Below are 130,385 nucleotides of genomic sequence, written 5' to 3'. Positions count from 1 at the left end.
TAGTTAATCGATAGAATTTATCAAGGGTCCCGTTTTCCGATGACGTCAGCATTTTTCTGGAAGCATTTTCATATTTAAACCAAGCAAAACCCCCAAAACGTCGCTTTTTCACCTTAAAAATGCCATTTCTCAGCACCAGATGGTCGAAACTTAATAGTCCAGGAGCCAAATCCTATATCTCAATAAATAAGCACTTTTGCTTAACCCAAACTATATATTTTTGGAATCCTCAACTATCCTAGTTTAAGAAATATAAAATTTTTAAAAACACAATATTTTTCTGTTAAATTCGCGAAAGTAAATGTTGTGAATTTCGCGATTTTTCGTCCTCGCAAAAGTTTATGCTCACGAAAGCTTGTACGCCTAAAGTATTGCTTCTCAGGACCCCCCAAAATGGTTCCTTCTAGCAGTGTTTTAAGTACAATTATTATTTGGAGTCTGGTACTTAATAAATAATTTTTAGAAGGCGTAGAAATAAAAGTGATATTTTGCGGGTTAAGGGGGATACGGGTTGCCTGACGAAAAAAGACAAATCATCTTCTATGAAAGTAGAACTTGATGTCCTCTATAAGGTCATGCTTTGAGGTGACTTCTCTTTTTTTTCCACCATTTTACTTTCCTTTTAACAGTAGCTTAAACCTCAGAAGTTCTACTTAAAAACCGGCAGTACTGACCGTTTCAGGAAGTAAAAGCTGACAAAATTACACTGAATCACAGTAACTATGTTGCCATAACTTCAGTTAAAAGCATTGAAATGGGCTCTTCCAGAAAAAATCCGTTCATGGGGGGTGGAGGATGAATTGTCCAGGGGTATTGAAAAAATACCAAAAAATTGCAATGTCCAGGGGGTAAATTGCAATGTCCAGGGGTAATTTTTTGTGTCCACGGGGTTGATTTGATGTTTGTCCAGGGGTATAACCCGTGTCCATGGGGTTAAAAATCAAAATGTCCAGGGGTAATTCATGAAAAAAATATTAATATGAACGGATTTTTTCTGGAAGAGCCCAATGTTGTGTGGTTGTCATCACAAGGACTAAGAAATGATGGAATGGTAATTTAACCCTATTATTATCAGGCTTTTTCGGATTTTGTATTCTCAAGGGGGGGTGTTTTCCACCAGCCTTGCATAACTTTTGATCTAGAAAAGATGTGGACATGAAATTTGGCAGTAATGTTCTCTATCATAAAAGGAGTTCATAGAAAAAAATTTGGGTTGATGACGTCATCATAAAGGTGATGACGTCATCACAAAGTTTCACAATTATCGCTGACCAATGAAAAAGTACTATTCAATAAAATAGCAATTAAAGTTGAATGAATGGAGATTTTTCAATTCTGTTTTGAATTTCTAAAAGCCAAAAAATATATCTTTAACATATTTGCCGGTTTTTTACATACTAATAAAATTGAGGTTTAAAATCAATGCAGAAAATGAGTAAGTTTTTTCAAAAAACAATGACGTCATTTTTGATGACGTCAGCAGTTTTTGAAATTTTTTTAAAGATTTTTTAAAATTTATTATTCATACCTAAAACCTGTCAAAATTTGAAGTCAGTTGGATGGCTAGATCAAAAGTTATGCTAAATTTAAGATTTTGGGATTTTACAGGGTTTTAGCTGGATTTTATGATATGCCTGCACAAAAAAGTCATAAAACCTGATCTGGTCGGTGTAAAATTGTAAAATTTGGTATACATGCTGCTAATAAGATTATATTAAAAGTCAAAAACTTTCAGAGTGTTAAAAAATTTTTTCAGCGAGCTATTAGCAAAAGAGTGCCAGCCTGGTGGAAAACACCCCCCCTGATAAAAATAGGGTTAAAGTTTGTTAGAGCTGGTTTCCATTCTAAAAATCCAGGTATTTGAGGCAACTTTTCAAGAAAAACATCCAAACTCAGGCGACTGCGAACTAGAAATTGCATATTTACCCCTTGATTTGCCACCTGTATCCCTGATGACGGACAATAAAAGCCAAATTGCTTTCCTCTATTGCCTACCAAAAATATCCATGTTTCCAGTAGTTAGAAATCAAACTTTGTACACCTTAATATTGTTCTAATGGTCAAATAGGTCCAAAAATCTATAAAAATCGATAAAATTTGTCTAAAATCGGCAACTTTACCACCTGGTTTCTCCAACTGCACTCTGTATGTGAAAGTTTCAAGTCAGCATTGTAATTTTCTAGTGTATATTACACAAAGATCAAGTTAAAACTATTTTTAAAGAAATTTTAGGCAAGATCAGCAGTGAAAATTGCTCAAATTATGTAAAAATTCAATAAAATGGGCATTTTTATCCCCTGAAGCATCGTAAATGATACTAAATACAGTTGACAAGAAATTTTTCTAATGTATCGCATCACATTTTATCAAAACGCAAAGTTTGTGCCTCATTAAAAGTTGTTTTGGTAGGTCCCAGTTCAATGATGATCACCAATCTCGAAACTTTTGGCAAAGTTTCAAAGCAATTGGTCAATTTATTCATGAGATATAGCATACATGGAAAGATATTTTCCTTAACAAATCCTTACAAAGGATAAAAAGTACCCCCTAAACTCGGGCCCAGTATGAAAAATTAACCAGGAATTAGAGTTGGGGACTGACCATTTCTTAAACTAGGATAGTTAAGAGGACTCCAAAAATATATAGTTTATCCTGTAGAATCTTGGGTTGAGCAAAATACCATTTTTCAGGTTTGGCTCTCGGACTATAACAAATAACCCCATTTTCTTTATCTACCTTTCAAGCTGAATCTGTTTGTAGTCTCAGATATTTGTTTTCCAGAGTTCGAAAAAACCGTTAGTAAAGGGGGTTGATAAGTTCTATCGATTAACTAAAAATCGACTCAAAAACTGCAGGAGATTCAAAGAGCAAATTTTTTTGTCAACTCTACACCCTATTACAGGCATAATATCAAAAATTTGCCCTGATCTAAGGGGTGCCCTACAAAGTAACACAATTCACTACCTCAGTCGCTGGTCTATAAGTCAGAACAATGGTGAAAATCAAATATTTGCATCTCTGTCTAGTATATTAGGTAACTTTAATTGACCTCATTCTTCAAATTCGAAAAAAGTACAGCTCAAATTAGATTTATTGTAGATATCTATTCACAATGGTGCTCAAGCAAAAAATATTTGTTTTTTATATTTACAAGAGAAACTAAAAATAAAATAATATTTCAATAAAAACTTTTATCTCGCATATTGATAAAACTATCCAAGATCTTTTTTCCATAATAAAAACAAAAACCTCCCTGAAAAAATTTGTATATCATTATCATTATCACCAAGCTGCCCAAGCAGGCCCAAGAAAAGTTGTGATGACAGGAAACATTTTTTTCCAAGGGAGGTGAGGCTACAGTTTCAGCAATACTACGATGCCATTGCCAACAAAATTAAATTAGAATTTTAACAAAACTAAACAGTATTTAAAAGTTTGATTAGTTTGAAAATCTTCAGAAACAATTACAAATATAAGGATATTATAAAATAAATTTCCCAAACTATGTCAATCAGCTATTGAATCAAAGCATAATTCTTCTTTGTCACTAAAATTTGATTGTTGAATGCAACCTAATTTGAATACTGTCAAACTAACTTTCATTACAAAACATCTTTCAACAGTCAACAGAATGTCACCTGTGAATGGGAGTAGTGGTGAATGGTACATTGCTGGTTTTTAGAACGGTGACAGTCTAACTTTCATACCGTGAAGTCAGGTAACTTGCATCAGTGGAGGCTAACATGCATAGCCCTCAGATGAGACCAATCAAAGCAGCAAAATTTCTAAATAAATGAACTACGCAGCTCAGGTCGCAGCTCTACTCCACCATTTTTATTTTTATTTAACTTTGTATTTTAAGGACCAGCCAGGTCATTCATTCGAGGGCTATGCATGTTAGCCTTCACTGATGCAAGTTACCTGCCTTCACAGTATTTTGTTGCAAACACCAAACAAGATTTTCTATTTCTTTGTCTGACATAAAACACAATCTATTAACATAGAAAGGAATCTGACAGCAAAATTGCAATTTAATCTATCAACCTTTTGACATCAGTAATTGTCTGTTAATAAATTTTGCCCTTTACTTCCTTCCATATGGAGCCTAGGACTTTTCATTTTCAAATTTTTAGTGGTATTTCCCATTTAAGGTTCAGCTACTCTCCTTTTTCTTTATTTTAGAGAACTTTCTTTGGAAGATAAGTATGTTATTGTGCTATTCTTTGTGTTTGGTTCCAATCTTTCAAAAGGCAAGGTCAAGTTCTGATAAACTTGGATTATGAGTTTTTGATATACTACTTAGCAGTTATATCTTGGGGTTCTGTCTGTTGGTTGCGCTTCTAAAAGTGAATACATACAGTGTCCCCAGCCGTGTCAACATCCACTAGAATTGTTTTCCTATTAATTTATCTTTTTTAGTAGAACCTCACCTCAGAGTGTCTTGCTTGATGACACAATATCATGTGCAATTCAGGTAAAAATGAAACCACATGAAACCAAACCTGGCCATGGGGAATACTATCATTCCATTCGAAAATCCAAACAGTTGACACAAAAAACTGCATCTTCAAAATGACCATATTTCATCTCACAACAACTGGGGCAAAAGATAAATTGACAATTTGTGCAGATATTGCTGCATGTATTGTGGCAAATGTTTTTATTACAGTAAGAGCAAGTGTTCAGATTGTCTATCATCACCTTGTTGGTGTCAGAATTGTTGTTTCTTGAAACCATATCGTTATGTTTACAAAAGTAACACCCAGACTTCTCCTTGAGAACTTTGAATACAGGGCCAATGTTAATCTTACCCCTGTGAGATTCTGTTTTCTTTTGTTCTTGCATTTGTTGTGATTTTAATTCTTCACGTCTTGCTTGTCTGGCTCCATCAAGAAGCATTTTAGTGGTTTTGTGATGAACTTCCTTGACATATTCCTCCTTACCAACATGACGCATATCGATATGAGCTTTTACTAAAGGTTCACTACCATTAAATGGACACAATCGCTTGGGCATGATACGCAGATTGAGTAAAAAATATCACGATTTATCACCAAAAGTTGACCAAAATTTCGCGCGCGAAACGTGAGCTAGAATGTGGAAGTTCGAAGTGTTGTTTTTATTTTGAAAAGTCCACACCAAGTAGTCAGTGGACCACAATTTTCTAGATCTTTTAATTGTAAGCAACATCAGAAGGAAAACTGACATGCGAAAAATTGAGTGTGATTGTTAACTGAAAGAGGAAATTACTTCAAAGTATAGCTTTCAGTTTTCAAGCAAATGCGATAAAAGAGTAAAGTGTTTTCTTCAAGCAGAAAAACAAAAGTCGATTATGGTTTTGAAAACAAATCCCTTTAAATTTTAAAGCCATACTTTCAAAGTATTTCACTGAAGAATTCGATGAAGATGGACGTTTTTTTCTGAAGAAACAAAGTTTTTATCGCACGATGGACGCTAAAGGTTTTTTCTTTTTTTTCTTTTTCTATTTTTACTGAACTATTTATAATTAATGGAGAAATTTTTGAATTTCTCCTTTCTCTAATCATATCATATTCTACCATAGACTCCTTTTTTTATTTGGTATATAATCATTGGCTAGTTCAAATGCAGGTTTCACAGTCCACTACAACAGAAGAGGTCACAGACACATGTCAACAGGTCACGGTATTTGACACAGGTCATCTTTAATTACTGTAAACTACAAAGGAAAATGTACTATGAAAAACACACCTTTAAACAGCCTCCTGGACATAACCTGAGATTAGATCGTGATTGTTTTCTGCTGACCACGCTGAATAGGACCCTGCCGACGCACCGGACTGTCAGGTGTATTTGTCCGGTGGCAAAAAGTATCCTTTCGCTACACCAGACGCAATAAGTCCGGTGTCAGTCCGGTGTTGCATACAGGTAATTTTGGACACCGGACATTTATGAAACAAAAAATTAAGAAACACCGGATGCACCGGACTGGTCATGTCCAGTGTTTAGATTGTCCGGTGAAAAAAAATATCCTTCTCCAACACCGGACATCCGACTGACGGAGAGTAATGTATGTGGATTAATTTGTTATTCAATAGGCCGTTGCATTCTCCAAAACAACTATTTAGTTATCGACTTTCCAGTGCACAACAAGATTCTTGTTGTAGAATTTTCCTTGGGAGGACTATTTTCAAGCACCTTTTAGAGGTTTACCATGCGCATTAGAAAATCATGAACAGTTGTTATCAGGTTACCTGGACAAGAAAATAGCTGTTTCATAAGTGCTTTATCATATCCCATTACATCTCCTGCATCACCTTGGGTATGATAACCGGACTTGATGAAAATAGCATCAAAAGGATTATATTTTATAGATATTTGTTTGTTTGACCTGTGTCCATGACCTTTGGCCTGCGTCTCGAACTAGCCAGTATAACATTTGACTGCATAAATATAACAGTAAAGCATACTAGATTATTGCTTCTAATCCAGCTGATTGAAGGTTCTGGAAGGTTGGGTAATTTTCCAAAATTTGAATACAAAAGCCAAATGGACCTCCTTTAATACAACCCACAAAATGGCCTTACTATAGTCCTTGGTTTAGGGCCGAGTTTGGCCCAAAATAGCAAAACATTCTTTTTGCCTAAAAACATTGATGTTCAGGCCAATTTTGGACCATCATAATAGGTGCATCATAAGAAGACAATCAAAGTCCACACTGTAACAGGCTGCTATTCAGCAATGAGGAACAATCAAAAGTGGTTCATGTCACTTAAAATAATAGGACTTGCCTTAACTCACCTGAGGTATCTATATTAGATCATAGTATTCTAAGAGTCGCAGTATGCTAAGTGGTGATGTGGTAGTATGTTAAGAGCATTACAATTTTCTCAGTGACAAATATCTTTACAGTGTTTGATTTAGATGTCTTTTTTATTTAGATGACATCCAGTCAATTATGTGCAGTAGATTCTTTTAAGAAATGATTTTACTTCAGTTTGTGTTATCATCAACATACATTAGCATATGTTTTTAGCAAAGAAATTAACCCAGGTGGGAATATCGTTCACACTCCAAGGTATTGAATGATTTACTCACTTCTCATGTGTCATACCCTCCAACAAGTTCCCTAAAATATAGTTCTAAAGATCTTTCTCTTTCTTCAAACAGCGACAAATATTCTTGAAGGAGAGGCCTCAGAATCTGATGATGAAGAAATTTCTCACAACACCTTTGTCAACAAACCTATTCCAAAAACCTTTAACGAGTTTTCTAAGGTAAATACTAAAGTACCATGAAAATGATATTTCTTTGAAATTTGTAACTCTTTGCCTTGCTCAAATAACTTTGTCAATTAGTTTCCTGCAATAACAAGATGGTCAATATTTCCACATTAACAACCATAGCCATCGAATGAGGGGCCAAGCAGTGGTGTTGTTGTTTCTGGTGAAGCATCAGAGAGTGATGACGAAGATGACTCAACTGTAAACATGATGTTGACAAGAAATTTCCCAACACTTGTCTCACAGCAGGGCCTGAAAGAATTCGAAATACAAGATGAGGAAGGCTCTGTTACTATTCAAGAACAGAAACAAACTTTTGAATCGTAAGTGAGACACGGCTTCAAAACTTCAATTGATATATTTCAAACGTTTAATGATCAAAACTTAACAATTCTAATATATTGTTTGGAATTTTCTTGTATACACCCCTGTCTCACAGCCTCACTAGAACTTTTTTTTTTGGGGGGGGGGGGCGTACGGGATATCGGTACATCGGTATTGGCCTTTTTTTAGATCGGTAAATCGGTATTACAGGAAAAAAATGATCGGTACTCGGTATTTCAAAATCATCTCGGTATCGGTAAAAGACCCATTTTTATGTCGGTATTTCGGTATTTTTGGTCAACCATCGGTATCAAAGATCATGAGCCATTGCGCCCCAAGACCAAATTTTGCAATTTTTTTCGCTCGCTTCGCTCGCAATAAAGTTCTTTCACAATCTACCAATACGCCAATACACTCTTCTCGAGATGCATAAATAAGCATTGCAGGCCTCGCTTTCAAATATTGTTGCCTAAGTAGTCATTTGACATGTAAATGTGCGTGCTTTTGTTTTAAAACTGATAACTTCCTTTTGGGAATGCATTTACATCTACGTAAATTGAATGTTGAATAATTATTCTTCTTGCAAACGAGGCCAGCAATGCTTTCTCGAGAAGAGTGTATTTGGCGAACACAAAATTTGAAAGAAAAAATTTAATTTTTTTTGCTCGCTTAGCTCGCACTGGCTTCTTCGATATCTTCTTGATAATTGGTCAAATTCATGGCTTTCTTAGAGTTTATGTTATTTGGTTGACTTTCAAAAATTTTCTATTTGGCCAAAGCCTCCTTTACTATTCGAATATATGAACGATATGTTCTGAGCGCTGATCTACTAAATAATCCCTCCCTCATACGTAAATTAGTACAAATTAAGGAACACTCAGGGGCACCGATTTGAAAAATCATTGCTGCAATTTTGATAAGGCTAGAGGCTCAGCCAGGGGTCTGCTTGACACGTGAATGACCATTTTTCTGCCTTGAATACAGTTGACGCTCTCTAAATTGACGTTCTACTCTTTGATAAGCTCCCATTTTCGATCCATTGGCGTTTTGACAGGGGGCCACGCCTCCCCAAGTTGAGCTTTTTTGAACGCCAAAATCTTGAAATTACCCTAAACTGTAATTGATCGCCCCCCCCCCCACCAAAAAAAAAAATAATTGACCAAAAAGGTCAAAGTTTTCCCAACAGAATGTGAAGGGGTTTGTAGTTTTTGTGACCTTTTTCTGGCTACCTTTGACCTTTTTAAGGCCTCCTTTAAGCTGTTTGATATTTCTTAGACCAAAATTTTCGCCTGCGGCGCCAAGATTACAAAGCAAACTCTCTGCGGCATGAAATTTTATGCTTTCTACACATTTGGTGACCTTATTCTCGCTAACTTTGAGCTTGCTTAGAGCAAAAATTTACTCTGAAAAAACTTTCTCTGAAAGTTTCCCCTAAAAAAGGTCAAAATTTTTCCAATCTCGCCCCCCCCCCGAAACGAAAACTCGTGGCTACGCCTCTGCTAGGCTTTACTCAATCCATCTCGATGAACAATGTCGCAAATTTTTCTTGATCGCTTCGCTCGCATTTTCGGGCGCCAGAATAAGCCTACAAGCCAAAATTTTACTTACAGTTTTACACGCTACAGTTTGGTAATTGTTATAGAGAATTTTGGATGATGAAAAACGCGACCTTTATCGTCCACACATACCAAGCACCCATTTTTGCCTAAGTACTCCCTCCGGGGGACGAGTACCTAAAAAATGGGGAAAAATTGATCGGTATCGGTATTTGAACGAAACAATTATCGGTATATCGGTAATTGAGAGAAAAAGTGATCGGTATATCGGTATTACGAAGTCCCGTACCCCCCCCCCCCCACTTTTTTCCTCAATGGACATAAAAATTCCTCTTGAAATCCGGATGGGGATAGAAATTCTATTGTTCCAAGGTTAAAAAATCCAGTGGAGATGGTTTTGGAGTATTGAGATGAAATCAAAGTCATTTTCCCAGTGGTGCTGAAATTCCAGGGTATGAAATTTTTGCCAAATTGTCCATTGGGGCTTGGGTCCCAGTGGGTCTGTGACACAGGGGTGTTTGTATATACGACTTCTAAAAATCTTGTCTGTAATTTAATCTCACAAATCTTCTCCGTCATTTCTTTAAATTTTTAGGCCATTTCACAGAGGAATTTGTAAGTATTGTCTTTTTGTTTCGTTTTTTTTTTCTCATGTCTTTTCCGTGCCGATACTCACAGCGATCCGCCAATGCAATACAGTGGATGTTGACCTTTAAAAACAACTTAATAAGCTTTAGAATATTTTTAAAATATTTTAAAATATCTTTCCAACTATACCAAACCTTTTATTATATATACCACAAATACTTGAAAGTTATGGTAAAAAAACACTGCACACCTTTTTGCTCGGGAGGGGGCACTTAGACAAATTTTATAAAAAGAACGATGTCGATAGCTGAATGCTATGGGTGACTTTAACTTCATTAAAAAGAAGTATGGTATGGTTATAACTCTGGGTCAAAAATAGATTTTAAGATTGCAATTCTATCAAAATGAAATCCAGTAAGTTTTATTCCACTCTGGCTGAAAAGAACTTCTGACAAAAAATGGAAAAATTTTTCTTATGTTTTTGCTGAAGGTGAACCTTATGTTTTTATAAAATATGTTTGTTGTTTCAGGGGAGAGGAATTTCGCCCTTCGACTTGGCATCGTGCGCCATAATGTGGAGGAATACCAGAGTATTTTTAGTAAACTCAAAAATGTCATTCCCCATGCAAACCGCGCTCAACAACATTCGCAGGTAAGTAAGTTAGAGATTAATCGCTGTTGTCTCAAAACAATCACATAGTCATTATTTTCATGTTCTTAGCTTAATATAATGGGGTAAAATTCTGAGAAGATTCATTTTTGCAATTTTCTCCGATTTTGGCTTTCTTCACAAAATCCGAATTCAAATGGAATTTTGAAAAACACTTTCACGTCTTGCAGCCTCATTTTGTTTAGGTAAATTCATTTTTGAGCCTCAAATATGCTTACTCTCAGGTACCTAATAACCGTCCCCCCGCTAATTAATTTTTCGAAAATTTTCCACCCAAGACATTGTTGCTCCAACCCCTCCCCCTCCCCGCTTATTAATTTTTGGGAAAATGTTTTTGAAAGTTCCCTCTTTCGTCCTAGTTCTGCTGTATTAGCCTCCTTTTCAAAAATTTTTCACCCAGGACATTTTTATTCCAACCCCCCTGCTATTAGGCACCCGAGAGTACGCAACGACGTAATTATTACATGTCAACATAAAGTTTCTTCTGGAAAAAAAAATTATACTGAAATGCAAATTTTTAACGAATTCAGGAGACGCTGAAAGCTTATCGAACGATGGGAGAGAATAGCAAACAAATAAACGATCAATTGGAAATGTTGTTACGTCAGACAGATATACCTCGGTTGAAAACTTCCTTCTCGTGATATACAGTGTATATGAGCCCCGTTTTCTTCTGTTTTTTGAGAGGATTTCTTGTAGAGAATTTTGTAAATTTTTCTTATTTTTTGTAATTTATAATCTTGAATTTAATTGAGAAATAGATGAAGATTAAAGATAAAAGATACTCTCATTGGAATCTATTTTTTCTGAATACTCTTTGAAATCAGCTGACATCGAATGCCTTTACAGTGTATCCCAAAATAAAAGGACAAATTATTTTATCAAAAGTCAAATCCTTATGATTAATGCAAAATTTTGTAGCTTGTTTACAATATAATTTGCAGCGGAGATAAAAAATGATGTAACTTCGAATTTGATAGCGGTTTTGTGCTCGTCAGAAAGACTATCCGAAGTGGAATATTATCAAAAAAGAAAAGTTTAAAAAGGAAAAACGAAGATTAAAATTTATTGTTCTAAGATCAAATAATCACTCGTGTGAAAATGATAATTATAGCACAATTATTGAAAAAGTTGATTTTCTTCTTCTTCATTTTCAATTTCATATTCCGATCTTTTTTGAGTTTTTCGTTATGATAATATTCCACTCCTGTTTGTCTTTTCAACGAGCACAAAACCGCTATCAAATTCGAATTCTATCCAAAGTTACAGCCTTTTTTGTCTCCACTGCAAATTATATTGAGACAGACTAGTATATCCATATCCAAAACATTCAATCATCTTGGGAATTATCTATTGATTGAACAGAAAATTTTAATACTATTTCAATTATTCTAATCCCAGTTAAAATGATTAAAATTCATTTGATTAAATGAGTTTTGAAGATTTCACTTTATATAAAAAATGTTCCGCTTTTTTTGGGACACACTGTAAAAAACTAATTTTCTTTAGAGATTTCCAAAAGAGAAAACACAGATTGAAAAGGAAGATGAAATCATCGAGATAAAGAAAAAAATGTCGCCTTCACCAAAAGCTTTAATGTATCGTGTGTCAATTTCCAAAAGATTGGCCATTAAAAAGGGTCAAGGAAGAATTAATTTCAGGTATTATCTTTAACTTAACTTTAATAGAAAAATATGGGAACTATTTACATTTTACCATGCACTCTTTTTTTATCAGCATACGGGAAAATCGGATTGAGGCTCAATCAATATGCTTAGCAAAATCTCATTTCTCAGATTTTCTTTGGGCTCATGAAAATTTCAAATTTTTAAGTCGGAAAATTGATTCGGCTCAAAGAATGAAAGTTTTCTTTGTAATAGCTTTAAAAGTAACTCTAAGAAGGTCAGCGTTTTAGAAAAGCTTTACGATTTTTTTTGCATTTCAGCTTAGAGGTATGCTTAGCATTATGCTTATTTTTAACCGAATTTGAGCCTAAGTATGCTTATAAACGTTATGCTTATAAAAAAGAGTAACATTTTTCAAACGGTTCATGAGAAACAAGTTTTATTAATAAGGGTGGACACTGAGTGTCACCCTCCGAAAATATGAGTAGAACTTTCAGCGTGCAGTTTTTGAAGGTTTGGTGCTCTTCCTTCGTGAAGAAGTAACGCTCTTTGAAGATGATTTGTTCAATGTTTTATTATTCGTGATCTTCGGTAGCTTAAGCTCTTCCTTATCGCGCTCTTTCAGCGCGGCAGCTCTCGTTGGCCGCGCGTATGATGGAATGGAGCGCGTTGAGCGTGGTGAAATGGAGCGAGGATCGGCATTAATCGGTAATATTTTCTTTCGTTTCTCAAGATTTGTCATACTCAATTGTTCAGTATGCAAAGTAGCACGGCGCTGCAAAAGTCTACTGTTTTCTTGGACCATCTTTTGACGTTCACTTTTCTTCATAGTTAGTTGGAGTTGATTGAAGAGAGTTCGTTTCAAGGCTATACTGACGTCTTGCTTGTTCCCTTTCTTTCCTCTGTTGACTTTCTTCACATCTAGAAAAATTAATTGAGTTTATTCTTTATGCAATGACAAGCTTTTATTTGGATTATTTTCCTTAAGACCCTTAAGGGAACTAATTTTGGCGAATGCCAAGGTAAATTGGGTCTTTGCCTTCAATTGGGGAAATCATTTTAACGATCTCTTTTTCATTGTTGCCTTAAAAGACTTTTACTGTCACAATTTGGAATTAAAAGAGATTCCTATTGTTTAAGGAGACCCTGAGCGAGACATCCTAGTCTGATTGGCAAACCTCAGAAACCTCTTCCCATACGGAAATTTTTTTTCGCTGGAGGGTTAGCAGAAGACTAGAGACGTAATAGGCTGCATGTATCCCCTCTGATATGATTAGTGGATACGTATCGTGTTTAAAATTCCTATCCGAGATTAAGTTAAATTTAATGAAACTTGAAGATCTCTTCTATAAAACTTACTAAACAAGCTAATCAAGTTTCTAAAACTCTAAAACACAAAGACGGGGGTAACTATCGGAAGTTAATTTTATCCACGATACGCATCCCCTATAAACATATCAAATGGGATGCGCGCAACCTAGAGACGTCAAGGATTGGCAAGAGAAGACAGGAAATGCACATTCCAAGAAGTTCCAGCCTTACCTTCTGACGCTTTTTTCCATTTGATGAGACCATTTTCCGGCGGTTGCCATCCAAGCTTAGGTGGTGGCGGGAGAGTTGTGTCTTTCTTCCGTAAAAATTCTTTATACAAGCGCTCTTTCGGAGGTCCTTCATTTTTTGATTTGTACATGTCATAATGTTTCTTTTTGATTTTCTCAAGTTCTTCGTCTGAATCAACAGAATCGGGCGTCATAGGGCGATTCTTTTGACGTTTCCAAGGTGTTGAGGGCGGAGAAATGGAAGGTGTTTTAGAATCTTTCTCGGGTTCTCCCTCAGAGAAGTTTTCATCTTTCACATCATCCATTAAGTTTAGAAGTTCTATTTCCTCCTCTTCATCTTCGTACATACCGTTGATTTCTACTGCGCCATATTTATCTAAAATAATGTTGAAATCCTTTTCCTCGAATTGGTTTGACGGTAAGTTGACGTCACTCAAAAGTTGCGGACGTCCCTCTTGCTCTATCTTTTCTCGGAGCTTCCGTAGCTCACGGTTTTGACGAACGTAAAAATTCCAAGCAGAATTTTCGAGGTCTTTTTCGAATTTTTCATTCGATTTATTAATGTTTTGTTCCTCATTGTGGAATTTGATTTTAGTGTTTTTAGGTTTTACTTTTTGACCGCGTTGAGAGATGTTTTTCTTTTCATCTTCGTCGCTCTCGATGTTGGGCGAAGGAGCACGTTCTTCAAGTTGTGAATAAATCGAGCTCCTTTCGCTATACATACTTTGTGCACTCTCGGGCCGTTGTGCTGATCGAGTTGATTTGGCAGAATTCAGACGACCCGCGGAATAATGTGCTAACATTGTATGATCTAATGGAACAACATCACGTGTTGAAACTTGACTGTCCGCCGTTCCTGGTCTTTTCAAATGAAATCTCCGTGGACGTTCTCTTTGTTTTGAAGAGGGCGCTTTGGAGGGTGGCGTCGGTGTTCGAATGGCGGTAGTAGGGCGCTGTTGACCACCTCTGAAAAGCCAATCATTCAGAAACTGATCACGATCTATATTGGGTATCAAATGAATCAAGTCTTTAATCGAGTTTTTATTTTCGATTTCATGACCTTCTAAAGGCTCGTCTATTGTCGCTAAGGATGAGATTCCCGTATCTCGACGATCGACGATGGGCTGGTGAGCGATGACGCATGATTTCCGTTGTCGATCCATACCGGATTCTTCTTTCACGTTTTCTTCGCTTGATTCGACCGCGCTATCTTCGTCGTCCGTTGGAGGGGCTCGTTTGAAGCCTTGTTTAACCGGAACAATCAAAATATCTGCTTCAGGGTTCACAAGTGCATCTTGAAAAACGTCCTCTAGATTTGGCATGCGTTTATCTTCAAGCATTACGTCATCGGTTTCGCTTTCGTTTTTCTCTTCATCTTCGCTAGCAGCGTACATCGCATTATAATCATTTTCAGGCGGTTTTTCTTGTTGTTGTTGTTCTCTTTCTCTTAACTGTTGTTCATACATTGCATTCCAACGTTCATTCTCGAGGCGCAATTGCGTTAAAATCTCACGATCTGTTTCCTTCCAAATGTTCAAAACATGAGAACGTCGACGTTGTCTGTCTAATACTTTGTCCATTTTATCAAGATGTGTTGGTTTTGTTATCACTCCCTCAATCTCACCTTCCGATAGGGCGTCGGAGGGAAGATCGATCAAATCTCTTTCCTTCAGATCTTCGTCGGAATCTTGCTTCACTACACCGAACGTTGGTCGGCCGTTATCTTCTGCTATTTTATTTACTGCTTCTTCTTTTACAGAATTTTCGTCTTCCTCTATTTGACTCAAATGTTTTGTTTCTCGTCTTTGTCGGCGTTTGGCTGAGCGAGAACGTGGTGTGTTTTCTACACTCTCTACTTTTCGACGTGCCTTTAAATTTTTATCAAGAGCTCTACGCGTTCGATGCAACTTCTGCTTGATCTTTGTTTCACCTTTATCAAAATCATAATCATCAAAACGATATTCTGAAAATAATCTCTGTAATTTACGATGAATCGTCACTCGCTTTTTACCGAGAGAATCAAGCGAGCTAGCTAAAGCATCCCGAACGACTAAAGAAGCCACACGGTCTTCATTCTCCACTTCCATGCTGACTTTAGAAATGGCACTGGTGACTAACTTCTCTGAGACAGTGTTTAATTGTTGTTCGATCATGTTTTTACGCGTCGTGTAAACACAGTCTTCCCATTTATCCAATAAAACTTCGAGGGCGTAACGAACGGCGTTCCGTTGTTGTTGTTCTTCGATCTCTCCGACGACATCATCGGCAAGTTGTAAAACTAACAACTGGCAATTATGATTGGCTTCCTTTCGCAATTTGATCTGCTCTATATCATCTATCGCGTTGAAGGTTTGGTTCAGTACTTTATCCAGTGCTAGTTTGACAGTGCGCTCTTTGACGGTGCGTGAACGCGCTTGTACTTTGTACGAAGGAATCGAAGCGCTAGGATACTCAACTTCAGGTAACTTTTTCAAATCAGCGTACCAATTATGACATCGTTCGTAGGTCGAGTCAAGAAATCCGCGACGTTTCAATTTTTTGACTTTTTCTTTTTGTTTCTTTTTGACAGGTTTGACGCTCTCTTCCACGATAGGGTTTTCCGGCGACTCGTCTTGACTGTTAAACTGAGGTATATGAAAATCATAAACACTCAAGTCAATAAAATGTTCTTTCTTTCGATGATTTCTGGAAGCGCTCTTCGTCGATACTTTTCCCTTTTTTGTTTTCTTTCTTTCAATTCGTTCAACTGTATTTTCGAGTGCAAGTTTGGTGGGACGTTTAGAGATTTTCCGACGACGTGGAGTCTCTTCATTTGGATTCTGATAATTCTTCGAAGCTTTGATAACAGAGAAGGACTTATGTTCTTCGAGCGTGTACGCGTGCACATCAAACTCTCCTCGCGCATGCTCGTCACCGCTCTCATCTTCTGATGATGCAGCTGATGTTTTGATGCGCGCTTTGAACTTGTCGAGCTGAAAAAAGAGTAAAGAGGGAGAAATCATATTTAGATCGCTAAGATCGTTTTACTCAGCACATTTGTTTCTTTTCAGAGATATAAAATACTTTACGGTTACGTTTATTCACCGTGTAAGGAGAGCACTGTACAGATTGTAAGCAATACGACATCGGGAAAACCAAACAAGAGGAAGCTCCTGGATATTAAAAGTAGCCATTTATCTCCTATCCAAAACGTGTGACATGAGTGGTTCCCACACAAACGCCTGTTTGAAAATAAAATCTATCGCCTTGTTTCGAAAGATATACCACATGAAAACAAATAAAGCGCAAGGACAATACGTCATCCCAGGAGTGGTGCAAATCTTAAGGCTTCCCTTTTCCTTGCTTAAAAAAGGTTGAAGATTCCTCACTAGTATTCAGATTTAAACTCAATGCTTAAAAATTCATTATTTAGGCAATCAAAGTATGGGCTAGTAAAAATGGGAAATATATATGAAAATTTTTGGTTGTCTAATACACGAGTCGATAGTTTGACGAGGAACTTATTCCAAACAAAAATATGGACAAGAATTTCAAAAGAGAACTTACAAATCCTCCGTCATACTCTTCAATATATTCGATGTTGGTATGAAGCTCCGTGTATCCGTAAGGATCTGGTGTTTTCGGAATTTCCTCCTCCTCCTCCTCAACTTCTTCTTCTTCTTCTACTTCATCTTCTTGCTCCTCTTCTTCAGCCTCACTTTCAAGTTGAGGAGCCTCGTTTTCAGACGGTTGAGTAATGGTTTCCCATTCAGTGGTATCATCTTCATTTTCTTTTTCCACTTTTCGATATTTTCGTTGGCGGATCTCCTCTGCATCTTCCTCTTCGCCTTCAAGAAAGAAAAGAAGACTATGGTTTAACATCTAAAGGATAAACCTTTCAGACAATGAGGTTTGAAATGATTTCACTAAAAAACGAAACAATTCGTAAAGTTTCTAATGTAATGCAATGGTTTTCTTTTTGAAGTTTCAAGAAAAATAAGTATTTTTTGATAATTTTAGCTGATCAAGACCGAAGTGTGAAATGAGTATCCAATCCAAAGTAGAAAATCACGAACCTTCATTTTCATCTTCATCTTCGCCACTTTCGCCTTCCGCCCCTTCACCACTGCCCTCTTCATCATCACCCACCCTTGTTTCTTCTTCCTCATCTTCTTCAGGTTCGACGTCAGGATCGGTAGCGATGGAGAAATCCGATTCTTCCTCCGTCTCCTCCTCTTCTTCTTCGTAATTCACTTCAAATAAAAATTAATCATACAGGGTGTCCCGTCAAAAAGTCCTGTTTCAGAACGCCACTTCAAGCAGAAAATATTTAGTGTGTGTATAATGTCAAAAATTAGTATTACGTGTTTTGAAATATAATGTGCTCAGTAATGTCTTTTTCTTTGTTTGGAAGACTTTTTTTAAAAGAGACGCTCATAAAATGTGTTATTACACAATTGATATTTTAATCATGTTTATAAGTTTATTGCTTCACTGTAACCATTGTTAATTACTGTTTTTCGTTAAAAAGAGAAACTAGACATACACTCACAAATATTTTCTACTTTTAGTCGTGTTCTGACACAGGACTTTTTAACGGGATACCCTGTATTTGTAGCAGTCATTTTTTTGATGTGATGCTTATGTTCATAAATAGAGTGCTTAACCGACCGAAAATCAGAAGCCGTGATATAATGATATGAAATAACTGAAAAATTTCGCTGCACCTTCTATCATTTTACATGTAGGTAAAGATGTAGCCTCAAGAAATTCATTGTTACACAGTGGATTTATCTATAGTCGATCAACTTTCCGAACTGGGAAAAGGGTTGGGTGAACTTATTCTGACAGAACTAGGATGTTGCTTACCTTCCTTGCCACTCCTCGCATCATCTTCATTATCTGAATTCAAAGGGATCGGTGTATCAGCCTCCACTAACGGTGTCGGCCCATCATCAGTCTCATCCCCTACAAGAATGAAGAGAAAGTATCAGAGGTGTGAGAAGCATCGAAACATAGGAAATATTCTAAAACGTGAAACTGTTCTTGGTATCGAGGGGCTGAGGACGAAGATACGAGATCGTGAAATCTAGAGATTTAATGAATAATATGGTATTGTTGAAGGCTTTTTTATATCGCTGTGCAAAGCCAACTGTAATCGACTCGGTGGAAAGTCTGCGCTTTCAAGAGCTAAAATTAGATAAAAAACACGCTGAAAAGACTATGGAATAACTCGAATAAAGGCAAAGCTTTAAGACAGAATCTCTACAATATTGGGAAAGCTTTAAGACAGAATCTAAAGACTAGCAAAAGAAACAGAATCGAAACAAATCACAAGAACATGAAAGCTTTAAGACGACAATATTGGGAAAGGACAATATGGGAAATCTCCACAATATTGGGAAAGCTTAAAGACAGAATCTCCACAATATTGGCAAAGCTTTAAGACAGAATCTCCACAATATTGGGAAAGCTTTTAAGACAGAATCTCCACAATATTGGGAAAGCTTTAAGACAGAATCTCCACAATATTGGGAAAGCTTTAAGACAGAATCTCCACAATATTGGAAAAACTTTAAGACAAAATCTCCACAATATTGGGAAAGCTTTAAAGACAGAATCTCCACAATACTGGGAAAGGATGAATGATACATACCAGAAGATTCCAAAGGATTACCGACATCCTCGTCCTCATCAGATCTTCTTCTATTCGTCTCTTCATCATCACCGTTCAATATTTCATCCATATCATCCTCATCATAATCATCATCACTCTCCTCAGTCTCCTCCGCAGAGTTGGCTTGATCCGCCCAAATCTCCTTTAAGTCCGCATCTTCGAGAAACACCGCCTGCAAGAAAAATTAGGTAGTTAATCATCAATGTATAACCCGAAAAAGTCTTGAGGTTGACAGGAACAAGACTTTTTTCTCTGGAAATCCTAAAGGTTCTTTTTCATAAGCTAAACATGATTTTGCTTGAGTTTACTTTTTGCTTTGAAAAAAACGTTGTTAAGTCAGAGCCCTCTCAACTGCAGCACCCACTGACCAAGTCGTAGAGAAGGGCTTTCTCAATAGGTTGTCCTTAACACCTACACTACCAACTACGAGCAAACTTAAAATAGCAGAGCGTACTTCAAACGTTTTCATCAAAGTTTTGTATATAAAACTCAGGCCAAACGTGGTTCCGAAAATCAAACTTTCGAAGAGGTCCAACCGGGTCGATTCTTCGATATCAAAAAAAAGGACCCAACAGTGAACACATAAAATAATGAACAGAATGACAAACCCTGATATCAATTTTTGGTTCAGGTACTTCAGCAATTCGTTTCCATTCTTCATAAGGGTCGTGTGAAGAATCACGAAATTTCCCATTCTTCGGATCGACATCATCTTCATCTGTTTCTGTGACGTCATCATCTCCTGTTTCTTCCTCCTATGATGGAAGAAGAAAGTGACGTCACTTAACTAACCGACTGGTTTAAAGTTCATTTTGGGTCAAGGTCAATGCAGTTTTTGTATGAGGTCAATATATAATATGTGCGAGTAAATTAAGAAAAAAATGGAAAGAATACATGGTATTGTTCACCTTACTTACAATCAAACAACGTATTTCAGAAAATATTTTTCCAAAAAAAAAGAACTTCAAAGTTTCTTTAGTGTAAAAATCCAGCCTTCCAGCGTATTTGAAAATATGTTTCAAAATATTTTCGAAAAATTCTGAACGTATTCTTTACGAGGTTAAATATCACATTCTGTTTGTTTTCAAAGCCATTTCAATCTGTGACAAAAATAAGTAATTCTTAAACGGTTCTGAAAGGTATTCTATTTGTACAAAAAGCCTACAAGAGAAACAAAGATTAAAACCAGCATCGAGCTTATTGCTATAAAAGGGGCTGGGTTCAAATTGTCAAAATCTCATATTGATTACGATGACGATTACATGATATTTATAAATCGGTTTATTCCAATGAACTACATTTTCGAAACATTAGAATGTGTTCGAATTTAAGCCTGACCGAAGTGTGAAAAAGCAAGCTTACTTCATCTTCAGTTGGGAGGCCATCTGAACTTTCGACGGTTTGATCAGAGGGCAAATTATCATAAACATCATTCAAACCGTCCTCTTCAACACTGTCGTAAGATATGAAATCATTTTCTCCTTCTTCTGATCCTGCTGCTGCCATGACAACAACGTTTCGCTACTTAACGCATTCAGCTTAGACCTTTTTGAAACATCGCCTTCGATTGCTTCTTGGTTTGAGTGAGGTTTGTAGTTTAATTTCTAAAATAACAAGAAACGATTTCGAAATATGTAAAGTTTGTAAAGTTCGTTCTTCTAATGAAAATGTATCAGAATAAAAAATTCGTTCCGTCAAATTATTGGAGAAAACAACACCAATTCAGGTAGCACTGTTTTCCTCTAAACTTTCCTTAAAGTCTGCTGCTCACAAAAGGGAGTATTGCTTATTATAACATTAGACGCTTGCCAAAATATATCATTTAAGGGCCGTCCACATAGTACGTACGCATTAAAATGTCAAAAATCGAGTACACTGTACGCAAGCGTACGCAAATGGCTATACCCCATGGTAAGTACGTACTTTTTCACGAGCTTTTTCATTCAGCCCTCCCCTCGGTTGAAGAAAGTTTCAAATTCAAATCGTTTGGTTCGGACCTTTATTTCATACATGAAACTCAATGTTCATCAAGAAACTTTTTATTTCCCTTGATGCATATAAGAAGCGTAAAACTCGACAAAAAACAAACAAAAAGGGCTATGGAAAAGTTTTCTCTGTGTACATACATTTTCCTTTGACCCCTCCCCTGTACGCAAGCGTACGCTTTTGAGAAGACCCCCTCTCCCCCTTAGTGCGTACGTACTATGTGGACGTCCCCTTAGGACTTCAATATTAAAGTCTGTCTTAAAAGTATGTGGCCACTTTACTCTTTTAACGATTTAATATATCATGTTAAAAATCTATATAATCTAAACACAGATTGAAGTTTTCATCATTCACATACTTTTGAAGCAGATTTTAACTTAATTTTTTCACAAACATAAGCAAAACACCAAAGACCTTACTCATATATCTCACACTTTGCAAACTACCTCCACTCCACAAAATCTTAAAATATCGCAAACTTTTTGAACGCTATTGAATTCTTTTTCAATATGGCTAAAACGAACTTCACAAACAAAACAAACTTCAATTAACAGCAAATGAAATCCGCTTAAAAACTATAAACAACATCAATCAAGAGACAACCCGTATCTCTCGTCACAAGAGAAACTACGAAATTTCAATTTTACACCAAGACAAACACCATCTCTACCAAAACAAACAAAAACCTTGTTTTATTCCCAATTTTCACATCTGTAAAAACCATGAAGAAAAAACTAACATTTTATTATCACCAAGATAAACAAGAATTCGTTACTAATCAATCCCTTCAAAATCATTCTCAAAAAAATTTCTACAAATTGAATTCCCTCAATAATGAAGCAGACATTCAAAGGTTACAAATGATCTCAATTCAATGTTTTTTAATTTCAATCGAGTGGAAATGAATTATGTATGAAAATCGACCTTTGTGAACTTTAATAGGGGGTTGTTGACAAAAATATGACAAAATAACGACAAGAACTCTAAAAACAGTCGAGGACTCCCTCCAGTTATTTTCACTTCTTGCCATTCAAAGATGGTCAACAATTCGCTAAAAGCGTGCGATCCCATTAAACTGCATCACGATATAGATTTTTTGTTGGGCTAATTGCCCAAACCAGTACAAACCAGTCAAAATCAGACTAAGGCCTTTGTTTATACCTGATATGATTTCTTTCGCAAGGGCTTGTGCTTACTACTGTAGTGGATATATTGAAACTTTCAGCTTAGAGCATGCAAACCATAGGGACTTTGTTGGGCTGGGATATAAAATGACACACATCAGAACTAGAAACTAGCAAAAACCTAATCGAAACTTGGTAAACGGTAATTTGTTAAAATAGTTCAGAAAAATACGAATATTCGAATACATAGAATTATTGTTCATAAAAAGTGATTGCATCGAAGAGTAAAGACTCCAGAAGGTAGCTCATTCGAGTAAAAAACCTGTTTTTTTTTATGCTTTTTCACTTCAACGGATCATCCTTCGAGAGAATATAACTTTTAACGCGATCATTTTATGTGAAATCATTTTTACCAAAGGGAAAAGGTGTTCTTATTCAACTTCTCAACGAACGGTACGGAATTTGTTAGGATTGAGGTTTTTGTTCGAAAAGGAAAACAAGAATTACAGCACACTTTAAACAAATGAACTTCAGGTATGACGATTTATGCAACTAAACATTTAAAGAAAAAGAGAGAACTGTTACAAATTGATTACAAAGTAATCTCATAAATATTTATGCATTATTAAAATCATCAACATTAGGTTCCCTAGGATGTAACGATTGATTTTATTTTCAAACGATTCAAGCGAAGTACTGTAAGAATTCCTAGAGAGGAATGACGATCCAATCGACATATTGAAAAAAAAGTTTGCGGTCAACCAGAAAAATACATTTTCTTAACAATAATTTCATTAAATATTGAAATATGTTGAATCGATTTTAAATATAACTTTTGGTTCCTATTCAAGTATTTGTTATTACGCAAGGCGGTAACTTTTTTTATCGAAACAAATATATTTTTAGATATTTTCATGAGCCATTTGATCTCGTGAAATATCTTAAGGTCTTCAATATAATTAGGGCGGGAGATCCAAGGGAAGGCGGATACATGAATAAATTATGTCACTAAGCTGGGAATCCGCTGAATCTCTCAAGTTCAAAGAATGGTAAAGCGCAAATTCCTCTAATTAGGCGAAAATAAAAAACTGTAGTATATCCGGAAACCGGCCGGTTGAAAAAACAAATTTTGACCTGGCCGCAGATTATGGGTTCATCTATATGGTTCATCATAAAGATAATCAAGTTAACCGTTCAAGCTGCCAAACGTTGTTTGGTTAGATATTCCCGCTTGTAAATCAAGTTTTGTTCGTTAGTAGTTACTACATTAGTATTCAGGGCTTACTTCGTACTGTTTGTACATAAAAGTTATAATTAAAGTTCAATTTCAATGATCTTAAGTTATTGAAAATAGCAAAAAAAAATTTCCGGCCGCGGCCACATGAGAGCTCTTTTCCTTCACCAGCATTCCGGAAACACTACATTTTTTAATTTTCGCATTACTTTAATTTTGTGAGTCAGTTTTGTGATTAATTTTTGCGAAAACGTCAATACGTAATTCATAAATCTACAATATGAAAAGAAAATGTGTGTTTACACGCTATCTAGAATTAGAAAGTCGATAATATTTAGGGGCACTGGGCACTGGTAAAGGTTCCTTATCCCCAGGCCTGTTTATCAGAGGATAACGTTCTTGGCTTGGTCTTGAGTCTACTTCGTACACTTTCCGACAGCACATACACGCGCACATTATAGTCAGCACGATGACGATGACGATGAAGATTGCGAATAGCCATTCACCGTGTATGAGGCATTGTTTATACATTGGTAGCATCGAGAAACATTCGAACTCAAACTCCACACTACCATGTCCTTTTAAATAAGTTTGAAAATTGATCGAGTCGAAAGTGAAGAAGTTGCCGGTCCAACAATATCCATCGCCTGCATCTAGTTCTGACCGGACACCGTTAATCCAAACGAATACGCGACCGTGCGGACACCACGCGCCCGCGTGATCTATACACGTTTGACATGTAGTGAAACAACTTGCGTATGGCATGTATGGAGCTTCACAAAAATCTTTCAATGCTCCTGAAACCGTTGTGTTAATGGCCACTGGATTCCCGCAAGGTTCACCCGTATCCGGGTCCGTTAAATTACTCGGAGCAAAGCCTACCCGGTGTTTTTCACGATCAAAGATGACAACATTTCCCTCAAGAGTCACCTCCCCGAGAACTGTTCCGTATTGTTTTGCACCAATACTTAAACAATGGAACTGGTCTTGTTTACGAACATAATGTTTTCCAAGGATGGTGAGGGCGAATGATCCACCCTTCATATTCTTCAAATAAATCGTAATATAAGGCCATTTATAAGGGTCTGTATGAACACAATAATTATTCCAGAACCTCTCATCGACACGAGGCCCGTGCTTCCGTAGCATGGCGATCACCGCGATATAGATTTCTGGTTCCAGTAAAATATCGGTTGTCCCGCTGTCGATAATAGCGGGTGGGTAACTATACGGTGACAGCCCTAGGCTGTGCCCGGCGACATCGATCCCGGTCATTCGAGCGGTATACCAAGCACGGTGTATGATTCGGGTCCATTGTATGGGTGAGATGTATTCATTCTCAAGCGGATAGTCCAACCAGAAGCGACCGTTACCATTACAAAAAGACAACGTAAAAACGTCTTCCGCTTTTTTCTCGTCCACCAATTGGTCGAAAATGGGTTCCACGTGACTTGTTGATAACGTTTTATACGCCAATCCCAAGATACCTTCATTCACCGAATTCTTCAAAAAAAACTCCTTTTCTTGCTTAATGACGGCAAAATCCGCCACAATCTGCGGCCCTTCGTTCGGGAAAGCTACAACGTCTCGATAAACTTCACCCGACCAAGACCCTTTTCCATATTCCACTTCAACCGGGTGGCCAATGTAAACAGAAGTAGTAGATTTTTTAGGATCGTAAAAAGTATCAATTTGACATTTGACGCCATCTTTGTCTTGACATTCAGGCCCAGCGATCGCCATGTTAGCAGAACCCGTATCGATCAAAAATTCTAAGTTTTGTTTCGGTGTTCCAAGGTCTAACTGCATGACGTAAGCGTACGATGTGCTACGTAAGGAATACGATTTCTCCGTTTCTTTACGTATATTTTCACGTATTGTACTGTTGTCTATTTTGTTCCATTGGTTATTTGTAATTGTATGATGTTCTTTTGTTTTGCGTTTCAAATGAAATGATTTCCCAGGATGCAATGTCTTCAATTTTCTCAACACAGCTCGACTTGCAGAAAGTGTGTGATGAGATGATGAAACTTGCAAACAGCTACAAACCTCAAACAAAACAAAAATCATGAAAATCTGTAGCAAATCCATTGTGGTATCTGAAATGACCAAGAAATCTCCAATATCTATGTCACATGCAATTTTTAGCCATCGGATCCATATCGATGTAAAGGCGTATGGTGACCGAATATACAAGCCTTTGCTGTGGCCAAATCGGTATTAAAACATACAGTTTGTGAAAGTTATAATTATTTCATGCTGAATGTGCGTTTTGATGCAGAGAAGCAACACTTTGTCTGCACCATCTGTTCATTCAAATTCTTCAAATCAACGATTCAAGATGAACTTCTTCCAGCGCCTTTCTAACAACACTGATTCTTCCTATACATCTTCTTTTTCGATTTTTTCTTCTTCTTTCTGACTTTTTATTCAGTAATCACAAGTTTGATATGATAAATTCGTTTAACGATAGCATGTTAAAAATCAAACACAAAAAGATTTGCCTAGCAACAGAGAGGCAGCAAAGGAATGCTACTCAAATAAGTTTTCGTTTTAGAGGTAATATCTTTTACTGAAAAAAATTGTGAAATTGTAGAAATTAACATCGAAACGGTGATTTAAAGGACGTCTGAATGCAACAAATTCTGAAAGTCTTAACATTTTAATTTCAACCAAGTCCATTCAGATTTAAAAAGAACCTTATAAATGTTGGCTTTCTCTATGGCCATTTGATTCCTGAGTTACAGAAGAAACGAAACCTGGGTTAATTACAACCCAAGAAAAGAGAACAAAAAAGGAGCCAGAAATAATTTCACTTACTTTTAGCATCTGCAATGTAAAGAGCTGATTCCTCTTCACCTGTCGATAAACATGTATGTCTTTATTCAAGGTAATGTCCTTAAAAACGATGAACTAATCTTTTAAAATTGAACACAGTCTCCTCTCTCCACCCGGGGGAGGGGGGGGTACTTAGGCAAATGGAGGGTACGGTATGTGCGCCCTTAAGGGTACCTTTTTTGGACTTCCAAAGTCCCGCTAAGGGTCGGAAAAATCAGAAAATCTAATTTCAGTCCCACTAAGGGTCGGAAGAATAGGAAAATTTCAACTTTTTACCCCCTGAAAGATCGAAATTGGGTCAAAATTGGTCAAATTTGTCCCGCTAAGGGTCGTAAGATTCCAAAAATTTTCCTTTGTTTTCTCTTTTTTAGTCCCGGTACGGGTCCAAAGTTGGAAAGTCGGGCGACACCTCCGGTCAGCTCGCAACCCTAGTACCCCCCCCCGGTTTCCACCTTCTCTCATTACTCCCATTGCCAAGAGCTTCGGATAATTGGAGATTTTAAAGTACGATAAAATTCCCAAATTGAAGAAGGGAAGTCTAACCGATAGAAGTTCTTTCCTGTTTCTTTTCTTGTCTCATCTTCTTTATTTCTTTTGAAAATTCTCTGCTAAGTTTTGTTGATTCAAATTAGATAAATATCTAGCTATTAATACAGAAAGAAATAAGTAAATTAATGCCAACAGGATAAAACTCAAATGAAGGTGGAATTCGTTAAAAAACTAGTACATGTTTTTTTATAAGCATACAAAAATCCAAAAGCTGGCTCAGAAATGCTTAGATCGAGAGATTTTCAAAGCTGAAAATGCTTTAAGGGATGCTTATATCCTAAGCACAATTTTAGAGAAACTTCCAAAATCCAGCCAAAAACAAACAAATTCTGAAATTGAAGGCTCAAAGTAATGTTTAGCATATGCTTAAATTTTTGCCATAGATATGCTTATAAACACAATGAAGGGTAGCTTATTTTGAAAAAAAATCTAATTTGTGCGATTTGAGCCTAGAACCATTAAACCCTAAAGCAAATCTCTTTTAGAGGACAAAGTCAAACTTTCAACATTAAATTAAATTTTTCTTTCTTCATTGGAAAAATCAGAGTCAGTCGGGACCATTGAACAACAAATTGAATTGATCTAGCCTAAGTAAAATAATACATTATATGCCAAAGAATATCTATCGATTATCTAAACATAAAAATATACTGTATGAAAACTGGATACTTGAAATTACAAAATTGTGCTTAAAAATCAGTGTGTTATAATTATTTGCATCGGTTCTGCACGACTAAATCTCGGGAAAACTGAATGACTTTAATTATTGTAGTTTAGTTGTAGTTTTATTAAAAAGGGTAAAAACAATCCCACTATACTTTAGGACTGATGTTCCGAATAATCATTTAAGTGACCTATTCAAATTCATGATTTTTTCAAATTTACTTCATCGTACAATTTTTTGAACCAATCTTAACCCTTTAAGTGCCAATGTCGTATATATCAGACATGGACTGTGAAGGAGGGCAAAGCCCTCCTGTAGCCAAGTTTGAGTTGGAAATCGTTATTTTTGGTCTAACTCCTAGAAATTGGATTGGGCTTCATGACCAAGCAAAAAAAATCAAAAATGAGTCTTTTCAGCGAGATTTAAAGCTAAAAAGTAAAAAAAATGCAAAAATTTTCCTCCCTCCCTAAAACGAGCGGCGCCAAAGGCGCCTAAAAGAAAGAGGAGACTCAAGATTATCCAACGGACTATAAACGAGCTTCTAACTCCTTCTAGATCCGGAGAACTAAGCCTTTAAAGTTTGAACTAGCGACTTTCTTTAAAAAATGACCGTGGCACTTAAAGGGTCAATGTCAAAGTTAATATCATATTGATGAGTTAAAAATTTCGATATGGCGTTTTAGAGAATATCTAGTCATTACAAAAAGTTCCCAAAAAATATATATATTTTAATTATTTACAGCCTTTCCCAAATAAGAACTAAAATTTAACTCACTAAAAATGTTTGCTGATCATTTCTTTAACTTGTTTTAGTTCTTTATCAATGACGTGGGAAGTGGCATCGATTTTATCCTCAAGCCATTCTGTAACTGTTTCATCGTCAAAGAAATTGGAAAGCACTTCTTTTCCTTTCACCCGTAATTTCATCAGTTCTCTAGAGCTTTTTTCTAAACCGTGTCTTGTTTCGTTTAGTTGAAAATAACTTAAATGTCCTTTTTTGACGTTGTAAGGTCTCGACCACCCTTTTAATCGCACTTCCGCCCATTCTTTCCACCCGTTGTACTTCTCAAAAGTACCCACAAAATTGTAAAACTGCTGCCCTTTGAATGTCGCATTCTCAGGCTTGTATAGCTTGAAATAATTGACATTGGTTTGGAAGGGTTTTGGGAAGCCAAGAAGTTTTGATGTTTTATCATGTACATCCTTGTCAAAACCTCCATGATCAAGGATCGAAAGACATAAAACCATTGTTGGAATCCCCGCTGGTAGGGTTTCACACAATGGCCCATAGTGATCGAAACGACTCCAACCTGTGAGAGCGACCCCTTCAACCTTTTTACCGTTATCTTGATATTTCTTGAAGATCTTCAACCATGACAGATGGTTGTCTAAATGTTGTTGGGTAGGAACGAAATTCGACCAAGGTTTCAAAGCTCCTTTGAAAGAACTTGCGAAAAAGATGGTAGGGAAGGCTTGCATATACTTCTCCCACATATCAGTAGGATAGCTGCGGTAGGTGCTCAGATCTGAAACATATCCCCAAACCATGGGTACTACATGTTTGGCCATGACTTTCATATCAGAAACATTCCATTTACGCATCATGTCATCCCAAATAACTGGTCTCAGGTTTTCACTTTTACTTTTGACGTATTGCATTATGGGTATCATGTGACGATGAAACAAGTCAACATCCGTGTAGTTGCCATGACAACGATCACAACTTTTGACATTCCAAACTTCATCACCACCTAGATGAATCCATTTTAAATTTTGATGGAAATCTACCACTTGATCCAACATTTTCTTAATCAAAGGCAATGATTGGTTATTCAAAGGGCAGATGGAGGTTGTCACATCTTTCTTAGCACGAAGAGTAGCAAATTCCTTGTGTTTTAATACAAACTCTAAATGACCAAAGGTCTGAATCAAAGGAACAATTTCCAGTTTTAGTTCAGCGGCTTTGTTGAGAATGTTCTTTAACTGTTCTTGGGTGTAGGCATTCTTTCGTGCTACCATTTTGAGGTCACCAGACCACGGGAACATGTCTTCATACTCAATGAGAAGACCAGTGGCACCAAACTTTTGGCTTATTTCCATCACCTCCAAGAAATATTCGACTTTGGGTGGAGCTCCTTTCAGATCCATGTGTATCAACTTCATCCCTTTGAATGGCACAAGTTTGACATCTGTTTTGTGGTCAGTCTCAGGGGAGGAGACCACTTTATTAGAGTCATCCTTCTCACCAGCTTTGTGGAGCTCTTCAAATTTTGTTTTTAATTCTTCATTCTCTTTTTGCAGCTCATTCTTCGATTTCAAAATTTCGTCTGATTTAGCAGAAATTTTGTCGATTTCAGCTTCGAGTTTTTCCTTGGATTTATTATCATTATATTTTGCTTTATCAAGATCTTGTCGAAGTTTTTCGATCATTCCATCTTTTTCTTCGACCACCTTTGCATGTCTTTGTTTGATCACCTCCACTTTCTCAGCAAGTTGTGCCTCCAAAACTGCAGCAGGACTCTAAAAAAAAAAACAGAAAAATGTATTAAAGTTACTTACTGTTTTACACTTATTGAAATTTTATTATATAAGTAAGTTTTGCCTGCGTCGCCCGATTAGGAATGGGTAGACTTGCAAGTCTTAAATTTTTTGCTCTATTTTCTTGCCTAGTATCCAGGACATCATGAGGAAAGTACGTCAAAAAGAGAAGGTTCTGAGAAATGAGATACAAATATTTTAATTAAGTATGTACATAATTTAGAGTCTCTTCAAAAGGAGAATTTAATTGGATACTCTATATTCCACAAAGTCATAAAAGGGTCAGAGGACCACTACAAATCAATTAAAGAAAGGGGGGTTGTACTTTTACGGTGTAACGGGATTGGCCCCTTTTTTAGTACGGTATTACAGGATTTTAAAATCAGACGGTGACGGTATTTGGCCTTATTTTTTGTCATTATGCCGGTATTTGAACCTGTACAAACAGGTGTGACGGTGTTATTATTTTTTTCAATTTTCGGGATTCCGGGATTCAGCAAAAATTTTGACGGGAAAACGGTATTTCGAACCCCTACAAACACAAGAAACACAGTCAGGACAAGAGCACAGTCTGAGGAACATGATTGTTATTGATTTGTACTTACTTCTTTCAGGGGTCGGGATAATAATAGATAAAAATGTAAATAACAAGTGATACTTTTATGGACCTACCTGGTTATGCATTTAACACATATATAATTGATATCTACGTGAGCATGACCGTTAAACAATCATTCAGAACACAAATAGTGACGATCTATTAAAATTAGTCGTTTGTTTCTTATAAAAAAACTGTTTAGAAACCAAAATTTCATGCTCTTGAAATATTATTTCATATTCAAGACTTCGTGAGCAAAAAAACATCCATCTCATCAAAGAATTGAGTAATTTGGCTAAGATCATTGATGTATGCTTTTTAATAGTGATTCTTATAGATAAAGATGCGTTTTTTGAGTTGAAAAATTCTTTTTTTACAAAAATCTGCCATATTTTACCTACTTTCATGCAAAAAATCTGAAAAAATTAATGATCCAATTTTTCACCAAGTCCAAAAAACCCTTTTTTTTGGCCGTTTTTTAGTTGAAATTTACCCAAAAATTGTTTTTCCAAAAATCAGGCTCCGTCACATTTTGGCCGCTACCATTTTGCACCTTTGTACCAAAAATCAAAAGATTCCTATGATTCAATCCTTAATTTATAGGACGAAAGAAAAGAAAACAAACCTTAGTTGTCTTCTTTAAGGTGCTACTCTCAGTGTTGACAGCAATTGATGAAGATGTATTTTCCACTGGTTTTCCAGGTAACATCAGCCAGTAAAAAGTGGCAAACAAAAACACCAAAACAAGAATCTTGACATAATCAATGTTGTAGATCCCCATAGCTGTGTATTATGAAATTTGTTTTTTTATTCAATATCTTTATGTTGAATATTATCTAAAACCAGAGAAGATAGAACTGCTAAGTAAAAGATTCAATAAAGCATAAAAAAATTAAAAGAAATGACAAAGCCACCAAAGTATATGACTTTGGACACGTTGTCTCCTATCACTGTTAAATATTTGTATTTCATCAATGAAACAGATTAAGAAGCAATTAACCTAGAGGCGACTATTAAAAACATCTAATTAATTTGTGATTGTAATTGGTAAAATATATCAAATGAAGGAACCAAACAGCAAAACTAGAAGAAGGCAAAATAAAATACTAACACTATCCAGACTTTTCTTTAAAATAAAATTATTTTTCAAAAAGAATACGTAGACAAATAACAAACTAAAAGAAAATTAAATACAATCTGTAAATTATTTTAATAGAGAGGAATATCAGTAGGGGGTATTAGGGCGGCCCCTGGCATTCTGTTTTCCTCTAGTAGAAAATTGAATGTAGAACATGCATTAGGTGTATCTAGGACCTCCAGAGCAATATTATGTCGCCTCATATAATCCCGAACTTCCTGAGAAAGTCGTTCAATCTTAAGTCCAGTACCAATAACTAAAATTTCAATTTTAGGTTCAGCAACAGTGAATAATTGTAACGATTTCACAGTAATGTCTGAAGCATCCTTCACTTTCCAAGAGTAAAAGGATCTGGGCAACAATGCAACTGGTCCATAAAGTTTATTTCCTTGAATGTGAAAACCTTGGGTACTATATCTCCCAACAACAGGCGGAAGATCGGTTGCAGACATGCTTTCTGGTGCGAATTTTTGTATCTTCATCGTGGTGGGTTCAACCATAAAAGTCCCTTTGTTTTGTTTATCAGCTGCTTGTTGTTGCAAAGATGTACACAATAACCTTGTTCCTCTCATTTTTTTGTGAAATGACATCTGTTTTGACCCTCTTATGATATGTTGGCCGAATAAGGCCATTTTTTTAATCTTTTTCTATGGAAGGAAACTACAATACATTCGGCAACTTGATTCAATATTATATTATCAAAGTCTTCCTATACTCTATCTAACCTCAACCACCTAACCTATAAACGAGAATAGGCTAAGGTAACTCCATTATCATTATACATTATTTCAAACATTAAGAAAAAATAAGATTCGTATATCAGCCTTATCTTATAGAAAATGTTTATGTGCTTATGAAACCGACAAAAACCTTGAAAAGGTATGAAAACCTCAGCTAAAGAATAGAAGAATACCTCTGAGAAGGATCTGAGATCTAAATATGATAAATACAGTTTCAATGGAGTCTCATTGACACAACTAAAAGATCAACATGGCACTTGAAAGAAGCAACCACTTTGAATATCAACTTTTTATTCCTCACCGTCAATTCTGGGTATTTGAATATGTTTAAGTGGACCCCGAGTTACGTAATAATATAAAGCCACAGAAAAAAATTTGAAAAAATAATCTTTAAAAAATTTGAGGGCCCTGTGGGCTATCAAAAAAAAAGAACCCAAGACATAAACACGGTCGTTTGCTTTGCTTTAAACACGGCCGTTTGCTTTGGTTTCAAACCAGCCGAAGCTATCAAAAATAAACATAACAAAGAAACATTTGGCATGAAATGAACTCCTCTAAAGTTGATATTTCTGGTTAAAATTTCTTTGACATGAGTACTCTTAGGTGCCAAATAAACAGCCCTACCCCCCGCTTGTTAATTTTTCGATTTTTTTTCCAACCCCCCCCCCCCCCCCCGGACCTTATTAGGAAACCACCCCCCCCCCCCAAGTTTATTAATTTTTTAAAAAATTCCCATCTACCAAAAGGAAAGTTCCTTGTTTTACTCTAAAAAGCCTAAATTTAGTCTATTTTGACCCTTTGTCAGGGTTTTTAAAGGTCCATTTTCCAACCCCCCAGTAATTAGGTCCCCCCGTTTATTTAATTTGAAATTTTTTTCAACCCGGGGGGGGGGGGGTTGCCGTTTATTTGGCACCTAAGAGTAAATGTCCACAACCTACACCCCCAACCCGGCCACGAAACTCTGATCAATTTTTCTCGTGGCAATTTTGAGTTTGGATTGCTCCCAACAATGTTTAGTAGTGATGATAAGAAAATGAGCAGATTAGTGTTATTGAGTGCATCAGTCTCTATAACAAAGTCCATTATTACAATGCGTAAAAGCACTTCAAAAAACAGCTTTTTAAATCTTTGTCTTGTTTACCCAGACTAGAGCCCCCAATACAAGCACTTTACCAAAAAATATTAATCATCAGAAACTTGCAATCTCTTAATAAGCACCAGTATTGCGCAGCTTTCTATCTTCGGACTTTTTTTGGTTATGATGCTTCATTTTGAAAATAACGAAGAAAAATGAAAAATTAGAGAGTAAAAAGAGGTAATCCAACTAGAAGACGGCTATGTGTATTCAAGAGAGAAATCTGATGATTATAGGAAATAGTTTTCCAAATGGAAAATCTTGATCATTTCCCCTAGCTCTCTCATTGAGATCGTTGGGGAAGACAGTTAGACTTTCATCTAGAAATTTTCTTGGTCTACACATTGTTTTCTAGCTTCTGGACAGACTCTCTTTTCTACATAACCTAGCCTGGGAATCCAAGCGTTAAACTTTTTCCACAGTCTAGTTTATATGATATTTTTGCTGCTTGTTTAACACTTGGCACAGGTAACTCGCCTGCAGGGAGATTTTTCCCTGTAATGCAGGTTCGGGCTAATTGGCCAGCTTTCGGCATATTACTTAGCAGTACTTTCGCTTGCATTTTGAGAATTTCGATGCACGCGCATAATTTATTATGGAAAAAGCTGACTCTGCAGAAAAAAGGAAAACAAATGAAAATGAAAACATAGATTCATTTCGAAACAAAATGGCTGATGGCTGTTGGCTGGAAGTCTAAATACATATGGCTGATGTTTTGATGTGGTTTTTAGTAGCTTTGAAAGTCTTTAGAGCTTGTGGAGGAGTTTTTACGGTAAGTTGATTGTGTTTGCCTTGGTTTCCAAAGTTCAGAAAGTCTGTCAACAAGGGTTCACACACAGACTGTTTATAACATTCTGTGTCAGACTAATCTACCTGCACCAAGCTCTATAATCTTAGGTATTTTTTTTTCTAAGATTACGAGCTTGGATTCCCAGGCTATACAAAATAAACCATCCCCATTGAAAACTTCAATGACATGAATACTGACCCTGCAACGGTATATGCATGAAACTGACAAAAGCCTTTTTTTTTATTTAGGTGACGTCATCATCGATTAAAGCCCCCCCCCAAAAGCTGAGCATATTTTTGCCTTATTAACTGGCACTTTTTAAACTGTAAAATTGAATGAATTTCTATTGAATTGAATTTGAATTGAGTTTAATGCTACCGTCTAAAGCAAGGACATTCATGTATGTAATATTAATTCATCATTTTTTTATTATTAATTTTCACAAATACAAAGAATTTTGATGTATAAGTCAGTTGGGACCGTTTTGAACAAATGTTGATATTCATTAAATTTGTATGTGTAAAGCTATCCTTTCTGCCAAATCTATCATCGAGCATGAGTCAAGTGTATGAACCAGAAAAATGGAGAAAGCGAGGATCCCTTTTTACCCAGGGATTTGGAGTTCATAGGACTATGGGTTGGGGTAAATGGGACCACACTGGAGAAGCAAAGAGCTACTTCAAATGGCGGTTGATTGGGCAATCGGGGGAAAAATTTACTTTTCAAAAGATATGGCTTGAAAATCAGGAGAAAAAATAGGTACAAACTGGATTTTGCATTGAATTCAAAACAAAGTCCACGCAAAGCACTAGATCAGCTTTTCGGCCCTAAGACTCCAATTTTGCGAAAAATAGGGTGAGTCGGGTGACAGGCACCAAACTATTTTTTACAAACAGCGGTATTTTCCCAATTTTTGAAATGTTATAAATAACTTAATAGGGTCTACATGAATAAAGAACTGGCAGAATTTGCCAAAATTTGGTGAAAACTTAGGCATTTGGGTCAGAAGTCAGGATTACATTTTTACAACTTTTAGATGATTTTGTTGTTGGAAACACTTACAATCTGAGTTGGTCCTTTTTACCCAAAATTTGTTGATGGTCCTTTTTTAACCCATCTGACTATAATATTTCATTTTATTATTAACGCCAAAAGATGCTTCTTTAGTTTAAAGATAATCTGTGTTGCTTCTATACAATCAAATGAGAAAATCATGGTCAAACTTAAAAATATTTTTAAAAGTTTAGAAGGGTTTTTTATAAGAACATTTTCAAACAATATTCATTTTCTTCATTTTGCATTTGTGGGATGACATGATTCTTCATTCAAAGAATTCCTAAGAGATTCAAGGTTAGCTTGTGAAAATGCCATGGCAACCCATGGTTGCAGTCATATTTTATTTTTATAGATGTTTGTGTTTGATAAAAACTGATTTTGATCAGATACTGTGAGATTGGGTAACTTGAATCAGTGGAGGCTAACATGCATAGCCCTCAATTGAATGACCTGGCTGGTCATTAAAATACAAAGTTAAATCAAAACAAAAATTGTAGAGTGGAGCTGTGAGCAGAGCTGCATAGTTCATTTTTTTTGAAATTTTGCGGCTTTGAATGGTCAGTTATTTGATGGCTATGCAAGTTTCCCTCCACTGATGCAAGTTACCCGACTTCACAGTAAGAAATTCAACTACTTCTCTAACTGCTATTATGATTTTGCATGATTTTTTATCATCCAACCACACTGTTTTATTTACCTGCAATTCTGTCAGCACACGTGATTCTGTCAGCGAGTAACTCACCAAAATTGAGATTCTAAAATGGTAGAGTAGAGCTGTTAGCAGAGATGCGTAGTTCTTGCACTGTTACATTTGCTTTGAAATTTTGCTGCTTTGAAATTTTGCTGCTTTGGTTGGTCAGGCATTTTGGCATTTGATGGCTATGCAAATTTTCATCCACTCATGCAAGTTACCCGATCTCACGGTATGACTTTTAAATGGCTTAAAAGCAAGCATCATATTTGCTAAAAAAATAAATTCTTCATATCATCAATTTTTTTTAGAGCTGGTTGACAACTTTTCTTACCTGTCTTAGTAATAAAAAGTAAAACAAGTGATACTTTTATGGACCTACCTGGTTATGCATTTAACAAATATAATTGATATCTACGTGAGCATGACCGTTAAACAATCATTCAGAACAGAAATAGTGACGATCTATTAAAATTAGTCGTTTGTTTCTTATAAAAAAAACGTCTAAAAACCAAAATTTCATGCTCTTGAAATAATCTTTCATATTCAGGACTCCGTGAGCAAAAAAAAACATCTTTCTTATTAAAAAATTGAGTAATTTGGCTAAGAACATTGGTGTATGCTTATTAATTGTGATTCTTATAAATAAAGATGCGTTTTTTTAGCTGAAAAATTCTTTTTTTACAAAAATCTGCTCGAGCTATCTTTTACCTACTTTCATGTAAAAAATCAGAAAAAAACAATGATCCAATGTTTCACAAAGTCCAAAAAACCCTTTTTTTAGCCGTTTTTGGCCCAAATTAGCCCAAAAACATTTATTTTCGAAAATCGGGCTCCGTCACATTTAAGGGTTTAAAGTTATGCATCCTTGTGCAAAAAATCATAAAGAATGAAAGAGCTAATCTCAAGAAAAGCTAATACCTAAGTAATTGATAATGTGCTTATAAAAAAATACCAAATTCGGCCAGTTTTTCTATAAAAACACGCTAAGCAACCAAAATTTCATGTCTAAACACACATACTCTCTAAAAGTAAGCCCTCATGAGCAAAAAAAACATCTATCTCATAAAAAAATTTATTAATTTGACTAAGAACATTGATGTATGCTTATTAATAGTGATTCTTATAGATGAACACAGTCAAAAATTGTGTGACATTTTTGGAAAGTCAAAAAATTGCTCTTTTTGGTAAATTTAGAATAAAATCATAAATAATCATTTTTAGGCTTTGAAATTTTACACCCAGGGTCGATGTCTTAGCACGGTATTGTCATAAATTTTTCGGAAGATTTTATGGGGTATTTTTTAGGTTACCATCATTTTTATAGGGTAACCTTTGAAACACCACATCTTTTAGTAAAAACTATTTTAACCTCTAAAAACTTGAGAGCATACTCTATACTGACATGGCAACACTTGGTCAAAAAAAGTGCGAAAAATATTGAAGATTTGGTGTGATTTTTGAGGTTGCTTTTTGGTGGATTGTAGTAACCTCAAAAACCCATCAAAATTTGAATTTTAAAGATTCTGATTTCTTCTACTTCTAATAATCCATCTTGAGATGTGATTTAGTTTATGATTTGATGTTATATTCATGCAAAACAAATAATATTGATCTTTGATTAATAGCCTTATTAGCTTTAGCTTAACACAGGATTACAGTGAAAATGGTGCTTTTCTACAAGAGTAACCTTAAATATACAACCTTTTTGTTTATCAGTCATAATTTTCATGAAGAATTCAGCTTCTATTACCTTTATCAAACCAATTGCCAACAAAATATCCACTTTTTTTGAAGCCAATTAGATGATAAAGGGGTTTATGAAAATTGTGAATTGGTAACCTCAATTTAGCCCCAAAAATACAGCTTATAAGAAATCCAAATTAGTTTTTGCTTAGAATAAGGCCTACTTGAGGCACAGGCTGCATCGTTTGAGGCGTGTGATAGCACGCGCACACCTCCACACACACCTAAAATCTTTGAGGAGAGTGATTAATCACACGCCATAAATTTGGATTTTACTACTTAAAGTTATGCATAGCACTCCTTATCACACGCCTAAAGTACTTTTTAGGAGTGCGATTGACCACACGCCTGGAATTTTCAAATGACAAAGCCTGGAGGCATATTTAAATTTTGAGCAATTTTGCTTCAGTAGGTATTGATTTATAAGCTTTAGAATGAGGTAACCTCATTTGGGTGACCTCACTTTAACCACATCATATTTCTAAGTATTACTCAGGATTGAAGTAACCTCTTAAATTCGTGTTTCTTCTAAAACAACGAGAAATTTCTATACTTGAGTTCTTCAAAGTTTTGATATGGTAACCTCAAAATTCCACCAGATATGGTATCAGATATGACAGAAGGTAGAAATGTCACAAAACCCCCCTTTATTTTTGACTGTGTTCAGATAAACATGCGTTTTTTGAGCCAACAAAATTTTTTTGCGAAAATCTGCTTGAGCCATCTTTTACCTATGATGGTACCCTACTTTCATACGAAAAATCAGAAAAAATTAATGACCCAATTTTTCACAAAGTCTAAAAAACCCGTTTTTTAGCCGTTTTTTGGCCCAAATTGGCCCAAAAATTTTTTTTTTCGAAAATCGGGCTCCGTCACATTTTGGCCACCACCATTTTGCACCTTTGTACCAAAAATCAAAAGATTCCTATGATTCAATCCTGAGAAAAGTTGGTAACAGACGAACAGACGAACGAACGAACGGACGGACGGACGAACGAACAAACACAGGTTAATTTATAGGACCTCCACCGGGGTAGGTCCAAAAAGTAAAAAGGATTGCTTTGATGATGAGGATGGATGGATGAGTGAACCAATATGAGTGAGAGCAGAGAGGAGAGGAGGAGCAAGTTCATAAATTGAGTATATCAGGTCTCCTTTGACTATGACAGTCCAAAAACCATATATTTTTGAAAAGCGAATTTATGAGCGAAGCAGTTTTGCTACATTGTGTGCGGTACCTTTAACTTCTATCCTAAGCAAAAATTTGCTATATAAATCACATCTTCAAACCAGTGATTTTGTCAAAATGAACTTGAATGGTTTTGCTTGAAGCCACAAAAATTTTCTCGGTTTGGTAGCTAGGACTGCGAAAAATGCTGTTGTATGGTACCCTAGAATTACTTACTTGACTTAGAATATGAAGTTGATCAAATTGCCATGCGGACACGCATTTAAACAGTGGTTCTTCGGTTTTAAATGTTTACTTTGCTGTTAAATGAAAAAAAAATAAAAAAATAGTTTGAACGGTGACAGAAAGGATCTTCATCATTCTTTGACTTTTAACAGCAAGTATCAAGTATCAAATAAGGCCAATGAATGAGAGGTTTTGCAAGTCACACGGGCAAGAGGAGTGCTCTTTTAGTGAACTAAACTTACCTTGCAAAACCAAGTGGATATTCAATGATAAAGAGGTATGGAGATAATCAAATTTATCGAATTTGTCAAGAAAACAAATCAAAACTGGCCAAGAAGCAACAAGCTATCTTTCTTGTAGATTTTTGTTTTGATTTGATTTTGACAGACGATTTGAATAAAATTGTTTGTACGTTCGACCAACGATGTAAAAATAATAGATAACCAACTGTTACCTCTAGAAGGCACTTCTCCCAAGAGAACAACCATAGTTTTCCTATTGAAATGAGCAGGTTGCAAATGTAGCAAGTTTTTATTTAATTGCACTTTTTACGATGCAAAATGTCATTAATATTTTTACAACCGTAACACGGATGTTTTTTGAGAATCAAGGCAAGTTGGTTATCTATTATTTTTACATCGTTGGTTCGACAAATATTGTTCGATTTTTTAAGGTACCATTTACATTTAGAACTAGAAGGACCATTGTGTGGGTCAGCGTTGTGTTGTGCAACTTTAGTAGGTAGTAAGTAGTGAGTAGTAGGTAGTAAGTATCAAGTAGTAGGTAGTAAGCGTTTTGTACTTGCCGAAAAAGGAATACTAGACAAAATAGAACGAAAATGGGTTACTGTAAATCGTAAAACAAACATTGCTTAGAAAATCACATGATATCATGTGGACTGACCTTGGTTGCTGAGACAAAGTTGAAGTGATTTTACACTTCCCCCACCAAATTTGCCAACTATCGATGTTCCCCCCCTTAGGGCACAAGTGTTACGCGTAAGCCAAATCGCGTATTACGAACAACCTCTAAATTGCCGAGTACAGGAGAGAAAAAAATCGAAATTCAAAATGGCGGCCAAGCCCACGCTGATAACTATCAAAAATCTTCGTTTTTTAATCAGCTATTGCAGCTCAATAAATCAATGAAATAATTTGAAATAAAAAGTAAACAAACCTTGAACCTTTCATGAATCCAAATAAATAAAAGTATTCATCTAAAGTGAAGATTACATTTCAAAATAAAACGATTTCCAAACCAACCTAAAGTTAAGGCCTGCCGCCAAAAATTTCTCTGCGGGGTCACTGGCAAGGAGTTACTGCTTCAGACTTTAGATTCCAATTCTAGGCTGCAACTACACTGCCAAATGATCTTTATTACAAATACTTCCAAATGGGTCCATAAGTTAAGAAAATGAAATTATCATCTAACACGGGGGTTTTGTTTTTAAAAACAAACTTCAAAATAAAATTGTTAATGAACTTATTACTTAAAATATCACTTACTTACATAATTTATTTATGATATAACACCCCTTTCTTAAATAAATGGGCTCTTAAAGTCTTTTATGTTTGCCGCAGGAAGGGAGAAAAATTTCATTTGAGCCCCGGTTTTTTCTCTCTTTTTCTAGCTAGATCCCGCATGTTAGTGTAGGCACAACTTTAATCCGGGGAAATGAAGCGTTTTCATTGGTCTAAAATCACGGATGGTCACGTGACCAGAATTTTTTTATCCAGGGAAATGCCGTGGCGGCAATGTTTTGCTTTAGTGAATTTGACCATTTTGTTGTTTTGATTTGAGCGAGCGATATTTCTGTACAAACCAAAATATGGCTTCGTTGGAATACCGGTTGAAACAATTGTGAGGGGACCCCTCCATATTCTTTTGACAACGCATAATGCAAATTGACGTTATCCTCTGAACCCCCCCCCCACAGATAACGTCAAGCAATGTATACCAAAAGTTGTAGCCATTTTTCATCAAAGTTTTCCTGTTCCGTCGCAAAGTCCGTACTTGGTTGTACCCGTGCGTGTATATGTTCTTTTAACTACTAACGACCTTTATTTAAAAAGAAATTAAAAGCTCCACTTGGCGCTAGGTCCGTGCCATGCTTTAGGCCGATGGAATTTAATGTTATGTTTACCGTAAGCCGCCCGCGTGTTCAAAAACCTGCCGCATCAAGTTGTCATTATTTGCCATTTTCTCGAAAAGTTGTTATTATTTTTCCTCCCACTTGAGCAGAGAACAAAAATTTTCGAAGTTGATATCAAAACAAACGGCCCGTGGCTTATTTGGATTGTTAACGACCCGAACGGCCCTCTAGTAGTCTTTACGGTGTGAATTTAATTTTGTCATATTGTGGAGATAACATTATATAATTCTCTAGCGGGAAGAAAAAGATTTATCTCTTTAAGCTCGTACAAACGGGAACCAAAAGAATCAATAAAAACACGAGAGAGTTCCGGAGACACAAGAGGAGACTGTGTATCTATAAGGAAAAACGAAAAATCTGGTAAAAATAAATGTTTATGGGAAAATAATGAATAATGAATAATGAAAACTTGGCCGCATCGAATTCTGAAAATCGTCATTACGGTAAACATATCATTAATTTCCATCAGCCTTAGGCATACCACCTTCTTTGCCCACTTGTGTGATCGCGCAAACAATGAAAATATAATGTAATGATATCATAGCGCGAACCAATGGGATTATGCGAGCAGCAGATTTTCATGTAATTCATACACAAAAATATATTTTCGACAGCTTATAAAGTATTATAATAGTGTGGTTTGGTGGTTACAAATATTCGCGATTTTCACAAAAAGGTATATCTTTGATTTCTTATAACGTCAAACCTAACTTTTGAAAACCCCTCACCCTCTCATAACGTCAATTTGACGTTTTGCGTTGTCAAATGAATAAAGACGGCTCCCCTTCTTACTGTTCAAAATTTCATTGACATTGTGTATAAAGGGGGGACACTATGCAGGGATTTTTTCAAGCACTTTGAGCTACTACCATTTTTGTATAATTAGATTGAGTTTCAGAAGCGTCACTGGGGGGCACTCTAAGCCCTAAGAAAATTTCATACTCCAAATTTGGCCCAGGATTGCTTTAAACAAGAACAAAACGTGAATACATAACACCGCTTAAGTAAAAATAGAAAGATTTTGGCCCATTTAACGCCAATAAGGGCCGGCGTAAAAAGGGCCGATTAGGTGAATAGAAAGAGTTGTGGCAAAAGCGAAAGAAGGAATAACAACAAATCTGTTTTTTTAATGAAAAAATCTACAAAAGAATTTACAAGTAATAATGAGGATTCTCTTAAAAATTCATTTCATCAAGAACAATCTCACATCTCACCCCTGTCTCTTACTCTATTCTTTATCGAATTATGCGTGTTTCAAAGATCACTTTTATCAAATCGCTTTTTTCGAAACTTTTAAGAGTGTTTCAAAGATCACTTTTATCGAATCGCTTTTTTCGAAACTTTTAAGAGTGTTTCTAAGATCACTTTTATCAAGTCGCTTTCTTCATAACTATTAAGAGTATTTCAAAGATAACTTTTAAGAGTATTTCAAAGATTACTTTTATCGAATTGCTTTTTTCGAAACTTTCAAGAGTGTTTCAAAGATCACTTTTATCAAATCGCTTTCTTCGTAACTTTTAAGAGTGTTTCAAAGATCACTTTCATCAAATCGCTTTTTTCGAAACTTTTAAGAGTGTTTCTAAGATCACTTTTATCAAATCGCTTTTTCGTAACTTTTAAGAGTGTTTCTATCGACCCAGAATAGTTTTTTAAAGCAATTTTGCTGTAAATCTGTAATGACTTTTATTTCAATTTTGACCCCTTCTATAAAGTTATCATTTTGAAAAAAACTTTAATGAAAGAAGTAACTCAATAAGTAAATTCATTCCCCGTTCCAAAAATCCAAGTAAATGCAAAATAAATGTTCTTAGAAAACTTTTCCCATTAAAATCCATTTGTTGCGTATGTTAAACCGTTTGTGACGAACGGTTTTTTGAATGATTCTTTAAAAGCATTCGCGGCAAACGGAAAAGCATTCTTTCCCGTACGGTTTCATATCTCAAGTTTTCGTAAGCGTTCTTCACAAACGGTTTTATTTTTAGACCTTTCGTCACAAACGGGTTAAAAAGCATAAGCGTTCGTCGCGAACAGATTCAATAAAACTTTTTTGTAGAGCGTTCGCGAAGGATGCAAAAGCATTCCATTCGTTGCAAACGGTTAACCCGTTCGTCACGAATGGAAAAGCGTTCGTGTGTCCGAATCGAACGGTTTCTGACCCAGTAGTGTTGTCTTTACTCTATACTGATTAAAAGCAAACTTTTTTCTTGTAAAATCTTTTTTGCGAAGCGAATTTATGAGCGAAGCAGTTTTGCTATATTGTGCACGTACCTTTAAAACTTCTATCCCAAGCGAAAATTTGCTATAAAATTTGCTATATAAATCACATCTTCAAACCGATGATTTTATCAAAATGACCTTGAATGGTTTGGCTTGAAGCCATGAAAACTTTCTCGGTTTGGTAGCTAGGACTGCGAAAAATGCCGTTTTAAAATGGTGTACCCTAACAGTGAACAGCAACAAAATTACCGGAAGCCGAAACACGGACTTAGAATCTGAAATTGATCAAATTGCCGTGCGGGCGGCACGCATCTATAAGCAATCTAAGCAGTGGTTCTTTGGTTTTAAATATTTATTTTGCTATTAAATGGAAAAAAATTAGTTTGAACGTTGACAGAAAGGATCTTCATCATCCCTTGACTTTTAACAGCAAGTATCAAGTATCAAATAAGGTCAACTAATGAGAGGTTTTTGCAAGTCGCGCGGGCGGACGGGAGGAGTGCTATTTTAGTGAACGAAACTTACCTTGCAAAACCAAGTGGATATTCTATGATAAAGAAGTACGGAGGTAATCAAATTTATCGAATTTGTCAAGAAATAAATCAAAACTGCCCAAGAACCAACAAGCCATCTTTGTACATTTTTGTTTTTGTTTTATTTTTATGTTTTGATGATTTCGACAGACGATTCGTGATTCGAATAAAAATGTTCGATCGTTCGACTAATATCGTTTGATTTTATTAAGGCACCATTTACACTAGAATAACTAGAAGAGACAAAAAAGAGTGATGCGCGGCGGGCGGCGGCGGGTGTTGTGCCGCCGTGGATTATGTGGTGTGTTTGGGGCATTAAGGCTCTTACGACCCTGTCTCTATAGCGGCTTTATTAGAGGGATTTTAGAGTGTCTCTTATTTTGCTAGCAACTTGCGAATTGAGGTGGAGTCTGGATCGCTTCGCAACCCTTATACAATACTAATGATGAAAGCACGAATTTAGGAATTTAAGGAGAGAATAAGGAGAAATTACCCAAAAGTAAAAAATTGAACAGTTGAAAGGAAAAATCAAAAAGAAATGTACAGAAGTACAGAAATAAAAACCTCGCTGATTTCTTGCATAAATCTCTTCCCGTGACTTGTGCTACCATTATGAACAGACATTATCTCATTATGTAACAGGCATTTAAACTTTGTGGAGATAAGTTTGAATTAAGATAAAGGAGATAACTTATCTGATATTCCGATTGCGGATTGCCCACGGGCCAATTTCCCATCGATCGGAGAGGGATGATAGTCGGCCTTTGATGTGCCGCATCCCCAGTCAGATTCAATTACCATTGCAATTGCAGGTAAACCTGGAAATATTTCGGTTGGACCCGCCAATCTCCGAAAACGAGGACTGGGTTACCAGGCCTCCTGATGCTACATTATTAACATCATTTCATACATTCTACCAAATATTTGGTTTCCCAACATCCAGACGGAGAGAGGCGAAATGGAAATCAGAGAAATGATTGATCTCATAAATTCAAGAGATAATTTACCTTACTCCTATGGTAACATTGAAATTCATACTACCCTGGGTGCCAGTTCGAGCAAGGAAATTACACTTGATAATTATGGGTAATCAGAAGGTCTTAGTACAAATAGTGGAGAAAACATCCTCCACATTGTCCAATGACGGGAGAAGAATCTCTCGAAACGTAGCCAAACATTTAGCTCATTACTGAGATGCTTTTTCTCCTGTTTTTTATATCTGCATGCAAAGAAGACGGTGGTTAGCTTCTAATTCGTTTAAATTTTGACTGGCTGAGGACGACGGTAAATCCGGGGGGGGCACTCGATTTTGAAACGACGGTATGTGCCGCGCAAAATCAGCTTTTCAAAATCGTACCCTTACAGTGCAGTTCAATATGGCTGAAAAGGTACCCTTTCAGTGCATTTTCTCTTGATTTACCCAACCCTTATAGTGCACTATATTTCTTAGCTGTAAATCTGCGTGAAGATAAGAAGCTTGGGAAATTTTCTGTTTCAAAGAAAAACTGAGAAAATTATTCTTGTCAGACAATAGAAACTTTTTTAAACAAATCAAACTTTCTTTTTAACAATTATTTTGAATTTGTTTTAAAATTCAACCCTTGCAGTGCAATATCACAGAAACACACCCTTACAGTGCATTTTGGGATGCAGAAAAACCCCGCCCTTAAGCGCGGCACATGACGTAGGCCAGAGCATATGAGTGACCCCCCCCCCCGGGCGGTAAATTTAGCACTTTTACCGTCCTCTATTAAGCGTATCAAAACTACGATATTTCATAGTAACATTGAACATGGGAACATATAAATAAATGAGCATTTCTAAAAACGCAATAAACAGAAAGAAAAATAAATGCAATCCCGCACGGGTCAGTCTCTCCTTACGATTTTAGGTGAAGAAAAAAAGGCAAAAAGGCGTTGGAAGTAGCTTCTAGTCGGTTATTTTCCTTTTCTCTCACGCGCGCTGAATATTTACTTAGTGTTTACATTATTTGATTGACAGTTTATAAGGTTATAAGTAATAACCGACTAGTTTATAAGTCTATTCCAAAACGCATACATCACTCCGCTGTCCTAAAAAGAATACAAAAACTCGCTATTCTTTCTTGACGGACGGAAATATTTCGTTTGTTTAATTGGGTATAGTTATTGAAAACACCTGAAATTTCTTTTTTTATTTTTCCAACGGTAGAATATGGAAAAAATGCAAGAATTAAAGAATTTCTTTTCAACAACCAACAACGGACTTAAAATTTACTCTGATAAATTACATTTGTACATCCTTGTTCATGGTGTAATTCTACAATAAAAAGCTAAATATTAGTAAGACGTAGCTTTAGTTTAGATGATGATCAAAACAAGCATCACCAGTCTGTCATACTATTGTACAAATCGGAAATAAAACTATTCAGTTACTTTCAGATGACAATTGTGACTTGTTCAATAAAATCGTCATAGAAAACAAAATTTGTATTCCAATGAAGCAAACATAAATGACCCATAAATGGTGCACGATAAAGCCAGCCAGTACCAGACCACAGATACCAAACACACGATAAATCATCAACCACCGTTTAACATCCTGTTCGAACCTTTGTTGATCGTTATGAAACAGGACAGCGATCAGGTTCTGAGTTGCTGGACTGATTGTGAAAGCTGTCAAAGAGTTCAATAAAATAACGAGAAACATACAAAACGTTTTAAAATGGTAGCCACCAAATGTCGTACTGCTTATTACAATCAGAAGCACGTTTGAAAGAATTGAGATAGCAACACATAAAAGCATGGGTGCAACTCTCTTGGTAACGTCATTGAAAAATTTCCGCCACACTTTGGTCACACCAAACATAAAAATAAAGAGACATGACACCACTAAGAAATAAAAGTTGATGGGTGGAAGTTTGATTCTCTGCACTGACAGAATGACCACTAGCATTTCGGAGGTGTTGCAGATGAAATTGATGAGTAGAGAATGTGCAAAAATCAATAATATCAACCAATGAGGTTGCCTGTCTGTGATGACGTCATCATTTTTCATTAAATTTTCGGTGCTACCCTTTTTCAATCGCAGGTAGCGTTCCAAGTTTGTTTTTTGCGTCAATTCTTTGTTGTCTTCTTCAAAAGCTTGATCAACCTTATTGTCTTCTTCTTGCTCCACCACAAGGTTGTTTAAATTCTGTCCACAGCACATCATCAGTAAAGCATCAAGCAAGAAAAACCACGCCATTATAAACGCTACACCATTATATCGGTCAATACTCCAGTTGCCAAGGTGAGTTTTGTATTTCCATAGCGACGCCACAAACAATGGACCAGTTAGGAATCCACAAGTGTAAAAGAGTTCGTATTTTGAAGCGAAATCCATCAGCCTGCTTTGTTCGTTTGCGTACAATTTCCCGAAAGTTCCTTTAAAATAAAAAAAACACATAAATTACTGTCTGAAACCACTGTTATCATTGATTTGAGAAACTACTGAGCTAATATGAAGATTTATAAATACCGTAAGTTGGTCTAATATCGATATCTCTCGTTTAATTTCGACACCCTTTTTTAGAGACAGGAATACTATGAAAGTTTGAAACACTGATTGAAAAAGGATTATTCCTCCGTGACCACTATGCAAAGAAAAATAGCTTTGATCATTCCATCAATTTCAGCTAATAAAAAGGGTGTCAAAATTAGATGATGGATGTCGACATTAGACTAAGTTACGGTACCCATTGTGAAAGCTACCTTTATCTTTCAAGCCTGCTTTTCACGAGAAATGTAATGTAATTGTAGTGTAAATAGATTTCCGTAATTTTGAGATGAGGATGATTTAGAGAGATCTTTCTTTCTTTTCTCTTACGATAACAGTTTTTCCGATGGGTAGTGGGTCCCATCTGGCCTTTGACAAAAGGAAGATTTATCGTACTAGACAGACTTGTGTCCACAGTTTCGCTGGGACCCCCGCCCCACTGGAAAATCTGGCCAAACCTTCATCCCCGGTTGGAAAAATACTCTAGAGATTCAGCCTCATTTGGAAATTGACTCTGATTTCATCCCCATTCGAATCTTAATGTAAAAAATTGCCTAATCCATCTCCCCTGAATATTTGAAGCTTGGAGCCAAATAACTTCTACCCCCATTGGGATATCAATAGATTTTCATTCCTGCAATGAGAAAAATTTCCACAGGGCTGTGAGACAGGAGTGTTAAGAGCAACTAGTTGTTTGGGAGAATGGGATGTTCTTTTAATTGCCCCCGCAGGAGCGTAGCGACGAGGAGGCACTCATAGTTTCACGCATAGATATTGGAATGGAATCTCAAAACTTTGCGAATTGTTTTGTTGTTGCTGTTGTTGTTGTTGTCGCGTAAGCATGTCCGTAGTTAGTCTCTTCCGTAAATGTTCGGTTTTTCCCATATTACGTTATATGGTATTATCATTATTACATATTACAATTTTAGTTTTGATTTAGCTTTGAAAAGCTAAAAGCGAGTGTTATAAATGCAAATCAAAACAGTGTATGATATAACACGAATTACAATATTACTTGTGCAAATCAAAACAAACAAAATGGCAGACTGGTTATGATGATGCTGAGCTGATTCATTGACTTGAAAAAGTGTTTTGTTTGTCAAATTTTGTTTCTTGTCTTTGAAACTGAATACTAACTACTGTAATTTAGTCAGAAGTTCACTTCAGCAATGATTTCAATTATTTTTCCAGAATCTTTAAAGAAATTTGCTTAAGTTTTCAAATGTACATTTGATATTTTTGTTCAAACTCTAATTTATTTTTGTCTGTCATTTTATTGATAACTACCTTTATTGTTTATAGGGCTTCTTGAGCTTTAAATACCATCATATGGTCGTAACTCGAGAAAGTTCTTCTTAACTTAGTAAAACAACCGGCAAAGTACAAAAAAGATGAATGTACGCATATGTAAAGTTGTATTGTGATAGCCTAAATAACTTACGCTCCAGTGGTTTGGTGAAATAGCTCCAAATTCTGGCTTTCTAAGTTAGGAGATACCTTCCCGAAGGCATTTAACGGTGGTTAGACTAGGTACACAGACAGTCATACAGAAACACCATAAAGGGAAAGTATATCGCTAGCTATAAACTCAAAAAGTCTAGCTTCCTGAAGGCACGTCTCTTCATTGTCTGCGCTGCGATCAGCTTGGAGAAAAGATTGCATCATGAAAAAGGACTATGCACTTGAAAAGAAATTTAGGCGTGTCGTGGAATAGAAATTATGATTGACAGTTTGACCACGTGACCAGTAGGGTCACGTGGATATATAAATAGCGCGACATTTGTAATCGGCGCATTTTAACTTTTCTCGACTGTAAATCTGAATGAACCACAATGGCATTCCTCTACTTTTCTTTTGACCAACAACATAGAAGATTTTGCTTGAGAAGTGCAATCACAGCGTACGCTAGTGGAGCCCGGGCCTTGACTAGGATAAGTGAGTTTCTATTTCACCCAACTTAAGATGGCGCAGAACTTTTTGATAAATTTTATACGCAGTATCCTCTTGATTATTGTTTATTAGGCAAAGTAGCAATAGAGAAATGTTGAAATATAGCAGCCAATGAAAAAAAACAAGCTATTTCTGATTGGTTACCTTGTGGATTTATTCACTGCGTATGTCGATATATTTTGCCTACAATCTAAGATGTCTGCGACATTATTAGAAAAGGTCTATTTAGTGAATAATAATCATGACATATGTCGTTATAAGAAAGAAACTAGGAGAAAAAACAAACAAACAGGAGATGTGAAAATCAGTAAGATAATAAGATAATATATTATGATACCATAACTTTTTTTTTTTTTTAATATATTTTTTGAGAGGCTTTTTCCAGCTTTTCCTTAAATTTTATTAAGTTATTAAGCTGCATGAATTCTTCAAGTATGTATTTTTTTATAATGGAATATAATTTTTTTTTCAAGCAAACGCCTCAATCAATCAATCAATCAATCAATCAATCAATCAATCAATCAATCAATCAATCAATCAATCAATCAATCAATCAATCAATCAATCAATCAATCAATCAATAATTAAATCAATCAATTATTCCTGATTATTTTTTAATGTTTAATCTTTAAAGCATTAAAGCTTTATAAGTGCATGACATGATTTTTATGTTGGGGCATTTAGTGAAAGCTATGACTAGTTAATATTAATATCTAGTTATCATTAATTTTTCTTTTACAACACAGCAGTTACCTAGGGACAATATGATTTGCCCCGTTTGTAATGGCTGAGGGAAGTAATATATGACGGAGTGTAATTTTCTATTCAATAGACCGTCGCGTTCTTCCTAAAGTTTACCTTGAATGACATCAGTAGACGAATCAACAAATCCGCACAACAAACGTCCCACAACCAAAAACCAAACAGACGAATGACTCGTATAAAGAAGATTCCCAACAAACGAAATCAATGCAAGAACAACGAGAAACCATTTAATGTTGGATGTGAGTTTTCCAAATTGTTTGGTGAGTGTAGACATGAATAGTGATCCGGTGCTTGTACAACTCATCAGCACACAGAAATACATGGCTGCATTATAAACATGTAATTCTTGAAGGTAATATAGTAAGGAAACGTAAATACAGGAGTATTCGAGTCCAACCAGGAAAGCATGATAGAAAATTACCCAACGAGTCAACGCTATTCCGACGATGTTGCTGTCAACACGATTTTGAGCCATTTTCATGAAATTCCAATCCCTTTCTAAAAGCTATGATGTTTAAATTTTATAACCATCACATTTCTCTCTCTACACCATAACAACCTCCCATTAGTATGTTTGTAGCTACTGCATTCCTCTTGTATAAAATCAGAAAAGAATGATTATATGACAGCGCTTACATCTCATTATTTTTTGTCAGTCAAAGAATCTTGCTAAAGATCATTAGAGCAGAACGAATCCTTGACATCGCTCAAAAGATGAATAGGTAATTATATCGAACAGCAATACCAATTACTCGCGTTGTTGTGCTTATTTTTTTATAAGAATCCTCCATATATAAGAACTAAAACGAAATTGAGGATATTTAAAAACTATATGTAATCAAATCAAACTGGACATTTAAAAGTTCCAGTCTCATAAAATGACACAAATAGCATGAGTAATAGTTACAGCCTCAAACAGGGAAAAGTGACCCTTGTGCTCCTTTGCAAACTCAATCTCCCCATATCATGCTTATGAAAGAAACCGTTTCAGTCAGTCAAGCAGCTTTCAAACCCCTCGTGTATAGAACACAGAAGTCTGAAAACATGATGTTTTCAACAGTTGCAATACATCAGAGGAATGTTCTCTGAATACATACACATTCTCAGTGAAAAGCTGTTACACCGTTACACAATTTTATCTTTTGATGCAACTGATAAAGGACGGTTTTTACAAGTTAGGTTAGCCACAGGTATCTATAATAAACACAAAACAACTCGCTCCTTTGTAAATCTTTGTATGGTGTTAGAATATGAAGTACATGTTTTTTTTATATAAGCATAACGCTTATAAGCACGTGAAGGCTCAGATTTGCAGATTTCTTAAGCATAACATGAAATATTTTTTAAGTTTTCATTTTTTATCTGTTTGAAAAGATTTGGTAGGGGTCAAGTAAAAAAAAGATATCCCACGGCTAGCTACATTTCACTGCTCCCAAAGTCTGAACAAATTTTTACAAAATTTCTAAAATTTCACTAAAGATTTGGCTCGGGATGAATCATAAGTACGATTCATAAGCATATAATAAGCATATGTTATGCCTGGATGCTTTGAGAGCTTATGTATTCACTTGCTTATAAAAAAATATGTAATGCATTAATTGCACATCGCATATCGCTGACGAAATTTATCAAACTTGGAAGTATAGCGAAGGCTAGAAGCGAGTCTCTCTTGAAAGTAAGATTAGATCCAGTGTTGCTAGATTTCCCCTGTACTAAAAATCAAGTTTGTACAGTCATGGAATTATTATAGTCACTGGAAAAACAATGAGCTGAATTTTGCCAATTTCTCATGTACTAGCCTTGTCCGCAGTAATGACATTATTGTTCACCCTCCTTCCACTATTAAATAATTTTCCGAAGCGAGCATTTTAATTGCATTTCTCATCAAAATACACTTATCCAATTCCCAAATGAGACTTTAAGTTCTCCTCCGAGATTCAAACTCATCTAGTTAATTACTAATTATACCTCGTTATGACGTTTTAAATTTCGAGAAAGATGCAAAAACATGCTATGTATAAGAAATTTAATATTGACACCAGATATTTTTAAACTTCAACCTCAAGAAAGCCACCGTGCCACCACGTGCCACCAAAAAATTTTCATACCACAGTGGAGCTATGAGACTCACGTCTAATATATATCAATCTCAGCTCTTCTCGGAGATATATTGGAAAGATATTCCCAATTCAAAATTTCGTGTCATTATAAGCATTTTTTTTGATTTTACTCGTCTGATGATGTTTTTATCACACCAGATTTCATAAATGTATTCGCTTGGTATTCTAGCATTTATTTTCAAACTTTTAGCCAGCAAAAGTACGATCAGAAAAAGTTAGAGAAATTTTTAGTAACAAGAGTAATCAGAGTCCTTCGAGCCGCCATGACAGTAGCCTGGATATCCAGACCGTAAACTATTTCACCGTCTATTTTTTTATAATCTTGTCTCTGGTTTACGGTCTGGTCCAAGTAACTCGTCTGCAGGGATATCTGTCCCTGCATATGCGAGTCTCTCTAATTGGTCAGTACTCGCCCAGTCACTGAGCAGAATTTTCGCGGGCTTTTCGATATTTCTCGATGCGCGCGCATAATTTATGGAAAAAGCTGACATGGCAAAAAAAGATAAACAAATGAAAATGAAAACACAGGTTCATTTCTAAACAAAATGGCTGATGGAAAGGAGCCTTTATGAATGTGGCTGACGTTTGAATATAGTTTAATAAAGTAGTTTTGAAAGTTTATTAATTTCGCCTAGCGAAAGTATTACGATAGCCTTTCGCGGCGGCGGCGGCGGTGTAATAAAAAAATTAGAAACGAAAGTACTCGATACGGTGGACAAACTCACTAAATTTAATTTACAAATCGTATAACCACGGACGATGTTCGCAGGTTTTCTTTGGATTACGTCATATATCTTTGTGTCTTTAGCTTCATTGTTTGGATTTTTTCTTTATTTTCTTATAAGCATATACTTTATAAGAATCAAATCAATAACTCTCGATAAACGGTGATATATCCTTCGGTTAATTAGTTCTTACAAAAAGTAAACAAGGATGGCGCACATATGAGCATATTATTTCTTATAAGCATATACTTTATAAGAATAAATCGATAACCTTTGATAAACGGTGATATACCTTTCTAAATTTTTATGAATTATCTTTCTCAAAAAACTTAAGCTCTCTGAATTATCTTTTCAACGGTAAATGATTTGTTAGACTTGAATTGAAGTATGGGATTGTATACAAGAATTAGTGCAAAAATTAAGCTAATGGACTTTAGATTCAATCTGTCACATGCGACCATCGACCATACATCATTAGCAGAGAGGCGTTATACCGGGTGTCCCAGAAAAAAGTCCCCCTCTTTGAAGTGAATTTTCTCGAGTTCTATGAACCTTTAAAGAATCAATTCTTTTGCTTTAGAAAGAGGAAGGATAACTTAAATTTTGACAATTAGATAAAAAGTTATCGTCTAAATTCTAAAACATTACTTTTCAAAAAAGTCGAAAAAAGGCGAAAAATGAGAGTGTCAAATCAACCAAGTTCTTTCAGAGAATACAGATTACATTGTCCTTATAAAAGGGTTATGATGAAAATTCCTGAAATGCACTTTCATCCTCATTACTTGAACTTAATAGTGCATAACCAATTACTTGCATTAGTTTTAACAATTTACATTTTTAGCTTGTCAAACTTTTAACTTTGTGGTGTCCGAGCTGTTCGGAAAGATCACCTTTTTGATGTTGAGCTGAAAATCCAAAATTGAAAGCTTAATTTACAAGATGAAGGAGTGCGCTCGGATTTTGATAGCGCTCTGCATCTCAAATCAATTATTTCAACTAGAAAATGTCTCACGAGTTCCAATCCCACAGTTCATTTCGAAATGATTGGAAAACCGTTTATTACCTTTCTTTTGATGTTGTAACTTTTTAACATGCAATTAACGCAAAGGAGGATGGGATTGCAAGTCGTACAAACGAATAGATTTGTGTAGATCGGTTACTATTTTTAGATTCGGTGCGTTATGCTTTTTAGTAGCACACCAAAAGACCTGAAAAATTAGATGAGGATCAAGCAGTAAGCCCCCAATACGCGAGAACCTGCCAAAAATACCTTCAATAAACAAAGTGATGATTTCCAAAAAAATTCTATTTGTTCTTTCATATTATGATTACAAAGAATCAACCGAAAAATAAAAAGACGAAACAAACAAACAAAAACGAACAAAAATTCCAACGTAAAAAAATTCAATGAAATAAAATTCTATGCAATAAGAAAATAGTACTCCACTATCAAATAATGAGTGGAAATAAATAAATTCCTTCACCTTTGACTCGCGTCCAGTCTCCTAACATCGAGAAGAATCTTTGAAAGCGAATTTAAGCATCGGTAGATAATCCGCGAACGTGTAAAGGTTTCCTGCAGCCTCCGTTCACGCCACGGTTCTTTTCTAATGGCTAACCTGAAAGCAAGGGAGGTATGCCCGCTGGATCTGCTTTACTTCTGAAACGAATATCCGCTTGAGTTCTCGTTCTAGAAGCAAATCCGATCTTTGCACTGCACACGTCTACCTTGCTTCTTTCTAATCCTGCCAAAAGGTCATGGTGCGAACGGAGGCTGCAGGAGACCCGTGTTCGTGGTCGCAAATATATATCCATAGATACCTAACTATCGCGTAGACGAACAGAAATGTTTGTGAAAATACGAAACGCGATTGGTTGAAACTCATATAAACAATAAATTTCTGCTCGAAACAAAGTGACAATCCGACAACACATAAACACCACCATAGTATTCTAATCCAATATATTCTGCTAACATCCAAAATACGTAGTTCAGGGTAAACGTAATCTTTTAAGTTCAACAACCATTTAATGCCCTAAAAGCACGATTGAAGTACAATTTATGATATGCAACACTGGAGAGTCTTCTGAGAACTTTAAAAATTTTCCACCCAATACGTCACTTAAACAACAGAAAAAGTGACGTATTGGGTGGAAGAAGAACAGAAAAGTTGCATAATTTCGTGAAGTCATTGCAGTGGTGCATATCATGAATACAAGTTCATGTATATATATTTTTTCTGCGACGGAGACGGTCAGTTTCTGATTTGTCTTCTAGATCCTGGTCAACTGAGAACTGTTTCAGTAAACAAACGCTTTTAACGACCTCGATTTTGCGGGGCAAAACTGCGGGTTATTCCAAAAATGTTCAGTTACTCCACCGTCCTCAAAAGTGCAGATACATAAATTTTCTCTACCAAGAACGAAAAATAAAAACAAACAGTAATTGCAAGAGCTTGGAGTCGGCAGAATATCTGGGTAGGTTAGCTATAAAAATATATAGAAGTATTTTCCCCCGCTTTTTTAAAAATATATCTTATTTATAATACCTTTGAATAAACAATAATATAAGATTCAAAAAATTAGTGTTCTATCCAAAACAAATAAGAATTTTTTATAATAAGAATTTTTCTGTAAAGTGCATCCTAGCTATCTATCGTTCTGGTTCGTTTTGTCCAATAAAGACGTGTCGAAGATCTAATTTCTTTTAAGGTGTGGCAAGAAATTCAACCAGTGAGTTGATGAGAGTTGATTCACCAAAACAAAGCAGACATATTTGATCTGAAATATCTGCAACAATTTTACAGAGTTAGAAAAAATTAATAAATTAAAACGAAAAAAAAAATATTCCTCTTTTCATATAGAAATTTTAGTGCAATTGTGTCAAGAAACGTCGTCGTAATTCATTACGTAATCCTGTGTGTATCTATCATAAGAGCTCTTATAATGATGTTTTGAGATGAATTTTGGCGTGGAAATTAGCCAATCATGTACAAGAACGTATCTATCAGCCCGACAAGTTTGGAGGCTAGGTCGTGACAGTCCCCTCACAAACTAAACAATCTTTCACTTTGTGAAGGGACCTTTCTGGATCTGAAGTTGCCTTGAAACTCGACAATTACTCACGCAACCCAAGAAACGGGGAGAGAACACCTGACATTAGATCACCACTGATACCATTTCTTCTTTTGAAATTTGTCCGCGAGCGCTTGGGCAGCCGAAGCGTACGAGCGGGCGTTTTCATTCATTGCTGCCGTTTTGTCTTCAAGAACACTGAGCTTCTCACCACGCTCGATCAAAGCCTGTAGGTGACAAAAAAGAAAAGGAAGGTCAAGAACTGATATCCGTATCATGATTTATTTTCCTTTACCTTATATTTTGAGAAAAAACTGGGAAAAAATTGGATTTTACTACTTACTGGAATATAAACATTCCAATAAAATCTTGTTGCTAATATTGAAAGCAATAAAATACGAACCCCTCTCACAATTTTTGGATTTTTAAGTATACCTAGTATAATTTTACAGTCAACCCTCACAAAACCCTCCTAAATTTTTTGCAACCCAGTGAAATCTAGTTCTCTCCAATGGGCTTTTCCAGAAAAAAATTGAATATGGGGTGGAGCATTTTTTGGAAATTTACCTCCGGGCATTGCAACTTTTGACCCCCGGACAGTAGGTGTAGCCCCCCGGACAAGCATTAGTTGACCCCCGGGACAATCAAAATTACCCTCAAACAGAGCAAAATTGACAAGGCAAATTTTGTAAATTTTCACTACCCCCAGACACTATATCCTTCACCCCCCCCCATGTACTAACATTTTCTGGAAGAGCCCAATCTCATTCCAATGGGCTTTAGACACGTTCTTATGAGCACAAGGAGAGGACAGAGTAATCTAGGAATTGCATGACTTTTAACCACGACAAAAATATCACTTACCATTTTAGCACGACTGATGACGTCATTCGAATTCTCCACTTGCTGTTGAAGGTGGCTCATCCCGCGTCCTGGAATGTATTCCGCTACCCTTGACCCGCTGTTTCCGCTCTTATCTCCAACTGAGAGTAAATATAGTAAAACAATAGACGATATCGGCTTTCCGAATTCCCCCCGAATGATTACCCATGATGCATTGCGCAAACAAATTCAGTAAGTCAATTTTGTCCGTGAATTTTTTTGCGCAATGCATCATGGGTAATCATTCGGGGAGAATTTCGTTAAGCCGATATCGTCTATTGAAGGATTAAAATTGGAAAAAACACGGCTATAAAATTCAAATACCGTATTACTTCGAATAAACGCCCGGTGTGTTTGTTTAATTTTTTCGATTTTAGGAGGTGCGTTTATTCGAGGGGGCGTTTAAAAGAAGGGGACGTTTATTAAAGTATTTTAGTCTATAGTCAAATATTTAGAGCAAATATACCCTTTGTTTTAGTTCTTTATCAGGATTCTAGTGCAAAATTTCTTTGGTTCAACGACTAAAATTGCATCGAAAACTGCTCTGGTTACAAGAAATAACTAAAATCTTCCTTTTCAAACCCAGTTAACACTGGTATTGAAATTGAAGTATTAAAGTCACACGTTTCTAATAAACGCCCCTCTCCTAAAGGGGCGATTATTCGAAGGGTGTTTATTTGAGGGGGCGTTTATTAAATAAGTTTTTTTTCGAAGTAATACGGTAACACTTTTTAAAGGCGATGTAGCTCATCACACGATAATGAAAACAAAACATGGAGCTTACAAAGTTCTTCTCTGTCCAGACTTGATGGTGCGGATGTGAAGAAACTTTCGATGAAACCTTTTGGTCGTTGTTCGGGTAATCCACACAATTTGAACAAACACCCATAACCGTCCACGAAACTCTCCCTGAAAGTAAGAAGAGAATGTAAATATCTTTCTTTAGTCAGTTTGATTCACATAAAATAGCTGGTTTTCGTAATTGCCATAACATCCCGGCGATTTGATATGTATAACACACAAAAAGACAATGTCTAAACGTCGGAAAAACGAACACTAGGAGAAACAAAAAGCTGAAAGAAATTGCAACAACTCGAAAAAGGAGAGAGGGGAAGGTTTTCATATCTATATAGTATTATAGTTTTAAAATAGAAAATGGTGGAATTACTCTTTTTCTTTGGTGAAAGCGATCCGTTGAATCTCGGTGGGAGTTGTGAGGAAGGTCGCTTCTCCTCCCTTCCCTACTGTGAATGTTCTGATCATTCTGAAAAAGAAAAAAAGTTCTAACTGTAAACAAACTTTTCTTTGATCCAGTGAGTGGGTGGACTGCTGTTAAAATCAGAAAATTTACAGAAAATCGTCTGCTCGATTCCTAGAAAAGTTTACAGATTTAAGAGTCTTTACATAGTTATAAATATGCGATAAACGTAACTTAAAGAAAATTCTGCCATTATGGAATCTGTAGACTAGAGACAAATTTTCACGCTTCCATAATCGAAGTCACGTTAAAATAGATGAACCATAACTAACAGAGAACCTTTAAAAACAATAACACTTACCTGTAATCTGCCAGTGAGATACCACATTCAACGTCTAGTAAGGGTCGTAATGAAGGTAAGCTGTATATCTTGATATGACCGTCAGTGTTCAAACAACTTATGCAGTTGCCACCTGTGAAATAGTAAGAAAAAGTGGTGTAAGTATGGAGAGATATGTTTTCATTTTGTTAGAGATTCGATTGTATATGTAAGATACGTAATCATTTTGTTAGAGATTCGACAGCTATCATAATACACCTTTTTACGGTTAGTTGCTTCGTATAAAAAGTCACCAAAATTTCGAGTAAACAAACCATCTCATTGGCTAAAAGCAAAAACATAAACAAAAAAATGTCCAGAGTAAGAGCACAGAAAGCACATTTTTCTCGGGAGTTTCTAAACGCCGACCAGTAATGACGACCACGACCGGCGACCACGACCAGCGACCAGATTTGGGTTATCGAGTTTTTTCTCTTTCTCCAGCGTAGAGTGTTTGTTCTCTCCTAATCATTTGAATATATTTAATATTGGAGAGTAAGCTCGCCCCTGTCTCATCCAATTAAAGCCACGTGTCCAATACGTAAAACAACCATTTCGACGCTCTTGGAGCTTGATAATGGTATCAATTTCTATCTTTTTGTATTATCAGCATCAAAATAATAATTAGTGGCACAAGATTTTTTGAAAATGGTTCGAGAGGCTTTGGATTTCATCATCAGATTGTTATTTCTGTCGAAATTAGTCATTTTGTCAGCATAAAGACAATAGAATAATTGATTAGAATCCTCTAAAACTGGCCTTCCCAATTTTTTCCTACTGACAAGTTCTATCTATTCATACTAAATGCATCTTATTCAGCATAATTAAAATATTTGGTTTAACAAAGCTTACAAACATACTTAATGACCATGTCAATATTTTTGTCAAATAGTGTCACTTTGTCAAGAAAATGACTGGTTACTTCAAAGGTCACTTTTTAGTATTCTGAGGACTTGATTTAAACATTCTCTACGGTGGAGATAACAGATAAACTCGATAATCCAAATTTATCTGGTCGCCGATCGTGGTCGCTGGTCGTTGTCACCATTTCTGGTCGATGTTTAGAAACTCCCATTTTTCTCATACTTGTGCACATTTTTTATGATTTTGCATTTAGCCAATGGGATGGTTTGTTTACTCGAAATTTTGGTGACCGTTTTCCGGTTATCCGAAACGGATAACCGGAAAAAGGTGTATTACTACATATAATATACTAAGGTATCGGAACATTTCGTGTCGACGATAAAAAATATCTTGTGCTGTAATATTTTTTGGAACAGATTTTTCCGAAAATTTCATTTTCAGTAAACTTCAGTACCACATCTTTGTTCTTTTTGATTGATAAACAAAAAGTACCTTCGACAATCATAGTATCTGCTTTGACGATGAAGTGATCCCCGACCACCGGCTCAACTGCGTGCAACGTCTTAAAAGTCGGCAGCGTCCGCACTTTGATTTGTTTTTCCGTTGTCACAGCAACATGTTGCTTAGCGTTCGTCTCAACGTTCAGGTTGGAGATATTGGTTCGATTGGCGTCAGGGTTAGCGCTGTCTTTATCCCTCCAGAAGTTGAAGGGCGGCATGACGATGTTTCCACAGCGGTCCATGAGTGTGATATCGAGTACACAGTGATTGTGGTTCAGTACAGTTCCTTCGAAGTATTTAACAAAAAATGCATTATCATGTTACATTAAAAGGGTATAAAAAGACTCTTCAACTTGAAAATGTTAAACTTAAACAAAAACGCGAATGCCTAAATGTCTAAGGGTGTCAGCAACAAGTTGTAGACCTTTTTAAAAAATTTCACCGTATCTAAATTGGAAGATCGTCAAGAAATATTACCCGTGCAATTAGAGAGGACAGGTTGCGATAATCTTTGTTCTTGTGTTGGCACACTTAAGGCCACTAAAGCGACGGTACCGAGACTGGTTCCAACCCAAAGTGATGGACATTGAACTCCACCTGGAAAAGAAGAAGGAGCTCTATTGTTTTAAAACCAATAATTTGCAAGACTTAAGAGGTCTTTCACAAAAATATGTAACTTGGAATCCTTATTGAAAATAACGACGGAAAACACATTTCAACAAATTTTAAGTCCCCGTCCACACATTGAAATAAATTGTCTCTGATTACCGTTCTTCCTGGTGTAAGTAGAGCCAAACATGAGAGCTTGGATGGATCCTGCTGCAGGAGCAACGATGGGTGACAAAGTTTGCCCGTCCTCCGTATCTTTGCCATTCCAACTGCTTGTACTGTGTAAGGAGGTGCGTTTGCCTAACTTTGAGTGTTCATCTTTCCTGTCAATCTTGGAGTTCCGGTGATCTCCCTTTCGCCTATCCGTATGGAATTTCTTACGGTCGGAGATGTCACCGTTAAAAAGATCACGTGATTCGCTGAGGTTTGGGGAGAGCGGGTTGCTTTTGGTTTGATGAAGAGGTGTTTTGACGGCTGCTGGTATGGAGAGCTCCGTCCACTCGCCTTGTACTGTGGAAAGAATATACATACAGGATGAAACATTGTATGAACATAACGAGAGTTAAAATATCGAAAGGTTTTTTTTTTGTTTTCTTCGAAAATATATTTTTGAAGCTTTTGAGTTTATTTGCTTCACAATGATATTACTGCCATAGATTTTCATAATGGGTAAACAAACAACTTGAAGAAAATTGAATGAAATTCTGAAACATTTAGTTTTGCTTTTACGGGAGACCAAATTTCGATGAGAGATTCAAAAACAATTATTCTAAACTGAATGACTCACCACCAAGTTCATCAGTCATGCAAACCATGACTGTGCAATGTCGAACGTAATCTACCACTGCTACTCCGATCGAACTCCCAAAAGCAATCCTGAAAGAGCAAAATATTGAATTCTATCTTTTGGTGTAGTTTGCATACGAACCCACCCGTTCAGTACTAGGCAAGTGCACCTTATACTGGATTTCCGATTTTTAATTTCCGAAGCTGTGCTTGTCTGTTTGGAAGGTAAATATAACACGAAGTTTGTTTTTATTTAAAGATAGGGATTGCAAATCAGTTGCATTCATGTTGGGTTCTTATTTTTTATTATACTTCTCAACTTCAAAGCAGTTCTTTTTGTTGTGTGAAATTTTATTTATTTTTCTTTCAAAATAACGACCTCGCCAAGTGCTCCTAGTCTATTTCACTTCAGTCTACGTCGTCAAAAACTATCAAAAAGTTCAGTCGGAAGTTTAATCTAGTCTAGGTCGAACCTGTTCCTATTCTAGTAGATGTTTATGTGTAGTAGGGCTTTGCAAATGAGTCGAAACATATTTCTAAATTCAACCTTAAACAATTGATTCAGATTGATTCAATCATGGTTTAAATTTAAATTTAATTGGAGACTTACAATCCATAAGATGAACTTTGTGCGAGTGAGATGATGTTCGGCATTGGTTCATTCGCTACTTGTTTACAAATCAAACTCGGTTGAAAGCCGATCGGCCATTTCACTCCCACACTTCGAAAGGGCGGGTGGTATGACACAGGGGCGGAGGAGACCGCCAGTCGATTGTCTGAGGAGGATTTGGTGAGATTGGATTGATCATTGAAAGAGTTGCTTAACAATTCTGTGGGGCTATCGTTGCATTCAACGCCTGCCTCGATACTAAAGTTGATCTCCAGTCTCTGAAAAAAATGAAATTCAGAAAGATTGAATACAATCACTAAAAGCCTAGACCAAAGTGCTCATTCTTTTCACCTGAACAATGTCATAAGGTTGTTATTTTAGAACAACTTAAAATTGATGTAAAACATAAAGTCTAACAACTTTTTTAGTTGGAGGGGAGATATTTATAATATCAATCATGGGATATTTGTAAATTTTAGGATAAGACACTACAAATATTTTCGAGAACGATCAGGTATTATGTTATCAGAGAGTGCATCAAATAAGTTTACAGGAGTTTCAATGATATTTTCTTTGTTGGAGAATTGGAAAGTGATGACCAAGAAGCTTGTGGTGACGACTGACAACAACCGACTGTACGGACAGAAACATAAGTGTTGGACAGCGAAAGGGTCATCATAATGCTCTACGCTGGATGTTTTACTGAGGTTGCTGGTTGTGCTCGATTGCCTACTCATAGTGCGGTCGAATAAACGGGCTATCGAGACTTTATGACAAGGAATTAACATATCTGGAACAGAGAAATGATTGAAAGAATAAATCACCGAGCTTTATACAGACCCTGGTCGTAGTTTTTCAATCCCGACTAATCAAAATCTCTGATATGGTATCTCTTTCAAAAAAACTTCGATCAAAAATGGCAGATATAGCTTATTAGTCCAGGTTTTCTAAAAGTCAGTGGACAAAGCCTTTTAAACATCAAAATGATAAACGTTAATAAGTGACTATATAGAAAGATTTCATGGTGGTGAAACCCTATACGCGCAAAGAAGCCACATTCCGATATTTCAAATAATCAAATCAACGAGGAAATCTGAAAAAAAAACGTACTTGAAGTGGCATCCCAAAACTTGATAGTACCATCGCTGTGTCTAAGAGCAAAATAAAGCAAGAAATGAGTCGCTTATGTTTACAGCTACGTTTTTCTTTCTTCTCAAACAGCTCTGAAGATTTACTCATTCATATAAACAACGTCACGAAAAGCACGAGAAATGTCTTACCCTGTGATGATGATTGTAGGGTCTTGACCAATCTCACCGTCCTGGCCACCTGTTAATGGCCAGGGCTGGAATGAAATAAAAACCAGGTTTTAATATGGGAGAGGGAATGTTCAGTGCAGACAGAAAATCATAGAAGGAGACTGTGCTCCAGTTTAATTTGGAGAAATTTGGGAAGTAACCGTGTAAGACACTATTTAGAAATTGGTGTGATTAAAAAGCAATTTTAGCTAAAACTGACACGGGTAACTTCGAAAAAAACTGGTAGTGGTAATGAGAACAACAATAATGAAAATTGTAAGATACCCGTTTTGATTGGTTGGGGTTTTCTTTCTGTGTGACCATAAGATGAAGAGCCATGACCAGGTCATTGGGACATTCAGGTAAGAAGGAGATGCAGGTGACTGGAGATTCATGGATGTCGAATGTATAGGGGAGAGAGAACCAAGAAGGTGCTGGTGAAACAGGTCCAACAAGATCGAAAATGACAATCTCGTTGCGTAAGAGAACGACCAATGCTTGAGGGTCAGGGTGTTCTGTTGGAAAGAAATTGGAATAATGAAAGAAATGTTAAAATGAGCATTGGGATTAAGATATAAACCGAAATGACACCACAAATTTGAGTTCTCCCAGAAACACATCTTGAAACTTGTTTAACTGAACATCATCTATCATCTACACTAACTAACGGCTAGATTTCCTAAGATGATGAGCAAACTGGAATTCTGCACTAGACAGGAAAAGTATAAGCTTACCGGTGGGCCATGGCGAACCAAGTAGACATTGGAAATCAATAACTTGTTCTGATAGCAACAAACTTTTTGATCTTCCCTTCATAACGGTCAATCCTTTGTTCTTGTTACCGTATGGCATACCACCTGAGAAAATGGTGATCGGTAACTCCCTGCAAAGAGATGAGGAAATAAAATAGTGTAAGATTTCTGAACGTCAAGGCGTCAAAGCAAGTGATGGACCAAGTGGTAAAAGTCGTAAGCGCTCCAATGCAGGGGATGGTGGTTCGAGTCCCCGCTCATTCCAATGTCTCGTTTAGTTCAAAGATAGCCATCAAGAGGACAAACTCTACGCACGAGATAAGATTCCAAAATAAAGTGTGTAGTTTGTCGAGACAAAATCACTTCAAACAAAAACTAGCAGAACAAAAAACAGCGTGATAAAAATTTCTTACCCTTGTTTACTAGCGAGCCATTCTAATTTGAGAATAGGGCAGCATATTGTAGTGTTATGATTACCTCCCGTCTTATTAGTGGCTAAGAAGTAAAAAGATAAGTTATGATAATTTCAAAATCAAATACTTTTAGCCCTTAATTTATCTCCTTCTGGTGTTTTGCACAAATGTCGAAAAAGAAATTGGCTTCTGCTCATCCTCTGACGTAAAACGTTTTTATTTCAGAAGTATGAAGGTCAAGATCAGACTTTTCGTCAAAACAACGTAAAAACAGATAAAGGCAAGTTTCCTTTACGACTTTTTGATCCTTGCAGATCTCTGTCAAGTCTAAAAGATACCACACGTTTGATAGCGAGAGTACATGGTACGAATGATCAATCAATTTTGAATATAAAAGACTGCCGAGATGATCAGCTCAAATGTACATTATCAATCACAATATCATTACAATATCTTCTGACATTACATCACGGACCCAACAGCTGATTGGTTGCAAGTGACGTAAAATCAGTCAATGCGTCACTTTTAACCAATCAGCTGTTGGGTCAAGGAAGACATTGCAATGGTGCATATCATGAATACCATGAGGCATTTGTTTTTCTTCAGGTTTCTTTCCATTCTTGTAATTCCAGGTGGAGAGGCTGCCATCCCAATGTCCCGTCATAAATTGTCGTCCTTCCATATGCCATGTCGCACATGTTACGTATTGTGAACTCTGAAAGAAGCGAACAGAATAATTGGTCACCCTCCCTAGTTCTTGAACATTTTGAAAGTCTTTTAGAGAGGTTCAAATCCATGTCTTCTTTATATGGAAAGCTGTATCACTTTTTGAGTTGGTTTTTGCGATTCATAATTTAAATAATTTAAATTCGCAGGCCACCGTTAGGACACATGGGCCTCTATGAATCGCTCATACATTTTGGGTTAATTACTACATTGTTATAATATAGACAGGTATGCAACATTAGTGACACTTTCAATCATATTCAAACTTTTTATCTTTCCAGGCTACACTAAGGGTCTCTTGAAATTCTTGAACTGAGGGTGAGTTGACTTCTTTTGAAGGCAAACTATTCCACTGCTTAATGCCCCGATAGTATAGGGAGTTAGTGGAATTTTGGTGCAATCGTTTATGAGAACATGGCCTTCCAGGAATTCAAGCTGTATTTTCTTTAAGGGAATTCGTTTGTTTTATATTGGTTTGGGTAGTTTTGTTTTCATTTTCAAGTAAAACTTAAAACGACCTCACCCCTTCTCTGCAACCTTAATTAGTTGCTCAATTTTGCGATATTTTCAATTAAAGTATCATCATTTATCATGAAAGTTTGTGAGTCACGCGATTTGTATTTCCCGAGAAAAAAAAAGGATCTATTTCACTTCGCAATAAAAAGGTTTAGTTAGATTGAAAACAAGGAAATTATCTCATAGTTGGCTTAACACATCTCTCTATATCATGTTTTAATTTACGATAAATGAGAAGAATTCTTTCAAAATTATATTAATTTTCGACGACAAAATAGAAAAAGAATATTTTAATCTATATCCCCTCCTTCTTTCAAAGGTAATGTATTATGTTCGTTTAGCTCATGTTATGAAGAATATTTCTGGTGTCAATTAAAAAACGCTTTTCGCTTCCCCTTTTTTTAAAATTAAAATACAAAGTTGCGAGGAAGGGAAAAGAAGATATCGGAAGTTTTGACATCAAAACAAATTGTGCAAAAAAAACCCCAGTCTTGTTTGATGTTCAGATGGGTTGAAATTTTCGTTCGGGATCTCTCACAACGGATTGCTGGGCAAATAACAGCAGGACAGACTCCAAAATATCATTTGATTGAAATCAGAAGAAACTTCTATTGCATTGGATGGAAATCAAAGTGAATCAAAATAAGAAGGAGAAAGATTGGCACGTTTTATCTACTCGAAATTTAGGGGAGAGAGAGGTGAAAGAAACCATTCCTCGTGTGCAAGATGAATCAGGACAAACTACAGATCGGTTTGAACATACTCTCCTACATACTCCTTATCACAACAAACTTTCTGAACTGGATGTTATTCAAGTTTGCAATCACCAAGAAACAGAAAGAAATAAACAAAGGCTCGCGTAGAAAATCCAAAACCATTCTCAAAGGTATTTCAATGAGTTTGCTGGCATATACTCTCACATCCACCATCACCAATCTACACCATACCTTACAACACCATCTGAAATATGTTCAATTGGAGACTCTCTACACCATGGATGTCTTGATCAATGAAACTTTTTACATCTTAGTAACGTCACAAGTAGCCTTGTTGCTCTTCCATCGATACAACCACATGGTGTCGCAGGCTATCGGTCGAGAAGCATACATCAAGAGAGGTTGCTGTTACATTTTGTCTTTATGCATCATCAGTGCAATTCTTCTGATGGCTGAAATATTTGCTTATCTGAAGATCTTGGAACCGTTCTTCCATATATTCTCCATACTGATAAATACATCCATGTTTTTAGCCATTTTGTTTGTCTTATTATACGCTATCGTCGGAACAAAGAAGGAAATTAAAAACAGATACAAAGGTTTCATTCTAACTTGGAACACTTTAAATGGGCAGTTCTTGTACGTGACCTTGTTTATCATTTACTTTTCTTTCAAAGTATTGCGAGAAAGCGGGTCAACGGATACCTTAAAACCCATCAAAATTGTATGGAATTTTTATTTCTTGATTTTATTGGTTCTTTATTACACCAACGATCGTAACTTCCGCTCGTATGTCAAAAAGCGAACGTTGCGCGGGCCGCCAGTCGTGCCTATTGAGAGTGCGAAATCTGCACGCAAGAGAAAGCGTACGAGAGGTTCGGCAACGTTCACGCTTTGTTCTCGATGTAAATTACCACAGTTCAAAGATAACGAGGCATCGTCGTCATCGAGTCAAGTGGTTTGCGAGCGTTGCGGACAAGAAGAGAACGAAGAGAACGAAGAGATTGACCGCTATTCAGTCATCAGTCAACTCGAAGGTTTAGAGCTTCGAAGAAAAGACATCTCAACACCGGTCAAATTACTCATCACGTCAGCTTTTCACATCAAAGCAGCGCATGGGATTTTAGCTAAGGAGAATGTAGTAGCCACCCACTGGAAAAAAGTTTCACTGAAAAAGCGTAGTAAATCGCAACAAAACTGTTCGAATGAAGGGGCAAGTAGTGGGAGACATTCGTTAGGAGTAAGGAGTCAGAGTGATCAACATATTGTCTCTTATGGGACGTAATCAGACATTTTCGGCCAAATTGTGTGTATTTTGAATAGAATACATTTTCAAGTATGCATTGACAGTAGGATGTGTGAAAGTGACTCTCTCTCTCTTTCTCTTTCTCTCCCCGACTTACTCCTTATAACAATAATTTTTCTGAACTGGATGTTATTCATGTTTGCAATCACCAAGAAGGAAAGAAATAAACAAAAGCTCGCGTAGAAAATCCAAAACTATTCTGAAGGGCATTTCAATGAGTTTGCAGAAAACAAAGTTTAAAAGAAGTATTATCTTCCTGAATGAATCCAATTGTTGTGAATTAAGCTATTCCGAAAATCTCTAAAAAACCTCTCATTTTCCGGCAAAATAGAAAGAAAACGTACCTGTTCTAAGGAATAGGATTGAAAAATCTTTTTACTTCTCAAATCCCACACAACACAAACTCCGCTTTCGAAATTCAGTAAGAGCTGAAATCAAAGAGAATTGAAGATTAATATTTTCCTTATATCAATAGTCGAAGATTCCCTTTCCCCTTTCAGCTGATTACCCGAAGGTAGGGGAGGGTGTCACTCTTTTCCCTGGGTTTCTCTCCTTACTCTTGATTCTTCTCTTTGATTGTCGAGCATCAAGCAGAGAGACATGAAGTACCATTTCAGAATCTTTGGAATAAACCGGCTGGGGATGCTCTGCATTCGTGCAACAGCTTCATTTTGGGAATTATACCAATTTAAATTTGTGATAAAATGTTCCGGTTCGTCAACCAAAATGCTTCATTTATTTGTTAGCCTTTTAATTTCTTCATACCAGCTTACAGCTTCATAGTGAGCAATGGGTCTCTACCCCCCCCCCCCCCTTAGCGCTTAAACGACTTACCCACTGAGAAAACTACCATTCCAGTGTTTCATAGAAACAAATTGTGCATAATATTAGTCAATTATAATAATTTAACATTCTGAACTTCTGAAGTGAAGATGTATTTTTATGAAATTTCAGAAAGTCAGTAATAAAAAAAAACTTGAAAAAAAAAACAAGCTTAATATGGGACATCACAAAATGTTATTATAATACTTTACTCCTCTCTATGAAGGTCTACCCCCCCCCAACCTTTCCTCTTACCTCTATAAGGTCATTTTCTATTTTCCCTTGGTGATTTTTAGAAGGCACACAATGAGATTTTTTAACGTGAATTGCTTAAAGGTTAAACATGTCCAATGGTTTGCAACAATATATACCTTGTTCGAATCTTGAGGGTTGGATTGAATTTGGGTGACTGGGCCTGGATGAGTTTTGCACGACCTAAAAAAAAAAATTCATCAAATTAGGTGTATGAGTTTCAATGGACACAATCAATCGATATATCAAAGAAAAGGTTCTCCAGATAGGCAGAGATAGGCCACATTTGTATGTTACAAATTCAGCTTGTCTCTCCAAGGATCATTCGACTTGCCAAAATTTAGTCTTATGTCTTATTTAGTCTAGGTCAGGTTTTGGAGGTCTATATATTGAAAACTCTCAGATCTAATTTTCGGATCCCAGGGACAAAACAAACAGTACAAGAATATTGACCAACTTACAATACCCATGCCAGAAGAAAATCTGTTTCAGTATTAATTTTTTCAAATGATGTTTTTCACGATTTGTGAATATGGTATTAATCATCACATAAGACAAGATTCTTATCTGAAAAATGTTCACAAAAAAAAAGAAGCTTACACATCAATGACGTGGTTCCAAGAAATGACGTATCCCGACACTTTAAAAGACTCTACATGTACCATATACGTATTTCCTCGTTCAGTACCCACGTACAACCATTTCGATAAGAAGGGGTTGTGTATTGCTGTGATTCTGTGAAAATAAGATCAATGGAGTTCTTAAGACATACAAAAATGTTTCTAGGAATATTAAACTTGCAGTTTTCAAAGTTTTGGGGGCCTTTCACTAGATTTTCAAAGCACAAATCTATGGGTGTGAAATAAGAGATTATTCACATCATTTAAGAAACTTAGTTAAATGTTATAAAATTTTTCCTCCTCCTCCGTACATTAGTTTATTTCCCTTTTATTTTTGAGACGTTTTGGAAAAAGTCCACTTACAATAGTGAGTAAAAGGTCATTAAAGAGTCAAGAAACTTACTTTTCTTTTTTGAAGTTGAGAGATTGGATTAGAGCAGGTTGCTTTTGTCGCAAACTCCAGATATGCAAAGATGCATCATTGCACACACTCACTAAGCCACCCTATAAAAATATTGTTCATAGTTGTAGAAAACTGAAAGTACAAATAAGTTTTTTAAGAAGAATAACTTGTTCAAACTTTGAACTGGTATATCATTCAATCTATGTTGAAAACGTAATAAAATATAGGTGAGTAATTTTTTGTACTCGTATCATATCGTTCGTATAGAGGAGAACCTTTTTTGTTTTTGGCTGATGATCGTTTAAACGTAAACAGCTCTGCGTACAGACGGATCAAAATTATAAGCAAGAAAGTAATAAATGATCATTTCAATATGATTTTATCAATAGATAGTAGTAACTTACTTCATTTATGAGAAATTGAAGATGGGTAACAGAAACATTGGTTTCATGGTAAACATGACATTCGACCCCAGGCCTCCCACATCTAAGGAATAAAATCAATAAAACTTGAATAAGTCTTTTATCTCTTATGGATATATTGAAATTTAAACGAATGAAAGTTTAGAAAATGTTTTCGATTTAAAAGAACAGGACTTACATTCTTATAGCGCCAGTAGCTGTCCCAATCGCCAGCAATTTTTGTACAGAGTCTATGGCCAGGCATGTGGGATGGTAGGGGAAGCCATATCGTGCAACCTGAAACATAAATTTGTAAAGATCTATAGTGGAAACTTTGTGATATTCCTATCCATCTATTATTGTCTTCTCATTCCTCGACTAGCTAGAGATGTTTTTTACTGATTAAAAAAACAGAATAAGTTAGACATTGCAAAAAGATATTATTGGAGAGTCAATATGAAAAATAACCAAGACTTAATATATATACCTTTGAAAGTGTAAATTTGTCGCCAGTCAAACGGTCATTGATATCAGGTTCTGGCTCTGTTGGGCCGTCAGTTTGTGTATTTGTTTGTAGCTGATCGACAATTCTCCGGATCCCAGCAAACTTTTTCATCTTTCAATCTTGTCATTCTTATGATGATTCATTTAGAATGTTTTTGTTCTTTATCTATTTAAGGGTGATACAAATACAAATATTATTGATCTTCAAATGTAACTGAAAGAACACTTCCCAAAGATTAAGTGTTGACAACTAAGATAATTTAGACAAACTTATTTATCAAGAATCTAAGATTGATAAAAATTAAGTGAGAATCATTCCAAAGAACTAAAAAAACATAAACAAATAATTTCATTCAATTCATTGGGACAAAATAGCAGACATATGGTTCTAAAATTATATACTTCCTCCAAACATGAATCACAAATATCAATAAATCATATAACAATAAAAGGGTGAATTCAGTGGTCTCAATTCAGCTTCCTATTCTTCAGACAAAGCTATTATAAACAGACCATAGAACTTTCAATGAACTTTTAAAAATAGTTTGAATGGTTGGAAATTTCAAAGGCTGAGTAGAAGGATCACATACAATAAACGGTTGATTATTGATTGAAATTAGCCTAGGTTTCTGCAACTCTACACTCTTAGACTTGGACAAACCCAGCCTATAGTCATATATGAGCCTGATAATTACAGAGGAATAAGTCTTAGCTATAATCATTGCCAAGATCTTCAATAGACTTATCCTCAATTGTATTCCGAAGACAATCAATATCAAACTACGTTTAAACAAGAATGGTTTCGCTCTGGGCAACTACAATGGCACAAACTCTCTAGTTAATTATTGAAGGGGTGACATTTAAAAATCTGAAAGCTGTGATATGACTTTCATCGATTTAAAAAAAGACTCCATACATCATACAAATTTCTATTGCAAAGACACAAATCCCTGCATATAACATTGTTAGTCCTACACCACTTCACACATCCAGCAGTACCAACCTTAGGTGGGTGGACAATTTCAAGTACCTCGGCTCCTGGGTAAACCCTACTGACAAAGATGTTGGTGTCAGAAAAGCCCTTGCTTTGCAATCACTTAATGGTATAAACAAGATATGGAAATCTAACCTGAATATATCCCTAAAAGTGAAACTTTTTGAGTCCAAAGCAGTGGTGAGCAAAAAAATAATGTGCGCAAATCTGTTTTGCGAATCACGGGAAAGGTGTACTTGCAAGTTCTTAGACAGTTTCTCTGACTGTAAGGCTAAGGAAAAACCTTTTGATAACCAGGGTAGAGATAGCTAAGATTTATGATTGGTTCAGAAATTAATCGTCATCACACTCTTCAATGGCATTTCAATGTTTACAAAATATAGTATAATGTTTTTTTCTACGCTATATTTTCATTTGCAATTCATTTTGAGAGAAAGAAAAACTATAAACATCCATCAATAAAAAAACTTAGAGAGAAGGAGAAAAAAATACTTTAGTGTAATTTTCTTTCAATGGAAAAAATGCATAAAACCCATTTTGCAATTAGCTCGTAATCACATTTGAAAAATTACATTTGTGATCTACCTTAACCCTTTCCGGACGCACGGGCCACTGGGTGGCCCATGAATCGTGTTCTTATATGACGCACGGGCTACCGGGTGGCCCATAGCTTTGTAAAAGATTTTAACAGTTTTCGCGCCAAAATACAATAACATGGTTTTGAATAATGATTTTGAGATAAATTTCCCGTAACCTGCAAAAAACCGCTTTTCGATATCTTGTTTACAACTAGAATTATAAATTTTCAATGTTTGTTGTAAATTTACTCAGGCTAAATCTGTAAGGGAAAAATTGCTCAAAAATTTAGACAAAAAATCACTTTACTCAGATTCTTGGAAGGCTTTTGACATGAAATTTTTTTTACCCGGCCAGTAATTCAATTCTCTAAATCATATTCAAAGTTCAAGGCGTAAAGCAAATGCCTTTAACTCTATTTCTTTATTCAAAGTCAAAAATTTTGCCTTTCCGAAAAAAAATCTGCCGATTTTTCGGTCACGTGATCAGGTGTCAGCCATATTTAAAATTTTTTTTTTGGTATTTCAAAACCCCTATTACATGTGAAAAAAACGAGGTATTACTTATCTTGATATCATTTATCAATCACTTTCTATTGCAATCTTAGTGAAGCAAGTCAAAAATCAAATTTTTGTTTGCGTCATATAGCCGTGAAATCATGCGTCCAGAAAGGGTTAAGTGGATAAATTTTGGCGTGGATTTAATTTGGCGATTGGCCAAAATACGATTTTTGGTGGGGATTTAATTTGGTGATAGATCAATTTCGTAAAATTTGGTGGGGATTTAATTTGGCGAATTGGAAATTTTGTCACACTGAAATGGGTGAAAATTACTCAAATATATATTAAAAAGTTGTGATTTTTCACATAATTCTCTTTGTGTTAAATTTGGCGGGGATTTAATTTGGCGAATTGCCGAATTTGGAAATTTTGGCGAGGATTTAATTTGGCGAATTTTGGCACAATTCGCCAAATTCGCCAAATTTAATCCCCGCCAAAATTTATCCAGTTAAGGTATTTAGTTTTAAATTTTTTACAAATTCCATTTTTCTGGACTACAGTAGAAATTTTAATTTAAGCACTTAAGTGAGTGCCTGTTTCTTGACTTAAAAATTGAGTTTTGACCTTCAGAGACCTGTAGGAGGTCAATACCCGCTGCAGGTGCCCCCTTAGAACCTACCCATTTATTTTCAAGAATTAAAAAGAAGAAATATGTTAAACTCAATTTATTTCCAAGGGGTCCATAATTTTAATTTTGTTTACCATCTTCATCATTTTGATATTTTTGACATAAAAAAAAACAGATTCAAACAGGTTCATATGCTGCCATAGCCCAACCAATGTTGTTGACAAAAAAGAGGTTGACAATTTCTACCAAGTCCTTGGATCGATAACACAAAGAGTACCAAAGCATAACATGCTAATCATTTGTGGAGATTTCTTTTATTGTTAAGTATTCCTGGGGCTCAGCGCCAAAAGGAAATTTAATCCCTGGATTGAAAAAACCTGGAGAAAACCTTTTCCGTACATATAATGTAGCTAAGGAATTTTAAAACATGGAGGTTTTTGTAATTAGACAGTATGATAAAGGTTTGTTATATTTTAGCATAACAAAGACAAATTCAGGAGGTAAGGTAAATTGCGTTACGACTCCTTTTAACCATTTTTCTAATAAAGAATATCTTCAAACTTGACTTCACTGAATTGGCATTATATTGCTGTATATTGAAGTATAATCTTGTAGAAGAAAGATTAAATTTGTTTCTCTTAAAACAGGGTGTCTACGAAATTTTTGTCACCATTTTCAAGGTTTTCAAGGTTTTTTTGGCAAAATTTTAGTTTTTTCAAGGTTTTTTGGACCATTTATTGGGTATTTTCAAGGTTTTTCGGAAGTAAAATTGTAAAATAGTAGGATATATGAGTGTGTGCTGACAAGGTGCATGAAAGGTTACCACCAGTATTTGATCAGAAAAGTGAAAGTGTGCAAGAAATTTTTTAGAGCCTTAGCATAGACCAAAACTTCAGTAAGAACCCAAGCCAAAACAAGACAACTAATACTGTCACAATCATACACTGTCAAGGTTTTAAAGGAATTCTTTCAAATTACATTCACTTTAAAGGTTTTAAAGGTTGTTTAGTCCAATTTCAAGGTTTTCAAGGTTTTCAAGGTCCCGTAGACACCCTGTAAAAACTAAAAATAATTATATTTGCTGATCTCTTAGAACAACCACTTCAAAAAACCATAACATTAGACATAAACTCAATCTGAAAAATCACCAGCGAAGGTAAAAAAAAAATCCTTATTTGGCTGACGGCAAATTACTCTCCTAGGAATAGATCCCCCAAATGATCAAATCAAAACATTAATGTGTGACGCTGTGTGATGTCATAATTACTAATATTTCTTTAAAAGATGCTTTGTTGTCTTTTTAATCTTTAAGTAAACTTGCATATGTTTTGCATATTTTCCAACTAAATCCAACCACTGCTTTTTCGTTCCTGTATTTTTGCATACAGTTAAAGATGGCGGATGGAAAGGCGAATACTGTGGAGTCGTTTAATATCGACATGCGTCTTCTTATTTCGACAAAGCTGTAGGCTGATCTTCGAAATAAAAAATCAAACATAAACAAATACATACCAAAGTTATCAATAAATCACTAAATTGTACTCTCCCTATCACGTCACAGATTGTTGAAATGTAAGAAAAGTGAAGTGGGTTTTATTCAAAAAGAAAACTTTAACGATGTAGTCACTAAAAACTAATTAGCATGCTTTCATTCCAACAGAACGAAGATATCCAAATCAAAACAACATTTAGCACGCAAGGAATTTTTTAGTAGACCTTTTTACCGTGAACCGAAAATAATAAAAAGAATCCGGTTTCCTTTTGAATTTAATGTGACCGCCATACTGGCCATCACGGCGTGTGGCCTCTTAGCGCCTAGAGCAAGTGTTTTTGATAAATAAGGAAGGGGAAACCAGGCTAAGCGCGCAAATTATTTTTATCACGTGACTAGAAGCGTAATAAAGTTGTAAAATTTTAATGATGGACGAGAAAGTTACGTTTCGTGTGCTTTGTAAAACTGCTTATAATTTGGCTGTTTTTTTAATTGAAAGGATTGCAATGTTTATTGAACTTCTAGTTTGATGGATGAACTTGTTTGATAAGAATGATACCAAGAATTTCATTCAGGTTTGTTTTGATTATTTTACGATTTCAACTTTAGAATACGCATGTCGATATTAGACGATTCTACGGTACACGCGTGTTCCAAAAGACAAAACAATGGAACTGCGTCAATCCGTTCAGCTGACCAAAATTACACAAAAATGACAAAATGACCTGTCAAGACATTCTAATATCTTTTTGTTTTGTAAAGCAACCAATTTCAAATAAAAAGTATCTTGACAGGAATAAATAAGCTTTTCATAGCCAAACAGAATTACCATAGCTTTTACCAAAAAAAATATATCAAAGATTTTCAGTCAAATCCAACTTTTGTTCTTGCTGGGGCTTTGTGGAAACTTATCCTGTCCATGTGTAAACATTCCCGTATGTTTGTTATGTACTTGACTACCCGTTGTCAAACCGGGATAAGACAGGGGGACTGCAATAAAAAGTTATGCAAGAAAAACCATAATTTCGACCTCAAAAGGTGACTTTCTTTGCCAATAACTTTTGATAGAATTGTTCCCCTAATTAGGTCTTCCTCTATCTTATATGCTTCAGAAAAAACAAAAACATTGCCCTAAAAGCTTAGCCTCACGAAGCCCCAGCTAATAATATAACCCCCTGGTTATATCTTTGTATTCTTATCCTATAAATATAACGGAACGGCCATTCTACGGAAATTGCTGTCTTGGACATTTTCCTACCGCACGCGTGATACAAATCGCGCATTTTCATTGGATGTTGAAAATTTATTTGTTACGTCACAAGAAGTTCCGACTTAACATTTTTAAAAAACAAAATGGCGAAAGGACGTTTTTTTGATGTTTATGATTATTGAAAGAATTCGGTTGATTTTAAGCCGGGGGGGGGGTACTAGGTTTGCGAGGTGACGGGTATGTCCGAGCCGAAAATCGAAAATAGACCCTTTGAGAGACAAAGTTTTGGTGATTTTGGGACCCTTTGAGAGACTTTTTCCTAAATTTTGGTCCATTTTTTCCAAATTTTGGTTTGATTTTCACCAAATTTTGGTCAAAATTCTTGAAAATCATGACCCTTTGAGAGAGAAATTTTTGATTTTTGTGATTTTGGGACCCTTTCAGAGACTAACTTTTGAATTTGTACCCCTTTGAGAGACTTTTGAGGAATGAGAAAAGGTACCCTTATGGCTCGCACATACCTGGCACCCATTTTGCCTAAGTACCCCCCCCCCGGGATTTTAAGGTTTTAATTATTTCTTTTTCTTTTGCCATGTGTACTAAAAGATTCTACAATGTTTGGGGAACTCAAATATCCAAAAGTTTTTCTATTTTTCATGGAAAAATGAGCTATAAAGGCAATTTCTTTGCTTAAAAGGTTTGTTTTTTCTTCGTGAATTTTCATTTTCAATCTTTCTTTAAAGATTTAATATTTTATCAATTATCTTGGGATTTTCAGGGTTTATTCTAGAACTATTTGGGAGTAGAGAGCTTTTTACAGATCTTAAAAAGGTTTACTAATTCTTTAGATATAGTTGCAAAAGTTTAGACATTGGTAAAACTTATTCTCCGATCGACATTGACACACACAGTCCAAATTTAGACACTGGGTATAAGGTCTATGACATCCACAGTCGAGGATTATTTTGCCCTATAAAGAGATAAGTCTACTCTATTTAAGAGAAGGTCTCTTAAGTAGGAGATTTCTTTCTCTTAACTAGGAGACTTTTTCTTCTTCGTTAATCTTTGACCTTCTCATCATTTTGCGCAAGTTTTGAACTTCATAGATCGACTCAGCACGTTTTTTTCTCCCTTTAGCAAAAATTTGGTTGAGTTCTGCTTTGTTTTGGGACAGGATGGTAGGGTCTTATCAATCTAAAGGCCGATCTACATCATAAGAATTTTGTGAAAAAGTAATAATATACACGTTTTTTTTTTTTATAAGGAAACCTTAACTTTGCTCTGAGCCTGGAGTTCCTTATTTTTACAGAGAATTTCAGTCTCAAAGTTCCTTATCGAGTTCCTTACTACATAGGAAATTTTGAACTTTTTGCCCCTTGAAAGATCAAATTTGGTCAAATTAGTCCCAATAAGGTACATATTTTCAAATCCACTTATTCTCAGCCGAGCAGTTCCTTAACAATTTCCTTATTTTTTGAACCATTTTCAGCCTCGGGTCCTTATAAACGGTTTCCTTATAAAAAAAAAACGTGTCTCGGGCCATATTTAAGAAACGCGTTCAAGCGCGGTCAAAACGCGGGTTTCCAAACAGAAAGTGAGTTTGCTCTTGTCTCTCCAAATAAGGGGGGTTGAGAAAAAAGTGTTTGGAAGGTCGAGGTTGTTTCTTCATTATTTTAAAAATTCGTCAACACATGCAAATGAGGCTATTTAGTTTTTCGAAGTTTGAAAAAAGAATGAAAGGTATTTTATTTTGGTTTTGGGTCATTGGAATCACGGAAACGTGATCTTTCACGTGATCTTATTTTCATTTGCGCAAAAGTCTGCTTGTAGTAATTTTGAACGTACAAATTCAGTTTAGGTAACGTGAACTGAAAATCTAAATAAGCACTTGGGTATTGGGCTAATCCGACTGATCCAGGCCATTCATTTTAGGGCTATGCATATAGCCTCCACTGATGCAAGTTACCTGATCTCACAGTCCGGTTTGCAGAGTATGGCAAGGCTGCACTCGAGTAAGAGCGCACCTGATAAATTTTGGTTTGGACCTTTGAAATTGGCTCAAAATGGCAAAAAATTGCTGAAATTAGCTGCACTTGAGGAGAAAATAGCGGAACTCTGCACTTAGGGTTAAAAAACTGTCTGAACTTGCACCTGAAAACCTAAAATTTTGCGCCTGCACTCAACTTTTTCAAGATGCACACTCAAGCATAGCAAACGTGCCTCACTCTGCAAACTGGTCTCTCATGGTCAAGCTGACGACCTGAGGCTGGCGGATAGTTTCTAAAACAAATAAAAGCGATTCAAGTCTACCTTCCGGTTTCAATGAATGCGATAGACCATTAACACCCCAACTTGTGAAATAACAGGTACCCCAAACATATTGATACTCCCACCCAATTGAAAAAGTATCTTTTTTTTAACAAACATTTTTGAGGAAGTTGAGGGAGTTGGGGGAGTTTACAGCTAAATTCTTAGAAACCACAAACAAAAACAAACATCAAAGGAGATACTTGACTAGCTGATGTATGAAATTATCAATGGTAAGTCTTGGTAGTGAAAAGATATGAAAAGGGGGAAGGATGGGGGCGATGTGGATGGGGTGGGCAGTAGTGGGGGAAGAGACGACAGGGGAAGGCTTTGTTTTTAGCTAGCTTTTTAGATGAATCTTCCAAAAGCAAAAGCTGAGAAATTGGAGGGGGGAGAGAAGCAAGAAGGGATGATTTTGACTTATTTTAATAAAGGCATCAATTACCTTTCTTCCTTAAAAATTAAATGAAATACAAGAAATCGTTCCATTCATACCCTTTCGACTTTGCTTTCCATCAACTTTTTCATTGCAGGAGGCTTGGTACGAGCCCCTAGTGTTTACGGTATGTCGGCTGACGGCAAAGGCATCATGCTCCCGTAAAGCCCTGTATATAAAGCAACTGAGGATTTTTCTTTTTTCGACTGTATACTATGTACACAGCAAACGAAAGCCGTCGCCTTCTTGGTTTTTCGGTAAGCGTACCGTCGTAAGGACTGTTTCAAAAAGCGCTGATAAAAATACGAACAGGAAAAATTTGGGGAAAGCCACAAATTTCACTGCATTGTTTTAGTAACCTTGAAATGATTTTTAAGATACCTACACCATTGTCCTTGCCCACAGCCTTTCGTCGAAGGGGGATGGGTACTTAGGCAAAATGGGTGCCGGGTATGTACGAACCATAAGGGAGGTGTCCCCCAGTGGACCCTCAATTCACGCAATCACGCAAATTTTTTTTCGAAATTCATGCACTCACGCAAATTTTCCTCGAGTTTTACGCAATAGGAATAACCCGGCTTTTCAGCAAAACAGAAAATTTTCGGGAAAAACTGGGGGGGGGACATTGGAAAATCGGAAACACTGCACACAATCGGTGGAAAAAAGGAAAAATTCAAGTATTCACGCACAAAATAGCCCAGATTCACGCATTCACGCAATCAAAAAGTGGATTTTCACGTTCATGCAATATGTTTTTTCAATTCACGCATTCACACTTTTTTTCAATCAATTTACGATGTTTCCAGCGATTGAAAAAAGCATGTTCTCAACAATTTCGCACGGAAAATTAATTATGCATGCGCATCATTAAGTGATAATTATGATTCATATGTCTTTAAATACTCAAAATTCTAAATCATCCTCGCTATTGCATTCACTCAACATACTTTAGCAAACTTCTCCAAAATTTCCAGATTTTCTCGTACCTGTACTTAATCATAAGCCCCCGTATACTCCGGTCAACCTTTCTTTACTTTTATGACATTGGAACAATCGGACGAGCGCTTCTTCCTGGACTTCAAACAGATGATCAATCAATGGCTCAGACGATCAACCACCAAGGAATACAACAGAATATCCTAAAAGACGATCGATTACCAAAACAAACGCCGGTCATTGGAGATTGACGATCTTATCAACATTCACCACCGACAACTTATCAAACATGGAATCGTGGATGTGTTTTATCAAGTTGATGAATTTGGTATTCCTTAAACGAAAATTACAAATAGATGATAACATTTTGAAGCTATGAAGCTCATACCTCGTAAAAATCCATTATGATATAATACTTATAGTTATAATTTAAATTTATGATCTCTTACATTTGACGGTTAAAGGCTTGCAGATGGAGTAATTTCGTTAGTAAAAAATTTGTACATAAAGAGGGGAAGACCTTTAACCTCCGAAGGTCGGGGTGACGGATGCCATTGGTTCGGAGATAATGTTTCCTCCAAAATAAACAGCCACTGGGGGTTTTACACTACACGCTTCGTCACAAAAATTCAGTTGTATTTATTTGAGCTTATCCAACGCAATATGATTTTGTTAAACATTTTTTTTACCACGAGTGTTAATGCAAGCAAATAGAAATACCAAACAAAAAATAAAAACTACTATCGTCTTGTATTGTTTGTTTCAATTCGAAAAGGAGAAATAGTGGAGAATCAAGCATTCACGCAACTGAAAATGCCCATTCACACGCATTCACGCAAACCGCTGGGGTGCCCCATAAGGGTACCTTTTTAACACCCTGGAAATTCTTTCGAAGGAGTACAAAAACCATAAGCAAGCAAATTGAGTCTCTGTAAGGGTCCAAAATTTACAAAAATCGAAATTTCCTCTCCCAAGTTAAAGGGTCGTGATTTTCAAAAATTTGGAAGGAGTGTAAAATATCTATCTATTCCGAAAGTCCAGGAGTAATAAATTAGAAAAAGAAAATTATTTGCTTTCTTCTAGCAGGCCTCGTCGGCCTCGTAGATGTCCTCTGCCTAGGGAATAGGGACAAAGTTTAAACAAAGGGCAGATGTCTTTTTTCCAGGAACATCTCGGTGTTTAAACTTAAAACAGATACTTTCTCCGGGTCGATTTTCGGCTCGGACATCCGTGGCACAAACCTTTGAAAGACAAATTGGAGACGTTCACTGTGGAGCCCTTAAAATACGCTCATCATAGGTCAGACCCCATTCACTTGTGGGTCGACTTACAGACAGCAGAGAAGATCTACCATTTCTCACTTTAAAAGAAAAGAAAAAACCAAACCCATTTTTTTACCTGTATGTATACGCGTATATGAAATCGGTTAAATATTTTCAACATGATATGATATAATGAATTGAGTAGATATAAATATTTCAAATCGAAAAAAGATCTCTATATATACAACAAAGTGCCACGAGGCAAAGGAAGCTTTTTTACCATAAAATGATTGAGAATTCATCTTTGGGAAACTTTTTTGTTTCAGCTTGAAAAAATGATTCAATATCGACAAAAAAGATGCAAATACACCACAAATACTTTTAAAATTTATTCAAATTTTATTAAAATCTATCACCCCCCCCCCCCCCCACGTCCTCACAACTAGGACTAGGTATGTGTAAAATAATGTGAATGTTAATAATAAAAATATTTATCTTGTGCATAATTCAATAATAATTTTCATAAAAAAGTTTCGAAACCCCCACAAAAATAAAATACACGTATATCATGGGTCGTGATTATACTCTATATACTCTTATTAGTCGAATTCCTCCTGAATATAGCGAAGGGAAAATTTGATGCTTATGTTATTCAATCCTAGTCCATCTTAAAAAGTCCATTTCTTCAACAAGTCATACGATGGTCTTTGCGTTCAAATCCCTTCAAAGTCCTTCGATACGAACACCTATGGGATGTTCAACTTGATATTTCAAATTGATAGTTTTGGTTTCTGAAGAAGGCACTTCTAACTCCCATTCGATTGTATTGTTGTTTGTATACAATGAAGCATTCCCATTCTTGATGATGGATGTATCCGATGAATTACCCTTTGGAAATTTTATGTCCGGATCTTGTAGTGTAATCTAAAAGTGATTGAAATACAGAATGTTGTCATTTCCAGCGCGCAACAATTTTTGAAAAATGTGAAAATTTCCAACTGGTTTTTTATAATCCAAAATTTCAAAAGCTTGTAACTTGGGAGTAAGACAATGGTTTTGGTACCATTGGTAATGTATTTTATACTCTTTCTAAAAGTATTCGGTTTATGCCCTTTTAAATCAAGTGGTCAGGAGTTATATTCTTAAATCTGAGACTCGGTATTTTGGCAAATTCAAAACGTGTATACACGTCTGTCGGGTTTGAAGGGGTTAATATTACACATAACAATCTAAAAGTTCCCTAAACAATCAAACATGCAAAATAATAACAATTTGGATAGTAAAACAAGGTACAACCACTTTGAAAAACAAACTGAATTTTTATCCGGCCAGCTTGGTTCATCTCTCAATTTGTTCGGAAGTTTTAATTTTCAGCGGAAATGTTTTAATTCGATTGTTTAGGGAACTTTTGGATTGTTTGACGTTAGTACGGCAAAATGGTAAAAGAATATAGAGACTTTAGACTATAAGGACTCGAGTATCTAAAAAAATGACTCAAATGGTAATTTCCCCAATCTGCTTATTTTTGACCATGGTCTCCGCACATTCTGCTGATCGATGAATTGAAAAACCAATGGGCTTTTCATGAATTTTCTATGCAATAGCCCAATTGACCCCAAATGTAGGAAGGAATCGACTTCGGTAGCACACATAGTAACACAAGCACAATCTCGACGAAGATACTCTCGGGTACCTAATAAGCGTCCCCTCCCGCTAATTAATCTTTCAAAAATTTTCCACCCAGAACATTTTTATGCCAGCCGCCCCCCTCCCCCGCTTATTAATTAAGTTTTTAGAATTTTTCCATCCATCGCGCTTATTCCAACCCCGTTTATTAGGTACCCATAAATGTAATGCAAAACTACGAAGATCGGCTACTGATTGAAGGCAGTTAAGTATAAAAGTGTGTCAAAAAGGGTACCTTAATTTTATCATTGGTAGACCACGGACATTGGTCGGTTACTTTGATTTTGACGGGTAGTGACTTTGTATTCTTGATCTCGATGACTTGATGGAAATTGAACAAATCAGCTTTGGAGATCATACCAGTTCGCTGCTGGAACTTCTTGACGGGTTTGTAGGTGACTTTGACTGATGGATCCACACCTAATGCAATGTCAAACTCTTCCATGGGTGAAACAGCTGATAATGTGGTCTAAAGGATAAATGAAATGAATGAATGTCAAAAATGAATATGAAGACTTTTTCTAGTCGAACCTCTACTATTCGAATTTTTATTTAATTCGAACTAAAATATTTAACCCCTTAGCTGAAAAGTGATACAAAATACTCTCTGTAATTCGAATCTTTCTTTAATTCGAAGAACATTTTTGGTCCCCTAATCGAATTAGAGAGAGCCAACTGTATGAAAACTGACACGAACACAAAACATTTTATGGTCGATGATAGTCGTAGAAACACACTGGCTAAGAAAGAAAACAAAGCTTGAAATTAATTGTAGCTTAGTTTGTACAAAAGAGCCAAAATATTATTTTCAAACCTTGGTCAGGAAATTATTATCCAAAAAAACATTGGCATCGCCAGCCAACAGTGCATAATTGCTGTCATTCTTCACTTTGATCTTCAAAAAGGCATGTGCCACACTCTTGGGAATGGCCAAATATTCAAATTCTGGGGAGAAGTCCAATTGACAGATGGAGACTTTGTGCTCTACGTCATCAGATTCGATAGTGGAAGGTCTCAGAATATCAAAATTGGTACTGGTCAAATTTTCTGTCGCCTGTTAGTAGGTGGGGAAGGATGATGAAGTGAAATATCTCACGGATGGGTTAAAGTTATAAGTTTGGGAGTTATTACAAATGCAGGGGTTAACTAGATCATATTCAAAAGGTTGGGATGGAAAATGTTGTGTGAAAAGGTTGACGATTCAAAATTGAAAGTTCTAAGTGGAGGCTTGAGTTGGGGGTGGTAAAGTTGAAGAAAAAAAACAAATATAAAAGTAGAAAACAACAACAAAGAGGAAACAGACAGAACAAATGAACATTTATTATTGTCTCGTCTGTACTGTATACAATGTTTTTTGAAACATTTCTTTTCTGTGATCGAAGTGTATCATCATTTTTTTTAGCACAAAATGAATACCTGCGCACTTGGTAGAAGAGCAGCAATCATATCGAATTTTTTATTGCGTTGGGAAGAGCGGAAAATGGGGTTCTCCGACATTTCCCATTTTGGACTGAACTTCGTGGACGTTCTTAAAATAAATAATTTTCCAGAGTTAAATACGGCAAATTTTGTTTACTGGTTTTGAATCTTGCGTAAAACAGACGAATTTTTTCGATTTCTCAATAACTTCCATCATAATGCAAGCTTTCATGACAAAAACATTTCAGATTGGTATCCCTGGAGGTCTGAAATTTTGTGGAGTTGGTGTTTTTTGAATAACTTTCAAAATTCTATTAATGATACGTTATGCTGCTTTAGATTTCGTGTTCTGTACTAAAATTCATTTTTTATGTAAAGAATTAGAATTCTGTTTGACTCAAGTTTTATCATACAAACACCATCACGTTGATATTTATCTAAAAGGCAGTAGACCAAAGTATTCATGTCAAAGATATATTTTATCTCATAGTTTTGAAAATCTTTAAGAATTGTTGACTTTGACCTCTTAATACCCAAACCCTCTCCCAAACATCGGTTCTCTTTAGACAAACAATTATTCAGTTGCCTTTTGGTCTGTTTCCTCTATCTTGTTCTTCTCCTTATCTTGGAGTTACAACAAAGTACCTGGGCAGTTGGTAGAGCTGAAGGAGCACCAACACTACACATGTATGATGACAACGACTCTTCTTCGTCACTGTCACTATCACCGGCACCGAAACTCTTCATCTTCATAGAACGCCTTTTAACGCCACCACCGCCACCGCCAAAACTAAAACCTCTGTAAAATACAACGCGATGGAAATGGAAATCGGGACAATGCAATGGTGGTGTTGAAATTTAATTGATGAAGTGAGACGCTCTGATAACTGACAGCCATTTGTAAAAAAATACGAAAGATTATATGATGGTAAAAATGTTTGTCCAATTTGGGTACAAACAAGACGACTACCAGCTGTGGAATGATTTGTGTGTGTGGTGATGAAGGGTGGATGAAATTGATTAGTCAACGAGAAAGGTGGAACGTAGATAAGTCGAAAAAATACCATGAACCTGCACAAACTGACATCCTCAAGAGCAACTATCAAAAGTTCTATTTATTTCAAATGATGAAAAAGATGAAACCTTTCGTCTCTCAACAAGCAGCGAATTGCGTGATAACGTCACTTTTTGATTTAAGAGTATTTTCAAGTGCATTATGTGTTTTTTTATTATTCATGGTGTTACTTATGGGTGGGAATTATATTTCAAAAACGAAACATTCATTCCTATCTGTTTCCTCTTTGTTTTCTTTGAAGGATTACTGACCTCGGCAATCGGCAAGGGAGCTTGAGAAAAGTTGTAATCGGAAAGCTCTATTGACTTTTCCATCGAATTAGCGATTATATATTTAGCTTGTAGTTCTTGTTCAACTATTTTGTTCGATACATGTCTTCGAAAACTGAGAGCAGGTCTATACAAACGATAACATAAGTGAACGTAAAAGTCAATATAACAATAGCGTTCAGTTTGAGGTCGTTGTTGTTATTTTCTGCCCGCGTAGTTTGATTATTCGCCCGATAGTGTCATTTGGGCCCGACGCGAAGCGGAGGGCGCAAATGGCACTAGAGGGCTAATAATCAAATTGCAAGGGCAGAATTAATGACAACAACGAACAAAAACTTAACGCTATTACTATTATTATCCATATCGGATATTCAAACAACGTTTTTTTCTAGCGTCAACAAATTCTTTTCGCTTCAATGCAATGTCTTCAACAAATTTTTAGCACCTTGTGAGCGGGCCGCAAATGACCAAAAAGTGTTTTTTCTGACGTTAGTTTAGTCTCTTCGCTTCAATGCAACGACTTCAATTCAATTCCGAGCGGGCCGCAAATGACGTTATTGCCCTATACCCGGGCCGTTAATGATATTTCAGCCCTCTGAAGCCTGGCACTTTATTTTCCTCAGCACGGGTATGACAATTTGAGTCAAAAAACCTTTCAATACCGCCCGCCGATTGAACCTTTAATGACTTACTTAATGACCGCTATATGGATAATAATGTATATTTGTGCTAAAACTTAAAAGTGAACATTAAAAACACAGTAGTGTGTACGACGTTTCGACGGTTGTCTTTATCAAGTTCGGTAATATATATATGCTCTGATTTTAATATCAACAGTGTGTCGAGGCTTCCCTTTTTTCAATCTAACAAAGTATATCAGGATCATTTGACAAAAATGTTGTATTGTTTTTTTGTCAACATTTTGCTTTCAGCTTAATTTTCCATTTGATGATGCTGATGTAGTAAAAACAACAAAATTTGTCAAATCAACTTTGCTATTTTTTTGTTTACAAAAGCAATAGAATGTGAGGGTCACATCTCGAAACAACTTTCGATCTTTCACTTGCTTGTAGGATATCGTTGCGTAAAAGAGTAGCTTTAATTTACGAAATAGCTCCGTGAGTATTAAAAAAATTCGTAGTCTGTTTCACCTCATTGTTGTTGTTTTTTTGAATGTATTTAATCAAACCTGAGCAGTAGGCATAGCAGATGGAGCAAGTGAATAAGGCATAGCACTGTAAGAATCTTCGATAGTTGAATCTTCGATAGTTGAATCGTTCAGAGCGCATGCGTAGAGTGCTGGTTCTGCGAAAGCCAATGATTCCAGTTGCAAATTCCGATTCCCGAAACCTTTTATGTGTTTAGATTTTCTAAAGCTAGACAATAAATTCATGATAAGTTCTTTGGAAGTAGATTCAAGATTTACTTTAGTTGATAATTTATTGTCTTTTATTTTAGCTAGTTTCGCCAAAAGACGAGACAATGAAAATGAAATAGTCTAGTTCTATTTCCTCTTTGTTGTTTTTGGCTTTTTTCTTTTCCAAAATACCTCAGCTGAAGGCAAAGCCGATTCACGGGCAGAAGAACATCGTTCGAGTTCGAATGAGTCCTCTATGGTCGGGTCATACTGGTCCATGGCGAAAGCATTCGAACGGGGAGCAGGAGCAGCATATCTTAATTTCTTACTACGAAAACTAAGAAATATAGTTGAAAGCTTTAGAAAAAAATAATCGAAGAAAAGTTTAAGTTGTCCTTGATAAACTCTATGGGAGAAATACGACGACAAAACATTTCTTAATTCTAGAGAAAGTACTTCTGAAAGATTGAAAGAAATAATGTGCATATGTTTGTGCGAGGAGTGCGTGCGATTTGTTATTACATATCAGTGTTGGTGTATAGTTAATCAAGATTGTGCAATGTTTATATCGTAAAGCGTAATTAAGTTATTTTGTGAGGTTGTTTCTAGATGAATTTTCCGTTCCAGGAATGTCAAGGATGACTTACCTTTTAGCCGACTTTGCAGTGAGTACTGTAGCCACTTTCAAGAGTTGAGGCTTAAGAGAGGGCGGACTACCACCCACACTAGGTAGGGCGGTGCTCAAAGACAACTTGGCATCTTCCCAATCTTCACCTGTGTTCTGACGGATCATACCAAAATACAAAATCTGGAAAGAAAAATACAAAACAACACTTCATTAAAGAGTTTGATGTTGGCGGATTCGTAGAAATTCGAAGCCATAAAACAATGAAACAACACAAAGACAAAAGTGTTTGTGATTTAGAAGATTCTTTTTTAATTAATATGAAAATGTTCAATCACTCACTCAATGTGAAAACACAGTAACTTTACCTGAACAGAACTGTCTTTATTGAAAGCTCTGACATCATAAAAGGGCCTCCAACTTGCCCTTGAAACTACATACGATGCAACCAAATTCACATTACTTTCCTCCTTCACTTCAAGTAAAATTGAAACATTTCTAGAATCAATAAAAGTACAGGCAACGGTCAAAAATGGTTTCGAGAACTATGCCAGAGTGTAGTAGACATTTTCATCAATCAATAAAAGTAATAAACCTGAACATGGGCTGGTGACTGGACCTTATTAGTGCAATCAATCCCAAAGTCGAAGTAATACTACTATAGTAATACTAAGAAATAGGTTTCATAGACCACAGTCGCAAAGCGTAATGGGTAATCATGACCACTGCGCGCTAATAACGACTTATTATTGGTCCAATGTTTTGAAAAAGTTTGAAGATTTTTGCGTTTAACCAACGAGAAACCGTTATCGGGGCGCAATCAGTTCTGATTACCCATGATCAATTTCGACTGTGAAATGACCTATGAAAGCCATTTACCTTTGCATATTAGTCTTTTGTGTTTTAGGTTCCAATTTCACAAGATTTTGCTTCAAGATCCCTATTTCCTTGACAATTTCTTCAATCTTTTGGGTGAGATCAGAAAATTCGTTGTGTATCCTTGTTGAACGCTCTTCGTATATTGCCAGAAAGTTCAACATATTCTCAATGCTTTTCTTCTCAAGAACATCTCCAACTTTGTCTTCTTTTTTCTGAGATTAAGAAGATTTGTTGAATTCAGCATGCTAATTTCATTTATAAATTCTGCAAGGAAAATCATAGGATGTGCTGGTTTTGGAAAAATATTTTTCCTCTTTCTGGTAAAGTTGTGGTTATTCTGTTCATTTTTGAAAAAACCAAAACATCTCAGGTTTATTCGCTGATTGTCCGCTTTATTTGCTACTTTCTTATATTATCTATTTATTTGTTTAGGACAAAATGCTTAAAACTTCATGTATTTCCCAAGGAAGTCAAACTAACAAAATGTTCGTATTTCTAGAGGAAAGTCTTAAAATCCGATTTCACTGTCTCTACCTAAGATCGCAAAAATAAATAAACAAGGTAATTACTGAAGAGATGCAGTCAGCGTAATTTTGAAGCAAAAGTTTTTCTTTATTAATGACTTCAATTCGTTGCTCATGTTTTGCTTTGTTTGCTTCTAGTGTCTTAATTGAACCTTTAATGTTTTTCTTCTCAGCTTCAGTTTTGGATTTGATCTGTTCACTGTCGTCACAATCATCACCATTTTCTTTGACAGCCTTTTCTTGGTATGCTACTTCCACAATGGTAGCTTCCCCAAAACATGACACTCTGAAAAAAAAGTAAATATAAATAGCTTATTACATTATTGTCAGGCATTATATTTACATGTTTACTTAAATACACAAATACTTCTTCTCTTTTTAGAATCTTTTCTGACAACAAAAGTTTTCCCATGTTAAGGAGTAGTGAAACAGTATGCTTTCACAGGAAAAAATCAATAAATCCAACGCTTGTAAAAACCATCATTACTGCACAGAAATTTTCTGTCGGTGTGTGATTTTTGAAATTTTCAGTTTGTGATTTTTTTAAAGCTTTGAAGTCTTGGGATATAAGTCTTTCACATCTGGGAATTTCGGTATGGATAAACACAAGCGTGGTTTTTCCAAAATCAAACGATGACTAAGTCAAACTCATTTAACCTCAAAATGTAGAACGGATGACCTCTATTCAAATCTGCAGGTTCTTTTTGTTAAATAATTTTACTTCAGTTTTAAATATCTGGGATATAGCTATTTCAATTAATGGGTAGACTAAGAGCAGAGAATAGTTTGTTCCAGTAGACCCAACCTTTACACTGTGATCCCTTCCCAATAGTCCTATAACGGTGTCTTTTAATGAGCAGCACTTATTAATTGGTCATTGCAGAAACAAAAAGTCGGTAACATTTTCTCAGGAAATGATAAATTTGTAGATCTTTAAGTATGTTCCTAACCAACTCTATAATTTGACTAGATTCAAGTATCAAAATGGGTAAAATTTTCAGGATATTTCTGCGATATTTACTTTGACAGCTTTACAACTTTGTTTACAATTTTTGTCTGCCATTTTCCATGCCAAAAGTCAAAATTTAAAGCCACAAACAATTATGTGAGCAAGCCTGAAAGAGTATGGCCTAAATTCTTTCTCATTCCACAGATGGATTGATATGTATTGAATATGGAAGAGGTCAATTTCATTGATACACCCTGATACATCTGTATTTCGAGACAAACGCGCATACATTTTTTTTGCTCTCCGTCGTTTGGTCTATGGAGGTAAACATTTTTGCCTGCGTTTCTTTGTAAAGAAGTTCCATCGAACAAAAGCCTCCATTCCCAAACCCCTTGCAGGCCAAAATGCGTTGTCCCAGATAATTTATACACAACAGTGGAGTGTTTATTTTCCAGGCCATTTCTGGAAAGGTTTGTTGTGTTGTTGCAATGGGAGATAATAAAAACTATTCGAAATAATCACTTAAATTACCACTACAACTACACCATTCATTAATTTACAATCCAAATTTTGAAAATCCCTAAAATTTTTACCATCTACCAAAATACCAACTGACCCCCTTGTTTTAACCAAAGATGATGCAAAATGAAGAGCTTTGGAATTACTGGCTGACTGGTGAATATAGCAAATATCACTTTGACTATTTGATTTTGGTAATCGACCTTTTCGCCTTTCCATCCCCCATACTGAATTATTAGCAAAAATACAGGAAGGAAAAAGCTGTGGTAGTTTATCAAACTAAAGCTGTGGTTGGATTTAGTTAGAAATATACAAACATATACAAGTTTACACAAAGATCTTATAAAGAAATATTATACTCATTATAAAAATTTATGTTTTTTCTTAAAATTTGTCAAAAACTAGTCTTTAAACCACTGAAATTATGTCAAAATAAGTCCAAAAATAATTTCCTGCAAAAAATACTATAAAAGAATAAGAAAGTATACCAAAATAAAGAAAAATTGGCTCAAAACGCTATTTTGCACTTCCACTATTCTAAGAGATGAGCGAAATATTTCTAGTTTTAAAGAGAAATCAATTTAATCTTTTTTCTACAAGATTAAACTTTTATATAATGCCAATTATTCATGTAAGTTTGCAAAATTTGCAAAAGATTTTGCAAGCAATGTTTTGTTCTCGATAAGTTCGTTTTGATTGACAGATCGGATAGAGCCTGGTTTATACTTTATTCAGCCTTTATTGTTTTGAAATTTAAGGCCCATCTACATTTAGTAATTTTAATTTCTTTTAATTTTAATTTTTTGCCATTTAGGTATGGCATTTCTCTTTGATCTTTTATTGGTTTCTTTTGATCATTGCTTGCGTGCATCATCAATGACATAACTCGCACTTCATTTCTTGAAATGAAAACTCACAGTTTTCAAGAGTTTTTCCCAAGCAGTGTAGACCTAAAGCTCTAAAACAGCATCTAATAACATGAAAACCAGAATATGATTCTTCAATGGGAATCAAAACTATAAAGTGTACTTACAAACATCAATTTGTCAGATCTAACAAAATTAATAACCGCACTGTCATCATTGACAATAAAACAAACAATTTTCTGTCAAGAGCCTTGTAAACATTCCAACAACTTCCATCGAAATGATCTATCAAAGCTCAGTCTACCATTTTTAGCGCAGTCCGAGGATTGAGCCGAGAACGCTCTGCGAACTCCTGCGTGGGAGAAAACTTCAATCTGTCAATCATTTTCTCAAGCGAAGAGTACGCGAAGCGATTCTAGCTTTACGATAGTGCCGCGGGACATCAATGGATAGTATTCAATCATCATTATCCCTTTATTTTCATTCCTAGAACTTTTGCAAAAAAAAGGAAAAATAGAAAAGTTCTATTTTTTACTGCTCTATTCACATACTGAATTTGAAAGATCTTCTATGTGGCGTTTTTTTGCAAACTTTGCGGGACTTTGGCTTAAGTGCTTGAGTGCAGCATAGGGTACAAAGTCCAAACATGCGTTTCCCGTAATTTTTGTATGAAGAGTTAGGTCTACACTAGCCTGGGAATCTATGCTATGATTTCTTCTTTGATAAACTGATGGCGAAATGTATAGCATGGTACGGGCTGAGAGTTTGAATTTCTCAGAACTAATAACGGTTTAAAACATAGCCAATCAAATTTTGTTATTCTTTTACTGGTCACACTTTCTTAGAGAAAGCGCAACTTTCGAAATTTGGTTTTTATTTTAGTAAGTGAGGACAGCGCTAAATTCGAATTTTCCACTGTAAAAAATGTGAGTCCAATATTGGACTCACAGCTCGAACCCGTCTTGTGTACATCAAATTATAAAAAAACACACGACGGGTCTCCTGTCTAGGTCTATACTGCCAAGCTGAACTCTAACTTATCAAATAACATTGTTTAGTTAAAAAATACAAAAATTCTAAAGCAGTTGAATCATTAAATCATTCTCCTAGTGACTGTTGGTGAGAGTTGACAAAAAAAGTAAAAACTAAATTGATAAACACTATTCATACCTCATAGAATCCTGGTCCATACAATCAGGAAGATCTTTTAAGAGAACCTCTACATTTCCTTGTTGAAGGTTTAGATCGACAATTCGGTTGACTTCAGCTCGATCAACAAATACAGTGACATTTTTGACAGGACAATCTTTGATCTGAACTTCTTCCTTTGTCGAGGTAGCCGATGATTCAGACTTTTTAATGGTTTGGTCCATCTTAACAACTAGCTTACCTTTCGATATTGATACTGATTGTTCCAAGTCTTCTGGCTCTGAGTCTGAACGATCTGAATGTGACATGTTTTATGACAAGAAGGAAAAGAAAAAGTGGTCAGGAAAAGTGGGTGTTGCAAATTTCTGAAATATTTGTGCGAAAACTGCGGAATCCGAAAACTGCGAAGCAAAGCACTTTCGATTTCAATTCATTTCTAGGAGATTCTAAAAATAGTAACACATAAGATCAGGGGGTAAAATACAACAACACAAATATTCGTAAATTTCGTGAGTGAATTCGACTTTGAATATTTCAATCTTAAGCTTAAATAAAATGTGTTTCAAATATTTCTAGAAATAAAGTTCAGCAAAAATGGATTGGATATTAAATAATTTAGACTTAAAACTTACTTAATACCCCCGGTTTATATCTGATTTGACTTTCGATATCAGATTTGCCGGCTCCGAAACTTTTCAAAATAAACTTTGTGGTGTTTTGCTCTTTTGCTGGTGATCGTTTCGCATCTTCCACTTTCTGCCACTGATGTGCTATACCTAAAGACTTCATTTGACATTTGAGCAATCATATGGCGAAGTTGGAAAGTCTTTAATCAAACAGAAGATACTTTTACACCAACAATAAAGATCAAGATGTCGCCATCGTTAAAGGAAATCGACTCGTATGGAAAATTTTGTATTGAAACTTTTTGTTTGTGTCCAATATTTTTTTTGTTCCTATTTTGAAAATTGTCATTAAATATTGTTGATATTTTGAATAATGGGGCTTTAGAGGGGTCAGGGGATGTGTGCAGCCTACCTTTCTACCTTTAATGCCTCCTTTTTGTTTATCAACAATCACATTGTACTGTCAACTACTTTCTAACTTGAGACTATCTGACCAAACATGGGAAGACAATTCGACCACCATTTCACCGAACCTCCAAAGTCATTTGATTTGAGTTAATAAACAATTCTAGTTGATAAACTTGGTGGAGTTATGAAAACGAATTTGTTGTCAAAGAGATTTAACAGTAAGTGAAAATAAAGCCTGACCAATCAATGAAAGCAGCAAAATTTCAAAACAATGTAACTCTCTACCATTTTAGAATCTTATACTTGCCGCACAAGTATTTTTGTGCGAGTTACTCGGCAACAGAATAGAACTTTTTTTAAAGAGGCAGCCATGTTGAATAATTGTCTATTGGGGATAAATAAAATAGCGTGGTTGGAAAATAAAAAATCTAGCGAGATCAAAAATTTTAAGATGGTGGGAATTCAGATGTTTCTGGATGGCTGCCAGTTACCGTAAGTTGGTCTAATGTCGACATCCCTCTTCTAATTTCGACACCCTTCTTTGGAGATAAGAATAATAGAAAGGTCGGAATTGCTGATTGAAACTAATTTTCCTTGCTTAGCAATCAGACATCAGAGAGGAAAATATGTTTTCTCTATCAGTGATTCCGATCTTCATATTATTCCTATCTCTAAAGAAGGGTGTCGGTATAAGAAGAGGGATGTCGACGTTAGACCAACTTACGGTAGTCACACTAGGAAATTACCTAGATGACTGATATTGTTTTTTCTGAAAGTTCAGAAAAAACAATATCAGTCATCTAGGTACAGGATACATTTCAAAAACAAGGATGAGAGTTACCTGAATCAAGTTCACAAGACAATATTAATTAAAACTTGAAAGTTGGAAACAAAATAAAACGTGCAGCAGCCAAAATCAACCAACCAAAATTTGTCATTCAATTCCCGAGACAGGGCTTCGGTTTTTAAGGCCTTGTTTATACGCTAAAGTAAAAACAATTCCGCACATGTAAATGGGTCATTGTTTGAGGTCCGGCAAAATTTCCGGAAAATAGCCTATCCGGGGGTGCGCGGATCTAGGTGGGTTCTGCCTCCCCCGTAGATCTTTTTCTTGGGAAGTTGATCTTCAAATTAGTTTTCAAGGTTGGCTTGGCTCAAATTTTTTCCTCTATAGCTCAAATTTTAGGCAATTTCTCAAAGTTTTTGAAAATTTTAATTTCATTAAAAAGCGCCAGGTTATTTTTTCATGAATCCCTTTAGAAGTTTTGCGGCGCATTATTTTGCTTGAGAGTCAAGTAAACGATATAGCGTTTTCGCAGCATTAATCTTTGATACTCATTTTGGCGGGACGCTAGTGTGACTAACTGGCTGCTGGACGTGTAATATACTATATACTATATACATACTATATACATACTTTAATAATGCTAGGGCGGCAATCACAAATATCTTTATTTCGCTTCCTCGTTGGGTCTAAAAAGTGAGTCGGTCGGTCGTAAAAAATTTTGGGTTTCCTCCATCATCCATTTTTGGAGTATATTCTTGAAGGAAACAGCCAGCCAGCCAGCAGCCAAAAAACAACCGCGCGTTATGGGTGGTTTCAAATTATGACCTTTGAACACCTGTGACACCTGTGACCCAAAATGGTGCATGTAATGATAAACAAAGCCAAAATGCTGCGAATACGCTAGAAATCGCTCGCAAAAAATCGGCAATAATAAAATGTTTAAACAAAGGAAACGTCATCGACAGAAAAAGTCCGACAAATTTACCGACTCAATTCTTCTCAAAATGAAGATATTTGTGATTGACGCCTAGTAGACGTCAGTTTTTTTATTGTAAGTTGGTCTAATCTTGACATCCATCTTCTAATTTCCACATCCTTCCTTAGAAATATAGAGGAATTCCTTAGAGGAATAATAGGAAGGTTGGAATCACTGATAGAAGAAAGATTTTTTCCTCTCTGAACGTTTTAAACAAAGACAATTTGTTTCAATAAGCAATTCTTTCTTTCCTATTATTCCAATCTCCAAAGAAGGGTGTCAAAATTAGAAGAGGGATGTTGATATTAGACCATCTTACAGTATGGTTAGGAGATAATACATTTATACATTTTTTATTTAAATTTGTATTTTAATGCCCAGTCAGGTTATTCATTTGAGGGCTATGCATGTTAGCCCCCACTAATGCTCCAAACTCAGACTTGCCACGAAAAATGTCAAATGGACGTTTTATGTACGAATCTCACCCCCTTTCAATTAACATCATTGTGGCAGTAAAACTCAATCTCAAGATATTAAACCCATCATCAGCTTCGTTGCTATAAATATTCCATGGCTGTATCCTTCGCAATCTTTATTTTTGCTTGCTTTAGGCAAATCCTCCACTCCTTTGAGATGCAAGAGGACAGAATTTTCCTATGAAAATACGAAAGATGCAGAATTTTCCTTTAAAAATACAGAAGACACAAAATTTTCCTTTGAAAATACGAAAGACAGACTCTTCCTTTGAAAATACAGGATGCAAAATTTCCCTTTGGAATGCAGGAAGACACAGAATTTTCCTATGAAAATACGAAAGACGCAGAATTTTCCTTCAAAAATACGGAAGACACAGAATTTTCCTTTGAAAATACAGGATGCATTATTTTCCTTTGAAATGCAGGAAGACACCGAATTTTCCTTTGAAAATACGGAAGAGAGAATTTTCCTTTGAAAATACAGGATGCAGAATTTTCCTTTGAAATGCAGGAAGACACAGAAATTTTCCTATGAAAATACGAAAGACACAGAATTTTCCTTCAAAAATATGGAAGACACAGAATTTTCCTTTGAAAATACGGAAGAGAGAATTTTCCTTTGAAAATACGGAAGAGAGAATTTTCCTTTGAAAATACAGGATGCAGAATTTTCCTTTAAAAATACAGAAGGCAGAGTTTTCCTATGAAAATACGAAAGATAGACAATTCCTTTTGAAAATATGATTAAAGACAGAATTTTCCTTTGAAAATACGGAAGAGAGAATTTTCCTTTGAAAATACGGAAGAGAGAATTTTCCTTTGAAAATACAGGATGCAGAATTTTCCTTTAAAAATACAGAAGGCAGAGTTTTCCTATGAAAATACGAAAGATAGACAATTCCTTTTGAAAATATGAAAGACAGAATTTTCCTTTGAAAATAGGGAATACAGAATTTTCCTCCTTAAAATATGGGACACAGAATTTCCCTTTGAGAATGAAAACTAATTATTTTCCTTTTTAAATATGATAGTAAAAAGCAATGAATATGTCAGAACAAAGCTGTAAAACAAAAAAAACAATTGCTATGATTTGACTATATTTGTTTTTGTGTCCCAAAATACTTTTCCCATCATGTTCTTTGCATTATTTTGCTTCACTAACATCGAAACGCTTCTTACACTGCACACTTTATGATACTACAATGAGCTTCCATTAAAAGTAATATTGTAACAACTCAGGCTATATTTTAGAAAGGTAGGGCAGTGTCTGTTGATGGCCAAAAAGGGCACTTTTTTAGTATTTTTCAACTGAAAAGGCTGTTTTTACCAACATTTTAGTTATTCAAGAAGTAGGTCGCGTCAGTAACCAGACGCTAAAAAGGCATGAAAAATTACCTGCAACTTTTATAATTGTCCATAGTTCTAGTCGTCTTTGCCCCTTGCTGCAAGGGTGGCTAGAAGGTTCAAAGGCAACTGGTACCTAGAAATAGCCTTATGCCAGGGGCTACCTACTCGACTAGGGGTCTCCTACATTTATTCAAATTAGAAAATTTATCAAAGATCAAAAGTTAAATCTCTAATATAGTAACTTTCAATGTCATAATACAAATGTTACTAACTTACCCAGCGCCCCCTGGATTGGTATATATCTTCATATATGAATATTTTTTTGGCATACCCTTTATCTAAAGACTAAAGTGGGTAGCCAATTATATAAATTGTTCATAAGTAGAAAGACAAAATGATATTCCATCAGATTTATTCCTGGATTCGTGACAAAGAAAGTTATTGAAAGTTTCTGTAATGAGGAGCGCCTTGTAAAGTTTTCCTATTAAATTGACATATAAATAGTAACATATAACTCAAATTAAGTTAATAGGCACCTTTTATATGTAAATAAGAGTTTTTTAAGGTGTAGCAAAATAATGACAAAAATTTTAATCTTTGCTTATATTTTTCAAAGTTAGAAAATACATGAAAATTAAAAAAAACTGACCCCCTGTCCCTCATTTTTAAGATAACTTTTTCGTTTAAATGATTTCAAAAATAAAATTTCAAGCTGTTTTTATCACTTGCAATTGTTATTAAAAACTTCTCTTCTTTCACAATTTAGACCAGTGCAGATGAGGCTGTATGGTCTTACCAAACACAAGTTTGTTATGGTTTTTACTAGTTTCTGTATTTCATTCTTTGTTGTGCTTCTCATTGGGATACTTGGTCCTGAGGCTATCGGAGAATCATCAATCACTGCAAAAGAGCTTGGAGTATCTCCTAAACACTTTCTGGTGAGTTTTATTTTTTCACAAAGATAAAATTAAATTTAAGGAGAAAAGAAGAAGCTTCTTGTTAATAAGAATTTATAAAGAGCGCTACTTAGAGTTGACTAACTAAGTGAAACTGTTTTCTGTACCATTTTTAGACTGGTCCTTTCACAATAAATTCTGGATTGGTCAATAAATTCAACCAAGAGCTGTGGTTATTCTGTAAATTCAAATTGAGGAAGCTTCAAGTGAAAGAAGGTTCGCAAATTTGCTTATTCAATTAGAAATATTGATGACAATTAGAGCATTTGTTTCTTATATAAGATCTTTGCATAGGGCATTAAAATTATGGTCTTAAAAGAGCTGCAATAAATCGACCCCGCTCCTTCTTGTTTTTCCACCCATTTTTGATGATCCCTCTTTCTGTGATTTTCTTGGAGGATGGGCACCATCGCCCTTAACAAAGGGGTTACAAACTTTGTATTGTCTTGAAAATATTTATATTTGTGTATTGATCTAGATTATAAATTGGAAAGGGAGTTCAGAATGACAACCCAAGTTCTGGGAACCAAAAAAGACTCCAGTCATCAATTAATTAACCATGTGAATCATAATCGAACAAGAACTCTGAAATGTGATGCCAGTGTAAGCCAATTTGTTTGGTCAATGTTTTGTATGCACGGAATATTTCTTTCTTCCTGGATTTAGTAAATCAAGTGTTTCATGTTGCATGATATATTTTTCCAAAGCCTCTTATAATCATTAACATCTAAATCATAACCTTCCGTATTAGTATTAGCTCCAGAATAGCTTTATTTTGCCATATTAAAGGTTCTTATTGTGTTTTGTCTGAAAATTTATTATTTTTTAGAATTGTGAATCGTTGGTGGTGTTTCATCTGGGGATGCTTTTGAACCCTTCTTATTTGGTTACTGTTCGGTTTTTCAATCTGAATCTACCTGATGGCGTAAAAGTTGACAATATCATTTTCACGGTTTGTTTTTTCTCATCTTACCCATAATCCTTTTCCCGAATTTGTAGACTGTCAACCTAAATTTTATTGCTCTCTTTTTTTGTCATTACACTGAAGTTTCAAGATTTCATTTTTTTTATATTTTAGTTTAAATACTATGAGGAGCAATTCACACAAATTCAAATTTGGTTTCGTTTTGTTTTTTTGGTTCTTGCTTTTACGGTTACGGTAAGTAAATCACTTCAAGCTAAAGAGCACTTCAAAATTTTTGTTTCATTGCTGCTAAATAAAAATTCAGGATGGACCTATCAATTAGCATTTTTAGAATTTTGACAAATAGATTTTGGAACATAAAATTCATACCCGTCTCCATCTGTTAGTAGATAAAAAAATGTCTTATTAAGGGAAGATTATAGCGATAATATGTCCTATTTATCTTTGTCTTTGTTTCTCTATGTCGAACAATATTTATTATTTCATTTTTCAGTGTTTGTTCACACACAGTTTACGACAGTATCCAGTCAGAGATTGGTGTATTGAACAAAAGTGGATGTCCATCTTACTACCCCTTCTTCTTCTCTATGACAGTATAATGCTTTTGTTTGTACATCTTCAGTCAGGGCATTTCCCTTTTCTGACCAATGTTGAGCTCCATATCTGTGTCAATTTAATGTGAAAAAGTTTGTAAATTAAAATTGATGAGTAAGCAAAAGATATCAACTAATTAAAAACAAAATCTTTAATCTACCAAAGTAATATTGTTGTTTAACTTTCTTTCTTTCTTTAACTTAGATCCGTTATTTCCACTTGCCTTTCTGGTGAAAAATTGGATTCCATCATTATTTGATGTCATTTTTCAAGCGACCTTCTTTTCTGCTTTGCTGATGTTTTGGTTGTGTGCTTATCATGGTATCCGTCAAGTAAGCTTTCAAGGATATCATTTGAAAACTGTCTTATTCAAATCAGATATACAGATAAAGTGATATAAAGCAATACCTTAATTTAATTTCATGGCCAAATATTGAAATTTGATTGACCTTTTTGCTTACGTTATTTGGAATTTCTCTTTCTTTTTGTAACAAGCCCTGTCTTTCATCCCCCTTTTGAAAAAATTGAACGTTATATAAATTCGAACGTTCACTAAATTCATTTCGATGTTGATTTAAAAGAACACAATTTCAATCTTAAAGGTTTTATTTTTACATAAGTGTTCCCGTTTCATACCGGGTGGGCCACACCATTCCTATTCCATTGGAAAGAAGAAAGATAAATTTAAATTTTGATGGGTCATTTATTAAATTCGGTTCATTAGATCGAGAGTTATGCTCTATTGAATAAAAAAGTTACTTTCTGAAAGTGCTCAAAAACGTTAAAAATTGACCTATCAAATTAAACAGAAAAATAATAACATAATGCATCAGTATTTTCGTTTCAGTCATTAAAAATGATAATTAGCTGTCTAAATGACCGTTTGTTATATAAAGGAAGATTGAATTTCAATAAAAGGCAGAAAATTCGTCGAAAAAAGCCAAAAAAATCTGGTAAAATTCGTAAAAATACATCAAATATGGGTTTCGAGGTACATCCAGCCTTACATATACTTTATCAAGTCTAGAATCAAAAATCTGAGGAAAATTTCCTTAAAAGTAAATTGAAATGATTTTGATGAACATTTTAAACCATTTCGTTCCATCAGTTTCAAAATTTATGTGTTTAATTACTGAAAAATGGTCTTAATCATTTAAAGCCTCTTGCGATTACCAATTTTAAAATGAAAATTTGATAGGTCGATTTTTATTTAAAAACACAACCTTTAATCCTGGGATTAACCAGGAATGGCATTTACTTTTTGGTCAATTTCCCTTGTTTACATTTTTCAGATTGTTTGTTTGAATACAAAAATTATGGCAATACTTACCTTTAAATGAAATTATGATTGTTTATCTTTTCAATTGTTTTTTTTTATGTTTTTAGAACAACAGAAAGTTTGTGTCATTTTATTTGCCAAAGTTGATTTTGGTGGCAGCCATTTGGATTACAGGGTGCACGATCTTATCTTGGCAAGAGTAAGAATAAGTTTTTGTATAAACTTTTATCATATTAATGATTTTACAGTAGCTTGTATACTACAATGAACAAAGCAATACAGAACTGTTGATGAAGATCAAAACCTACCTTGTATGTTCAACAACTGAACCCAATAACTAGCGAAACCAATGCAATCCCAAGAAGAAAGCTATATACGTCAAAATAAATGGTAAAGATCATTGATGGAAATAGTTCAGTACAAATGCTCGAATACTACCACTATCCAAGCCTAGTGTAAAAACTGCCTCAGTGCACATTCATCAACCCAATACACATCTACTTTCTTCGGAAAACCTTTCGATTATATCTTTGTTTTTGTGATTCTCCTTAGGTATAATGAAATTCAAGATCCATCTTACCAATACAAAGTAGACAGTGGTCATTTCCTAGTAAGTCGTACAGACTTTTCTTTTTGATAAAGATATTAAAAAATTTTAAGCCTTCAGATGCTCTTAACTTTTTGAGTTTTAAGCCTTAAAAGTTAAAATGTTCTTATTTTCATCACTTTGTGAGTATTTTTGTGCCATTTCTTAAGAAAGTCGAGTCTGCAAGTCTTTAAAATATTTATATAGCCAATCTAAGGCTTATGTTCTTATATAGTTTGCTCTCTAAAATTTCAGCCGCTGCTCAGTATGATTAAAAATTATTTATATATAACCTGTGTTTGAAATGTTACGAGTAACATAAAAAGTTTCACATAGATTAATTTCCAGGTATTACTATTTCAGAGATTTAATTTATTGTTGTTTTGTTTTTGCAGGCTCTGAAGGTTTTCTTCTTTGTTTTGGGAGCTCTTTATGTTGTTTATTTGATCGTTCTGCTGATCCAAGCTTTTCAAGATCTGAAAAATATGCCATACTTTGGTAAGTGCTCTGTAAAGTCTAAAAACAATGAACATTATATTATTTTTTATTTTTTAAAGCACAATGCTCTTGATTTTTCCGATTGAAGTGGTTGGTAATGAGTGAAAATACTGTCAACAATATACGGGTTTTTTTAAGAACTTTGAGCAAAGATTGTATTTCGCGCAACTAAGTTTGTAAGTAGCGCTCGAGGCAGTTAGAGATGGAGCCTGTATTTCGAAAGAACCTATGATAAACATTAGCAAATCTCCAACTCCATGTTTTTCTTCGAAATATTAAAGCTTTGTTTCCATCATTTCAACACTCTTTTTTTTTCAGATGTTCGATTGAAGTTTTTGACGATTTTAATGTTACTTGTTGTGTTGATAAGGTAAGGATTAAACAAACGTCTGAACATATGAATCAATAAATTCACATCTGAACTAAGATATCTTGGAAATTTTTTATGTCTTTCTTTATATCTGTTTTAATTTCTTCTTTTAGCCTCGTTGCAGTTTTCCTGCGGTTTGGCTCGGCTGTTTTGGAAGACAATTTTGTTGCCGATGTATCAACCAGATACAAAAACTATATCCTTTCAACACATAATCTTCTTTTCGTAACAAACATTATGATATCCTCCATTTCATAAATATCATACTTTATTACACGAATATTACTAGGCAAGTATTCAACGGCCTTGAAATTAACACGCAAAAAACTAACACGAATTTTATTTGCTTTTTTAAGGACACCACGGTTGGTTTTAATTAAGAGGGTTTTTATTAACACGAAATTTTTCAATTCATGTTAATAAAATGACTAGTAATATTGGTGTAATAAGGTATTAAGGGTTTATCTTTACTTTTACTGCATTTTACAAAACGATCACAGAAAGAGTTTTTGTATGGATATTTTGTTTTGTTTTGTTTTTCCTTGACCACTTCAACACCTGTTGAGTTTTTAGCTTTCTATGGTCTTTTTAACTTGTACCTCTACACCATGGCTTACATGTACACACCACTTTCAAGTAAAGGTAGGAAAAGTTATCGACTTTTAAATTTTTTCCATGAATCTACGTCAGAGATATTCTATTTTATGGTATAGACAGGAGGTGCACCTCTTATGCTGATTGCAGAATTAACAAAATAATTTCAAAAACTTTTTGCCTTCGCAGCGCGAGAGAGGATGGAAGTTTTTCTTCAACGGTTAGACGTTTTTTTTGAAAACTAACGTCAAAAGAGTGAAAATAAATTAGTTTTTCTTAAAATTCTCACTCAAATTAAAAAGAAGTGAGCTGATTTTTGCTAAAGAAGATGAAGGAAGCTGCGCTCGTCATAATGGTGTATCTCTTTCTACATCAAATGGGAAGAAGCCACGAGAAATCGAGTTTTAAAGCTCAAAACAAAGACTTTTTGACTCGACGTCAAAATCACAACAACAAAAGGAGGTTTTATGCACCGATCCATCTGTATGCAAATCATTCGGCAACATTTTGACTCCTCGTCTCTGGTGACATTGAAACTAATCCGGGTCCGCTCGCGTGTCCTGTTTGTGCCAAAACTGTCCGTAAGAATTCGTACCACTTGGAATGCAAGGTTTGTCTCAACTCGACTCACGTAAAATGTATTTATAAAACTGTAAAAAACTTCTCAGACAAACACAATTTATGGACATGTCACGACTGTCTGCTTACTGAATTACCGTTCAACAATGTCGATATAGACTTTCTACTATCAGACCCCTCGACCGTGAATGATATCCCAGCGCAACAAGACACTCAAATCCAGTTGGATCTTCTAAATGCCAACCGAAACAACTACAACATTGCGCACCTTAACATTCAATCTATCAAAAATAAGACTGCCCAACTTGAAGCCATGCTCCTAAAACACAAGTTCGATATCCTAACAATCTCTGAGACATGGCTCGTTGACAATCCTGCACTCATCCGACAACTCAACTTCTCCGGTTATCATCCTTTCAGATACAATAACAGAAATGGTAAACGTGGCGGTGGCGTCGGAGCCTACTTCAAAGACGGCATCAAACATCGCCCAAGAACTGACATTGACAAGAAAGATACAACGATCGAACACCAGTGGTTTGAAGTGAAGGGAAAGAAAAGTCCCTTTCTTATAGCCGTCTTCTATCAACCAAGTTCCGAAGACGTTGACAAACGTGTTTGGCTTCAAAAATTCGAAACATTAATATCGTACGTTCACACCATCTGGTCTGATCCAATCGTGATTACTGGTGATACAAATATCGATCTCCTGAAAGATAACTACAACGTTGCTGACGAATATAAAGATACCCTCGATCGTCTCGGTTTACGTCAACAGGTCAAGAAGCCAACCCGGAAGGGAAAAACCTGCATTGACCATATCATTACCTCATTCTCAAAAGTCATCCACGATGATGTTATCCCATGCGACGAAATGAGCGATCATGATGCTGCCTTCGTCATATCTAATCTACGCAAACCACGGTTTGAACCCAGATATAAATTTATTCAAATGAGAAAAACTTTGATTTAGCAGCATTTAAAACAGATATCAGACAAATACCGTTCAATCTTGTCTACGCTTTTGATACCGCTGAAGAGAAACTAGACATATTTAACAAACTTTTTACCGATTGTCTAGACCGACACGCACCCCTCATCAGGCAGAAATTAACGCGCCCACCAGCTCCGTGGTTAAAAGATCTCAACATCAGCGAGAAGCAAAAGGAAAGAGACTATTTACGAACCAAATGTCATTCCCCGCAGTCCGAGCAAAAAGATTGGGATCTGTTTCGTAAAATCCGAAACGAATTAAAAACTCTTATTCGAGTAACAAAATCCAGTTTTTACCGACGCGCACTATCCTCCAAAAGACCGAAAGAAGTATGGTCAACCATCCATCGCATCCTGAAACCATCACCACAAAAGATATCCGCTGACCCCGACACACTCAATGTCCACTTCAACACAACAGCTGGGAGACTTCTTAACTCAAAACCTAAATCAGAGCAAATCCTACATCAACTCATCAACGAATTACCTGAACAAGACAATCCATTCGACATAAACGAAGTTTCCTACGCTGACGTTCGTAAAGCCTTATGTAATCTTCGAAACGACTGCTCAACCGGCCATGACCAGATACCGTCGAAATATATTAAACTCGCCATCGATGAAATCTGTAGTCCCATTTGCCATATTATCAACTCTTCCATTCGACAATCCGTCTTTCCTAGCCAGTGGAAGATCTCGAAAATCAGCCCTATTCCTAAAATTGAGTCACCTGCTGATCCGAGCGACTACCGTCCAATCTCCATATTACCGATACTTTCAAAAGTATACGAGAGACTGATTATGACACAAATGACAAACTATCTAGAAAGTGAAGAACTACTATCAAAACATCAATCTTTTTTTGGTTTTCGAAAGGGTCACTGCACAATAACCACCTGCATCAAAATCAAAAACGACATCCTGAAAGCGATGAATCGAGGCGAAATCACTCTTGCAGTTCTCGCTGACTTTTCAAAAGCATTTGATACAGTTGATTTTGAAACTCTTATCAAAAAACTTCACACACTACGATTCTCAAAAAAGTCACTCTATGTTATCTCCAATTATCTGAGCAATCGACTTCAGTACGTACAGATCAACGACAAGAAGTCATCCATTCTCACAGTTACTAATGGCGTCCCCCAAGGAAGCATACTTGGACCCATTCTCTTCAACATTTACGTGTACGACATGACAACAAAAACCACCGCAAAATGTGTTCAATATGCTGATGACACGACTATATATCGCCACACCAAACCAAACGAGCTTGAAAATTGTGTCACTGAAATGAACTCTGATATTAGCGTAATTGAGAAATGGTCACTTGATTCGAACTTGATATTTAACGCCAGAAAAACTAAATCGATGCTCTTTGCCACATCTCAAATGGCAAGGAGGCATAATTTTGAATTCGAAATCAAGTCAAATAACGAAAATGTGATTGAGCGTGTTCCCCTATTCAAGCTGTTAGGAATCATCTTCACCGAAAACCTAACATGGAATGAACATGTCAAAAAAAATCGTCACTAAAGCATATGGCACGCTGAAGAGTCTATCCCTCATCAAACGATATTTACCATACCGTGTACGACGCCAATTGGCAGAATCTCTTGTATTGAGTAAAATAGACTATGGTAATACCGTAATTCACAACGCACCACAATATCTATACAACCAATTACAACGAGTCCAAAATGCCACAGCTAGCTTCGTCCGGAAGAGCTACTCTCGCAAGTCTGACGTAATAGATATGAAATGGCTACCTGTCAAAGAACGGACCGAATACAGTTTGGCTAAACTTGCGTGGAAATCAGTGAATATGAATGACTGGCCTAAATTCCTCCCTATGGAGAAATATGTGCAAGCCAAGACTCGAACGGATGTAATTGGTGGAACTAAATTGCGTGAAACCTGTAATGTTAGTGGTTCCTTTGAATCTGAAGCTTCTAAAATTTTTAATGAACTACCTGTTAACTGTCGTGACTCAGAAACTTACAAAGCCTTTTGTCAAGAAACAAAAAAATATTTTTTCGACAAAGCCCTAGCTAGGAGCTTGCAGTAGTACCTCTTCTACCAACTGTAGTCCCTACATCGCTACTCGCTATTTCCTAGCTGGTGCTTTCTATGTTATATTATTTCTTAGACCTAGTTTTAGTCTATTTCTCGATTTGATTCACGCGCCATTCTAGTTTTAATTTAATTTTGACTTCAATTCTTACAATATCGCTACTCGTAGCCTTGGTTCCCTAGTCTCCATTCTGATCTTTAGATTTAGCCCATCTGTTTTTAGGTTTACTTAGTTTGCATTTTCTTCAGTGCATATGACTCTATTATATTTCTAGTTCTATGAAGTTTTTTTTTTTTTTTTTTTTTTTTTTTTTCTTTTTTCTATTTGATGTTTAATTATTTTCAATTAATTTAATTTAGATAGTTGATAGCTCACTTATTTATGTCAAAATAGTGGTCGTGTTTTGCAAGGTTCAGTACACTTTTACACAGCCTTCGGTGTTGCAATCTATGCAAGTTTTGCTCATTCGATCTTACGCTCTGTCGTGATTCTATCCCACCGAATTCTTAGATCTATTTTGTCGCTTACTTTACCTCTTAGCACCAATAGTTACTTGAACCTTAGCCTAGTCTAGCTTATAACATTATGTTAGTATTTTTTTTTTAATATGTTCGTTAATTTTTTATAATAGCACATATTGCGATGGCCTCAGCTACAATCAGGGACAAAATATTTGGCACAAAAAGGAAATTCACCGGGGTGTTTTGAAACCACAATCGATTTGTAAGTGCTCTAAAGTAGGTTCGAAAGGTAGAGTTTTAACTCTGAGTTTTAACGCTAGACTTAAAACTTAGGACCTTAGGATCTGAGGATCCAAAAGTTCAAAAATGGTCTAGTAGGGCTTGAAATATAGCCTAGAAACCCATAAATCTCTCCCAGATCGAAATACTTGATGGAATCAAGTTGAAGGCCTAAAAATTGACATTCTCGCTCGAACTTCAATTTTCGAAAAATTGTAAATTAGCCAAAAGTGCCAATATATTATGACCCTAATTGTAGCATACTCAGATACTCGGATTTGTTTAGGTTTTAGTCTAGCTCTATCACTATTCACATTTTACCCCTCATACTTCTTAATCCTAATCATTTTATTAATCATACTAGCCCACCGCTTCGTCACTATCTGCTTGCCCGCATACGGCCCCAATTTTTCTTCAGTATACTACCAGGTTATTTTTAATTTTTTTTTTTCTAGACATTGCACATATATTATATACAGAATTTTCAGGTGAAGAGCCAAATGTAAATTTTGGAAATGCCAGAAATATATCATCATTATTATTATTTCATCATCTACTTCTTTCATTTCATTTCGATAAATTTGTACAATTGGAGTTTCCTGATTATAATTAAATAACGAGTACATCCCGTACATAAATATAAATACTAACAACATAATATAGTACCTTGTTATGAGTAAAATTAGGAGTCAAAACACAAAATATATAACGTCTGAGACTTGATTGAGACTTGTGTAAAGTTAAAAAAAAAGGCTAGCAGAACTGGACTGAAGTTAAGTTAAGCTTGAGATGATTCAAAGACAAAGAAGTTTCTGACTTGATTAAGAAAAGGTCTCAAAAGACTGGGCTAAAAATATTTCGTTCACCTAGAAATATAATATTTTAGATTATAAATAATTTTATTTAAAAAAAATAATATTTAACTTCCGCAAGGTTATCGAAGATGTATTAAACAAAGCTATCTCAAGGTGATTTGTTTTAGCTAAGGATAGATTGAAGAGCTTGATTAGGTTTCAATTCGTGAAATCAAGAGTGGTTCAAGGAATTTGAAAATGTGCAGTCTAGGTCGACGGAGTTACTAGAGTTTTTCAAAGTTCGGTTTTCAAACGTGCTTAAGAAATACTACATATACATATACATTATAAAGTTTATTAATTTCTTAACCGCTTGAAACTTTCAGTGGGTTCCTCTTCTCAACAATGCGTTTTTCAGTTGTAGCGAGATATGCAAAGTTTGTTTTGCATTCTTACTTTACTAGTGAGAAACCTATTGTTATACGAAGATCCCTAATGTAAGATGGTTTGAAGAATTGGTTCAAAGAAGACTAGAGTTGAAACTGGAATTCTAAGATGTGGGTTCCTCTTTTCGACAATATATATATACTACTTGTCTTACGTGGATCCCGGGCTTTGTGAAAAAAAATTTAGGAGTTTTCAAAAAAAAGAGAATTTTTAGTGAATAATTTATGAGATTTGCATGAATGCTCGGACTATATGAGCAGTTCCTAATAATATAATCTTTTGGCACATTTCATGCCTCAACATACCATTCAATTCAAGTTTCTCAATGTCTTTGTCAAATTCTTTGTAAAATACACCAGTTGCACCAATTACAAAGGGAACTATCTCCACCTTGTCCAGATTCCACATGGCTTTCAGTTCGATCGCGAGGTCGGTGTACTTTCTGATTTTGTCGATACGTTTGGTGGCAATGTTGGAGTCATTGGGGATGGCGATGTCGACTATGATGGCTTTTCGTTGGGTTTTGTGGAGTATTAAGATGTCAGGTTTGTTATGCTGGAGATGGTGGTCAGTTTGGATTGAGAAGTCCCACAGGATTTTGATTTGGTGATTTTCGATTACTGGAGGAGGTGTGTAGTTGTACCATAGGTGGTCGGTGGTGTCTAGTTGATGTTTTTGGAGGAGAAGGATGTGTAGGTATTTAGCAAGGTCGTTGTGTCTTTTCAGATATTTGGTAGGAGCAAGTGCAGTACAACCGGAAATGATGTGGTGGATGGTTTCTTTGGATGATCGGCAGATTCGACAGGAGTCGTCGTTAGTTGAGTGGTAGATATGTTTCTTGATATATTTGGTGGTGATTATTATTATTATTATTATTATTTGATGTATATTTTCGTAATGATAATCGATAATGCACTATGTATAAAAGTTTTCCTTCTATTTATAATAGATAAGGTACGCTTTTTAAAAAAAATATATATATATAATATAATAATTTTTCTTAATGATGTCAGAGCAAGCAAAAAAAAAGAAAAACTATGCGAAATAAAAGCTTCAAATCACCCCTACTTGCCGAAGAGTTTTTCTTTCCTCGTAGGGTAGAAAAATTTGTCGCTTTTCAGGATGTTCTGGAAACGAAGAAATTTCGGATTGTATGACCTAGGACATGATTGTTTTGGTTTGATTTAGATTGAGATAGACCTAAAGATTGTGCAACAGAGATTTGTCAGGCTTGGCAAGGTTGCGTAAGATCTGAGCAAACAACTAAAACTAATTCATAATATAATATAATGGAAAAAATAAAAGTTAAAATTAAAGGTGTTGTATTTTGAAAATTGTTTAATCTTGATCGAGGTTGTGGAGTTTCTAATGGGACAGCTTCAATTGCCAATAAATTTCCTTTCAGAAAATCTATTGCTTCCCGAAGTGTCCCATGTGAGAATTTAAACTCAAGTAAATTTAGATAGAAGATATAGAAACTAAAACAAAATTCCAAAAATTATTGGCTTGTGAAGGACTATAGACTTAAATTTTCCAAAGACTTATAGTTCCTAAGTTAAATTCTATTTGAGATATTTTAAATATGACAATAAACGTTCTAATATATTAGTAGATATCATATTGTTAAATAGGCTTGTTAAAATTTGTCAAAAGATTTATGGGTCACCTTTACTTGCCAATAAATTTATGAATGCATCAAAAATTTACTGCTTTTCTAGGCATCCCTTAATGGAATTTACTTAATATCAGGGCTGGAGAATTCAGGAATTTGAATTTAAAAATTATAGAATTTTATAGTGGTGGCAAAAGTTTATAAAATATTTCATCGTTAGATTAAAAATTTGACTATGAACGATTTCAAAAGTCGGCCGAGAAAAAATGTCTAGAAATATTGGATGTTCCCAAGAGAACAATCTTTTGCATTTCATTAACATTGATTTTTAAGTCCATTTTTTGTTCAATAAGTTTTTGAAAGTTTTCATGGATCGACCCTAAAGCTCCAATGACGATTGGTATGGTGTTGACTTTCCGACCATTCCAAAGTTGTTTCACCTCTATGGACAAGTCTACATATTTCGTAACCTTTTCGTTTCGTTTTCGTGCGATGTTGGAATCAAGTGGTACCGCTATATCTATTAGTTGGATGTCTCGAGATTGTTTATTTAGGTATATGATATCGGGTTTGTTGTGGGTGACGCGTCTATCCGTTTGTACTGGGAAATTCCAGAGGATTTTAACGTTATCGTTTTCGAGGATAGGTTCGGGATCATATTGGTACCATTTAGTGGTTGTTGGTTCGATGAATTGGTATTTTTCGGCTAGTAGGAGGTGGATGTAGCGGCAGACGTTGTCATGTCGTTGGGTGTATTTGGTAGGTGCGAGGATAGGGCATCCAGAGATGACGTGGTGAATGGTTTCAGGTTTGGTTTTACAGGCTCTGCAGGTATCGTCATTTGATGTTTTGTGGATGTGTTTTTTGGTGTATTTGGTTGTGATGGCGTTTTCTTGAATTGCGCAGATGGTGGATTCTGTTGCTCGTTTGAGTGTGGAAGATCGTAGCCATGAAAGGGATGCGGTTTTGTCGATGTGGGGTTGTTCTAGTGTGTTGAAGAATTGGCCATGCATAGGTTTGGATTTGACGGTTTGGATTTTTTGATTGGTACGGATGGTTTTGACGCGGTTTTTCAGTTGTTGGTCGTTGAGTTGTTGTGATTGTTCTTCGTCGATGTTGAGTTCTCTGAGGTATGTTTCGGCTTTTTGATGGATGGACTTTGCACCTTTGGATGTCTGTGACGTTGATACTAGCACAATAAGACGTTCTGAGGAGTTCTTTAGATATCTGCTGCACTGGATGATCTGGTTCTTGTAAAGGTCTGTGATGTTGAGTAGACCTCTGCCTCCTTGTTTTCGACTGATGTATACTCGGTCAACGTCGCTGTTGAGGTGGAGCATATGATATTGACGTAAGGTGTTTCTCGTTTCTCGGTCAACCTCTTCCAGTTCGGTAACTGACCAGTCAAGGACTTGGAATCCGTAAGACAATGCCGGTATTGCGTACGTATTTATGGCTTGAATAGTGTTTTTACTATTGAGGGATGATTTTAAGATCTTCTTCACCCGTTGAAAGTATTCTGTTCGAAATTTATTTTTCATATTCTTTTTGTCAATTGTGTTCGATTGAAGTATACCAAGATACTTGTACTGTTCACGGAGATCAAGAGCTTTGATGGTTTCCTCGGTGTGAAGGGTGATGTCATTCCCTTTTGTCAGCTTTCCTCCTCTTATCGACAATGTATTACATTTATCCAAACCGAAACTCATACAAATATCTTTGCTGAACATGGATACAATTTCGAGAAGGTCTTGAAGTCGTTCATCGCAGTTCGCATAGAGCTTTAGGTCGTCCATGAATAGAAGGTGACTGACTACGGTACGGTTGTTTCTGGGGCCTATAGCGTATCCGATCGACGATCTTTTGATGAGCCACGATAGAGGTAACAGGCTTATGACAAAGTTTAACCCAGAAGGACAATCACCTTGGAAGATACCGTTGTGGATGTTGATCGGATCGGAAGATACGGTAGTGTCTTGCGTTGAGATGTTGAGGGTGGTCTTCCATTTGGTCATGGTGGTGGTGAAGAAGTTGATGAGTTTCTCAGGAAATTTGTGTATCTGGAGAGATCTTTTTAGCCAGTCATGCGGGACAGAATCAAAAGCTTTTCGATAATCAATCCAGGCTGTCGATAGGTTGCGTTTTGATTTTCTTGCATTCTCCAGGATCATGTTGTCAATTAAGAGTTGGTCTACTGTCCCTTGGTTACCTGAGATCCCACCCTTTTGTTCTTCGGGAATTAAGTCGAATGTAGTTAGGTGGGTTTTCATACGTTTCGTGATGATGCTGGTCATAATTTTGTATGTGATGGGAAGACATGTGATGGGGCGGTAGTTGGACGGAATTTCAGTTTGAGGTTTCTTTGGTATGAGTGTTGTCCTGCCGGAAGTGAACCATTATTATTATTATTATTATTATTATTATTATTATTATTATTATTATTATTTTGTTTTCAAATGTTGTGTAAGCATATGGTTGGAGATACGTTAAATGGTGTCTTTTAAAACCACTGTGGTATCAAGCTCGTTCATTATTGAACTGAATACATATATAACAAACAAAGACTCCAGTTCTGATTCTTGTTTTTAATATACTCGTGTTCTTGCATTCTTCACAGGGAGTGGTTTAAAGCCTGTACCATCATCCTTCTCAATTATCGCTGACTCAGATGACGAAAACCTTCCTTACCGGTAAATGTTATCTCTTATAACTCGAACTATCAACGAATAGAATGATTCTGGTGTTCGAATCATTAGTAACTCAACCGTATAAAAAGTTGATTGGTAAAAAAATAATAAAATGCCATTCCATATTATATGCATCTAGGCGAGTGAACAAACAACTCCGGGTGGTAATCGGAGAAGATTCTCCAGGGACTATTTTTTCATCTTTCCAGGGAGGGGGTAAAGTTTTATTAAAAAATTTTCAGGGGGTAAAGGTTCTGAACCCTCTACAACTTGAACGATTCATTCCACCCCCTTGCCGTTCGAGATGTGGAGATAAGACTTTCAAAGAAGTTTTAAACGCATTAATTTCAGGGAAGTTAAGAAGAAGAAGCTCACAAACTTGGACGATTTTACAAGCGATGACGAAATAAATGGTTGACAGGGTTGTTGTTTTTTACACTTTCACGCAATAGCAATTTGATACGTTTTTCTTACTATTGTTGTGTTATCTTTATTAATTTGCTTCATTTATTTATTTTCTTCGTTTTTAGTGGGTTATTCATTTTTCAGAAAATTTACTTCTAAAATCTAGTTAGAGCTTTTGACGCAACTTCGTGATAATCTTTGTTAAAGTTTTCGAGATCTTATTCGCTGCATACACAGTCTCTTTTTGACCACTAGCATATTTTATATTTGGTAAGGTGTTACAATTTAACTATTCATATTTATTATTTAATACTTAGATAGAAAACTGATAGCTTTTGTAAATATAGAATTAATTGAATTTTCAATGGAGAAATAATTTTGCTGAAGGATATTTTTTTAAGTATCAAGTGAAATAAATATAGTCTTTAGGTGAATTCTCAACTTTGTCTGCTAACCGGTTTATATTCCACGAAATGATCGAGATTAATTTACTTAATCTTTTTGAGGAGAGTAAAAATGAACAATTTCACAAATATTACCCTGTTCATATTTTTCAGTTGAGAAACAAGAATATTATAAAATTATGGGACCTGAAGAGGATCCAATCAGTATCTTTCTCGTCATCTCTGGCAGTCGTGGCCAAAGAATGCTTTTCAGATATCCATTCCAAGAAACCAGTGTTTCTTACGGTAAAAGTATCAATTCTCCACAACGCATCAAATCCATCAGTGAAGATATCTTTCAAAATCCATACCGATTGAATACTCAATCTTCAAGTAATCAAGAATCAACTAAGAATCAATCTGTTTTGAATGGAGGTTCGATATACGGTTTCAGTGATAGCGAACTTGCTTCTTTGATGGCACCAAAATCCATCTTGTGTGATCAGAAGTTTGAATTGAAAATCGGTCACGTGAAATTGATTGGTTATCCTGTGCAAGTGCGAACAGATGGCACATGCTCTGGCTTTCAGGATCTGTTGGAGTTGGAAAGTCTGGATAATGATGTCATGATTAATATGGTGAATGTTGTCATGGCAATTCATGCTAATGTTGACGCCACTGTCGCGTCGCATTATCAAAATATTTGTATGATGCTGGGAAAAGCTTTACGACATGAAGAAAAGAGGTATTTCAGTTTTTTGTAAACTCTGTAAGATTCATTTTCTGTATTTTCCAAGGAAATTCATTTCTGTATTTTCAAAGGAAAATTTAATTGATTCGGCATCTTCTGAGTAATTTACAAACCAGAATTTGCTGAACCTATTATTTGTGTAAGAAAAATTTACTTCATTTTTATTGTTCAAAAATTGATTTTATATAGATTTACAATCTTCTGCACTTTGAGAGAAAAATTGATACTTTTTTAGATACACTGTTGGCCATAATATTTGAAACTTAATTAGAGTTTTAAAATGTCGACTTAAGACTTCTAAAAGCTTGTAAATGATCTGACTAGGCTGAGAATATAGCTTAGAAGCCATTATACCCCTTCCAAATCGAAATATCCGATTAGATAAATGTAGAAAGCTTTTTATGTCATTCTCGCCCGAACTTTATATTCAGCAAAATGCTAAAACGCCCAGAAATGCCAACATATTCTAACCATAATTGAGTCCATCATACTTTTTAAATCAAAGGGTACGATATCTGTCCAACCAGCACGAGATTATGGTCATGGAAATCGATCGTATCGAAGACCTCCCCGAATCTGAACAAAACGTTCACGAAAGAACGCTGGCAAAAAGTCAACTGGCCAAAGACATCGTATCTGCGTTCCAATCGATGTGTGATTACGGCATTGTCAACATCAACGTTAACGGATGGCTCGGTCTTAATTATTGTTTTCCTCACAAAATCCATAAAGCGGAGATTCGGAATACGATGATCGACACATCGAAGTTTAACACTTACATTCGCCGCATCAAGCCCTACCATACTCTTCTTCTCACTGATGATGACGACAATGAACATGAAGAAAATGAGATCGCAAACCTCATCAAAATCCTTCCTCCCGATGCTTCTCCCGTACTACACCGACTAATCACTTTATCCCGACCTGTCAAGAACTTCCAAACTCTTTGTCAAGATGCTGATATCTCCTTACCGCAAATCTTCCAAATAGTTGCTCATTTGATTTATTGGGGTAAATGTATTGTCATCTATCCTTTAGCTGAAAGCAATATTTATGTTCTTGCTGAGAGTGTTCCCACTGAAATTGATTCTAAATGTTCTGAGGAATTCACGAAGAAATTCCCTGAACAATCACTTCATAACGTGTTTCAAAAGTTCTCCTTTCCGTTAACCCTGGGTGACTATCGAAATCCATTATGTAATGATAAGCATGTTGAGCATGCGCAAATAGTCACGTGGTTACTGAAAAAGAGGCTCATCAAACAGCTTCATACGTTTGTTTACATGGTTCCCATGGCAGCCATTGATTTAGAACGTGACAGCGAGATCGACCCGGTGGAGCAGAGAAATACATTTTTCCAACGGTTTCAGTTAAAAGGGACTGGAGACAAAACCATATTTGATGCTTTCCCCGTCGCCATGCAGTTAAGTATAATTTCTGTGTCGTACCTCGTTGAACGTGATGATATGCTATTCTTTTTGCGGATGACAAAATATTTTGATGGTGAACATCACCTAGAGAACATCATGTATTTCGAGAACGTTTCTCGCTCCAAACTGATTATTTGCATTGATAAGTTTCGAAGTATTTTGATCACAGTGCAGCACCAAGATGCAGCCACAGTGCAATTGGCTTAATGTACGAAATTTTTTACATGTTTTTTACAAGCAAGTTTCTGCCCGTATATCAGGCTCGCATTATGCTTAGTATTCTATTGTTCTTAAACAATAGATTAATTGTTAAGGTACCAAAAACTGAGCCTGCATATCCCGGGGGGGGGGTACTAGGGTTGCGAGCTGACGGGGGGTGCCGCCCGACTTTCGAACTTTGGACCCTTACTGTGACTAAAAAGGAGAAAACAAAGGAAAATTTTGGGAATTTTACGACCCTTAGCGGGACAAATTTGACCAATTTTTACCAAATTTCGATCTTTCAGGGGGTAAAAAGTTTAAATTTTCCTATTTTTCCTACCCTTAGTGGGACTGAAATTTGATTTTTTGATTTTTCCGACCCTTAGCGGGACTTTGGAAGTCCAAAAAAGGTACCCTTAAGGGCGGCACATACCGTACCCTCCATTTGCCTAAGTATCCCCCCGGGCTGCATATGCTTATAAACGTTATAAATGCTCATAGAAAAAAACGTGTATCTATATCACCCTTTCATCTTTGATAATGGAATGCACTAGTACTGTTTTAAATCAGTTATAGTCCTTTCAATGAGTATCTGAATGTTATTTTTGGTGTTGTGACACCGCAATTCGAGAGTCGATTTAGTCATTTACATTATCATGATCTGTGTCTGGGTTAAGTATGGTATTTTTAATGCACTGTGACTGCTACTATCTCGGTTCAGATGGTACAAACCATAGCCTTTTGAAGAATAATGACTACTAGAGGAATATTTTTGTTTATATTTTTATTAATTTTTTTTAAATTCGAAAACTTTATATAGATAATACTTTACTACATCAAGATAATGATAACTTTATTAAAAGATATTTTCATTCGATTTTATTTACACAGAATCTGGACGTAATTTGAATGTTTTGGTCCATTAAGGCCTTTGTTAAAAGTCAAGAATTCTATTTTGTTCTATATCAAGTTTATTTTGATTATTCTGTCAGCCCATCAGAGAATATGTTACAATTGTACTTCGGAAGCCACGATCTGTCCTTCTGCTCATTGGCAATGTGATTGATCATCCATGAGACAATAGAGCAACTTTCCTTCTTTGACTTCATCCTTGACGTAAATGTTTTCATTGAATGGTGAATAGTTGGATTGGATGAAGGTTTAGAGAACCGCTGTCTGTGGTCCCTGATGTTCATGTTCGTGATGCGGTTGTTCGCCTTGTTTCGGTACCGTGAACATAGCCTCGTCATGAGGTCGAAACATGTTTTGAAGATTGCCGTTTCTCGCTTCTTGTTGATCTGGTTGTTGTTGGAGACCACGTCCGCTTCCTGTCAACGTCTTGTCGGAGGTGAACACCAACTTGGGTCCCGAATCTTGCTTGCTAAGTTGAATTTTGTTTCCGTTAGCATAAGGGTCCGCCATTATTGGGTTTCCATAGTTACCAGGATCAACAATAAGGCTTGAGAAATTATCACGAGAGATTTTTGGGACGACATTCGCGTGTCGCATCGCTGGTGTGTGAACGTCGCTCAACAATGTCAGGCGTTGCACCTTGGGTGGCTGGCGGCCCCACATTAACTTCGGATCCACTTTTCGTTCCTGGATGTAGAAATTAAAGAAATCTCGAAAAGCTTTCCAGACGTGTTCGCACGTTTTATTGTTATTGAAATGAAATTTATGTTTGCTTTTCTCCCCATCTCTCATAACGCGGAACCAGAAAATGGAATTAATGTAGCCAACATTCCAAATTTCCATCCAATTAAAAATATCCAACTTCACTGAATTTTGATATAATCCGATCCCAATCGGACCCAGGGTGAGGGTCAACCTCTTGAGGCCTGGTTGAGCATCGGAGCGCACGTGGTAGATCTCTTGACTGTAGTAAGTGACTGTGAGCGCTTTCTCCATTAGTTTCATTTCGCACGTGGGTGGATCCATCCCTCCCATGTGTGTGTAAATCTAAACAAGAGAAAATTTGAAGATGGGTCAGTATACGACATTCAGGCTACTTGTTGACATATGTTGCTTTTAGTTGGGCTTGGAGCTTCCGGTTTTTAACCGAAGAAGGACTTTGGTTAAAATTCGCTTGTAACACACCCCTTTCTCACAGACCCACTGGAAAAATTGGCCAAAATATCGTCTCACGTAAAATTATACTCCAATTTTTGTCTCTATCGAAAATAATCAGATAAGCAAATCCTCACTGCAAAATATTGTGTTATTCTTCCATTCCCACTGCGACTCGAAAACAATGGAATTCAAATCCCGAGCCATCAAAAACAAGGGAATATCAATCCCCATCGAGTTTTGGTCTGTTAATTTTACCCCCACTGGCTAAAAAATCCTACCGGGTCCGTGAGAAGGGGATGCTCTGAATCTATAACTTGCTGTGAAAAGGATGCCCGAATTGATCTATTATACATTATACTTACATCCAAGACGGCTCTTTCGAGCTCAGGAGTTGTTTGTTGAAGGTTGACAAAGAAATGACGATATTTGTGCACCGATGACGGACCGTGGTCGCCTGAAATGCATTATGGAAAAATCATCAAATATATGTTGTCTGACCTAAATCCCTTAATTTTTTAAATTACCGTGAGAGGGATGTGAGTTTGCTTGATCTACACATGAAACATTCGGGATCTTACTAATCAAGTTGATTGGAAAGTTAAGAAGAATCGTATATAATGGGAATGAACTCAAAATCAAATGACGAGGTGTGGTGTTTGTATAGAAAACTAATAAGGGAAAGACCTAACCTGCTTCAGCTTGTAAAATGTGAGCCAACATTTCAGCTCGTTCGTGATCAGAGCAAATACATCTGCCATCTTTGATATCACGTCTCAGTTGTAGGTACATCATATACAGTGTCACGTCTTCTTGTAAAGAAAGAGGATCAAAGGGGAAATATTTCACACCAAAGTACAGTTGATATGGTGGCTCCATAACTTTGACAATCTGGCTCCACACTGTACCACTGGGCTTTAACCACATACGTTCGTCCGTTTGTAAATTTTTGAAATATAATCCAAAATATTCTTTTTCGATGATATCAATGATTTGGAAAACATTTTCTAAGATCTCTTTCGTTTTGGTTTTCTTGAAAATATTTCTTGATAGATCTGAGTCGTCGAGAAGTTCGATTTGAATGACTTTGTAGTTTATGCCGATGGACTGCACCGTATTCACCGCTCGCTGCATTTCCAAAGATCGTGTAATCAATTTTTTTATTGAAATGTCTTCAATTAAGTTTTTTAGCTATTCGTGCTTCTTTCTGTTTGTTAATGATGGTTTAATTACTTTTGAAATGTTGTACTCGATGTTTTCCTTCCAACGTTACTAGAAACTTTCAATGATTTGTTTTTTATAATTTTCCAAAACACGTCACGAACCTTCCTGTACTTTCTCTTCTATTTTAAATTTTTTTACACCTTCGTCCCTTCGTCAACTCTTATGATCTCCGAGTGAAAAATGACAAAAGTTTTATCAAGAATAAAACAAAAACAATAGCCTCTGATTTCCTTCTTGTCAATAATAGTCCATTATGCAGATTTTCCAGTAATTTTCAAAATAAAAACACAACCTATGATATGCTCGGATAAATGTCCCGCTACGTTCATTTTCATGAAAATTTTCCTGAATTAGTTTTGGCTGAATATTCCATTCAGACTACCAAAGGGAAATTTTTTATCTTGAATTAAATTAAATTAAACATTCATAATAAATGAATTTTTCATATACTTTTCATTTTTATTGATGGAGTGTTTCATAAAAAATTGTCAATCTCAAAACGTTTTGTTGCTAAGATTCAAATTCAAATATACTGGGAGAAAATAATAAACGATTAGATTTTCAGTGAATGGGCCCATCAACACCCAAATGACGTCACTAAATCATTTTCTACCTTCATTCTTTCTTATTGTTTTGGAAACGATGGGAAAACAAAGAACATTGTCATGGATTTGCCGGCAAATTTATTTCAGAGAAAATATGGAGCCACGAAAATATTTTCTTCTAAGTCTTCACACCTTCCATAAAGTCGATTTTTTTTATGTGAAAATAATAAAAGTCAGTGTTTCCTCATATAAATTAATAAATTTCATCTTGAATAATCAGGAAATAAAAAGGCCCTTCTACTTCTGCAAAGGATTTATCTCAAAATTTATAAACATTTCACACCTGAAGCCCTTCTATTTACCCCGGTGAGACCTACTGTAAGTATCAAAGCGTAGAAATATTGCACTGTGACGACCTAGTGTTAGCAATTCTCTCCGGTGCGCAATAAACGAAAACAAAAGTATCCATAGCAATCATCCAAGATCTTGGTGAAGGCCGAGCCAGTCAAATCACAACCAACAAACGTATACCCTGAGTATCAGAGGTTAAGTTTTCAAAGAATATATTAACCTCTGAAGACCAATAATAGAAATTTTATCGCGCATGTGTCAATTTAATCAATGTAAAAATAATCAAAGATGAAGAGTAAATATTACCATATTAATGTCTAGCAGACTGTATCAGTATGCAGTTTACTATTTACGAATTCCCCAGAAACCTTCAAGTGTAATTGAAATGAGTTTCTTTCGAAAGAAATCTTTTACATGATTCCCAAATGTAGTAGTTACTAAACTATTAATTATGGAAATGTTATTTTAATCGAATCGAAGTAATAGACAGACTTTTTGTTATGATTCTCTATCACTGACTCTTTTTATAAAGCATAGATGACATTTGTGAGTTGTGTTTTCAACGACGGGAATAAAAGTATCAACTTTGAACCTCATCCAAGATCTTGGATAGTCGTCATGGTTACTTTTCTCTGCGTTGATTGCGATGAAAGGGTGTCATATCAGAAAATATGAGGCAGATTTCCAGGAATCCAATGTAGGAAACTCATAATGTAGTGATATAATCTGCTTACTCTTCATCTTCGACTTTGTATAGAAATTCAATTAAGACATCCCTGTAAAGCCCCTCGAATCTCAATGCTTTACAAAAACACAACATCGATTTTACGCCATGCCTCACAGCTTAAATTTTAGAAAAAGCTAATTTGTAATGCTCACGGTAGAAGAGACCTTTATAGGACGGGCATAAAGTTCTAAAGGAGCTGAATACCCATAAAAATTCATATACATATAAGATGTGGATAGAAAAACAGCTGTATTAAGCTGCCATTTATTTTCTGAGATGACACCCTTTCATCGAATTTTGAACTTTTCTATGTTTTTTAGTTGTGATTTGACTGGTTCGGCTTTCAACTGTATTAATTTGTTTCCATTTCTAATTTATTTTATTCTTTAAAAAGACCATGTAGGAATCTCAAAATCATGATATCTTTTCTCCGTTGCATTGGGCAATGAAAAACAATATAATAAAAATCTAGAACTTCTAACTTCTTCATCTCAATCATTGCTACCAAAATCTTTTACATGTTGTAGACTTATAAGGTAACTGTGAAAGCTCCTGATTTTGGCTATAGAATTATTATTCTCACTTAATTATTGCATCGAAAGCTTTTAGAAGGAATTCTTTTTTGATGCTTTTTTTCATCTCAAAGTTTTTCTTTTTAGAGGTTGCAACTTTCGATGCAACCATCTTATGCAAAACAAAAATGAGTGCACACAGCCAAAAGTATTGTAATTTTATCGCCCCTTTTTTGTTTCTTCACTTTTGAGATGTCGAGTGCTATCTCAATTTCCATGCTTTTGGACAATGTTTGATCTGCATCCATAATTATCTGAAGCCTAGCTAAAAATAATTTACGCACGTGACAACTTTGCATGGTCTCCCATGGTTGCAATGAGGATCCATTGAATCTTATTTAATGTCTGTAAATTTACTTCTTACGTCTGCTGCAGACCATCTTTCTTGTATTTTAAAGCTTCCACGTTAAACTTCTGAAGACTTACTGACAATTCATTAGTTTCTTCCAATCAGAATTCAAGAAAATTATACTTGCACCAATCAAAATGCAGGAGCGATACGAAGGAGAATTGGAAGGACATTCTAATAAATGATGAACCAAGCAATGAGAGTCGTACATTTTCATTTTCGACCGATAAAGTTCTTCGACTGACAACTCTGTAAGTCTGTCAATTGCTTTTTTCTGAAATTTTATTTGAAAAGCAAAATTTTCTCTTTATCGGCTTCTCATTAGCCACTGTTGAATTGGATTGAAATTTCGTTAGCTTTTTAAGATGTTTTTCCTCTGTAGCTTTTTAAGATGTTGTTATTCGGTGATTCAGCACCACAAATCCACAAAGCCCATCAAAAGTGAGCACGATTAGATGCTGGGAGCATTTTTGCACTCATCAGGGTAGGATATGTTTATCTATTTGTTTAGAAAATGCTGTCAGGATAATTTTTCTTGTTTCGTTTTTCTTTAGATATAATTGAAGATGGCTTTGTTGATCACCTTCATTTTGATGGCAGCACTTCAAAGTGTGGTTTTCTCCAAAGTCATTCCAACCTTCTACTCAGAAGCAGCACCTACCTGTGATGACTATTTTTACCAAAATACGGAGCCAGAATTCACCATGCAATCCAGTTACCAACGGATCTGCCAAATGAAGTCAAGCATTGAACCGGAGAAAATCTTCTACGCTACACTGTACGACACCAACCACAAGATACCTGTCTACTCAGCTTATACTTTGGTGATTGGTGCGTCTTATGAACGGCCAAGTTGGATGGTTGAGCCTCAACTCGAAAACAAATCTTACGGAGACGATATGGTCTTCTCCTACTCTGTAAATGACGAGTACACTTTCAAAACACAAGCCTCTGATGAGGATTACAAGGGTTCCGGGCTAACTAGAGGACATTGTAATCCACATTCGTACCACGATGGCGAAGAGCGGATTGCTACTTTCACGTTGACCAATATTGCTCCGCAGTACAGTGAATTCAACAGTGGATCATGGGCTACAGCAGAACAAGAGGCTAAAAAAATCATGGCGGAACACTGCTTCGGAAACGCCAACCAAAAATTACCTTATGTTAAAAAATTCGAAGATGCAACGGCGTATTTCGTCACGGGAGCAGTACCTGCTGATAAACCGTCCGCCGTTATCGGACGGAATGTGACCATCCCAAAAATCAGTTTCACCGCCGCCTGCTGCTCTGATCCTGAACGTGAGGAAGAATTCTCTTTCGGATACTACGGTTTCAATGTGGTGGATGCTTCCGCTCAACACACGCGGGCGGTCAAATTGACCGAGCTACAGGATATCTTGAACAAAGCATGGGGAGGAGATCAAAACATCAGTTTCTTTGAAGGTGGGTGCAATACTCAACCTGAAGCCACGCAAGATCACATTGGACGAATGAATAAAAAGCTTACAAAATATTTGAACAAACATGGATAAAAATTAGCATTTTAATTCAGATTATTATTGTACTTGTAGCAGCTGTCTTATCAATATTATTCTGCATAAAAAATCGTAAATATCATCTTCTTAACATGTTTTTTCTTTGAATATACTTTTTTTATTAGAACAATTTTATAAGAACAATGACGCACAAAATCGCCAAAGAACAATACTGAGCCTGAAATTACTCAATCTCAAACAATTTATGGATCAAATCAGTGAAAATTGGGTATATCGCCCAAGTTAGCTTAATTACATCCTATTAATAAGAACAGGATAAGAACAACGGAGCCTCAGCAAAATTTTATTGGTTCTTATTAAGAAAAGTGTATCGTGTATCCACCAACGGAATCAAACAACAACGCAACATATCGGTATCTCGTGTTCTTTTTATGGTAGCCGAAAAAAGGGACAACAAAAATAAATTGTTACCCCAAAAATAATCGACACCCCAAAAAGAAAATGGATCATCGAGAAAAAAAGGACCGCTGAAAAAATTAAGTTAGATTTTGATAATTTCCTTGCACTTTCAACAGGTAACAAACATTATTACCTAACTTGATTTTACCAAATTTTACTCAGACTTTTACATATTCCTTTTTGTTTTCTAATAGTTGAATAGCACTAAATGAAAATGACTAAAAGTGACGGTGACGAGTGGCTGAATTCGTTAGTCTGTCTCAATATAATTTGCAGTGGAGACAAAAAAGGCTTTAACTTTTGATAGAATTCGAATTAGATAGAGGTTTTGTGCTTGTTGAAATGATAAATACGAGTGGAATATTATCATAAAGAAAAAACTCAAAAAAGGTCTGAAAATGAAGATTGAAAATGAAGAAGAAGAAAATCAACTTCTTCAATTATTGTGCTATAATTATCATTTTTACACTAGTGATTTTGTGATCTTAGAACATCATTATGTGAAAAAAAATTTTCAAAGAAATTTATTACATCAAAAGATATAGTCGAAAGTTTTTCGCATTCATTACGTTCTAAGATTAAAGAATTTCTGATATAAAAGATGAAGACCTTATCGTTTTTCTACAAGAAGTTGATTTGCTTCATTTTTTTTTATACTTTGATAATATTCCACTCCAAATTATCTTTTTAACCAGCACAGAACCGCTTTCTACTTCAAATTCTATCAAAAGTTACAGCCTTTTTTGTCTCCACTGCAAATTATATTGAGACAGAATTTAATATGTGAACCCTATACGAGCCCCCAACCCCAGCAGATTTTGTGATTGTGTGATTGGCGTTTTTACAAGTTCATAATTTCGTGATCGGAGGAACCAACGTGACCAACGTGATCGTGATAGAAAGAAAGTTTAACTCGTGATAAAATGATTTGGAATTTTTTTGGCGTGATTGTGTGATTTTGAAAGGAAACTCTCAGTGGCGGATGTGCGGGGTGTGAGGAGGGTCATCAAAATTTTTGACAGAAGGAAAGTCTTTACATCCTTGGTATAGAGTACCCATAGAGTAATCGCTAAGAACTAACACTCTCTATTGTAAATTGCAAGGGATAGATCGAAATAGGCTCAATTACCTATCTCAATCGTGGCTCAATCGTATATTCAGTGTTGAGTGTTGGCGAAGTCACTCATACATACATAACCTTCTGACATCTTTGTATCGATTTCGGGTGCGAAATTATATATACACCCTATGTATATGTATGTACGAGGGGAAAGGGAGGGTGGCTATCCTATGGCTCATATGGGTGGGGTACACCCACTGACCTTTATATAACCCTGGACCAAGCAATATCTGCCATCTTTGATTGGAGTTTTTTTAGAATTGGTACCCAAGGAGAAGCCATTATCTGATATTCCGATGGCGTATTGGCGGCCGCCCACGCTAAAGCTCTAAAGGAGCGGGCCAATATACCATCGGAGAGATTTAGTAGTGGCCCTTTGATGTGCCGACAACAGTCGGGTTCAATGGCTATATCTTCGCTTGCTCAAGAATTATGTTCGTCCCGACTGAACAGAAATTTAGCATGAAAATGTCTGCTGCGCCGACCGTCAAAAACTATTTTTATTTATAGTTTTGGCGCTTCAATGACAAAGCAAATTTCGGATTCAAGAAGGGCAAGTAGTGAAGAACTTTTGTTAGATTTTGGTTGTTTTTTGGTTTGTTTTGGTGGACTTTTTTACAATATAAATATGTCTTTATGCTTTCTTAGTATTACTTTTAGTATTCAGTGTAATTTCTGTAAATGCACCAACCTTTTAAAGATTGTGTTTTACACACAAATGTTGATTATTTTTTGTTTGTTTTGGTGGACTGATTTTTACTGATTTTTCTCAAAGTAAGCTTTTTCAGTAAGTTTCATGTTGGTATAATCTTGTGCGGTCCTATCAAAACGACTGTTGACCGCCAGACAACTGAACACAACCGACTGACCGACAACAGTCAAAGTCAGTCAAAGTCTCTAGCAGCAGTACAAACATGTGTACAAAACAGATAATTTTGTCTTCAGAAAGATCTACAGACTTCTGTATAGGTAGTTTGTATCTTACTAACAATTAACCTTGCTATTTGTGTACCAACAGGACAGCCCAATTTTGTAATTTCACAGAGCACATTGAAAATTCACTTTGAGGTCCTGAAAACTATGAAGGTTAGTGTAATATTTATCGAGTATGTCTAGGTAAGTAGGAAAAAGCAATAAATTCATGTTTTAAGTTGTATTTTCATGTAAATGAAGCTAAATTAGGGATGATTGTTTATGTTTGGTACATGAATATGATTCCGAACCATATAGAATATGGTGCTAATATTGATTTGAATGTGGTGCTAGCCTAGAAAATATAACAAATCTGATGCGAATCAGATTTGTTATTATTTTCTGCCTAGCACCCGCATCCGAAATGGAATTAGATGCTAACTTGCTATGTTGATCGTTTCCAAGCTTCTCACAAAATGTTCAAACGCGGTCAAGTCAAATTCCGTAATGCAAACCTTCCAGATGTTAAAATATGCCCGACCTTCAGAGCAAAGCGTGTCGTAGCATATTTCCACATCTGGTACCAGATAAGAGAAGCCATTGCAATGCTAGAAATTAACGTCTAACGCCGCTACATCATCAAAAGAATTTGAGGAAAAGTAGACCTAGCGCTCTCGATGCATTTACACCGCTATCGAGTAGTGCCGACATTAGGGTACCAATTTTCAAAAAACTCCGATCAAAGATTTTGCTTGGCTGGGATTGAGAAGCTTGGTCCAGGGTATATAAAGGTCAGTGGGTACACCACATGAAATTGGTCTAGACTTGGTTGAAAGATTGAGAACCCTTATTGCTAATTGGGATGCTCATGAATGCAGAGTTGAAATGCGTGAAATCATTAACAGAAATATTAACACATAATACATATATAATCTTACTTATTTTATGTTAACCTCAGAAATTTTATCCTATAAATTACCTAGCCATTTTCTCATGAGCCCAGCTTCTTTTTTTTGCCTGAACTTAACTTCATCTCACCTAGCTCTCAGTCTATTCTCGCGTCATTTAGCCATTAGCTATAAGCTTTCTGTCCTATCATCCTATCGGGGAGTACTCTTTACAGAGGACACCAATTTTTTGCAACCTCAGTCCCTCAGCCTAGCTTTGCTTCTATGTGTTGGTAATAATTCAGAAATTTAATTTATTTTATTTATCTTAAAATCTATTATATAGATATAGTGATAATGTTTGAAATTAATTCCTTTTTGATATGACCCTATAACCTTGAGGACCATACCAAGCCCTAATTTAATCTAGCTTCCAATCACTACACTCCACTCCACTTTGTCCAGCTTCCTGCTTTTCGCCTATTTTGTTGTTTTTGGTTTGTGTGTTTTTTGTGGATGGTTTGTTTACATCCTGCTAGTCTTCTGTCCGTTTAGGTCCGAAATTATCTACTCCTAAGTTCTGGCTCTTCTTAGTGGCCAGCTCGGCTATATCGGGAGGTCCGCAACTTTGGCTCTCTTGGAGGATGGACCGGTTCCGAACACCGGATAGGCCCCGCTTAGTAAGACCGGTCCTTCTCCACAGAGGGCAAGCGGACATCCCATTCTTCAATTTCAGTGAGATCTTATTACTGCTACTCTCTGTTTTTAAATGAAATTTTTAATCAAAAACGAAAATATATATTTGTTTATTATATATAGCAGAGTAGAGGAACTTGTAAAATATATACCAACTGTTTTTTTTTTGGTGGATAATTAAAAGAGAATTAAAAAAAAAAAAAAAAAAAACATTTATTCGAGCTGTAGGCGCGGTGGTGGCGGCGGTGGCGGCGGCGTTGCCTTTGTCCTCGTTTTCGTGTTCAGTTAGCATGGATTCATAAATTCGGCGCGAAATCACCGAATGCACGAGTTTTCAAAAAACAGACCTGTGTTGGAAAAAACTGAATTCTTGTCACTTGTTCCAGTTTACTTTTTGCGAAATTTGATTGTCCTCATGTGTGATTTATTTTGACTCTATCTGCTGTCTGTTTGTCATTGATCTATCGACTTATTTCTTCCTGCAACTTTTGTACGGTGGACTTTCCTGGTCAGGGCCCGCGCCACGATTTTGAAAGTGAGGGGGCCAACAAAAATATAGTGACTGAGGAGGCGCAACCATGGTTTGCGCCGACGGGCTGGAAAATTTTCGATTTTGACCTGTCTTATTTGGCTAAAACAGCTTCCTTTTTGTTCTGATTTTCTGAAAGAAAACTGTTAAGTTTGTTTTTTTAAAACAAAATAGTATAATTATTAGACTTATTTAAGTGTCCATCTGTCCCCTCTTAGAAAGGTTCTAACGTTTTTATTGGCACGCGCACAGAAAAGAAAAAGATTATTAGGTGAAGAGAAATTTTTTATTTTGCTTTGCAAAAAAGTGGAGGGGCCATGGCCCCCCGGCCCCCCCGGTGGCGCGGGCCCTGCTGGTTATTTGAAAAGCTCCAGCCAAGCCATCATAACCAGGCGTAGTTAATCGATATAATCGATAATCTTGAGTAATCGATAAATAATCGATAAGTAATCGATGGATTAGATATCGATTAACCTATAAAATCGATAGGTAATCGATACTCAAGATTTTTTCAAAGCTCGATTATTTATCGATCAATTTTGTCATCGTTTGTTTATCGATTATAGATCGATTATACTTCGATTAAATTAAGTATCAATTAAAAATCGATCGGCTATCGATCACAGCTTTGATCGATTACATATCGATCAAAAATTGATTAATCATCGATCAAATACCGTGAGTGGTCCTAAATCCGACAGCCCTGCCTAAATCCGACGTGGTCTTTCAAAGATACAAACTAAAATTAAAAAAACCTTTTGCTGTGACGCAACGAAAATACCAAAGTGTCAACTAAACTGGGAAATTTGATACAGTAAACCAGTTGAACCAAATAATTAACAATAATTGCTTCTTATACGAAACATAATTTTTTTTGCAAAATGTCAAACATCATAAATGATAATAAAAGGTAATTACATTCAGACTTTTACAACTCACACTTTTTAATTACATTAATTACATTATTGACATTTTGACATTATAGCCATCTTGTAAGATGTTTTGGATTTGTTTTGAGAATTCTTGCAATAGTTTTTCGTTCAACTTGGAGAAGGAGTGTTTGTAGTAAACATAGAATTTTTTTTCATAACCTTTATTTGGGGGGTCGGAATTAGGCAGGGCTGTCGGATTTAGGACCACTCACGGTAGTTAATCGATCAACTATCAATTTGTGATCTATTTTTTAAGATTTTAGGGAGTGGTACTTTAATTGGATTAACTTTCGCCTTTGCGAGATTAAATTTCTCGATTTCTCGAATTTTCGCCATTTTCGCAAAATTAAAAGCAACATTTTTCGCCGATCTTGATCATCTGGTAGCATAGGGCCTAGAAAAGCTACTGCACTCATTTTTTTTATAAGCATACAGTAAATTTCGGCTGAAGCATTCTCAAACCCTCTGAAAGGCTGAGGGCGAGATTAAATTTCTGAACAAAAAAAAGTTTAAAAAAAAACAAAGCTACCGTTTTATTTAGAGAAGGGGCATTATTGAATGGTTTGCCTTTTTGGAGGAGCATTATTAATTCGAAAGCGGGCGTTTATTCAAAGTAATACAATCGGTATGAGATTTGGCGAATTCCAGAAATTTTCTTTACTTCATTAAATACCTTATCTTGGCCCTTTTCAGGCGTTATTAGCGTTATTTTTGGGCTCGTTGGTGGAATAAGGCCCGGCGTAAAAAGGGCCGGTAATGTAGTAAATAGTCGGTCACGATCGATATATAATCGATAACGATACGTGATCGAAGATAAGTAAATAATTGATAAGTAATCAATGCATGAACGATAAGTAATCGATGATTGTTAACAATCGATACATGATTGATAAGTAATCGATAGGTTGTATGTAGTCGATATGTGATCGATAAGTAATCGATAGCTTGGAAATAATCGATCGATGATCGATACTCAAGATCTTTTGAAGGTCTGATTACCTATCGATTCTATCGGTTAATCGATATCTAATCCATGGATTACTTATCGATTATTTATCGATTACTCAAGATTATCGATTATATCGATTAACTACGCCTGGTCATAAGCAAGCTGCCACAATCGGACAAAATAAAGTATAAGGTGGGTCTGGGTGGGTAGGGGAAATGGGTTAAGGTAGGATTAGAAAACTTTAGGTACCGTCAACTGCTCTAACTTAGGACGATTGGTCAAAACATGGGACTATTGATATCT

General features: G+C 35.8%; 11 protein-coding genes across 15 annotated transcripts; 4 read left to right on the top strand and 7 right to left on the bottom strand.

The window, feature by feature from the left end:
- The first annotated feature begins 5,353 nt into the window (after positions 1 to 5,353).
- Positions 5,354 to 11,184, top strand: LOC136801307 (uncharacterized). The gene is made up of 6 exons (XM_067057945.1): positions 5,354 to 5,460; positions 7,150 to 7,256; positions 7,386 to 7,585; positions 9,738 to 9,757; positions 10,261 to 10,382; positions 10,931 to 11,184. The coding sequence occupies exons 1-6, from the start codon at positions 5,448 to 5,450 to the stop codon at positions 11,042 to 11,044; spliced, it is 576 nt and encodes a 191-aa protein (XP_066914046.1). The 5' UTR covers positions 5,354 to 5,447; the 3' UTR covers positions 11,045 to 11,184.
- A 1,267-nt stretch (positions 11,185 to 12,451) lies between these two features.
- Positions 12,452 to 20,846, bottom strand: LOC136801306 (trichohyalin-like). The gene is made up of 8 exons (XM_067057944.1): positions 20,603 to 20,846; positions 19,849 to 19,995; positions 19,220 to 19,412; positions 18,433 to 18,531; positions 17,640 to 17,816; positions 17,131 to 17,411; positions 13,568 to 16,556; positions 12,452 to 12,946 (listed from the first exon to the last, which is right to left on the bottom strand). The coding sequence occupies exons 1-8, from the start codon at positions 20,744 to 20,746 to the stop codon at positions 12,519 to 12,521; spliced, it is 4,458 nt and encodes a 1,485-aa protein (XP_066914045.1). The 5' UTR covers positions 20,747 to 20,846; the 3' UTR covers positions 12,452 to 12,518.
- A 2,975-nt stretch (positions 20,847 to 23,821) lies between these two features.
- Positions 23,822 to 26,088, bottom strand: LOC136801305 (beta-secretase-like). The gene has a single exon (XM_067057942.1). The coding sequence runs from the start codon at positions 25,673 to 25,675 to the stop codon at positions 23,891 to 23,893; it is 1,785 nt and encodes a 594-aa protein (XP_066914043.1). The 5' UTR covers positions 25,676 to 26,088; the 3' UTR covers positions 23,822 to 23,890.
- Positions 26,089 to 28,321: 2,233 nt separating this feature from the next.
- On the bottom strand, positions 28,322 to 31,608 carry LOC136801304 (hexosaminidase D-like). The gene is made up of 2 exons (XM_067057941.1): positions 31,397 to 31,608; positions 28,322 to 30,155 (listed from the first exon to the last, which is right to left on the bottom strand). The coding sequence occupies exons 1-2, from the start codon at positions 31,550 to 31,552 to the stop codon at positions 28,410 to 28,412; spliced, it is 1,902 nt and encodes a 633-aa protein (XP_066914042.1). The 5' UTR covers positions 31,553 to 31,608; the 3' UTR covers positions 28,322 to 28,409.
- Positions 31,609 to 46,546: 14,938 nt separating this feature from the next.
- LOC136801303 (uncharacterized) lies at positions 46,547 to 51,281 on the bottom strand. Its single transcript, XM_067057940.1, has 2 exons — positions 50,708 to 51,281; positions 46,547 to 47,787 (listed from the first exon to the last, which is right to left on the bottom strand). Exons 1-2 carry the CDS (start codon positions 51,093 to 51,095, stop codon positions 46,790 to 46,792), a joined length of 1,386 nt encoding a protein of 461 aa, XP_066914041.1. The 5' UTR covers positions 51,096 to 51,281; the 3' UTR covers positions 46,547 to 46,789.
- Positions 51,282 to 56,091: 4,810 nt separating this feature from the next.
- LOC136801311 (syntaxin-binding protein 5-like) lies at positions 56,092 to 71,256 on the bottom strand. Its single transcript, XM_067057950.1, has 24 exons — positions 71,075 to 71,256; positions 70,787 to 70,884; positions 70,591 to 70,672; positions 70,187 to 70,287; positions 69,764 to 69,898; positions 69,283 to 69,346; positions 68,434 to 68,517; positions 65,408 to 65,540; positions 64,826 to 64,907; positions 64,395 to 64,543; positions 63,946 to 64,175; positions 63,643 to 63,707; positions 63,473 to 63,513; positions 62,914 to 63,152; positions 62,363 to 62,640; positions 61,754 to 61,842; positions 61,126 to 61,476; positions 60,835 to 60,954; positions 60,350 to 60,643; positions 58,976 to 59,087; positions 58,585 to 58,680; positions 58,201 to 58,325; positions 57,399 to 57,517; positions 56,092 to 56,761 (listed from the first exon to the last, which is right to left on the bottom strand). Exons 1-24 carry the CDS (start codon positions 71,201 to 71,203, stop codon positions 56,624 to 56,626), a joined length of 3,354 nt encoding a protein of 1,117 aa, XP_066914051.1. The 5' UTR covers positions 71,204 to 71,256; the 3' UTR covers positions 56,092 to 56,623.
- A 10,651-nt stretch (positions 71,257 to 81,907) lies between these two features.
- LOC136801301 (protein F37C4.5-like) lies at positions 81,908 to 93,145 on the bottom strand. Of its 5 annotated transcripts, none has more exons than XM_067057937.1 (9): positions 92,771 to 93,145; positions 89,312 to 89,552; positions 88,743 to 88,954; positions 88,232 to 88,361; positions 87,886 to 88,046; positions 87,431 to 87,575; positions 83,933 to 84,172; positions 83,354 to 83,587; positions 81,908 to 82,356 (listed from the first exon to the last, which is right to left on the bottom strand). In XM_067057937.1, the coding sequence occupies exons 1-9, from the start codon at positions 93,055 to 93,057 to the stop codon at positions 82,156 to 82,158; spliced, it is 1,851 nt and encodes a 616-aa protein (XP_066914038.1). In that variant the 5' UTR covers positions 93,058 to 93,145; the 3' UTR covers positions 81,908 to 82,155. The 5 variants fall into 5 exon arrangements, with proteins under 5 accessions (XP_066914038.1, XP_066914039.1, XP_066914037.1 ...); XM_067057938.1 differs by lacking the exon at positions 87,431 to 87,575 and adding an exon at positions 85,864 to 86,008; XM_067057936.1 differs by lacking the exon at positions 87,431 to 87,575 and adding an exon at positions 85,183 to 85,336.
- Positions 93,146 to 93,443: 298 nt separating this feature from the next.
- On the top strand, positions 93,444 to 113,933 carry LOC136801300 (transmembrane protein 181-like). Its single transcript, XM_067057934.1, has 16 exons — positions 93,444 to 93,650; positions 98,136 to 98,307; positions 98,442 to 98,541; positions 98,804 to 98,928; positions 99,155 to 99,277; positions 99,404 to 99,484; positions 99,744 to 99,843; positions 100,049 to 100,176; positions 101,231 to 101,322; positions 101,676 to 101,733; positions 102,105 to 102,207; positions 102,526 to 102,577; positions 102,691 to 102,773; positions 103,136 to 103,219; positions 113,025 to 113,097; positions 113,446 to 113,933. The coding sequence occupies exons 1-16, from the start codon at positions 93,622 to 93,624 to the stop codon at positions 113,510 to 113,512; spliced, it is 1,470 nt and encodes a 489-aa protein (XP_066914035.1). The 5' UTR covers positions 93,444 to 93,621; the 3' UTR covers positions 113,513 to 113,933.
- A 122-nt stretch (positions 113,934 to 114,055) lies between these two features.
- On the top strand, positions 114,056 to 116,343 carry LOC136801298 (GATOR1 complex protein NPRL3-like). The gene is made up of 2 exons (XM_067057932.1): positions 114,056 to 114,627; positions 115,139 to 116,343. The coding sequence occupies exons 1-2, from the start codon at positions 114,083 to 114,085 to the stop codon at positions 116,268 to 116,270; spliced, it is 1,677 nt and encodes a 558-aa protein (XP_066914033.1). The 5' UTR covers positions 114,056 to 114,082; the 3' UTR covers positions 116,271 to 116,343.
- Positions 116,344 to 117,063: 720 nt separating this feature from the next.
- Positions 117,064 to 119,907, bottom strand: LOC136801299 (FERM domain-containing protein 3-like). Its single transcript, XM_067057933.1, has 3 exons — positions 119,024 to 119,907; positions 118,697 to 118,788; positions 117,064 to 118,223 (listed from the first exon to the last, which is right to left on the bottom strand). Exons 1-3 carry the CDS (start codon positions 119,463 to 119,465, stop codon positions 117,426 to 117,428), a joined length of 1,332 nt encoding a protein of 443 aa, XP_066914034.1. The 5' UTR covers positions 119,466 to 119,907; the 3' UTR covers positions 117,064 to 117,425.
- Positions 119,908 to 122,304: 2,397 nt separating this feature from the next.
- On the top strand, positions 122,305 to 123,725 carry LOC136801273 (endonuclease domain-containing 1 protein-like). Its single transcript, XM_067057900.1, has 2 exons — positions 122,305 to 122,350; positions 122,654 to 123,725. The coding sequence occupies exon 2, from the start codon at positions 122,666 to 122,668 to the stop codon at positions 123,632 to 123,634; it is 969 nt and encodes a 322-aa protein (XP_066914001.1). The 5' UTR covers positions 122,305 to 122,350; positions 122,654 to 122,665; the 3' UTR covers positions 123,635 to 123,725.
- Positions 123,726 to 130,385: the final 6,660 nt, after the last annotated feature.

This window comes from Clytia hemisphaerica, unplaced genomic scaffold, assembly GCF_902728285.1.
Source record: "Clytia hemisphaerica strain Z4C2 unplaced genomic scaffold, Clytia hemisphaerica genome assembly, whole genome shotgun sequence".
In the NCBI taxonomy this organism is placed as follows: Eukaryota; Metazoa; Cnidaria; class Hydrozoa; order Leptothecata; family Clytiidae; genus Clytia; species Clytia hemisphaerica.
Note: the sequence above shows the minus strand (reverse complement) of the source record. Positions and strands in the feature narration are given on the sequence as shown.

Coding starts and splice junctions, on each gene's coding strand:
- LOC136801303 (XM_067057940.1), bottom strand. CDS start 51,095: ATGAAAATGGCTCAAAATCGTGTTGACAGCAACATCGTCGGAATAGCG. Junction 47,788..50,707: donor GTCTACTGATGTCATTCAAG/GTAAACTTTAGG, acceptor TTTATTTTAAAG/GAACTTTCGGGAAATTGTAC.
- LOC136801301 (XM_067057935.1), bottom strand. CDS start 93,057: ATGTCACATTCAGATCGTTCAGACTCAGAGCCAGAAGACTTGGAACAA. Junction 87,258..87,885: donor ACTGCAAAGTCGGCTAAAAG/GTAAGTCATCCT, acceptor TTTATTGTCTAG/CTTTAGAAAATCTAAACACA. Junction 83,588..83,932: donor ATAATAATTTCCTGACCAAG/GTTTGAAAATAA, acceptor TTTATCCTTTAG/ACCACATTATCAGCTGTTTC.
- LOC136801311 (XM_067057950.1), bottom strand. CDS start 71,203: ATGAAAAAGTTTGCTGGGATCCGGAGAATTGTCGATCAGCTACAAACA. Junction 69,899..70,186: donor CTCAACTTCAAAAAAGAAAA/GTAAGTTTCTTG, acceptor TTATTTTCACAG/AATCACAGCAATACACAACC. Junction 58,681..58,975: donor ATCTCACTGGCAGATTACAG/GTAAGTGTTATT, acceptor TTTCTTTTTCAG/AATGATCAGAACATTCACAG.
- LOC136801305 (XM_067057942.1), bottom strand. CDS start 25,675: ATGGATTTGCTACAGATTTTCATGATTTTTGTTTTGTTTGAGGTTTGT.
- LOC136801300 (XM_067057934.1), top strand. CDS start 93,622: ATGTCGCCATCGTTAAAGGAAATCGACTC. Junction 103,220..113,024: donor CACACCACTTTCAAGTAAAG/GTAGGAAAAGTT, acceptor CATTCTTCACAG/GGAGTGGTTTAAAGCCTGTA. Junction 113,098..113,445: donor GACGAAAACCTTCCTTACCG/GTAAATGTTATC, acceptor CATTAATTTCAG/GGAAGTTAAGAAGAAGAAGC.
- LOC136801273 (XM_067057900.1), top strand. CDS start 122,666: ATGGCTTTGTTGATCACCTTCATTTTGATGGCAGCACTTCAAAGTGTG.
- LOC136801304 (XM_067057941.1), bottom strand. CDS start 31,552: ATGGGGATCTACAACATTGATTATGTCAAGATTCTTGTTTTGGTGTTT. Junction 30,156..31,396: donor CCTTAAAGAAGACAACTAAG/GTTTGTTTTCTT, acceptor TTTTTTTTTTAG/AGTCCTGCTGCAGTTTTGGA.
- LOC136801298 (XM_067057932.1), top strand. CDS start 114,083: ATGGGACCTGAAGAGGATCCAATCAGTATCTTTCTCGTCATCTCTGGC. Junction 114,628..115,138: donor TTACGACATGAAGAAAAGAG/GTATTTCAGTTT, acceptor TTTAAATCAAAG/GGTACGATATCTGTCCAACC.
- LOC136801299 (XM_067057933.1), bottom strand. CDS start 119,465: ATGCAGCGAGCGGTGAATACGGTGCAGTCCATCGGCATAAACTACAAA. Junction 118,789..119,023: donor CATTTTACAAGCTGAAGCAG/GTTAGGTCTTTC, acceptor AATGCATTTCAG/GCGACCACGGTCCGTCATCG. Junction 118,224..118,696: donor TCGAAAGAGCCGTCTTGGAT/GTAAGTATAATG, acceptor TCTCTTGTTTAG/ATTTACACACACATGGGAGG.
- LOC136801306 (XM_067057944.1), bottom strand. CDS start 20,746: ATGGCAGCAGCAGGATCAGAAGAAGGAGAAAATGATTTCATATCTTAC. Junction 19,996..20,602: donor GCCTCCCAACTGAAGATGAA/GTAAGCTTGCTT, acceptor CTTCCATCATAG/GAGGAAGAAACAGGAGATGA. Junction 17,412..17,639: donor AGATGAAGATGAAAATGAAG/GTTCGTGATTTT, acceptor TCTTTCTTGAAG/GCGAAGAGGAAGATGCAGAG.
- LOC136801307 (XM_067057945.1), top strand. Junction 7,586..9,737: donor CAGAAACAAACTTTTGAATC/GTAAGTGAGACA, acceptor TTAAATTTTTAG/GCCATTTCACAGAGGAATTT. Junction 10,383..10,930: donor GCGCTCAACAACATTCGCAG/GTAAGTAAGTTA, acceptor TAACGAATTCAG/GAGACGCTGAAAGCTTATCG.